Consider the following 141,818-nt stretch of genomic DNA (forward strand, 5'->3'; position numbering starts at 1 on the left):
ATAAAGACTCTCGCGCACACACACACACACACACACACACACACACACACACACACACACACACACACACACACACACACACACACACACACACAGTCAAGCTATATGAAAGCACACACATTTTATTTAGCGGCAGTCCAGACGGCACTTAACAGTAGGATAATTAAGCTCCACAGTTTTCCCCACCTCGGGGGGTTGGGGGTCCAGGTTTGTTATTTCTTTGAATATATCTGCTGTAAGACCAGAAAAAAACAAAAAAAGCAAGAAATCTTGAAATGCAACCGGGGAAAGGTTTGCACATTAAGTTAAAGGCATTTGCATTACACTGGTGGTCAATTCCTGCACTGTGACTGTGGAACACCGAGAATCTCGTGTGTGTGTGTGTGTGTGTGTGTGTGTGTGTCTTCAGCCTGGTCACACACTGCCTCTCATTACAAATCCTCGCATGACTATATGCAATTTGTGTCTCTGCTCTGTAGCCTCTTGTCAGCAGACAGAGTACTGATTCTGTCCGTCTCTGCCCATCACTCCTCCTCCTCCTTGTGTGTCTGTCACTCACTCTGTCCCCTCTCTTTCTCTGCCGTCCCCGGGGGAAACAACCCCATCTGCAAATTGTTGTAATTAGACCAATAGCGTCGGCGATGGCGTGATCCCTGTGGCCGTGGCGTCGGCCCTGTTCCATTCAGGGACACGATGACTGGGCTCTCTGTGCTTGTGCAACTTGAAATGGTGGAATAGAAGAGGAAACTTTTAGGAATGCAGAATCACACCCACAAAGGCCCTCCTAATCCTCCTGCCGTCTCAGCGGTAAAGGGCAAATGGCTGATCAGATTGCTGAAATCGAGGCGAGTCTTCCTGCATTCATAAACCTGCCTGCGAGTGTAAGTAGACTGTCAGGATAAAGTCCGACGCCGCCCTCGTTTTGCAAATGAAGCAGCGGCTGTTTTTGTCTTCATCTCTGTAAGATATACACGTCTCTTTGTTCAACGGACCCCGATACGCGCTCTGTTAAACGCACACGTTCACGCGTTCACAAGACGACTGATGCTCTTAAGTCTCAGTCCGAGCTGTGGGGGCGCCGCGGTTTTCGCGCCCCTGCTGTGGGTGCTAACCTCATTTCCACAGCTCATTTCCTGCCAGAGCAACAACTTCCTCTGTGACTCGTCCGTCCCCAAAATAAATCCCTCCACCCTTTTTCTGCTGGAATGTACCATTTTGAAGATAAATCTTTTTGAGTATAAAATATTCCCCTCTTTGTAGGCTTAAAGCGGCCTCTCCATGTAACAATCCTTCTTCCTCGCATAGGGGTGTTAAATTCTTAAATTCATCTTCTTCAACCGACGTAATACAGACCTACACCTGCTCGAGTTCTTATCCAGGCTAAATACGAGCATATTCTGGTGAGGCTGACACTACTGGTACCCCTTGGTTTATCTCTGGCGAAGCCAGTCACAAAGTAGATTCACATTTTGGGGGGTTTGCGCCCCTCATGTTATGACGTGCAGTAGGTTTCTGTCCACGCTCACCTACTCAGTAAATGCTGTTGGGATACAGCAGCTCGCCAACTTCATAAAAAACAGACTGAAGGCTCTGCTGCCTCAGAGAAACCGTCCACAATAGGACTGACCAATGGACTATTTTACAGGAAGAGCTCAGGGGGGATAAGAAAGGTTTGGAAGGCCAAGTTGTTCCTCTGCAGATGAAAAGTGCTCACACATGACGTCCTCTGCCGAGCCGACAAGGTTTGAAGCTCCCGAGTCTGTCATTTAAAAACACTACTTTAGTGCACCAGTACTGCTGCATTGCAGTTCAATTTAGGGTTGTTTTGCCTGCTGAGAGGTCGACACAGAGTCCACATTACTTTGAAAGACTGACTCATTCCTCAGGCCGCAGTGACGCATGACCTTCAGGGCAACGCGGGAGCACGGAGACGACATCAAAGGAGAAATGGACAGTTCATATATTATATATATTTTACATATATTACAGGTATGGCTTTGGACAGCCATTAGAGGAATGCACGTAGATGGAAGTCCTTGAGAAAAGACTGAGCTTTGGTTGTTTACGGGTGGTCTGTTTATAATCACAGTATTTACATCTCTGATTTAAAAATGGTTCTTTTCCTATTTGGTTGAGCTGCTGCTTCATAGTGAAATGGAAACAAAACAATCCCAACATTTTACGAATTTATTTTCCACAAAGAAACATCTTTTAAAATAGAATAGTTACAACATCAATAACTTCAGTGAATCAAACTGACACAGTTGGAGGTTGTGGAGGAAAAAGCGTGTTTTTAAATGCGCAGAATAAAATCTAAAATGCACTTGTGGTAGAAACGCTCACGCTGACCTTTTACAATATGAGTGTTACCAAATCTCATTACCAGCTCCCAGTGTTAGTTTAAGCAATTATTTGTCTAATCACTACAAACCGCTTTGAGCAATACTTTACATTTCCTATCAGGAACAGCGAGAAGAGAAAGCAACTTCAGACAGCACACGAGAGCAGCAGGCCCCGTGTCCACTGAGCAACGGGTTCAAGGATAACGACAAGCTTCATCTCCAGACGTCCTGCTTCATCATGGTCCTCCTCACATCTGCTCCGCTGTTGCATCACCGCGTTGCCTCCTCACAGTTTCAGGGAACAAACTCTTCTTTAACAGGCGGGACAAGACGGACTTTCCACTTGTGTCCAGAGAGTTGGTCCAATTTTCGGTCATTTTGAAACAACACACGTGTCAACAGTTGAGAATATATATGCACACTTGCAACAAAAACCTTTTAAAAATCCCAAACATTTAATTTCACACTGTAGTGTTTTTTTTTCCCTCTTCCTCTACTGCAGTGCAAAAAATTAAAAAGAAACACTACAAGAATGGAAAAAACAATAAATAGACTTCCTCTGGTTTATATATTTCTGTGCTTTTGTATATACATATATATAGCTATAGATATGGAGTCATAGTGGGACGGGTCTCTACATGAGCACGCAGCTCTTGGCCCGGTCCTTCCTCATGGTCGGGGCCTCGTCTATCTGCTCAGTCCGGACCGGCAGCGGCGGCAGCGGGAGCTGTGACACTCGCTTCAGGCCTCTGCGGGAAGTGCTGCGCTTTATCTGCGGCTTGTGCGGCCGCTGCACCGACGCCACCGTGGTGACGTGGAAGACGTCGCGTACGCTGTTCTCCGACACCTTGGATGTGCACTCCACGTAGGCCACCGCGCCCATCTGTCGAGCTATCGTGCTGCCCTGCAACGCGGAGACAGACGAGGCAAGAAGCAGTTAACAAACAATTAGCAAGAGAGGAAACATTGCATTGCATCTGTAGTGTGCAAAACAATTACAGCATTATATCTGAACAGTAGAGACTAAATGACCCCGAAAGATCCGGGACAAAGATTTCAATCCAAACCGTCGACCGAATGTCAATGATCCAGGAGACAAATGCAGCTCCTCCAGCTGAGGCATGAATAATGTAGATGCTCGGACTCCTCAGTCTGTGGGAACGGATCCCACTTGGCCGCTGTTGACATGGTCTATGCAGCTATTTGGAGAAGATTCTAAACTCTCTAACCGAGCTCCTTGTGCACTGAAGTTCACCCCTGAGTAATGTTACAATATACCCAGTTAATTAGGCGCATAAATTGTTTGCTTGAGATCAAATCGGGCACAAATTAAATTATAAAGTCTCTCTGGCCTTCACAAACCGTATATGTAGACACTTTCACACGGGATGAACCCAGGTGAATGTTAAAGCACGTGAGACTGGGCTGCTTGTCCCATGACGCTAATTTCTCATGCTCTCCAACACAGGGAGCTTTTCATCAACCGTGGAAGTAGTTGGATTTTTATTGTGGCGGTTGACTGAGCCACAAATAAGAAGCAACAAATTCCTAACTTGGTGGCACTGCAGATTCGGATTCAGGGCTGGCGGACGGACAGACCCACAGTCCAGATTGTCGTGACAAGCAGAAAGGCTAGCTCGGATCTTGGGCCGATTTAATGCGGAAATGTCTGGAGTTCACCCAATGGTCACTCTCTGCAGCGACTCCCCAGCTGTTTTGGAATTCAATTTGAGATCAACAACAGGATAACAACACGGGGTTATTGGATTAGCACCAAAGATGTTTTTTTTTTTTTTTGTGCACGGCTCTGGCATCTGCTGTGTGACACACGAATAGTTGCCTCAGATGAAAATAGTAACTGAGGATGAGCCAAACAAGAGTTTAATGTAGACAAGGCATCTATTTTACACCAGAGCTGCTGTATTGCCACTCCATCTTTTGTTTCCATATATTATTTAAATGGATTGTCTGTTGTTTTCAGTTGCTAATGATTATTATTTATTTTTTTGGCTTTGTTTTTAGCCTCCGGCAAGTTCTGAGACACCAGTGAGGAAGAAAGGCTCCTTTGTTCTGAGGGCGTTGGTGGTATGGTTAAAAAAAAAAAAAGCCCCTCCACTTTCTGTGTGTCCAACACGACAGCACAAAATGAACACGCTGAAAGCTGATTAAAATACACCGACGTACAGTTCATCATCCCATCACGCTTTTTCCTCATCGCCTTGGGCTTGGAGGTCATGGCGTCTTTGCACAAAATGGCTCGCTCGTTTATCAATATCCGATTAGCTATTTATGCTGCATTTTGAAAATGCCTAAATCTGCATGAATATTTCATTCCAGGGTAAATGTGTCCTCCACCTGTGCCTCTTCTGTGGCCGTCCGCTATGAGCAACTTTGAATCGTCTTTCAGCTAATTTTGGTCGAGGATCCAACATCTCCCAGAGGGGATTCACACGGCGCTTATGGCGCTGTGGTTCATTGTGTTGCATGAGTCACCTTTCACATCCCTTCTTGTGGGAAGTCGCCTGAACAGCAATACCAAGATGGAATAATTGTGTGTGTGAACGCTTAGTCGCTTTCTAATTTATTTTTTTTGAAAACCTTTTTGTTGTTTTCAAGACCGTTCCTTCTTTTCCCAGGAAACCATCCAAGTCCCTTTCTCATTTGTCTTTTTCTCCTCGCACATCCATCAGCTGAATTCTCACCTGCTCGTGGGTGACCGGTATGAGGCGCTGCTTGGAGAGCTCCCTCAGGGTGCCGACGTCCGTCCTCATGTCCAGCTTGCAGCCCACCAGCACCACTTTGGCACTGGGACAAAACTCCTGCGTTTCCCCCTGCCACTGTTGAGACATGAACCGACAGAGATGTGATCGCTGATTGTACCAAACATACAGCGTAGGGCTGCCTGATTAATGTCCTCTTGATAAAAGACCATTCTTCAGCAAAAAAAAAAAATTAATTGAAAAAGTAATTGCGATGAATGAAAATAAACTGTTTTTCAAAATGTTCATTAATGAACCATTATTCTTTCAATTAACCAGTTAATTATTTGGTCAAAACCTTATTAGAAAGCTGTAAAAATGCATATCATACTTGTAGTGATACATGTATCTTCACATTGCTTGCTTTTTATTTATGCCACCTTTTTTCAGGTTCCTCCAGTACCGGTCAACAAATGTATTTCAGGTTCTGTACAGAAAAGGTTGCGCGGTCTAAAATGTCACTTATGGAACAGCCAAAGCAACATAGTCCCTGCAGGTCAATGCACGGCCGCAGCCGACAGCCCTGAAATATTCCTCATGCGGTGTGCCGAATGCCATGGTGTCTATTCACCCTTTGACCTTTTGAAGCTCCCCCCTACTCTACCGATAATACCCTATCAAAAGCTTTGATTGTTGAACTCTCCCTCCTCCCCCAGCTGTCATGCAGAAACCTTGGTTTTGCTTGTTTTTAGAGGTCAAGAGTCTAATTTGGGACGGTGATTGTGCAACAGGTTTTCCACGTGCCCCGGAGTTTAGGAGATTACCAGGGTGACATCAAGGGGTCAGGGTTCATGGCAGCCCCTCCGCCGAGGGATATATGGGAAAACCAAAGGCTTGACGGCAGCTCTGCTTGCCCCTGTTGACAGAGCGCGCTGAGGCTTGTGAGGTATATGTGTGAGTTTAAAAAACAAACGTGCCTCGGGTCAGATCTACAAAGTCTGCGACGGGCATTTTAGCAGCCCCCCCTCGGCGCCCCTAAACGCGTCAATGGGCGGGCCGTGGGAACTGTCCTTGGGCCACATGGAGTGCATTTCAAAGGCAAACACGCACACATGGCTTCAAGATGAGGGACCTATAAAAGGTGCGGGCGTATTTTACTATGACACCCATGCACGCAAACACACACGTTGGGTGTCTCTATTGCCACTAGCTGTAAAAACCCTTCCACGACCACAATCCTGCACTGCAGCTACACCGCCAACCCGTATTCTACTCCGGCATCGCAGCGTCTGAACAGTAGGCGCCCTTACAAATTTCAAGGGCCGGCATCTGGCCATCTGCTCTGGACAAAAACTAGATTATATTTTCCAACCAATTGTGGACTGCCTGCAGAAGGGCAATTTAAGCACTAGTCAGCGGACTATGCAGCAGCTCCTCTTTGACATGGCTGACGTGCCTTTATTGGCGTATGTGATATTCTTCTGATGCAAAGCCTCGGCTCTCATTCTTCACTCTGACCTTCCGTTCCACAGAGGCACAAAGGTCAAGTGTCCACAGACTTTTAATGAGATAAAGGACCGAGAGGCTCCAACCTCTGTGCTGATTTGCTCTATTGTTGAGCCATGGAAAAGCAAGCTGCTGCTGCTGCTGCTGAGTGGCACAATCAGGGAGAAACCGATTTATTTCCAGCTAGTTCTCCAGTGTCACAGCAGATATTAAAGGCTGATCCAAAGTGTTGAGTGGAGTAGATAAAATTAAGAAAAAACTCCGACCTTTTTTATGACACTGTCCAACGTCTCCGGGCGACTGATGTCGAAACAGACGAGAACTGCATCTGAGTCGGGATACGCCAGCGGCCTCACGTTGTCGTAATAAGAGGAACCTGCAGGAACACAATAACATAAATGGTATTAACATTATGAATTTCTTCATCCCAGCCATATGGCTTACTTTGTCAATTCTAAACGTGATGCATATCTGTGGAATGTCATCTAAAAGTCAATAGTACGTGGAGAGCTCGTAAAAGCCGAGGCTGTGACCTAAACATGAGTGTGCTGCATCCTGAATGCTCCATGCACTTGCAAATGAGTGTTGATCGTAACAGTTGTGTTTACATATTTTGAGTATCTTGGTCTCTTGGTCTTCCACACAGCCGTGGCCTAACTTTTTATCAGAGCACTTCATGAGGAATGTTGAGGCGTTACTCAGAGCAGCACACATAACCCACTCAAAAGGGAATTATAGAGGGTTGAAGAACGGAAGACTGGCGCATACAATCCATGATCACCTTCAAAGAGCAGCAAATGCGATAGCACAAAGGCCAAACTAAAGGTTGAACCCCTTAATTCTGCCAAATCAACCCTCTTCCTGTCTCTCTTGCAAATGGTCCTTTTATATTTTTTTTAAATGCAAAAACTTCTTTCCAGTTTGATATTCACATGCACTCGTACTTCTTTCCAACTTTCCCACTTTTTTTATATCTGTACGTTGATCACATTTGAAGGCGGCGTGGTGCCTCTGTACTTTCACAAGCTGCTCGGTTTCATGGGTCCTGCTCTCTTACAGCTCTCATTAGGAGGCTTGTAAAAGTAGCTGGGCTCTCTCTCTCTAGAGTTGTGGTTGTGGTTGTGGGCACCCTCCTTCCTGCCTCCCCTGGGAATTGTAAGAGAACTGAACTCGTACATTGGAATAACCAAAGCACCTTGGCTGAAAAAAATTTGGAAAATTTCCCACATCTTACAATTGCTAGAAATGTACATGAATCTGTGAATCACATGTTTGAATGTTGCATATATTCATATCATAAGATAACGTTATTATAAAATCTCTTAAAGCCACACTAATGCGAACAATGCAACAGCCTGCACGTTAAAGACTCATGCCTTCTGTGCCTCCAACTGAGAAAAAAATGAAATAATTGTTTACATTTAGTTTCTCCCCAAAATGCACGTTGCCATGAACCGCTCGCTAAAATTCTAGATGCTTATGAAATCTTCCAAGACTTAGAAAGAAATATGCATTACGCCCTCTGCAGTAGGCCAATCACACTCTAGTGCTTGACTTGTATGTCATGATAGTTGTAAGATAACTATATATAGTTATCTATCTTACTACCATCTACTATCATGACATACAAGTACTAGGTTACAAAATGTTGCACTATTCATTTAATGAAACTCTATAACGTAAAATGTTATCCAAGCAACGTTTGTACAACAATTCAAGCAATGTACTGATATTGTTAATAATTGATTTGATAGTGTTTGGTATGTAACATAATAATGATAATGATAATGTAACAACCATTGCTAAATTGCTGCTAATGGCGAAATATTTTGTTAAAGTGTTTGAAGTTTGATCTTTGCATTATTTGAAAATGAATTGTAATCATATTGTCAGTAAATGTTGAAAGAATAAATGTGATTTTAGCCCGCCATTTATGGTACATTATCCAGAATTCCCAATGCCGTCATCGTCTTAGTAACACAATATTGCTGCTGTTTTGTAATGCTGAAAGAGCAGGACTTGTGTGTGTGTGTGTGTGTGTGTGTGTGTGTGTGTGTGTGTGTGTGTGTGTGTGTGTATATACACACACTGAAAAAATGCCGAGTTGAACAGTCAGCAAAGCACACATTGTACGACAGAGAGCTGGGATTGGTAGTGGTCACACATGAGGTGCTAAAGCTGCTGAAGTTGGTATGTATCACAGAGCAGCAGAGCATACTGGGGTTGGAGCTCAGGCGGATGTAGAGGTGGAGAGGGGACAGAAAAGATTTAATGACTTTGATGCTCGGACGAGGGCATGTGCAGAAGCATGAGATGATGAGAAGCAACTACGGAATAACAGCAGAATCCAGATGATGGGGAAGAGTTGTCCGCTGAGCAATGTGTACAGACTGTAAAGCCCTCTGAGGCAAATTTGCGATTTTGGGCTATACAAAATAAAACGAATGGAATCGAACTGTACCAATGGTCCTTGTTTGACTTAAGATTTAATTAGAGGCTGAAACAAGGTCAAAAGGATTAATTTGTCAATTCCAAAGATCAGAATGATTGGCAGGTCGGGGTCACAAGACCTTGACCCCGAAACAGCAATTCATGGCCCTTTTTGCCTTGAGCGACAAAGAAGCTACCTCAGGACTTTTGCAGTTAGAAAAAAAAAAAATCCTCTGAAGGTGAAAAGAGGAAAAAAGTGCTGTATTCAAAGCAAGCCGAGCTGGCACAAATAAAAGCTGATCACCAACAATCAAGAACATGAAGGGGAGGAAGAGGAGGAGGGGGACAAAACCGCATTCTCTTTGTGAAATATATCACCTCCACCACCTGAAAGGGACTCATACACCTTCCAGCTAAGAGACATGGCCAGAGATAAAAGAGGACATAGCCGAAGAGGAGGGGAGGAGATGGGCTGTGCAGAGGGTGGTTTGGGTGGGTAATGAAAGTGCTGGACTCTGCAGGACAGATCAAATGAAGAGGTATGAGAGCTCTGGGTTGGCTACTGGTGAGGCTGGACGGTGCCCATTCGCTGCGAGGTGTAACAAAAGGTCAATTGAATTTGAGACCAAGCCAGAAACCACGAGATGGATGGAGCAGGAGTGCTGAAGGGAGGGGGCGCACAGCCTGGCAGGAACCACTGAAAACCATCACGGCCGACAGGGAGTGGGATGCTGCCACGTCGCGCCAAGGACGGGCATAAACCACGCCTCGCAAAACCGTCTCGACCGTTAGCATTAGCCTGATTTAGCACCGGCGACCTCCCACAGTGGAAAGTGACATTCTGTAATTGCAGCGTCGTGCAGGAGTGACAGAAGCGAGTGGTGACGGGAACGCTAATGTACAGTAATGAAGCTTGAGGGTTGCTGGTAGGACTTGATTTAGGCCCACTGTCACTTGAGACACTGAGTTCCCTGCAGGGACAATCTGTCTCAAACACGATAGCGCTACATTCTCATTCTGTAATAATTTTATGAGGACAAACAATTAATTATAATACGGGTGGATGAAATCCAGCGTTCTGATGGGTTGAGAGTCAGTCACGAGGGGTACAATATTGGGCGATGATGTACAGTTGATGTTCACGTTGACCCAAGCGTTCCATATCACTGCGCACTCTGCGATCGCTGGAAAAAAATGTGGGCATACTTTTAGCTACAGAGAACAATTCAGGTGGACGTCATGAGCAATGTGAATGAATCCGATGGTGCGAGATCTAGTAAGGAGACCTGGGATGTCTTCAGACGACGTCCTAGCTAATCATCAACCAACTCTTGGTGCTAGACTAACAAACGTGATGTTCCCAATGCAACAGCAACACGTACAGGGACTATTTTCTCTAGGCTACCGAAATGCAATATTTGGTGGTTACAACTATTTTGTGCTAACACGCAGCTATTTACTTACTATTTATAATGTCTCTAACCGTATTATAAAAGCGATAAGGTACTCAGAGCAGTACTTCATCGTCAATGTTACTGTTCAAAAGGTTCGCCGCAACACCCACAAAATCACAAATGATGCAGTTAAATGGGAAAGATTCTTTACAAAACCTGCAACATTGAGTGTGCGTGTAACAAAGCCTTCCAGTCCTCCTGTGTATTCATTTGCACCATCACAGCAGCCATTTTCTCTATATCTGTTGCATGCTGATTGCAGACACGGCTAAAGAGTAAACCATTATGAGCGAGCTCGGAGGAATAGTCATTGCCTTGAGGCTGTGATGTGTTCACGCAGGGATTCAACATGAGCTCAATAGGCGGCCTAGACATTCTGGAAAAAAACACCCTTGCACACAGACAAAGGCAGGGTACAAGGAAACAAACACTGTCTCAAATGTCGATAAATAAACAAAAGCTGTTGGTGTGACTGAGTTAGTCGAAAACCCTTAAACACAACGCATTCAGCGCCGCGTACCCGGCGTCTTTTGTTCTTCTCTCACAGCTGTTTTCCTCTTGAAATGCACCTTCAAAGCAAAGGCGAGGCATTTCAAGTTGGGATGGCCGAGTGTCATAGCAACCCTGAGGGATGCAAATGGCTTCTTTGTGAGGCCCTGAAAGGAAGTGAGGAGGGAAGGGAGCAGGAGAGCGAAGGCGAATCGTGGAGGGAAGCGACCCCGGTGCATTGATTATTAGAGGTGACTAAAAGCAGGAGGAGAAGAGGGTTGGTGCTCCAATCGTTTAAAAGGTTGAGCGGACTTTTCATTTAAGATTTGGTCTGTGTTGGGAACCGTTGTTGTTTCTCCTCAATCAAGGTTCTTTTAAAGAGACTGCTGCCAAGACGTTCTTTGCGAGGAATGTACGAAGGTACTTTGACCCAGTGTACTAATCTTTTTCTTGTATGAATGTGGGAGCAAGAAGTTATTGTTAAAGTCTAAGTTCAAATACATTTTTCCATTGTACGATGTTCTTCCTGGTCCATAATAGCAGAGCGGATAGACTGTACATTTCCTTTACCTGTGATGGAACTTCCAAATGGCCCTCAAATTGAAGATTGTATTTCTGAAATATTGAACCTAGGAGAGGATATTGCCATTTTTAGATGCATGAAGTGTTTGTCAGGTATCCGGTGAAATGCATAAAGTCTGCACAGACATTATTATGTACCACAGCCTCAAAAATGGAGCTCGGGGCATTAAATCTAAACTTGATGCAGTGAAACAAAACATTAAAAAAGCCTATGCTGAATGAACCTCAGCTGGCCTGGACTCTATACTGGGGCTTTCATCTTTGGTTAGTCTGTGAAATAGGCTGCACATGTGCAAAAATCACACACACACACACACAAACCGATAAAGCTGCTGATCTGCAATAGAGATGCCTGTGTCAGGTTTTCAAAGGCATTAGCACACAGCCGGGACAGTAAAGGTAGAACCAGGTTAAATGGCCATTAACCTGCAGCCTCCACAGAGGGGGGTATTGATCAAAGCTCCCTGTTCTTTCCCTGCGGAGGAAGTGGCGCCTTTTGAAGGGCGCACAGCAACTTCCACGCGTCTGCTCTGCGCCGCGCGGCCGAGGACTCGACGCCTGTGTCTGTCGTTGAGAAGCTGGGTCGACCACAGCGCCGGCAGCACGGGCGAAAAGCGGACGGAGCGGCATTACTGTCTGCTCGTCCCAAGGGGCGTGGAGATGGACCAGTGTGCACGCTTTCAGTTTCTCCTCCCCACGCCGAGCCCCTCTTTCATAACCACAGACACACACTCTCTCAATCCACATCAGAAACTGCTTTGAATTCCCTCTCCTGCTGTCTGATCTCTCTGTCCTGTCTAAGGCTCTGGTTCATGCCGCCTTCGCTTTTAAAGATCACTGCACTTCGTATGTCGATTTCATTTGTACCCATCATGTCTTTTTAATTTTCTCTCTCAAAATGGAAGAAGATGACCTCTGATGTGGCATTATCTGCTGGTGCACCGTTCTGTGGTCCTTAATGCCGTGGAGATGCTCATGTGTTTAAGTTTGTGTAATGAAGTCAAGCAGCCAGCAGATCCAGGCAGCACACGCAGTTTCCACCTGTTCCACCGGTTCCTCAAGCTCAGCACCTCCTCGTCAAAGCTGTTTGACTGTTTTGACAAGATCCATTGAATCAGAATTAATAATAATATCCCCAAGTGTCCTTTCTGGATGTTTTTTTTTGTCTCGTTGCTCCACTTGGACGCATGAAAGCAGAAGATTTCAAATGGCTAGTTGAAATTTCAGCCAACATGAGTGAGAAAAGTTAGTGAGTGAGATAAATAGGGCAGATAAGTAAGAGCGCAGTGTCGAGTGTCAAGTTGTTATGAGGAGGAGTTCTAGAGAAAGCGTTAAGCCTCAACAGTTGAATATATATATATATATATATATATATATATATATATATATATATATATATATATATATATATATATATATATATATATATATATATATATATATATTGTGTGGAGTTTCCTGCCAGCATTAGACGCCAACTCATATTCTTTGTCCAAGTGTTGGTGATTTCCGTGGCACAATGAATCACACTCTGAAAAGCTACCAGCCCGCCTCAAAGACCACCGTCACTTCACATCTTCTTCTGTTCCATTTCACATGGAAAACCGCAGAGATCACACCCTTTATTTCCCCCTCCTACACATTTTTCAATCTCAGGATTTTCATTAAAACTTGTAATAACAGTGACGGAAGCTTCTCTGTCCAGAGCTGTATGTCTGATATGAACGAAGATGTGACAATATCCAGACAGCATGTGCAAGAATAGCTTGTGAGTGGAAAATGACGTCCTCGACTCCACTTCCTCCTCCCAAGTACATCTCTATCACGGTGCTATCTATCCCAGCCCACTCTGATGCCCCCCGGGGAGACCGCCAGGGAGACATGCTACTACTTCAAGTGCAATTTCAATTCCACAAAAGCAGCAGCGGCGCCAAAGAGAGCGCATCGAATCTTGTTTATAAACAAAGTCAGCCATAAATGATGAAATCTGTCAAATGTGTGTGTGTGTGTGTGTGTGTGTGTGTGTGTGTGTGTGTGTGTGTGTGTGTGTGTGTGTGTGTGTGTGTGTGTGTGTGTGCGTGTGTGTGTGTGTGTGTGTGATAGCGAGCCGGGTGCAGGTAGGGAGTGGAGGGTGGAGGTGAAAGACGGCCTCCCTCCCCGTATCCCCTTACACTCGGATGGGTTGCAGATGGATGCTGGAAGGGTTTTGCTCCCGTGGTGGGGGGTATAAGCAGAGACGGGGGGGCACCCGAACCCGTCAGGGAGGCTGTTTTGAAGTGAACTTATGAACGGTGCGGAGGCACCGTTATGTGTTACTGTATTCAGAAAGTGCTGAAACTTGTGTTAGATATTAAATTCAATTTGTACCACGTTAGGGCACTTATAAGTAATATCAGCATAACTATTGATCAAGTGTGAGTAAGGATCCTTGACTTACTAAATATGATGTTTCTCAAATAAATGTACTATTCGTTGGGTTTTTATTGATTTAGAAAGAGGAAACATTGTTATTCCTTTTGGATATCTGGTGCATGTAAGCTTGGTCATCCGTCACAGGGCTTTATCCGGAAATATGACAGCGTCAAACTGGTGGTTCTTAGTGTAAAGTCAGTTATTCCTAATCAAACACAAGAACCGTGTGTTTGATCATGTCCATCTGCCTTTGAAGTGACTACATTTGAAATATTTTACTTTCTAGTTTGTTGATGCCCTTTGCATCGTGCCGTATATGTTACTTAAAGTCAATCAAGATATAAGAATAGATAAAAGCACTCTATTAAATCCCCCGCAGGACTTCTCAAATCGCCATATGTAACCGCGTGTTTAGCATGTGACATGAGCGCTGCATTGCGTCACTGTGTCTGCATCCCCGCGGACCACAGTAGGTCAAGTCCCGAGGGTGCCACCGACAACCCTCGCTCACAGCAAAAAACCTTGAGGGCGGGGGGGGCTCGGGTGGGAAAAGCACAGATGTACACTTCTCTTTCGGTCCCCCCTTCTGTCCCCTTCTGCAGTTTTTCAATCCAGTGAACACTCGCCTCCCGTGCTTTTCACTCCGGTTCAGCCCCTCATTCCCCCAATCGTTTTACCCCCCAGGCCAAAGCAGCTGCCGTGCTTTCCAGCCTCATTGTCTTCCGACTCCCACCCCAGCGGCCCAGATCAGCCCAGATCAGCCCCTGTTACGCCTCTGGTCAGCTGAGAAACCATGGCAGGGGTCACGGGGGTCAGAGCTGTTGGAATTCCCATACACAAATTTATTCAATCACGCACATGCACACACACACACGTGAACACGCACTTCCCTTGCATCCAATATTCAAATGATCCAATATAATTAATAACATTGTTTCTCTAAGTTGCCTTAATTACCTATTTCTAATCCTCATTTTATCCTTTTCTTCTGTCATTTTATAGTGTCATTTTTGTCTGATAGAAGCCTGGTATGGAAAAGGTTTAAGACTGAACTCGTACCCTAACTGAGCGCACATCGAAAGCCTTAAGCGCGCTTCTTTTCTTCACCCCCGTACGAAAGGACTCTCAATTCTTCCCGTTTCCATTGGCCTATTAAGTAATCGTAGCCAAAAGCCACATACAGCCTATCAGCAGAGTGCAGCGTATTTCGGCAGTAAGACTGCAGATTATGCTTTATTTGCCTGGTGGTCGGCGTTAAGCTGACAGTATGCGGGCGCTGAGATGTCGGCTCATGGCTGTACCCATGCTCACATTTACAGGCTCTTCTGACGGAGATAAAGAGATGGAAAGGGAAGTGAGGCGGTCCCTGGGGGGCCTCGGGGGAAGTGCTTGTTTTATTGTTTATGGGCTGGTGGACATGTGGGACACTCGGGACCTTCTGTATCGCATTTATAAGCATGCCAATGAACGTGGCGTGCAGGTGGCAGGCTGCACTTAGGTGTGTCAGCAGAGGTGTCCATGCAAGTGTGTGTGTGTGTGTGCGTGTGTGTGTCACAGTGCCGCTGATACTCGGTGATGTAATTACAGGTTGTGTGTGTGGCTTTCATGCAGCACTTCTCACCGCCCCATCCCCTGCTCTGCACGGCCCCTCGCTGCTGGTGACCTGAACGCCTCGCTTCAGAAGCCGTCTCGTCTAACCGGCTATCAGAGATGGGAAACAGTGACGAGGGAAGAGAAGGATGGGAGTGGGAGGGGCGGCGGGGGGGGGGGGGTAAATAAATACAGAAGAAAAGATAACTGACACGCTCCAGAGAAGTTGCTTAAAGATTTCCCCCACATGAACAATCCTTCTGCTCCGGCTCCCTTTTTGTCACGCAGCCATTTCCTCTTCAGTTTGTTGACCCTTTTTTTGTAATAGTGTGTGGATATGATCCGCATACTGAGCTGCAGGGGTGAAGCACAGCTGCTTGCCAGCTCGATAAACCGAGGCTCGTAGTGGAGCAGATAGGACTGCTGGCTGTACTCCAGAGTTCCTGTCACACAAAACCCACTCGGAGAGTCGGGGTGCAATCGAGTGCAGCGCTGTGCATGAGACCATCATCATTCAAGTAATCTAGAGCTGGAGACCGTTTACAAAGAGGATATGAAGGGAATGTCTGTAACACTGGAGGGATTTTAAAATACTAAACTTTATCTACAACATGAGATATTTCTGTAAGTGCCAATTTAATTATATACGTTCAGGTGAATTTGAGCATATTTTGTTATCTGCAAAAAACATTTGAGCAACTTGCTGAAAGGAGAACCGGGACATTTCAGGCACTTGGTGACATTTTTCTTTTAAATTGAAATGTATTCATTCGTATGTAAGACGGGCTTGTTATTCCTGATCATGGGAGTAATCAGTTCAAAAGTCACTAAAATCTGTGGCTGTAAAATGTGAGGTATGTTGTTAAATTCACACTATTATACAATTAAAGTCTGCACAATTACTTCACCACACACAGCTCTTGCTGTTAAGTTTCTAATATGCAAATCGCTTTGTGGGCTCCAACCATTAACTGTAATCCCCGGGATTATCGGCCGCAGGCTGCTAGAGAGGCTGCAGGCTCGACCAGGGGGGGTGAGCGTCGTGGAGAAGCCAGAATACGTTCCCAACCATTTTTCTGTCAAGAACTTTACCCACTCTGTCCAAAAATAGTGACTGTACCAGTTACCAGTAACGGTCTGTGGGAGCGGCGACCTGGACCAAAGGCCCAAGTGCCAACCTCTCCAAATCCAACAAGTCCAATAACTGTGTAAACAACTAAGAAATGTAAGACCATGTCGATGTGACAATTAGTCCATTCATTGTGGATTCATATTATTGTAAAAAAAAAAAAAGTATTTTGGGGTGTTTTCAACTTCTGTCTGAAAGGAGGGAAGCAAATGAACCAACATTTGAGTAAAGGCAGTCTTTCTAAATTAATCAAATGTGTTTGTTTGTTTGTTTGTTTAATTTCCTTAAATTACAGTATTTCAACAGCATGCACTAGCATCTGATTACTCATTACCCAAATATGTCATGCACCAGTTCTTCCCCAGTGCAGGGGAGTGCCTTCCAGCCCGCTATGCATCATCAATACAGGTTTCATTTAGGCAGTTATTGCCCTGGGCTGGTTGGGTGAAGACTGGGAACAACTTGTAATGCAACTTTCAGGGCTCAGGCTTTGTGCATGTGTTCCATTGTGTGAACAGACGTTGCAGGGGTTTTTGTCATCCTCCCTTTGGAGGATGCTGACAAAAATAAACATAAAAGGTACAATTACAGTCTCTGGTTAAATAATCCGCTCCCTCACCAGTGAGTTGCAGCCACCTAAACGTAATCTAATTCTTTAATTGTAGATTAGAGAAAAGAGAAAGAAATGTTTGTTTTTTTAATTATTTAAAGTAGGGGTGACATTACGAACAAACTCAACAATCGCGTTATCTCCCGCGATCAGTGCCGTCGCTACTCGGGTCAGACAGCCCTTTTCCTGAGCGTTCTCTGGCTTCAGTGAAAGTTTGTGTACTCTGCATCGTGGCTGCAGCTCACTCACTCACTATTAAAGATTAATATAGCGTAAAGGCTTGAAGAATAGGAAGCCCGCTGAACTCGACGTGTTTTTACGGGCCTCTGGATGCCCTGCTGGTCCACTGCGCTGAGAATGTGGAGTTTTTGCAGAGAAGACTCTGGGAATGTTGGACGGTCCGTTAGAGAGAAGCGAGACAGCCAGACTGTGACGCAGAGCGAGGGCCGGCATGGGACGTGCGTTGCACACTCGCAGTGTCGTGTTGTCGTCTCGAGTCAAAAGCAATCACAACTCCGACTGCGAAAAGTCAAAACAGCCTTGAGAAATAATCCAAAAATAAAAACATTAAGCGAGCGGATTCAACATAAAATGTGGCTCTGAACACTGTGGAAAAGTTTTATTCAAAGAAATATCTTGATATTTGTGACATTTTCAGATGAAAACATTTTCTTTGTGCTCTGTTATTGACTGTTTACCACACAAGTGCGTCACGCCGAATGTGGCCAGTTCATGGAAGCTTTTACATTTCACTGCACAGCAAGTGATGCGTTTCATGTTCCCAGCGGCGGCGGCAGCACTTTGTTTGGAAATAAATGGATGGGGGGAAAAAAAAAAATAGGGAAACTGAAACCAACATCGCTAATCAGCCAAAGAACCTCAACAAAAACTCATTACACTGACAAAAACATCTCTGGACAACAGTGATGCTTGAATGACCAGGCGGTCTCTGGGAAGTGCAGAGGAGGGGGAACCACAGAGCGAGCGATTCGTAGGAAAGATTTCAACAAAAGAAGAAAGCAAAACAAGATTCCTGGGGAGAGCCACTTGAAAGCACACTGGAGCGTGACTGAACAGAAAGTAAGAGTTCCAGTTTCATGTGAGAATCAGGGAAGGCATCAGAGAGGCGGCGCAGAGGGGAAAAGCAAAGAGACGTGAGTGTACTGTAGGAACTTTGGGGAAACCCGGGCTGTCATGACTTGCTCTGCTGAGGAACAGCACGCCTCTTAGCGGGGTATTATTCTACCGGGAATCTTTCCCAGGAACCCTTTCCATATCGGGTGGAAGGGAGGAATGCAGTCGTGCCTCAGGCTCTGTGAAACCCCTGACCGGCTGACTACCAGTGAGCCCGCGAGCGTCCGCGGGAATCACTAATGACTCCGAGACAAGCTATCACCGAGCCACATTGACATTGTGACCACTTAACAGCCTGCACCCCTTTAAAAGCTCCATTAGGTTACGAACGCACGCAACGCCTGAAACAGACCGTCTATTACTGTGTCGTGCACATTTACGCTCGGTAATGACCTCAATTTCGATAAATACCTCACCGCGGTTCCCACCCATCCTCAAGGGCTGGTCCTTGTGGAAGAACCGGTTTGATGACACCAGCCTAACAACAACAACAGCAGCAAGAGCCGGGAGCATTTTTCCGAGGAAAGGAGACGCAAGCTCTTTTTGAATAGCCGGGCCGAGGAAAGAAATCCATATCGCTGTGTGAACGGAGCCAGACCACCGCAGGCCGGCGCCACCCTCAATTAAAACGGCGGCAATATTTACAAAACTTGGTGTTTAGAAAATAAATAAGTAACTATATCCAGGGGGGGGTCTTAAGAAAAGCAATTGATTGACACAACTGTCCAGGGTGCTGTAGACTGCAGCCTCCCATAAGACGCAGATTCATTTCTTCTCAAAATAGCAGGTAGTGACGTGTTGGTGACGTTGTGGCTGGTTGATGAAAGGCAAAACGTACGAAAAGGGAAAAGCTCCGTGGGCATCGCTGCTCTACTGGCACTCAACAACAACAACAACAACAACAGATAGGTTCCTCCATTTGGGTCTCTGAAAAGGTCGGAACCGTCTGACGGCTTGCAAGCGGCCCACAAAGTCAAAACGAATATTACCAAAGTTTAACTTTAAGCCAAATCATGTCTGTCACACACACACACACACACACACCTTCCCGCCAGGCGTAAATCCACTAATCGCAGCGATTACATTGAAATAAAATGGTTTCTCAGTAAATTATGGTGGTACCATGCTTGAGAGCCTCAGCGCTGAATTTGTGGTGCTGGTGAACATGAAAGAAATAATCACAACAACGCTAGAAAGGGGCAGGAGAGTGGCAATAAACAAATCAGAATCCAAAAGCCATGGGAGACATACTATTTTCTTCAGATGGAAGCGTTTTTTCAGTGCGAGCCAATTATTTTTCTTGTTGAGAGAAAATATGAACATCAGTGTTTGCTCTGAATCGGAGAAAAATGGCGTTGCACAAAAGACCTTCTAAACACACACACATACAGGAGCACACGTTACCAAACACACGTTTGCCCCGTGGCTTTGGGTGACGACGTGTTTGTTGTGGGGTGGGCGGCTCCCGGGTGAAGATTAAAGACCAACGCTGCCAAAGGTGGTTTGGTTTTTTTTAAGATGGACAGAAGCACAACACTCCCACGACATCATTAGGCTCCTCCAGCCCAGAGATAAGGAACTCTCCTAAGTTGTTGCCCCGGGCCCCAGAGGACCCTGACCCCCGACTGACAGGCTCAAGCAGATTTACTCCCCGCGTGGACACGGGGTCCAAAGAAAAAACAACATTCTTCCACTGACGGGCCACGTGACACAAAATACTCCCATCATTTCTTCTGGACGATGGTTTTAGTTTTATGTTTGGGAATGTTTATCGCGGAGATTCCTTATTGAGTCCTGTGACTGGCCGACCGTGTCGCCGGTCAGACGGCTGCAGCCTGAGATGACAGTGATGAGCCGCAGATCTGCGGGTAGCACAGAGCGGTTAATCCCTTCATGCCGACCGAGTGGGCTTTAGAGCAGACGCGGGACTTGTCCTGGCAGCGCGGGGCCATGAACGTCTTCCTTAGCGAGAAGCAAATTCCCTCACTGAAGCCCAATCACACAGACGCTCAGTCACATGACAAAGCGGGGACGATAAGTCGTCCAGGAAATTTCCCGGGCCGATGACACCACGCTGCCGAGGTGGATTCCTTTCTGTCGACATCGTCCGCAGTGAATTCCATTTTGTGTAACAACATGTTTAAATTTGACATTTTTGAACGAGTGGGGATTTTATTCAGGTTGAGAAAAGCTCCTCAAACAACAGAAGTCACTAAAACTATAAATTGAGACCTTGATAAATGAATCTGAGAAGGACTCTTCCTAAATTCAATTATTTAAAGGATATGGGACTATGAGGTCAGCAGTGCGAACTCCAGGAACACCGCCCTCTCTATGTTAACCATTCTTTAACAAATTCGTAAAGGGAATACAACTTCATTTCAGAGCTGACAAAGGAAACCAAACACGACATCTCCCACATGTCAGCAAACCTCATTTCATCACACTAACACATTTAGGGCAGTTAATGGTCCCTTCAGGCCCATCCTGTCTCAATTATCCTCGCCCTCATCCTATACCCCCCCCCCCCCCCCCCCCCAGCAGGCGCCTGACGGGGTCAGAGCACGGGAAGAGCCCGCCACACACACACACACACACACACACCTTGGACAGCACAGTGGAGGAGATAAAAGACAACAAGCATGGGTAACAGATGCCGATTCTAAAATCTAGAAAAACAAAATACATCCCTCTGGAGTTGGCAAGGTCAAAGCAATTTGTCTCGGAGACGACTTTGGAGAGAGAGGCTTTGCCAGCAATCCTCCCACGGTGGGGGGGGAGGCAGAGGGTTGTGCGTGTGGACGGAGTCATGAAATTGTCTTACCTGACGTGTCCCACATATTCAGCTCTATCCGGTGCTTGTCTATCTCAAAACTGGCAGTGTAGTTTTCAAACACCGTCGGCACGTAGTTCTGGAAATAAGGGATTTATTTCAGTTATCCAATTAAGACGGAGGAGATAAGCGTGTGTTTACACAGCCACGAGCTGCAGAAGAGAAGTCTGGTGAAGAAACGACATTTGAAATGATGTAGCAAATATAATGGCATAAGAGCAAGTCATGTACTCCAATTGTGGATATTTTAGAAATATAATAATGAAATGAAGACAGATGAAGACAACGCTTTAAAGTTTTAAACAAATAGCAGACACAATAAAAGTCAATTTAGTCAACTTAATAACAGAGATTTTACAGGCATTCATCATAGTTCTGTCTCCAAAAAGCGCTTTGTTGATTTAACAGTTCTGTCTTTGGGCAGGTGGACGTAACCTGCTGAACGCGTCCTGAAGTTGAATTGCTTTTTACTCCAGACTTTTGATATGGACCTACCTCCGGATAGCAGTCCTTGGCAAAAACGTGCAGGAGTGCCGTCTTCCCACATTGCGTGTCCCCGACCACCACAATCTTACAGCGGCTGCCCAGACCGTCCATGGCTCGTCCGTCGGAGGTGTGCTGTTGACACGCGGATGGATTGCATCCAGTATCCAGCGTACCGAGGCGCAGCGGAACAGAAGCAAATACAAGCGCCGACCCTCCGACGCCCACCTCCCCCCCGGTGCGCTTTATCCAGCTGCGTCCCTCTTACGCGCAGCTCCCCGGGTCCGGCTGATAGACGGTCTGTGTGGATGACTGACCGACCGACCGAAACCACACGAAGGGACGCGCACAGCCGCCTGGAAACTCCGGCGGTTTGGTCGCTGGCCACGCCTTCCTAACGTGCACGCGTGCACCTCATCACTCAGCTGTAATAGGTTCGCTCTGATGTGTCATTGCGCGCGTTGTTTTTGTCTCCTTATATATGCTTGTAATATCTTCGTTATAAGACTATATTGTTGTGCTTCGGGAGTTCGTTCTTTGGCTGTGCGTCTTTATTGGGAATCATTTTTCATAACGTCAGAATTGCGTCTGTGGGACAAGAGTCAGTGCGTGTATTTGGACCCTGCACATACTAATACTATATGATATTTAATTATATGAAACTTTGTATTTGACTCCCTATACAAGAGCTAAGGAGAGCCAATTAACCACCTGGGCAGGTATTATTTTAAACTGTGATATTTCACAGGTCAAACCAGTTACTGCACTAGACATTTCGTGTCAGTGGTTGAAATCAGTGATTTATTGACCAAATAGTTATTACTGAAAATAGGTGATCGGGTTGGGTCAGTACTGGATAGTTTGATGCTCTGAAGCAGGGAGGACGAAAGAGATGGAAGTTTTTTTAATTCAGTGTATTCTCCTTTAAGTAGTTAAAATAATAAGTAATTCATGTTCCGTAAATAGGCTTTTAAGTAACTTCAACATTAGTTTCAATACAGAGTTGTCTGTTTATCCCATTATGAATAAATATTTTTATTATCACAGTTTGGAATGCGGCATAAATAAGACACATAATATATATATATATATATACTTCTTGATTTAGTGCCAGCATGACCTCCTAATAGAGATACAATAAATGCTTAGATAGACTGAGATAAAATAGTCCATCAAATTAAGTAGTTGGAGCTGACTGGTCAGCCTTTATGAGGCTCGCAGCCTTGCATGGAGCACTTGATCCTTGTAAGTGCCCCACTGAGGAGTTATTGGTTTTGTGAATGAGATAATTAGATGACTTGGCACCACGCGCCAGACGAACACTGAGTCATGTTGTTTCCCCCGAAGATCGATACCGCCGCCTCCTGGACACAAATTGAAATGACATCCTATTCACTTTAGAAGTAGAAAGTTAAAGTGGTATTTAGGAAACAATAGCTAGATAAGCAGGTCTCGTATAAATAAATAAAAAAGAAAATACGCTTTCAAAACATGTTTTTATACAGTTTGATTTAGTTGCGAATGGTTTGTGATGTGGTTGGATTGTTGGGAGGGCCCTGGTGGTAGCAGGACTCATTTCCATCGGCTGAGTAAATAAACACTTTTGAAATATAAATGTAACAAGAATAATTATTGTATAAATATATGGCGCTTTGTACTTTTTTTTATGCATTTAATTGTCTGTTTTAAGTCTGTTTTTTCAAAGAGTAAGTATAAATATGAAGAAAATATTCATTGTTCATATTGATTAGCAGCATTTTACTAGTATAAATGAAAAACCTTTTACTATAGTTTAATAGTTCAAAAGAAGATAACACAGGTCATAAAAAGCCCTATATATTATAAACATATCTTTACTGTTGTAAAATCCTTATCTAAAAAGTAACGGGTAACTATAACTTTTAACATAATGTACAATTTTTACCACCAAAATATGTTTTGTGCAATTCAAAAAGGCATTAAATATAAATTAGTAGGCAGTTGACAGCCTGTTCAGAGCTGACAAAGTTATTTATTTACTTTTTTGAGAACCAATGAACTAATTACACCCATGCAGGAACAAAGAAAAGATGCACGCAGCAGATTGCTGAACAAGAAAGTAGATTAAATAAATAAACGGCCAGAGGTTGAGTTGCCAAGGAGCCCGTATGCACTGGCAAACAAGTCTTCCAAACAGCATTTTAATTTTAACAAATTACTTTAGCAAATATAATGCATATTGGCACTTAATACTGCAACCCTGAGACTACAGATTTGTTTTTTTTCCCAATGCAGTATAGGTTTGATAAGATGAAGACAGATATTGAAAGCAGTGAGGCCCCTTTGGTATGAATGCAAGAAGTACGTATCAAGATTAAGGCAACGTATCAAGTGTTAGGCAACTGGTTTGGGCATAACAGCAGCGCTGAAAGCGATTCCCAATCTTGCACCCGGATTTGTAACAATGCACAGACAAATACATTTAGAGGGTTCTATTATCAATAGATACAAGTTTGTATTTCAGCCACACTCATCCTCCGAGATGGTGCAGACTCCCTCCAGACTGTACTTGCCTGACACGGTACTTCATCCAGACCAAATTACACCACGGAGCAAAATCATGCATTGACAACAGAGGAGGTCTCCCAACTACACCAGGTGTCCAAGGCAATACGTCTCTGTCCCTGACTCCAATCCCTGTTTCTTTAACTGCAGGAACTTTTTGTGATAGATACATTTTCAAAAATTGTCAAGCTGCTGGACCGTGTTCGGAAGTTTCCTTCTCGGCTTCACAGTGAAACTATAGAACGCTATTCCATTGAGCGCCACTCCGAATTCCTTTCTTTTCCCACATTCCAACCTGCAGGCCAAGTCATTTCCCTGACTCTCCATTGCTGCTACATTATCATACTACTCCTGTCAGCGCTAATTGAGGAGAAGCACCCACAGCATACTGATGTACTTAAGAGTGGCTCGGTGTGGTCGCTCGTATCGTTTCCCCCATGTCAAAGCAGCAGATCAATGAGGCCTGTAAACCCCTGTGGTATGTGCATTGAGACACTGCTCGCTTTGGCCCCAGAAGTGCTGAGTGGCTCTTTACGGCCACAAGGTGTCTCCCCACTCCTGTTGCGGTGGAATCTCTCTGGTCATTGGGTTTGTCTCTCAGATGTGAACGCACAAGTGGAGAATGTGAACGCATCCTGGTTCCTTTGTGAGGTATTAGCTGTCGTGAACAGTTATCTGTGAACTTAAAGCTATTTGTTCCAATCACACAATCCACCAGGACCCTGGAGGATTATGGTCCTTTACCATGTTTAATGGAGAGGTCATCCTGACCATGAAGTAAAGCTGAATAATACAAAGCAGGTTGTATCGTTTAATCAGAAGCTGGCGTGACCTCAAAACAAGCTCATATTTTTTGTGAGCTGCCTGCTCAGGGAAGTTAAAACAATGAGCACTACGCAGGCCCAAAGTTCCTGCAAATCCCACTGTAGAATAGGTAGCATAAACAGACATTTCCTCCGGCTCCTGCTGTTCCAGCACCACGCACCTCACTGTTAACCAAGCAGCAGCAGACAAATAAAGCCAATATGTGTTGACGAAAATATTGATGAATTAATAGTGCTTCCCATTTCATCTCATGGGGTACAAAACAATGTCCCAGTCAGCTGGAAAATGAAAAACTAATCTACAGTGATTCATTGTCTCCAACAGAATCCCTCTCTGCGGCCCCCTCATTTGAGTTGCCACTGTTAAGATTCGGAGATCTTGCAGAAATCCCCAGATTTGCCGGCTGAGCTTATAATTGACCGTTTTGCAAATCACCGAGCTGCTGGATGCAACATATGGGCTTATTTTATAGACCTATACCCAGACAGCCCAACACGCCCAATCGCATGCATGCGCCAATCCCCGCGCCCCCACAGCTCTCCGCGTTTTCCAGTCCGCCTCAGTCTCGTCCCACTCCAACTCCGTGTCAGAGCGCGCCGTCGACACTTACACCGGCCACCGAGCAGCGCACTTTGTCGGGGTTTGTGTCTCCATACAAGACTGCTGGAAAAGACGCTCGTACTCTGCGCACTGTCTTTCATTAGCAACGTCGAGCACACGCCATAACACAGCAAGTCCGTCCCCGGCAAGCGAACCTGCAAGAAGTACCAAACAAACAAACAAAAAGAGCCCTTAAGTCATTTTTCCAGACGCGCTACTGTCTTTCACCGCCCTGCACAATGTCTGGAGAAGACGCACCTGCCGAGCAGCAGCAAAACGCCGTGGACCAGAAGCAGGAGACCAAACCCGCCGAGGAGCCCAAAGCTGAGCCGCCCAAGACCGAGCCGGCACCCGCCGCCGCCGCCGCTGCCGCCGACGCCGATGCCGCCGCCGCCACAACCCCGGCGGCGACCACCGAGAAGGTGCCCGAAGAGGACACGTTCACCTACCGCGCTCTGGTGCTCACCGGCTACGGGGGCTATGATAAAGTCAAGCTGCAGGTGAAGAAGGGCAAGCCTGCGCTCAAGGCCGGCGAGGTCCTGGTGCGGGTCAAGGCGTGCGGGCTCAACTTCGCCGACCTGATGGCTCGGCAGGGGCTGTACGACCGGCTTCCGTCCCCGCCGGTCACCCCGGGGATGGAGTGCTCCGGGGTGGTGGAGGCTGTAGGGGAAGAAGTGACGGATAGAAAAGTAAGCTTGCGTCTTTCTGTGTGTTATCTTAGTATGTGTGTGCTTTAAACCCCATTTTACTGTGCGTGTCTTATTGTCTCAGTGATGAATATTGGCCTTGCTTGGGTTTTTTCGGTGATCAACTCCATCGTCTGGGTATAGGCGTGTCAGGCTGTGCTCGCCGGTGGTATACTTGTGGGCAACGTGCTGTGCAGTTTTATGACTTTAATGAGAATAGGTTATTTGGGTATTTAACACAGTGGTATGTTGGTAATACATATGGATAAATAGTTTGTATTCGAGCTGTTATCGGGGCTCGTCCATTCATTCGCCCGCGCGTAAAGAGACGGCATTCCTCTCAAAGTGGATGAAACCCGTAATTGTTTTCATGTCGTATTTCCCTCCGTAGAAGATGTGTAATGATGCGAGTTGAGTACAATGAAGTCAGCCGCAGGCGTTGCCCCTCTTGTCTCCGCGGTTTTTAAATTGCGCTGAACTGTGCGCACTTTGATGAAGCAACTTAAAGTCCCAAATATTTGCTGGGATTGATACATTGTTCATATGCAACATACGTGTCGTAAGTCTATAGTTTAAATAAACAAATGCAAACCCGCAGGATGGTTTCCATCCTCCCCGCACCTACGCTGTACTGCGCTTTGATGTGTGCCAAGGCGCAGGGGGCTGCGTCAAGTCAGCCAGAGATGGCCACTATGAGACCGGATATGAGCTCTTCACTGCCTTCAAAATTAAAGCTTTAAACACTTGCACGAGGGTACATTTGGCCGTGTATCCGTTGCAAATTGAGCTGAAATAAAAACATATATAATAATAGAAAATCGAGGAAAAAAAGAGTTATGACTATCTCAAACATCTCAGCGCACTGACCGAGCAACATTTACGATTATCTGACGTCCACGTCTCTGCTAAGATTTAAGGGCTTTACGGCTCTCAATGCATTTTGTGCAAATTACGGTTTGGGTGAAAAATGAAACACCAAAAATACCTCTTTTGTACAAGTATGCCACTCCTGTTATTCATAACTGGCTTTTTTTTTTGTTGCGGAAGCGATGGTCAGATGCCACAGCTATTAGTATGGCTGACTTGACCGGGGTGGCAGTCACCGACGCCTTTTGTTACCGGCTGCGACGGTGGCGCACAGACTCTCCGAGCAGAAAGGGCGAGGCGCGGCGCGGCGCAACGCACAGCCCGCTGGAGGGATGGATGCACTCGCCCTCTTCTTCTGTCGCCTCACTTGTGTTCAGGAAATGTTTACTGTCACAAATGTACAACATCGCCAACAAAAGTTTAAAAACACACAATGAACCTGAGTCAATAAAAAAAAAAAACAGCTTTTCTTTCTTCTGGTCGAGCCAGGAATGAAGTGGCGATGTATTTATTGCATGATGAGTCACGGGGTCTATATGTCTGTCGCCTAGCTGCGTGGCATCACCATGGTAACGCCTTTTTTTTAAGGCAATTAATAGACAAAGCCAACATGAGCCGGTGATGAGTCACGCCGTTTGTTGTAAGAGCACCACATATTCTCACACCGGGCCAGTGGTTAATATTGGTGGACAACATCAGGCTGATCAGATGTGTGAGGCAAGTGCAGCATCGGTGTTGGGAGTGGCACAAATGCCAAGTCCTTACGGATGGGGACTCTGTGCATGGTACAATGACTGGCAGAAGGCCAGTCAATGGCAGCCACGCATCCTAGAAGGTTAAGACACTTGTGTTTCCAAACTTCATAACAGCTCATTTCCTTATTGTCAGTGGTGTAGATTGGATTAAAAGGTCATGAGTTACACAAGCGCACATCTTGCCATTAAGGCTTGACCCTCCGCACCCGCATCCTTTTACAGCACTTAGTTTATAGAATTAAGAGCAAATCTTCTTATGGATTCAGATCTCTGAGCTCTTTTGGCACCCAACTCAGAGGGAAAACGCTGACCTGATGACACATCATTTTAAGGAGGCTCATCGCTCACTGCAGCTCTGTATCCGTGCACACGTGCACACAAAGACAAACAGAAAATGGGTGTGTCTCATAGTTAACTTACAGGCTACGGCTATTTTTTGCCTTCCTCACAATCTCATTTGGATGCACGTTCTTATAGAAGCATTTGAGAACTGTGGAAAAATGTCTCAAATATTTTGACAAAACACATTATATTTATGATATTTCCGATATTATAACTCCTGACTGGAAACAATTAAGAAGAAACAACCAGCATACTTAATGTCGACAAAGGCAGCACTTATTGCACCATTATTGCTCCCTGGTCACCATCTTTATCTTGTTTATTGAAATGCTGCTTGCTTACTCTTGTGTTTTTATTTGTATTTATTATTCACTGCATGCCCCGCATTATGTTTCAACAACGTCTGTGGAAAAAAAACAATCACGTTAAATTAAGTAATGCAAGAGCCCTCACCCGAAATGACCTGAGAGTGAGGCGAGGGAAAGCGTAACACCGAGTAAGAGAGGCAAGATGGGAAATATTACAAATCACACTGATGCGCGCCTCATACAAAACATCAACCCTTTTTCTGTCTCCTGATGCACTTTTTTAATCGTTCAGTTTTGTTCGGATCTGACCCATATGTTCTCAATTACCTCCCTCTGGCCCACATTGTCTGTCTGGTATTTCCTCCATTCCTCCCTCTAACTATCTCTCCTTCCTTCGTATAATCTATTGGTCCTTCCGCTGTCGATGAAGCCCGCCATGCTGCGCTGCCTTTGTGTTACCATCCTCCCCTTTTACAGAAATCTATAGCTTCCTCTTTCATCCTACATGTCACCTTGAATGCAACATTAAGAGCTTGCTCTCCCGAGATATACGGCATATTGACTGTTTAAACGGCTGCGGTAAAATAACGATGAGATGTCTAGATTTTTCGTCCTCCGTAGAGTTGCTCATTAAGGATTCTAATGTTCATGGAGATGCAAAAAGGTGATGCAGAATAATGGTATTTTGTAAGCACGACGTGCTGGTTTGCACAGTCAGGGCTGCAGTCAAGTGCGAAAAGCGGCACAAAGAGCCTCTTGTCACCGATTATGCCGTATGTGAGAGCAGGGCGTGGCCCACAGCCGACATCACACAAACTGTGTCAAAGCACCGTAACACCTACGCTGACCCAGGGGAGGTATTATGTTTTCTTTTCATTACTTTTAAAGGAGCCACGCAGGCTGTGTGGGTGTCACATTTAACCTTCCATCTTTTGCCCCATCGTGACTTATAGGAGCAGGAATCTAGTTCTATCCGTTTCCCCCCCCCCCCCCCCCCCGATGCATTCTGGCTGAGATCATCAAAGTTCAAAGCCACAAAGCAGCTGACTTGGAGGCCTGCGCACCCAGAAATTGAATCACCATCTGATTAAGTCCATTCATGTACAGTTTACTGGAAGTGTCTTTGTTCAGCGCTCCCCCCCAATCCTGACCCCAACAGTGACTACATTTGATGCAGTGTCATGAAGGCAGAGAAAGGAAATGCAAGAGAAGTGCAAGTGTGTTTGTGTGTGTGTGTGTGTGTCACACTGTGAAGATGTTGCAACAGAGCTGTCACAAGGCTCGCTCGCGTGGCCTCGGATGTTTCTACTTCGACTCTATGTGACAGTAACTCACATGCTTTACGTGGGAGGAGAATAATAGCTGCCGATGAACGTGAAAGTGATGTCTGAGTCATATCTGTGTGTTTCCTTTACAAGCCCACACTCCCCCGTCCTTCCATTTGTGCCACTCTGTACCCCCCCAATCAAACCCACGAGCCTGATGAGTTTGAGGACTGAAAAGAGGGGGGGTCATGACGACGGAGAGTCATGACCAAGAGGAGGAAAGAGAAGAAGATAATGATGGAAAAGGGAAAATATATTTTGAAAGGCCAAGGCCTCAGACAGAAAGATGTGTATCAAACGGGGGGGGGGGGGGGGGGGGAAATCTCTCTAATTGGAGTGGATAGACAGCGCGGCGCATTGCTCCCTGCAGACCATTAGAGAGGCCCGGGTGGAGAGGGTTTGTTCCCAGGAGGAGAGAGCTTGTCTTATGCTCAGCCATGGGGAAGAATCTGGCAGGGACTCTTGATGAGTGGAGGGACGCCAGGGGAGAAGATGGGTCCCATTGTCCTGTCTCACTGATGAGGAAGAAGTGACACGGGACACTCCTTGCAGGAGAAAAGAAAGAGGACGGCGAGGACGGAACGCGACAGACGAGGGGGAAGATGCAGTGAGGCAAAGTGACGAAGGAGTGTCGAAGGAGGCGGCAAGATCCAGACGCAGACAGAACGAGACGGATGACTAGAGAAGGGGAAGGAAGACGTTCTAAAGTTGTAAGAGGAAAGGGAGACAGGAAGTGAAAGAGAGCGAAGGGAAGATAAAAAGTGAGGAGAATGGAAACGGGACAGAGGGGGTGATCTGTGTCGGCAGGGGTGAATAGAGGGGGAGGAAGAAAACAGGAAGAGAGTCATAACGCCGCAGTCGTCTCTGTTTCCTGTGTCCCTTCTACGGGCTCTCCTGATTGGTTGGTGAGGCGCTGGAGGGGTAAGTTTACATTGACGCTTGTGAATCAGAGGAACCTGCACTGATAACATTTTGGAAGCATAAAATGACCCGATGGTGGTCGTGACTTGCAGCACGTTGAATGATGTTTGTAGCTTCCTCATTGTTCGGACTGACGAAACAAAGCAATGACTGAAAGGATTCTTGTATTTTTTATATTCATAGAACAGCTATCATCAACCCCAAAACATCTTCGTTTTGTTTTGCAAAAAGAAAAAAGTTACTAATCTTACTCAGCTGTGGTTTACCACTTTCCTTGTTTGCTCTCACTTTTTAAAAGCCAATAAAGGTTTTGTGGACGAGGTGGCAGCACGTTTGCATGTCTATCCTTTGTGAACCACACTGTTACTATACGGCTCACATTGTTTCCACTGGACCATGTGAGGTGTCATAATTGTCTCAATTATATTTTTTAACAAACTATTATATTAGCTTGAGCTTGAATACCCGTGGTTTGGAATTCTGCCATTACTTTAGGTTAAAATGTTTTCAGTAACTGCACAAACCAACAGAGCACCCTTTGCTTCACCGCCTGTTCATCCCTCCTGCGTCTTGTGTTCCAGGTCGGCGATAAGGTGATGGTGCTGAGCCGCTTCGGCTTGTGGCAGGAGGTGGCGGCGGTCCCGGCAACCCACACCTTCCTCATCCCAGAGGGCATGAGCTTTGAGGAGGCAGCAGCCCTCCCCGTCAACTACATCACTGCCTACATGATGCTGTTCGACTTCGGCAACCTGCGACCCAACCAAAGCGTCTTGGTTCATGCTGCTGCAGGTAAGGAGATGGGCACCATCACACAGCGCACATAAAACCGTTTAATTTAGTTCATCTTTGGTTGGAAATGAATGCGACACTATTCACTTAAAGGTCATGCATTCAAATTATGTTTGAATTAATTATACACGTATCAATAATTCAAACACAAATCTAATGCAAACAAGGTTTTGCGGTGTACTGTAAAGTCTACAAATAACTGGTGCTTTAGGTTGTAGTCCTGCAATGAAAAATCTACTCAGTGTCCAGAACCCTGCTAATTGTATTATATCCAATAACATGACATTGTCCATATGTGCATCTCCTGTTTTTACGCATTTCTTTTCCATATGAATCATGGCTGCTGGTGAAGGACCCAACCGTGCATTAGCATGAGATATGGCTCAGTGCTTTGCACTCTCCGTAGGATGACACAGTGCAGCATCTGCCACCTGGACCGTGAGGTCAAAGTACAAACTGAGAGGGTGGGAGCAAGATGATGACTGAGGGAGTGAGAGCACCTGTTTTGGGGTGTGATGCACCTAGCCAGGGAACATTGGATTTTGCTGTGTTTACACAACCAGGCCAGCTGGAGAGAATGGGGAGCGCATTAGCCAAAATGCATCCGCCTCTCTGCTGTTATCTGCATGTGTACAGCTTTCACTTTTCCTCTCGTTCCAACTCTGGCTGCGCGGAGGGAGTCAGAAAAGGGATCCCTCAGCATTTGGGACATTGTGTGGGCGTAGATATAAGAGATGTAAGCACTTAATGAAACCCAAGCCCGTTTTCTCTTTATGAGGCAAAAAAAAATAAACAGGACAGGCTGCGCGAGACTGCAGGGTGGATAAATCCCCTGATATCCACATTTTGAAGAGGAATTCAGTCGTACGTAGAGTCAGATTAACATTCAACAGAGCAGTTCTCCCAGTGCGGCTAACACACCCATAGTTGTGGGATTGGTGGTTTGCAGCGGAATCCTAAATGTTTGCATCCGCTGACGGCTGACGACACCCGTCTCTGCGAACACATATCTTACTCCAGCTCCTCCGTGCCGACCGTGTCTGCTCTGGAAAAAGAATGCTGTGGAAGTGTGGCGTAAGACGATTTCACCCTCTGGTTTTCGGGGAAGCAGAGTCTCTGGTTTCTCAGAGAGCATGCTGCCGGTCTTTGCTTGCCAGCTGTCTGGACGTCAGTATTTTAAAAGCACATTTGCCGAGTCTATGACAAAAACATTTGCTCAACAGTCTGCTTCGCTGCATCTCAATCTTTGCATGTGCGAATCATCACCACGCTGAAGGGTGTACAACGCCGCTGCGTGCACAGTTATAACGCTGTCTTTTTAATAGCAGCGAACCTTTGGTGGAGACATGTGAGAGGTGTGCACTTCCTTTGCCTCCCTCCGTTGTGGGGACGCATGTCTCACCACCTGCTGCAGGCTGCAGTGTGGGTGTGTGTGTGTGTGGGGGGGGGGGGGGGTCCATAATGTTCTCTGATTGGAGAGCTCCAACGCATTTGCTGTGACCGTGCCAGTGAGGAAGTGAGATTGTGGCTTTGCCTGTCTTTTCATACAGTCTGATAGTTTATTAATATCGTGAAGGAAATTGCACACAGGACGGCTTGTATTCCTCACTAAATGCGAACTGCTTATTTTGGAAATATTATAACATATTGCAATTATGAAATTGAATACTCTCCCTGTTTGGTGTAATATCCATCATCCTTCCATCCTCAGGTCACATGTGTAATGTGAACGGATCAAAGCGTTCCAGTATTAAACACATTATGTGAAATCATCCTCACCAACATACTGTTTTTGCAGTTAATTTGAGATCATTTCTTTGTATTCCTGGTGGCATTTATTTGACTGTAACCCATCACTTGAAAAGGTGGAGAACCGCCTTAGGGATCCTTGTTTCAGTTTGAAACGCTTTCACGAGTTGCTTTACTTATAGTTAACACATCAGAACACGGAGCCTGTATTGGATTTTGATTGTGAAACAGTAAATAACAAGTACTCTGTTTCAGCTTCAGTGAACTCCCCATTCAACCACACATAGTATTAGTTTGAGGTTAAGCGGCTTTACTTCAACTTGTCAGATTTTAGTCTGTCTGGAGTTTGTTCTTTGGTAATCATGATTACCAAACCGGAGCCACAGAGGCAATTTTGTCCTTCTGAATCCTTTCATTAAAACATCTCGAATGCTTCAGGCAGAGCCATGCTAACTCTTCCCCTCTGATTCCAGGTGTTGTGCTAAGCTAACCTGCTAACCTGCAACAAAATACAGGACTTACAGGAACGAGAGTATGAATCCTCAAATCTAACTCCCATTTCTTAAAATGTAAAACAAAGTCTAATAGTCTTAGAAGTGTAAAAGTGGTCAAAGTGAAGACTAATGGTTGGTTGTTGTGGAACAAAACAGAAACCGCTTTTTCGGCTGTGCTCATTGCATGATAATATAGATCTGTTGGTCCTTTATGAGAGACGCAACCTCTCCCCTTTCACTTCTCCGTGGTTTCGAGCTGCCAGTTAATACCGTGTCAACTCATCGAGAACTCTCCGTAAAGACACCATTTCCTCAAAAGCCGACCTTTGCCCATTTTGATCAGATGACCGTCGCAGTGCGCCTGACTGCTCGTGCCTGTGTGAATAATCCTCAGCTGCCTCTCCCGCGGATCCGCTCCTGTCCACTCTCTCCAAACAATAGCTTGTTGTATTTCCTCCGATCGTGCCTCCCTTCTCCGACGGACTGCACATCTGCATCCTCCGCCCCCCCATCCCCGCCCTCCGTAACCCCCCCCCGGCGTGACCTCCCCATAATATCCGTGCTTGAGTCCTCGCCATCGGGGACCGAGTGCACGTTTCTCCTTTTGTTTTCCCCAGAGCTCTTGGGCGGGGGGGGGGGTCAGTGACATTTGGATGCACCTCGGGGGTCTTTCGCTGTGCCAGCAGCCTTTCCTCCAACCTCTTCCTGAACTGGTCCTTATGTTTATGAACCCTCGCTGACCACCACACCCACGGTACGCATTCCTGCATACATATGGGTCTCCACTGCTTCCAATAATGACGCCCCCCCTCCCTTATTTATGAGGTCTCAAGTGGCTGACGGCCAACGTCAAGTGTCAGTCATTGTGTTGCAGATGTGGAATGCATAATATAAATTAGGTGGCGCAATGGGAACCCGTGTCATCGATTCCTCTGATGATTTTGCCTCATGGCCTCAGCCACCTCCCAGTCTGTGACCTACTGGATCTTCTGATACAGCAGAAAGACGTTAAGACTTTAAGGTGCTTAGTTTTGTGATATAACACATTTATTCAATCATTTATTCCCATAATGTTCCACATAAGTGTGTTTGAGGTTTGACACATACTGGGTGCATATTAAGCTGGCCGATGTTTTTTCATAAAGCAATTATTCAGGCTTCGATACTGTACTTTTACAGCTGGTTCTCGCTGGAGTGTCCGTGTAGGATAAAGTTACACCAGGTTTCTCTGAGGATTTTCTGGAAGCAGTTGTGTGAGAGGCTTCCAACGTGTGTGCAACATATAGTGAAGGGTGATAGCAGCTACGGCTTGTTAATGACGGGCTGTGGGCTTTTGGCTCTGAAAGTCATTTTCAACATTGAAATGAACCACTTTAAGGACATTATAGTTTTACCTTAATGCAATCAGTTTTTTGTATCGCTCTAAGCGTCTCTTAGAAACGTGTAGAAGGTTCACATTGATCTCTCTGGATAATTCACTTCAACAATAGTGAAACATTGAATCCCTATTGTTGCCAAATTAATCCAAAGCTGACCCTAAATATTAAAGGCCATCGATTAATTGTACTACCTAACGTTTTCTTCAGGTTTCTACAATACCACATGTTTATGTTTCAGACAATTTTACATAACAACATAATTTGTGATTGGATTGTTCTCTGAAACGCTTTTTAATTCATAGGCCATAACATCAAGATATCTTCTATCTAACAATTTTGCTCACCAGCAGACTTCCTGCCTTGTTCCCGTGACATTGTCCATGCAAAACACGAGCAGGACTTCAACATCTGTCAGAGGCCTGCTGTAAATGCTTTAGGCAATAGGAACAGGTGGCTGGATCTCCTGGGTTTGCAGAATAAGAGCCCCATCCTGGTGTAGATATTCATGACTGCTGTCAGACCTGCAGGCAGGGCCTCGGGGCGTGTGAGCCCCAGTGCGAATCACAGTTGAAGCAGAAAATATATTTGAAGGTTACAAACATGCGCGTTGGTTAAGAGTAAAGAAACTTTCCATGTATCTCGTCCTTTCTCGGATCTCCGTAGGTAAAAAGTACGATTATTGTTCTCACTCAATGCACATGAAATATAGCGGCAAACAAAGTGTATTCGCTCAAGTGTATGTAGGTCTCTCTCTTTTATGGACCCGTTGTTCCTGGGAGCCGTGGTGAAAGTCTGACAGTGCCTCTCCTCCCCGGCTGTCTGCTCGGGAGGTCTTACTCTAGTTTTGAGAATGCTAATTCGGTCTGACCACCAAGCGGGAGTCTGGGCTGCGTGGTTGAACCGTCTCTGTGTTCCCCGAGGCTGGCGTCGCCGCCGGCAGATCAGCTGCACTGATAGGAGAGGGAAACCAGGCCAACCTCCAACCTAACCCACCAATCGGATCGCTCGCTCGCGCTGCAGCCGTTGACAAATGACCCCCATCCACCCGCCCCCGACCCCAACCACCACACACACACACTCGCAGGTGGGTGTGAAACCTGTGTCGGGACACCTGTTTGCGTTGAACTGGTGGCCCAACTTTTCGTTCCATTTTGCATCCATGTTCATGCAACAAAAAAAAGAAATATACACATTAAGAACAAATGATTTTTTTTTTGTTTAGTGCCTTCACACACGAGTAAAGGACCTTTTTACTATTTACTATTTAACTAAAAAACGGGCCTTCTCTATGCTGCAAAAAAGCTAAAATTGACCATCGGAGGGAGCAGATTAAGCTGCTCTTCAAGCCCTCAGTGTGTGTGTGTCATACCAGTAAAACCAAGGTTACATAATACAGTGTAATACCTCAAGAGTACACGTCCACAAACGGCTCACCACAGCCCCTTTCACAGAAACAGGACTCTATTAGAGCTGCAGAAGTAGCAGTAAAAAGAACATTTATTTGGTTCAGCTTGTTGATGTTGTAACTCGGCCACCACAAGTTTGGGTAAAAAGAGATGCTTGGGTCCACGTTTGTATCGCATTCTTTGTCAGCCGCTTCCACCGCAGGCTAATGATGGAAAGACCAGGTCCTTGAGGGAACACAATCCAGAAAACCGTACGGGGGTTCAAAGACAAGGCACCAGTTGTCTCTCCGGTGTTGAATGAAGACATGTTGTAACCCGCCGTCCCCCGAGATCAGCACCTGAGATCACAGCCAGCCTCCAGCAGGTGAAATGCTCCGAAAGTGAGATCTTCTTTCATTTAGAAGAGAATCAGAGATGTATTCATTTGGGATAAGTGCCATTGTTGTGATCCATTTTTTTTTTTTTATTGTATTAATCCGTCAAACATTTCACCCCTCATGCTGTCGGGCTCTGGCTGTAGAGCGACAACAGTGGCCTCAGTGTCAGGCCGGATTCCGCTGTGATTCGGAGAAAATTCCTCTTCACTCCTAACAGCCATGTTGTGTTAGCCAAGTGCAATTTGTGCCAAATTGCGAGTACGTAAGGGTTTATGGGAAGACAAAACCCAGCAGTGTGTCCTGTTTCTCCGCAGAGAGCGAGAGAGAGAAAAACAAAATAAATTGGGGGATGCTTTTTGACGTTTTTCGAATTTCCAAGTGTAAACGATTCAGCTGAATGTTGAGGAGAACAAATGCAATTATCAGCTAGAATTTGCTAAAGCTGCTCTTTCCTTGGCGGAAAACGGGTAAGTAAGTAAGTGTTTTTGGGTGGTCTTAAATCACTCAACCCCTAGCAAGGGAGGGGATCCTATAAATGTTTGACATGTGAGAAACATGTGCACTTTAGAATTAGCGTCTAGTATTAGGAAGTAACTATGCTGTAAATAAGGACCCCAAGGAAACAACGGGAACTGGAGCATTGGGTTAATGAAAGGTTAATATTTTACTCTCTGTGCATATTTGGGAAGATTAGCTGATACGAGCAGGTCCTCTCTGCCTTGTGATCAGTGGATGTACGTATAAAGATTATATGTGTGTGTGTGTGTATTTGCAAAGTGACTTGGGGAGCGGTAAGGGGTTCTTGGCACAGCTTAGCAGTCTTGTGACGGGAGATCAGGAGTTTGTTTCTCAGAGAGCTCAAAAACAGGTACCTTCCCAGGACTAAATATTTGACTGGACAAATGTTTTTTATGCATCCAGATTTTGAACAAAGAAATACAGGATTATTTAAAATGCAAGTAAATCTTTTGTGTAGTTTTTTAAATTCAGTTTCTAGAAATACAGACCTATTTCAGCAAACGTTGTTTACCAATGCTCACTGATTTAATAAAGCAGAAACCAAGCGGCGTTAGATAAATATCGATATGTGCCTGGTTGTAAGAACGTGGGATTAATGGATGCGTCATCCTGCGTGACCCTGTTTCACACTTTGTACCAAAACAGCTCTTAAGCTGCATAATCAACATTTTCTACCTCCTCATAAACAATGAATTATTTGCTTGTGTAAAAACGTGTGTGTCAAAGGCAGACAGATGTACCTTTTTTTTTAAATAAGCTATAAATCCTGAACAATAAAAGCCTTGACACACACTGGATATTCAGTCTGTCAAATATAAACAGTGATTGCCATCAATTGACTCCTATGTGACCAAAGGAAGAGCAGCCAATGTAACAAAATGGCTCCCTTTGCTTAGTCATTGCCTGCAATTTGGCAGAGGTTTCCCTGGCAACACAAACTTGGTTTCTCACTGAGGGCAAGGAGAGATCGTGCTGTTATGACGCAGCCGCAACAACCCTCACATCCGAAGGCAACAGCCCTGATTTCCTCGTCAATTCTCCCTCCAGTGTCATGTGTGATTATAGTAGCGTTCAATTCATCAGTTATTATATGAGAGCCTAAAATCAGAAATACCTTTTTTGTCTGATGGAGTTGAGGGCAGCAAAAGGGTTGGATTCAAATTATTTGTATTTTTTTTATCAAAGCACAATTTTCTGTAAACCAGCCCCTTAGTACAAATAAAATGCCCTAAAATTAATTCTTTGTCATTCTCATGCTGAGCATTTCCTGATCAGAAATGAATAAAGAGAATAATGTGGTTTTGAGTTAATCTCATTGTTGTAATCAAATATTCATTGTTGTCCGGTGTCAGTGGTGTTTTTATGTGAAAGTGCAGCCTTAGAGACTGACTGCCAGGATGTCATTGAGGAAATTGGCCTGTTTGAATGGTTCAATGGCTCAGAATAATTTGTATGTTGAGCTGAAGGGTCCAGAGGTGCATCTGTGTCATCAATCCTCTACTCATACACAATATACAGTATACTGACATAATCATGCTGACATTGATATCCTTCATATCTGACATCCTAAAGGAAATTAGCAAATCACCCAACTATATGATGACTGCAAAATAGTCAAAAAATAACCTAGTGGCAGTGCTAAAAAAACACATTTATATAAAACTGTTGAATTTATTTATTTACAAAATGTGAATGGAATTAACAATACATCTTTTTCTTAAGTGACTTATGTGCAAGTCTAATCAAACATGCATGGGCATACCTGCCTTTTTAATCTCATTGTGTGTGGATATCAATCATCTGTCCAGCGGTCCGGTAGCTCAGCTGCGGCATCATGAAACGGAGGTGACTGCTAATGTTTTCCGTCCCGCTTCATTCTCCGGTATGAGATAAGACGTGCTCTTTACTTGGTCGGACATAAATGACCTTTATGGCTGCCGTTCGGTTCAAGTCCTTAAGTCAGCCTCTATTTCAGATCCACTGCTTATCAGTAACGTATTACTTCTTACTTTGGTGGCCTTAAGCAAACACCTCCTGAGTTATGTGCCCCAACTATGTACACACTTTCAAATAAATGGACTACACAAACACAGACATCCGAAACATCCACTGGAGCACACAGTCGCGTAGCACTTACTCTTTAAAAATTAACTCGGTTAATGTGACGGTTTTGTTTTCAGGAGGCAAGGTTACAAGTTACGAGTTTATCATCCCGCTCTCACTGCTACATTTTTCTGTCCTTGTGGGATTTAGGCAGGTTGTTTTGAATAAGGGAACCCAAAAAATACAATGTGTCATTTCAGCTACAATGGCTACTCTCCAGAGTTGGATATGTGTGTGTGTGTGTGTGGGCGACTATTCTCTCCTGACCAGCCCGGGTAATGTGATTGTGTTTAATGAATTCTTTTCATACCCACTCAGTTATTGACTTGCTTGTTCGGGACGATAAATCACATTTACCTGTGAATTCTTGGAAGCCTTTCCGTTGAATTTCATTCCGGCGTTGTGTTGAGCTCAATGCATGTCAGTACAATAGATCCCAAGTCATGCCCTGAAATGCACATTCTTTCACAAAATCACAACCCTTTGTCGACCCCCGCCCCTCCCCTTTCAGGTGGTGTAGGTATCGCAGCCACTCAGCTGTGCAGCACAGTGAAGGACGTCACTGTGTTCGGTACGGCATCCGCCAGCAAGCACGAGACCATCAGCCAGGGTGGGGTCACGCATCCCATCGACTATCGCACCAAGGACTACGTGGAAGAAGTACGCAAGATCAGCCCGAAAGGTGAGACACTCCTGCACTGAGATAAGTGCTCTAAAGGTGGAGTTTGTTTGCGCAAGGAACCAGTGCAAAGTATCCATGATCAAGGTTTATGTGAATATGCTATCACTGCTTCGTAAGCAAATATTGAAAATGTGTTCCCGCTGGCAAAAAGCGAGCATTACTGTGCGGCAGCAACATTAGCTGATTAGTGTCCCACGAACTGCAGACAGCGAGACATTCACTTGACACAATTCTCAGCCGAGTTGGCCGCCGTGTACCCTAGACGACAGCGCAGAGTCATTCTGTCCACCGAGCAAACTGATTTCCCTAAACTGTCCCCGCTTGAATTCGCCATTAACAATGTAACTGAAGTTGCATGGAGAGAGGAAAAAAACGCTGCTTTTCAGCGAAACGGAACAATGTCCATTTCCTAGCAGGACGGAGACGTTATTATGTTGATGTTCACAGTCCCCTCTCCAAACGCGTCTCTGTTCTTGGTAGCGTGGAGCGAGACGGACGGACATTACGGAGACGGATAGGGAGACGGCGAGAACTGACGCTTTAGACGGCATGTATCTAATTAGGCCTGGATCGATGGGCAGCCCTGCTCGCTACCTTTGCCTCTGTCTTTGGCTCTCTGTCAATTCCTCTGTGCTGTGGTCAAGGCAGAGTCCTGCTGTGAGCCTCCCGCAATCAATAGAAGCCGGGTCTGACAGCAAGGACGGGGTTACCCAATTTGAGAAGTCCCTGCTGGCACCAAGAGACATTGTTAAGGCCGAGCCTGCATGACCATACATAAATAAGCCGCAGAGAAACAAACGTTTGCAGCTCAGTTGCCATTTTTCGACCATTTGTCTCGACGTTGGTTTGGTATTCTCTTCGACCACGGACTGGTCATTGACGGAGAGACATTTTATCACTCTTGTCTTATCAGTGACAAGAATGAGAAAATAAAAAAAAGGGCTCTCACCAAGCTCTCCTCCTCGCCTCTTCTCTTGACATACGTTTGTGTTCCTTTGGTGTAAACATGGCCCGACTACTCCTAGTGAACTCTGGCATGCGGGGGGGGGGGGGGCTGAGGCGACCTGGCAACCTGCCCTTGCTGCATTTACACCAGTGATAAGTGTCCCGCTCTTCTCTCCTCTGCTCCAGGAATGGACATAATTCTGGATCCTCTCGGAGGATCAGACACCCATAAGGCCTACAACCTGCTGAAGCCGATGGGCAAACTCATCACCTATGGTAAGTAGTGGAACTCCTGAGTGTAAATCCGTCATTATCAGTGTAGAGCTGGGTGATTTAACACAGCCACTCCAGAAATAGCAATTCGATTAGATGAAAAAAGAGCCAGAACGTTAGCCAATGTCAACAGTTTTCCACACAGAACCTTTAAGACCAATGAATATGACGCCTCAATCTCCAAAAGCAAAAATATTTAAACTGCGGAGGAATTTATTCATTTTTTTACAGCTTTTCATTTGACATTTTGGATGGCTTGGTAAAGATCCACGAGGTCCTGGAGTGTAAATGCTGAGTAAATTACGACATGAAACGTAGGTGTCCACTGAATAGAGCTGCTTCCTGGTGGGCTGTATGACCTCCCTGTGGAGCTCCATGCTCTCAGTGTGCTGCGTGTGACCTGTGGGAAGGCCTTCACGCTCGCTCTGTGCCCATGCCAATCTGGAACCGGCATGCATGCAACAGTGGGCGGGGTCGGCATCCATGAAGAACAGGGTCTTGCACAAAAACCCACTACCCAGCATGGTGCCCCCCCCCCCACCCCTTGCCCATTCATCCTCTCTCATCCCTGCAGAACACCCCCCCCCCCCCCCCCAGCCTGCCACCCCACTCTCCCGATCCCTCTGTGCTGGTTGCTTCTCGTCCAGCTTATCAGAAGTATGCATGGTGGAACAATGGGCATTCTATCCACATGAAACCAGGAATGTGTCTGAATGTAGCAGGCCGGGTCCCTGCTCTCCCTCACAGCGGGCTTTGTGTCCCCTGCTTCCCCTGAGAGACACACAGAAACAGTGAGAGCACAGCAGACTATTTGCACAGAGAGACGGAGGGGATAGGAAGGGGATGTGCGGACAGTGAGAGCCGAGGGGCTAAAAGGGTTTCCAGCGCGGAAGGTGCAGGGGTGTGTGAGAGAGAAGGTAAAAACCAGAACCAACAAGTAGAGGCACCGGATTAAATGTTGATTCAAGATCCAAATCATTAATCATTCTTTTGATCTATAACCAGACATCACCAAGGCCCAACATGATCTCCTCAGATTGCTTGTTTTTTCAACTGTCAAATATACAAACAAACCAAAAAGTGGTAAATGTTCAATTAAGCATATTTTTCACCAAATGAGAAAGGCTGATGATCAAATTAGAAAAAGGGGAAAACCGAGGAAGTGGGACGGATAATTTGATAGAAGTTGAACCAGACATCTAATCGACTCATCAGCAGTAAATCAAGTAAGGATTTTCAAAATAAAGCCTGAGAATATGAGAGAAGATTGAGCTTTTTCTCCTTTCACCCTCTGTCTCCATCAGGTGCATCCAACATGCTAGCAGGCCAGAAGAAGAACCTGCTTGCTGTTGCCAAGAACTGGTACCATCAGTTCTCCATCCACACGCTCAGCCTGATCCAGGGGAACAAGTCAGTGTGCGGCTTCCACCTGGGCTACCTGGACGGGGAGACGGAGCTCCTCACCCAGGCCATGAACACCATCCTGGATCTCTACAAGCAGGGCAAGGTCAAGCCCCGCATCGACTCCACTTGGCACCTTGAGCAGGTTCGTGCCTTGCTGTGGTGTCCTTAACCTTTGACGTGAGGAACCAGGAATGTGTCTGAATGCAGCAGGCTGGGTCCCTGTACTCCCTCAGAGCGGGAGCCAGTCAAGATAACGAAAACATGGCCAGTTCGTAATTTGCTCATGAACAGTCGCTCTACTTTTTTCAAAAAGCATTCAAAGCAACCATTTTGGCCGCCAAAAGTGTAGATTTGTCCCAAGTGTCCCTTCTTCTTCTCCCGTACATTTGCGTTTTCACATACTGCTCCTCTGGTCGGTGTGTAGATAATTTGCGGGTTTTAGTGCATGTCAAAAAGGGGCTCATGTCCGAAGATGATATGCTTATCATCCACCCCATTCACCACTGATGCAGCTAGTCTTGAAACCCACTTACAAAGCATGTGGGATTGAGATCCATCTGTGCTTGGTAAGTGTGATTAAACCTTCATTCATTGTGTTCATGTGTGCATGTGCACGTAAACTACATCCGTTGTTTTTTTACATCACTTGCTTACAAGCCAGTCGCCCCGAATTCACGCGAGTGCCAGGTGGGTCCGCGTGATTCCTGCAGTGGGATCTGCAGGAGCGGGCGTGGCTCCCTGATTTAATAAGGCTCAACAGTCCGCAGGCAAAGTTCTTTCCACAAGGAGCACTGTGTCACCTCGAGGATAACTCACTCAGCCAGAGTGACACGGTCAGCTGTTTGCTGGCAAAATGACCCCTGCTAACAGATATGAATAGACTGTGTGAAGAAAAAAAACGCGAGAGAAAGAGGGAGTCAGAGGCTGACATCTTCTGTTGTCCGAGTCCGAGCTGGTCAGTATTTTGGCAAGTGTTACTGCAGCCAGAGAGAAACACCTTCTGTCTTTCTCCGCCATCTGACGCTCTTTCTCTGCCTCTCTTTCTGTCTGCTCTGTACATATCAGACGTTCTCTCTGTCTTAAGGTTATTGCCTCTCTCTGTGTCTCTTCATTTTGCTATAGTCTCTCCTCCCCCCCGCCCCTCACAGTGCATCTTTTTTGCGTTTTCTCTCTTGTTGCTATGGTGACATCCTTTAGTCAGTGTGTGCGTTTGTCTTAGGGAGGGGCCCTGATGTATGAGAAAGAGACATGAAAGGAGAGCGGGGGGAAAAAGGGTGTATTTCAGTCTGGCTTGAAGCAATCAGGTGTGGAAAGTTTTCGGTACACGCACGAGTCCAGCAGCTGGGAGGTGACGGTTATTCAGATAAATGATCCATTATTACAAGCCGAGCATGAATGCCACGCCCTGACCCCATCCGTCGGTGCCCCTCTTCACGCTCTGTCACCCTTCCTTTTTGCTCCAATAAACCATAAACATGCTTGGACAACATTTGGAAAAGCATTGTCACCCCCCCCCCCCCCTCCTGCTTTTGTTTTTCCGTGGTTGTCTACATCTGCAATGATACTCAGGAGGTTAATGGTGTGCAGCCACAAATAGCACACTTAGTCCGAGATGCCTGGGAGCCAGCAGGGTTGACAGAGAGTGAAGGATGAAGGTGGATGGAGATCAGGTACTCTTCAACTCACGTTGAAGATGATGCGTGCCATCGCGGCCTTACCCCTCCCTCCCTTTCAGTTTCTCCTCCGAAGGACACCAGTTGCTCCCTTCGTTCCCTCCCCCCTCCACTTCAAACCCCCACACTAACCCGCTCTCCCGTGTGTACGAGTTGTCAGTGCCACGTTTCAGCCGGGGCTTTACGTTGCTAGGTGAAGGCCCTGTTGCCGTGGCATTGGTTGTTAGGTGGTCTGCCCGCCTCGCACAAAGTGGGGGATCGGAGGCCGGAGGGAGGAGGGGGGAGCGATAGAGACAGGATCAGACAGCGGACAGAGCATCGTGGTCAGGAGGAGGGCGGGGTCGGTCCGGCTGTGATCCTCCTGTCTTCCTTATGATTCAGTCAGTCAGAAGCACATCTGTGGATCCATCATTGGATGATGGAGGGGGTTTGGCTGATAAGCTGTCAACAACGATGACTGGTTGAAGCAATTAAATTCATCTGTTATACACAACAAAACCACATGCCTTTGATTTATGCTATGCTGCAATTTCATTTCCGTAACGTATACATCTAACCAAATGTGGTGTCTCACATACGACGTATTAAAGTGATATTTGAGTCTGTAAAATGTATTCCTAGTCATTGTTATCAAAACCACTGGAGGCAAGGAGGCTCACATGGCAGTTGAGATGTGTTGGGGGAGGAGAAGCTGGTTACTGCTGCGTGTGCTCAATGGATTTTTCATAATAACAGGTGTATTCATCTTCGCCCTCCTTTCACTCGTCACTCTTTAATCTCGCTGTATGCAATCTTCTTTCTCCATCTATCCCCCCTCCAGGTGGGCGATGCCATGAGAAAAATGCAAGAGAGGAACAACATCGGCAAAGTGATCCTCAACACAGAGCCCATGCCCGAGGAGGAGAAGAAGGAGGAACCCAAGAAGGAGGACAAGAAGAAGGACGACAAGAAGAAGGAAGAGAAGAAGAAGGACGATGGCAAGAAGGAGGAGAAGAAGGACGACAAGAAGAAAGAGGAGCCCAAGAAGGAGGAAAAGAAGGAGGAGGAGAAGAAGGAAGAGCCAAACAAGGAGGAGAAGTGAGAGGGAGGGATGGATGGTCAAGCAGACCGGCAGGGAGTTTGTGTCCTGGGAGCAGGGGGTGGGGCGGGGTTAGGATGGAGATGGATGGCGTGGGAGGTTGGGGGTTGGAGTGCAAGTAGGACTGGGAGGAGTTAGAAGGAGATTACAAAATGATCACACCTCTGTCGATCGATCATTTCTTCCCCCCACCCTCCACCTCCCCCTTGTGAATCCTCAGTTGCAGTAATTACTTAGGCCTGGCTCCAGCTGCCCCCACGCGGTTCTCTTTCCTTTATCTAAAAAAAATACCTGTAATCCCTTGTAAAGGCCAAACGTATCTCTCTGCCTCACAAGATTTAGAATTATTTTTACTATTGGAAATGACAGCAACGCGAGAGCCATGGGGGTTTACGTGCGTATGGTCCAGGCTTGGGGCAAATTACTGTTTCCTTGACAACCGTGATCCCTGCTTGCACTCCGGCCCCACCCTTGTACCCAATGCCCTTCCACACATCAACTCCCACTGTGCTAAATTGTTCTGCTCTGACTTCCACCTGCCACCTTCTCCCCCCCCCCCCCCCCCCCCCTCACTGTGCTGAGTCCCGCCCCCCTCACACCCAACCGATTCACTTGTTGGACCCACAGACAGGCCAACAGACAGGCAGATAAACGGAGGACCACACCCACCCACACGTTGCTCTGTTAGTGTCCAATCCTTATTTATAACACTGACGACGGCTCAGAGAGGCGCGTGATTGGCCGATGCCCTGCAGCTTTCCAGCAGATATTTGCATCGTGGTTTTTATCATGATGCGTGATTACTTACTACATGGACCAAAACGTATGTGTTCCCATCCAATTTATTATAGTGAGTGCAGTTTTGCCCTCGCCTGAATATGAATTTCCCTCATAATGAGCCCTTCTGTCCAGTGCTGAATGGGGAGGCAGAAATCATTGCTCAGCTTCCTTCTCCTTAGTTACAGATTTTTCTAGCTGACCAACTGTTGGCAAGAAGTGCACAGTGCCAATTAAGAGAGAACTTGTTTCTGCTCAAACAAGCCACTAATACACACCCTTACACACTGAATGTGATGAAAGAGGCACTGTCATGCTGAGACAGTGAAGCGTCTGAAATGAGCAAGTTGAGAAGGTGAATATCCGCCCTTCTCCTCGAGGATCGGGCTTTCTTCCTCCCCGATCCTCCTTGAGGCATTCTGTGGCATTCTGCTCCTTTTCACAGCGACCGTTTGCCTGTCGATCACCCTGACCTGAGAGAGGAGAATTTAATTCAAGCTGGCGTCCATACTTTGCCTCCCCTGCTCGTCTCTGTACTCAACTGCTCTCTCTCTCTCTCTCTCCCTCCCTCCTCTTTCCATTTCCCTCTCTCTGTGGTCGGCATAGCAACAGGCGTCAGGCTCGTCAAGAGAAGGCACTGTGGTCTGTTCCTCTGTCTCCCTCTCCCTGTGCTTCTCTGTTCAGCCTGTGGACTCGAGCAGTATTCCAACAAATGTGAATTGTATCACTGGTTTTGAAAGGAAGAGATGGAAAGTTTTCAACGTTGTTAGTTTTGCACACACACACACACACACACACACACACACACACACACACACACACAGAGTCTGTTCTAACCAGTGAAAGCGAAATCATGTACCGGCCATCATGTGCGCTGGCGAATAACCCCCCTGCCCCCCTACGGTTTGTCTCACTGGTGTAATGTAATTAAAGTAAATCTTTAGCATTTGCGATCGATCCTACTGGGTGGACTCCAAATGTTTCATGTAGGAGGATATACATTTTAAACCTTAGAGATGTATCCGCCTACCTGCCTACCTGCCTGCCTGTCTGTGAGCCCGGCCTCAGTGTGGAGACTCAGATGGTGACTAGTGACTTTATAAAAATAAAAAAAAAACACAGAAAAAATGTTTAAAAAAAAAAAAAAAGAAGAAGAAAGAAACAAGTTGTTGTGTTAGCATGAGTGGCCCCCCTCATGTGCGGCGTGTGTTGTGCCATTGTGTGTGAAGATGTGTGTGTGTGTGTGTGTGTGTGTGTCCTCAGGTTTTAAAAGCACCCTCCAAGCCCCTGCCACATTAACCCCTCACACTACTCCGCTACAATATTATGTAGCTCCACCTGCAACCCCCCACTTCTTACTTTATCTCTCTTCCCTCCTGCCTGCTAGGAGGCCTGTGTTATGAGGACAGTCGGTATTAGTATTTTGCACCCTGCGCGCTGATCTTAAATCACTTACAGGCACGGCAGTCGCACTCCAGTCCCACGCAGGCTTTGACGCGGCTCCAGTTGTGCAGCCCGTTGGCCTCCATCCACTCCCTGTGTATCTGCTCCAGCTCACCCGAAGGAACAGGTGGCACACACATACAAACACACCACACACACCAACATGAAAATGGTTCCCACATTTCAGCTTGCCAGTCCGTCCCGCCCGTGGGCGCTTTTCCTCGGCGGCAGCTAAAGTCACAGCACCCGTCCGTCCCCGTCCTCGGAGAGCGAGATGGTTCCGCCCGGCGGAGTGAACTGGGCCGGAGTGCATCTGCCGCGCTTGCGTTGGGGAGTGACGGTGTCCTGTCAGCCTCTGGTTAGTGTTCTGTTCTAATCTGCTGGGCTCCCTTTTGTGAAGCTGTGGACGGTGCCATGTGAGAAACAAACGCTTCGGTTAAAAATAAAAAAAAAGAGAAATATCTTTTACTTACTATGTTATTTTAATTTACCTTTATATTTGTTTGTTTGTCTGATTTGTTATGTAAGGGTTTAAAGTTCAAAGCTCATTATCCTATGTGGGGACCTGCCAAGCTGCACTCCTTTTAAATGTGATGAAGTCGTTCTGTTGGTCCGAACCACGTGTGCCAAATTGTATGTATATTCTTCTGTCAATGCTTTGAATATGTACTGCATAAAAAATATGAATACAACTCTGTTTTGGGATGCATTTCCGTCAACCTCGAAGAAAAGTGAAAAATACAAAAAAGATTTGTCACAGTGTGTTAAATTTGTATCCCGAATGCTCATGGGTGCTGAAAGATTTTTTGCCGCAGTTTACAAAAGATTTAACACAATTTGTAGTTTTGGATTGGTTGCAGTCGTACTATAGCATCAGCCTGCACTGTGCCTCTCTCCTTGCACACAGTTTACCTCAATCCGAGGCACCTTCCCCCGTATTTATATCCTTTTCACTGTGTTTTACCAGCTCTCACGTCATGTCGACCACAACAGGTTGAAGTGTTTACAACCATAATATTAGTATCACAGTGAAAAGGGACTGGATATGGTGCATTTAAGGTTCAAAACTCCACCAAAAGAAAATAGATTCCCTGATATCTGCAATTTTTTTCCAACTGCAAAGCTCCATGGTATTCCTCTCTGGATTTCTGCTCCATTTCCGTTTGTTTCCAAGCGGCTTGTGTAGCAAGTGAGGAAGCAGATGTTTTCACGCAGCTGTACAGGGATGCCAATACTGAAACACAGCTGCACAAAAACCCAGCTTATTGGCTGATGATAGCTCAGCTCTTTCCTGCCGCAGACACAACATTCCCTCTTTGCATCTGATCCCAGTTCACTCAAGGACCATTGGAGACGTTCCTCTTTTCCTGTGGACGGTGCAACATTCACAGTCCAAAATTCTCTCCAAAAGTCGCCCCCTTCTTTCTCCTTACATAATCATAGCAAATAAACATTAGTTTAACATCTGGAATTTGAAACTGCATGCATTCAATGGCATGTGAAAAAACTATTATAATCGCTGTCCCTTTGGCTCCTTTGAGCTACGATGCCTTTGGAATGGTCTCGATCAGTTGGGCGGGTGGCGGCCGCCTGGGCACTTCCGCCACTGGGAATCTGCATTGTGATGTTTCCCAGTTATTCCAGAAACACTTATGCAAAAGTACCTAGCAACTCAGAGATGCACGGGAGAAAAACAGTGTTTCAAAGAAAAAACAAAGTGATTCATTTTCTGAACATTTGCAGTTTTAGATTTGATATAATGAATTAACACTCGTAGTTTTAGGCTTGAAAAAAACACACCAAGGCAATGAGTGTAGTATTTCCAATAGCGCTACTCTTCCGTCCGTCTCGGCTTGTACAGCTGAAGTTCCTTACAGGCACCCACCGTTTAGCTTTGAGGTGAATTTCTTTTGTTTTTTTGTATGGTTTCTCAGGTCATTCCAAAAAACGGGTTTCTTCACCCGAGAAACTACTCCACTACATATACAACATCATTCCGTTTCACCGCAGTTCACTGCGCAAACTGTAACGCCCTCCACGGTCTATGTAAGCTTAGTACTCCCAGTCAAAGGGTGAGGCTCTGACGGTGGGTTAATTCCATGTTCAGAGCCGCAGCGTTCACTCCTCCCCACGCTGAGAACCCAAACAACCACGCCGGTCTGCAGCTATTGTCACCGTAGCAGTCATTCCTCCATCGCAGCAACATTGCAGCGAAGCTGCGGAAGTACAGCCTGGCTGGGCTCGTCGCGTCCACTGTACTAGGACGGACGTTTGGTCGAGCAGAAAACGAGGCACGTGTTTATGTACAGTTCACACCGTCCCTTTCCGGGGGCCGTTCAGTAGTCGTGTAGTGGCGTCGTGTGAGGGTGGAGAACGCCCTTCGAGTCGTATCAAGTTGCCAACTGAAGCCGATCCACTGCCCCCCCGCATCCCTCCTGTGCCACCTGACTCCATGTCCTCACCCTCAGAATGGGGACTCGCATGGTCAGCTGGTTCATTCATGATGATACAACTTAACTGGGAAGGCTTCAGAAACTCACTTCACATCTGTCCCACATAGCACACCTGTTAGCATTCAGTCACCACCGGCAATTTTCTACAAGGCGTGGTTGATTTCTAAGCGAGTTCTCCTCTCTCTGTCCTTCCTTGTGTTGGTGGGTTTTTTTCCTGGTTGCAAATGCTCTTCTCATCTCCACTTTGTTTTTTGAACCCTTTGAATTGATGCTGCTTCTGTGCTTGACTCTGGGTTTACTGCGTGGTGCCATGTTGGCCACATGGCCTCTAGAGCTTGTAATGCTTCAGTGTGTAATGTTACCATATGCCTTACATGTTTTCCAGGACTAATAAAAAAAGCATAACAAAAATGTCAGAAGATGTACTCTTTTATTTCGGTGCCCATTCAGGAAAATCTTTACAAATATAAAGTAACTTCCCCAATTTTTCAGTGATTTCTTCCTGAACAACAAGATCCTAAAAAATAGAAAAAGGTAAATACACAGTACCGTGCATTTATCTTTTTCCAAATAACACTAAGAACATGTTCAGGAATGGTAATTGAAATCTTTAAGACAAGGGGTTCAGTCAAGAACACATTTTGAAAAAATGTCATCAATCTTGAAAAAAGCAACAGTGAGGCAGGTTATGACGTTGGGAAATCCACAATCACTGCAATGTGAGCTGTAACAATTCTCGGAATAATAAAAGCTGATCTTAATCACCACAGCGCAATTGTCTCCAATCACTTTTTTGAATTATAAAACTGCTCACATTGCTTTTATCTTAAGACTTGGCTGCTGCTTCTCCAATCCCGTTGGCGGTCAAGACATCGGACAAGCGAGTCAAGTAAGTGGAATCTGGGTAGCCGTTCCTGTGGGAAACAAAAAGAAGCCTGCTCATCTCAGATACATGGACCAATGGGACCTCTGACTTCACAGCTTGGTTAGACGTTCACGCTGGACTCACTCACCCTGACTTGCCTCCGTGTAGGGTGGTCTTGTGTGGGATGCCGTCCCACGAGGCCCTGGCCCCCGTGTCTACACCAATCACGGTGAAGATGAGCCCCTGCCTAAATGCTTCTTCCAGCCTTGGTAGCAGCGTCCTCGTCCTCTCGCTGTCTGGAAGAAAGGCTTCAAACACCCCTCCTTGAAATGCTTCTCCTGGAGACGGGTGATTTTCCTGGTACAACAGAGTAAAGACGCTCTTTAGACTTCCTCTTGTGTGAGCGAAGAGCAAAGTCTGGATATTAAAGCTTCATGTGGCATTTTGGCACACGGCATTCATGCAGAATGGTAACTGCCTACGCACAATAGGAAGTACCCTATGAATCATAATTGTTTCCGCTTAATGCTTGTTGACGTCTCATATGTGCCAACTGCGACACTAAACAGTATATTTGTAGCTTGCACGTATCATCTATAACAGTTATCAGTGAGAATGTGTGTAAAATAAGCCGCTCACCCCTTGGATACCATCTGGAATGCAGTAAGTGATCTTGATGGCAGAGTCTTTTTTGTGACCTGGTACAGTGATGTTTAGTTTGGAGTAGCTCATTTGGCCCTTGATGCCCCGTGTCGTCGCCTCGGCCTCCTGACAAACTCTGCAGGGGATGTGTAGAGTGTCGCGGCACGTTGAGCACATGGTAGCTCCACACTTTGTCTTTATCGTCACGGCCTCAATCTCACAGCACACGCAGATGCTCCCCAGCACCGCAGCACCTAAACTAGACTCCTCTCGTGTGTCTTGCATCCCAGCATGTCTTTGCTGCGTGCTTTCCTTGTGGCCAGAGTCTATAGGTATCTCCTTCTTGGGAAGAGCTGTGTCTTTATCACTGTTGGTTGTCGTTAACATGACGTCATTCACATGTCTCACAGTACCCATTCCTGTTTTACTGTGGCTGACCAAACCCTTCATCTCCTCTGGTTCTACAACTTTCACTCTCTCTTTAAAGACAGGGTTTTTCCTCGCCAACAGTTGGTTAATAGAGCCATTCACAAGCTCTGTCTCACGGAAGTCACTTCTCTGGCTTTGTCTCCTTTCCTGGCCACTATCCATCCTATGGGCTTTGCTTGTTTGGCCCCCTAGCATCACCTGAGGGTTACTCCAACAGTGCAGACTACTTTGGTCCTCGTTCTCTGGCAAAAACGTGGATGGACTCCATTTTGAGGTAGAAGGGCCACAGAGGTCCTGTTGTTCAGGTACTTGGACCAGATCCCCAGAAAATACCTCCCGCAGTGAGGCACCCACCTGAGAACACAACGCCTGCGGGCCCCTAAGATATAAGCTCTTCTTTGAAAACTGCATTGTGACTTTCTTGAACCTGCCACGGACCTCAGCACAACAGGCCTGAAGGGTTTCATCCTCTGCGTCAGTGACACCCAGCTCTGACAGGCGCAGCTCGTGCACGGAGAAGTCTACCCCAACAGAGTCCGCCAGCTTCTGCAGACCTAGCTGACATGGGTTCACTCTGGATGAGGTCGCCCCTCTTAAGGTGAGCGTCACATCAAAACTACCCTCTGAGCACCTTTCTTTCATCTGGACATCAGAAGTCAGGTCGTCCACTCGGGAGCTGTAGGCTTCTTTTATGTGCTCCCACATCACACCGGAAAGTGTCACCTCTGCATGGCAGACTTCCCGTTTGTCCTTCCCCGCTTGGTTACCGAAGCTGGCGGACCGGCCCCTGGCTTTGACCGTCGACCTAGCGGAGTCGTCTTGACTCTTTTGACTCACAACTTGGGCCTTCTGCAGAGGTGTTCCCGAGAAACTGCTGGCTCGCTTCAAGGTGGATCCAGATCCGGCAGGTGGAGGTAAAGCACTTCCTGACGCACTGGACTGCGTTGTGCTAATGGTAGATGGCAAACTTTTCAGTCGAGTATCAATTAAATGACCTTGCGAGGAGGTTTTATTCTGCAACGAAGCATTTGAAGGCAAAGCATATCCACTCTTGAACAAGATGTCCCCTCCGGTGTTTTGGGCCAACGCTCTGGAGACACTTTCATAGGACGTCCCCGCTGTTTCTGACAGTACATCGTGACCTAGAATCGGCCCAGGGCCTGTTTGTCGAAGGGGAGACGAGAATCCTCGTAAGGAGAAGTCAGTTGGTCGACTGCCCAGTGCAGCAAGTCCTGAATCCTTAAATCGAGCAGCTAGTTTATACTTTCTGGCTCCTTCAGCCCTCCTCTCATCCTCCTCTGACCTGAACTGCTGATCTGTCGTGTCACCTTGCAAATCTGCAATGGAGGACAAAGCTGCAAAGGTGAGGGGAACTTTCCACTCATGAGCGTGAGTTGATGAACCAGAATCAGGTGGAGGATATCTAAGAAGACTGGCAACATCCTCTTTTTTGCCACTCGTCGTGCTCGGGTCCAGTAGAAGTAGCTGCTTCGCCTCAGACACATCACAGCTGCTCCCAATTATGTAAATATTCCTGTCGTCTTCGTTCAAAAGAAGCTTCGGGAATCTGACACTTAAGGTGTCCATCACCCTTTGCTGCCCCCCCCTGAGGGACAGGATGCTCTTAGGCAGCTGGTCTCGACGGATCTTGGTCTCGTTCTCCTCGTAAAGCCAACTTATTGCCTTTCTTGCCAACCTCAGGCACTCCTGATCCCGGCCATCTTCCCCCGCCCCTGTTGCTACCTGCAAGTACAGAGTAGTCACCCCTTCATTTGTCATATCCACGGCATCAACGCCATACTTACTGAGGATATGCTCGTATTCCTCCCTGCAGTGTTTCTGGGTATACTGAAACATGTCTGCATCCACAATTAGTGAGAAGTCCTCCTCCGATGCAGGAGGATGCACAGGAAGCTGCCGAGCTGCACCCTCCGTCGTATCTTCCAAAACGTAAGCGCCAGGTGTCGTGTCTCTGTGTGAGCCGGAGTTGTAGTCATCACAATGCCTGCCGAGGTGAACTTTCTCTCGTTGCTCCCGTTGCTTATTATGTTTCCTGCTCCGACACTCCGGAATATGAGGCTCCAGCGCCGCCTGGACCGACTTTGATCCACTGGTGGCAGGTTGACTCGATTCTTTGTGGCCGGCTGATTTGGGGCCTTTGGGAAGACCTAATAGCTGTGCCAGAGCAGCCTGGACTTTGGAATAGGCACCGTTTAATGTGCACACTTCCTCAGTAACGCCGTAGCTTATCTCGATATCCGGGTGGCTCTTATGAAGGTGTGTCATCGCCATCGCTCCTCCAGGAAGCTGGCTGTGGTCAACAGTTGCTGATAAGTTTAAGATGACCTGTGATAATGGCAGAAGAGAGACAGACATTTTTAACATTTAACAGTCTATTCAGAATTTGTTGATATATTTTCCAAAGGTCTGCCTAAGTTTACCTTGTCTGGGTCCATTCTTTCTTGGTGTTCAGTTACAAGGATTTTATACTTCTTTTCATCCACTTCCAGAGTGTGTTGTCTGTGTTGAATAACTCTCTGTGCCACTGTGTGAGAGGGATCCCCAGACAGAAATCAACCTCAGCCTGTAAAGCATCCTCCCTAAGCCCTTTACCTTTGGCTACTCCACTGACTTGCATCACAAAATTCCGGCTCAGTGTAAATCACTTGTCACAGCTGACATAGTGAATAATGTTACTCATTTCCACAATGACATTTTGGGGTCTTTGGAGAAAAGTTAATAAAGCATTGGCTATTGTATTCTGAAAAAGGGGGAGGGGTGTAGATGGTAGAATACAGTTGATAGTATTCCCACACCAGCATGTCTATGCAATGGAATCAATTAAAAAGCCACCTGCCCTACACTTCATATGCACAGACATGCGCACACCCTGACCCCTACTGACCTCTGCTGTCGTCAAAGGTGATGAGGGCAGAGACGGGCGTTGCCTTTACAATGGTGACAGAGTTTATTTCCCCTCCTCCGTTCCTGGCTCTTAGAAAGTGGATGAATAGCTTGTCTTTCAGCCTGTCATCCTCGATGTGAGAGGGCAGACCACTCACCCTCACAGTCCTGCCCGACTCTGCCATCTGCTGGGAGAAGAAAAAACACTTCCGTGAAGAACAAGCAAGACAGGCACGCCAAACAATTCAGACTGTGGTGAACGTGAACCTTAACAGGACGATGAAAAAAAAGGCTGAAACACCAAAATGCTTTACAAAGCAGTGGATGGAAAAATCCTTGGCCTACCATTCACAGACCCCACCCTTGCAAATAGGAAGGGAGACATGGTTGATAAGGTAGCACCCTCTATTGGGGCAACTAGGGCACTACATCAACATAACTCGGAAATGTCCATTTCAGGGTGACATAGTGAGAAACAAGTTGAAACGGTGTGCAAATAATAATCTCAAACATATTAAGACGTCTCAGATCCCTCTGCAGTCTACAGCTTTTTCTTTGGCAAATTTACAGACTAAGATGATGCCAGCTTTTGCCGAATATGATCTGATGATCTGATCAATGTAATGCCACAACTATTACACAATTGATCTGTATTGTAAAAACACACGTATTGCCATCTGTTAGCTAAGGTACAATTTTTGAATATAAATCTGAAACTAGTGGGAATATTTTTCAGATTGTGACGCTAACTGCTCTAAAAGCTGCGCTAAAAATTGCTCTAAAAGCCACATGGGCTTTTTTTTTAACTAACTACTGGTTGCTTTGACCACACAAACACAATAAATGTGGGTCCCAGCAAAGTAACCATGTCATGTTGAATCCGAGACTATTTTGCTCTCAATTACAGCCTCCCCCTGCAACAATTCAGCAAAATATTGAGTGCTTCTTGCCTCAGAATGTCACAAAACAATATGTAGAAGCGAGCCGAGCAGCCACATCCGCAGAGCTGCTTGTCAAGGAAGTGGAGAGAAATCAGAGAGATCGCAGTGATGCGCCTGTCGCACCATCGACGGATCTCGTGATTGCACCCGACGCCACCGTCTGATTTAAAACATCTTTACATCTTTAAGATTTGTAACGTTTACAGACCTTACAACTGTTTCACGGCGGTTTCTCGCTCTTGCCTCAAACCCGTCACACTTTACTATGACTATGGGGGAAAGCGAAACTACACGCTGTGTGATGTGTGGTGTCCCCGCGAGGGGGCGACAAAGGGGCGACTCGCTGCTTACAACGAGCAGGCCTTGTAACTGTTTAAACAGTTGAAATTCTATGAACTCTATGCCAGATCAATTTAACTATACACAACGAATCAATTATCGTGGACATAGTATTTAGTATAGTTGTAGTCTATATTCCCGTGTGTTGTATTTTTCAGATAAACTGCCTTAAAACAAATATGTGTTTAATAGGTGGCAGTAACGGCTGATTACATGAAAGCCGATCAAATACACAAAGGGATAGAAGAAGAAGTCCGTCTCTTGTCCAATCAGAGGCTACGTTACTACGAGCTTCGCGCATGCGCTGTCGATCAGATATTTCATGCGTTATACGTCGTGTCCGGTGGAGGTCACACGCATCTGAACAAAACTGAGGTGAGTCCAGCCAGTGTGTTGATGATGGTCACATTAAGAACGCTGAATTGTATAGAAAGTGTGTTTATCACGATGAATAGAAAGCAGATTGGAGAGGTTTTGTTAAACCTTATACATATGTAACGTCATATGAAGTGATAGTATTGAGTAAGGCGCGCATGAGATCAGCCCCTTTAACGTTACATATCCCGACATGTAACGTGCGCACGTTTGCCGACACGCACTTTAATTTTAATCGGTTTGAAATGCTATGTCATGTAGCACATTTCCTGGACTCTGAATACATCCTGCTGATCTGGTTCGGCTTTGTTTGTTATGTCTCAGTCCACATTTGCAGCTCAGCACGCAGCTAGCTAGCTAGCTAACGTTAGGTGACCGGTTCATGTTAGCTAGGGAGCTAAATCAGCTAACAACCACAGCTTAAAGGCCATGGGGAACTATTACTGGATGGACGAGGATTCATATTCGCTTCATAGGCACCTGTATCTGAAGTCTTCTAAGTGTACTAATCTTTCTTATATCCACTACTAGTGGGATTGCTGTCATGGCCAAGCTGTTCGAGTCAATCGGGAAATTGGGGCTGGCCCTCGCCATTGGTGGAGGTGTTGCAAACTCTGCTCTTTTCAATGGTGAGTAACTTGTTTGTTGATGGGACTCTTAAATAAACCAATCGGGTTATTCTCAACCTGTCCCAGTTTACTACGCGTTCACTTTACTGGCGAGTATTAACTGACTGAGTGATTGTCATTCCAGTTGTTATAAAATGTAAAACTAGTTGAATAGAATCACCACATTTAACTGACGCATAAATTTGATCAAATTGGATATGGTCAAGTTTAAACCACAGCAACTTGATAAACCAAGAGGTTTATTTGGCACAACCCCACAATTTACACGGCACATGGTGTAATAAACAGTTTAAATTAAAAAAAAAACAAGTTAATGAAGAGAAACGCTTCACTACTCTGATCCCAAATAATCAGAAATCGAAGAAAAAAAATCCTAGTTCAACGCAGCTGGAGAAATATTTGTTATTTTTCTAATCAAAACCAAAATGCTTATTTGAGTATTTCTGATTTTTATATTTTGTCATCTGTTCATCAAGCATATTTTTCTTAAACATCTAATTTGTTTGTAACATGATTTACAGTGTTGCTGTCTATGTATTTGCAGTGTGTTCTAACAGATGAATTGTTCTAGTGAACGATTACCATATTTTCAATAGTATTTCTTTTGATAAACCTCAAAACAGTCCTGTACTAATGTGTAGTGCTTCAGTTATGACATTTGTACGATCTGAACTTTGACTAAAGTTATTAAAACACTGCAATGAACTATAAACATGTACATGCAAAGAGTAACTATACTTGTTTCTACAGTGGATGCAGGGCACCAGGCTGTTATCTTTGACAGGTTCAGAGGAGTGCAGGACACTGTAGTTGGTGAAGGTACCCACTTCCTCATCCCCTGGGTTCAGAAACCCATCATCTTTGATTGTCGCTCCCGTCCACGCAACGTTCCCGTCATCACAGGCAGCAAAGGTACAACGATTACTTACTAAACTGCTGGGATGTTGTTCTGTGTCTCTCTGAGCTCTGATGGCATATAATGCAATAATGCAATGAGGATGGGAAAAAAGCATGCGCATCTAAACATGCATTGTTATCCAATATGACAAAGCTATATAAAGAATGCTTACATTTGTCTATGAGTTGTGCAAACATTACATACTGTACACACAAAGTTTTAATCTTAGAAACAGTGTTTCAAATGTTAATATGTGCAGTAAGTTCACTTATTCCCTCCACAGATCTGCAGAATGTTAATATCACGTTGCGTATCCTCTTCCGGCCGCTGACCACCCAGTTGCCACGCATCTTCACCAGTATTGGTGAGGACTATGACGAGAGGGTGCTTCCATCCATCACCACAGAGGTCTTGAAGTCCGTAGTGGTGAGTATCAGTCAGGAGTTATTGCCCAAAAAATGCAGTGTAGTTTCCCGTTATGGGCGCGATGAACAGACTCCTCCCAAGTGTGACTCCCGATTTTTCTTTTCACAGGCTCGTTTTGATGCTGGTGAGCTCATCACCCAGCGAGAGCTTGTTTCCCGGCAGGTGAGCGAGGACCTGACAGAACGAGCAAACACCTTTGGCCTCATCTTGGATGACGTTTCACTGGTAAGAAGCTGTTTGCAAATATTGCAACCTTGTTTGTGTTGTCTCTTCAAATTGACTTTAACAGTTGTATTGTGTTCTTTCAGACACACTTGACCTTTGGCAAGGAATTCACCGAGGCTGTTGAGATGAAGCAGGTTGCCCAGCAGGAGGCTGAGAGGGCCCGTTTCGTTGTCGAAAAGGTACATTTTTAACTCTCAGATCATCCCCTTACTACTTGTACAATACGAAATGTGACTGCAGCATCCATAGGTTACGGCCAGCGAACTAAATATTTGTACCCTTTTAGGCAGAGCAACAGAAGCAGGCGGCCATCATCTCTGCGGAGGGAGATTCCCAGGCTGCCTTGCTCATCGCCAATTCTCTGATGGCTGCTGGTGATGGTCTGGTAGAGCTACGCAAGCTGGAGGCGGCTGAGGACATCGCCTTGCAGCTCTCCCGCTCCCGCAACGTCACTTATCTGCCATCAGGACAGGGCACGTTGCTCCAGTTGCCCCAGTGATGACATCTCATGTCCAGCCCACCCTTGCGGTCGGCAGCAATCACAAGGGCCATGGAAGGGGTTTGAGGATTCAATAAAGAACTCTCAACTTCACACACATTCCTCTTACTCTTTTCTCTAACCAACTCTGGACTGGGCTCAGCAGATGACAGAATGGTGGGAGAGAAAGTGAGAGGGTGCGATGGATACGTATATAAAAGTCCGCTGACGCGTAAGGCAGTGGAGGGTAATCTATAGCACTTGTTTTGAAAGAGATGATAAAGCAGACCATTTAAAGAAGATTTATCCGTGCTACATTATTTCAGAGCATCGCATGTGTGGAAGGCAGCAGAGTGTTTTAACATCAATGAAAAACATTTGTGTTTGCCTAAAATAAGATGATAAATCGTGAAGAATAAATGCCATTACGCTGTTCTGTGTGCTAACAATTCATTGACTTTTTGTTCTGTTTTGCCAGAAGTACATATGGCTTCATGCATATACTCGTTGCTGTGTCTTTAGTTTGTGTGGAGACGACATATGCACCATATTTCAGAAATGGCTCTGCTTAATAAAATTCTTTCTACCTCCCAATTGTCATACTTGTTGTCCAAAGCCTCGGGAGGAGCTTGTACATCATTGTTTATTGAGTTTAACCATGATCACTACAGGGGATACAACTGAGCCCGTTGGTGATTTATGATTGAGTTTTTTGCAATGAAGAAAACCTGAACTGTAAGTTTTACTGTTCATTGTTGCCACCTTTTAACAGCTCTGGTAAGTCCTCAAAATCAATAGAATAGTTGGAAAGTTGATGGCTGGGAAGAAATTAAAACTTGTATATTAAACAATCTAGTTATTTTAGATATACTGAAGAAATGTTTGTTTTAGAAAATATTTTTATGCATTCTTCCAACTGTTATAAGGATAGTAATCCTGTGAGTTGCCAGAGGACGAGGTTTGATATTAAAGAGTGTTGACGGTAAGAAAAAACGAATACGTTGTTACACTTGAAGGATTTCTCTATTGAGGGAGCAAATAGGTCCCCAGGGTCCTCATTATTATTTCATAAATCAAGATATCAACTTAACGGACGTGTGTGCGCGCTGCGTGTCTGGTCTGGAGGGGACATGATACTGAGCCCAGACCTAAATCTAGTCCCAGACCAAAACTGGTCCCGGACCTAGGGCTAGTCCCACACCTAAACCTGGTCCCAGCTCTAAATCTAGTCCCTGACCTAGGGCTATCCCCAGACCTAAAACTGGTCCCAGCTCTAAATCTAGTCCCGGACCTAGGGCTATCCCCAGACCTAAAACTGGTCCCAGCTCTAAATCTAGTCCCGGACCTAGGGCTATCCCCAGACCTAAAACTGGTTTCAGCTCTAAATCTAGTCCCGGACCTAGGGCTATCCCCAGACCTAAAACTGGTTTCAGCTCTAAATCTAGTTCTGGACCTAGGGCTAGTCCCAGACCTAAACCTGGTCCCAGCTCTAAATCTAGTCCCAGACCTAAACCTGGTCCCAGCTGTAAATCTAGTCCCGGACCTATGGGTAGTCCCAGACCTAAACCTGGTCGCAGCTCTAAAACTAGTCACAGACCTAAACCTGGTCCCAGCTCTAAATCTAGTCCCGGACCTATAGGGCTAGTCCCAGACATTAAACTGGTTGGAGGTCTAAATCTAGTTCTGGACCTAGGGCTAGTCCCAGACCTAAACCTGTTCCCAGCCCCAAATCTAGTCCCAGACCTAAACCTGTTTGCAGCTCTAAATCTAGTCCCAGACCTAAAACTGGTTGCAGCTCTAAATCTAGTTCTGGACCTATGGGTAGTCCCAGACCTAAACCTGGTCGCAGCACTAAATCTAGTCCCAGACCTAAACCTGGTCCCAGCTCTAAATCTAGTCCCGGACCTAGGGCCAGTTCCAGACCTAAACCAAGTACCGGACCTAAACCTGGTCCCAGATCTAAACCTAGTCCCGGACCTCGACCCAGCCGCCGCTGCGCGTCCGCACAGGCCTGGATGCCGAGGAGGAGCGCCACGTAGCGAGGCAGAGGACACCGGGGCGCAGGTACCTCTGCAGCCGACCGGAGACATCAACAAACACACTCATTTGCCCCCTCCCCAAAAAGATCACCGGCGTTGCTCTGTCCTAAATGCACATCCGCGCGAGCGAGGAAAGTGCGCGTTCGAGCCCGAATCTGTGCAACTCCTGATTGCACGAACGCGGGAGGGGAGGAGGTCGCTCTCGACGAGGTAAGCCAGCCAACCGACCGCAAAATGCGCCCGCGTAACGCGTCCCTATGTGCGCCTAAACGAATGCCGTGCGGCGGCCGCGGCTCGAGGAGACGTTTGGTCAGACTAGAGTAGTCCGCCAGCTCAGCCAGCCCGGTGACAAGAGTCCGGCGGGTCTGACCAGCGGTCGGAGGGGGTGTGGGGGGGGGGTGTTTGTTAGGAAAGCGGCGCCTCTCATCTTGCTCGTCCAAGATAACGTTACACTAATTACAAAAGCGTGACATCTTCTTTTCCTTTTGCTTTGTGTTGCTCCGACAGCCGCCTCGCCGCTTACAACGCGGTAGCAAAAACAAATGTCAACGTTAATAGCGATCTGACGTTGGTGCTAGCTTTAAGCTAACTAACGTTAGCCCCAATCAGGGCGGTTTGGGGGTTGAAGGAAAAAGTGAATGCAGTGTCTGTTGTAAGTTAATGTATGTTAGCAAACATCAGCATTTAGATTGTACAGTTCGCGCAGGTTAAAACGCATTGTTTTTGAGGTTGAGGGACATTTGACTGCACAAAAAAAAATGTTAATGGCTGCATCTTGAGCTAATGTGGCTAAGCTAGCTTGTCATGTGTATGCCCTGTGCAGGTCAGTATCCATGGAGTACTGCTAGCTAGCTAAGTAGCCCAAGTTGGCTAGGCCTGCACGGTGTTGCTGCTGCTCGGTGTACAGTGTTGCCCTTTTTGGTTTTCACATGTTTCTTTGCTTTGTATTCATTGCAATGTCAAGTTGCAAAGTATTGTTGCGGAATAGATTCCTCTCACCAAGATGCAGCCCGAACCAAACAGTAACGTTAGTTGTTGCACAAATATATCTTACTTACTTACTTTTCCAAATGATTTACTCTGTTTTGCACTTATTAACCTCATTAGTTGGAAACGGTGAGCTTGTTGGTCCAAATCCTCCCGTTTGTGTTTCTATTTTTTCATCCTAATTCTATTTTAAACGAGATCCATGTTTCTATGTTGTCATTACCTTCTTAAGAATACATCTATTCCAGTTGTGAAGCTCGGTGGACTTCTGGATATTCTCTCTCTCTCTCTCTCTCTCTCTGTAAGTTAAGGAAACTTGCCTTTGGGGGAGATTGGAGAAACTAATCTCTCACTTTTCTTTTTCATACCTCAGATGATTCGTACCAGACCAGAAAGCACTACTAACGCCGAATACCACTCCATGACCTGATTATGGGCTTGAGGGCCAGATACTTATGGAGCACCCCTAGAGCGCACCGCAGCACACAGTGAGCCGGTTAAGGTCTTATGAGTTTGGACAGCGTGAGGAATGTGAACCCTTCACACGATCTTACTACTGGCCGCGGCCCGGGAAAGCTCATTAAAGTCTAGACTTTAGAGGGAGCGTGTATTTGAGGAGCACTGCTACATAAGAAGTCTCGCCCGCTGCCTTGCTGTCGCAGACGCATGCGTGAACACTTGCATGAGTCGATGTTGTTCGATCAGAGATTTCGTATAGTGAAGCTCCCATCCTGTGTCATTCATATCTCAAAACCACATTATATCTAGTATACAACTCGCTTTGTGGCGAGAAGATGGTTGGTTTCTCGTAGTGTCTCTGACGCACCATTGAGGGAAGATGTAGTTTGGTTTTCTGTTGAGTGATTTGTGGGCCAGTTTTGATGATTGGTCTTTTCTACTTTTTGGTGAGGTCCAACAGGCTGTCCGAGGCCTTCATTTATGCACTTTTCTCTTTTTGATGTCTGGGTGCAATAGTTTCAATGGGTTTGAAATCCTAAACTAACGAGGGGATTGTGCAGAATAATTACCGGTGGTATTGAGACGTCTGCGCTCTGTTCGATTCCCACATCAAAGGACTGCATTATTTCGCTGCGAGTGAAACTCGAAAATGACTCATTGAAAATGATAAGCCGGTGGAAGGATTTTGCTCTGCGGGTTACATAACCACACTGTGTGTTTTGTGTATTAGCACATGTGCTTTTTGGGGACAGTTTTCAGCGAAGCATGCATCACTTTTTAATATCTTGGATTGTTAAGAAAATACATTTTCAGAGTTTTCAGAACAAACATTCATTTCAGGCCTCCATGTGCCTTTTTAAAAAATAGTGTGGAAGGTGGTGCATGTTAAGTCATGTTACGGCAGTGGCTTCTTGTGCAATTTTTTTTATTCCTGTCATCCAGACGCAGCGTAATCTGCTGGGCTCTGTGTTTAAGACGGCCATGTGAGGCTGTCGGCGCAGGGCTCGCCCTCCCGTTGTGGTCTTAAGCTCTCGGAGCGCAGTGCTCCAATTCTCAGAAAGGATCAGAGTCAAAATGCACAGGAAGACAGGTTTGTCTTTGTCGAGAGACACATTCTACACAAAAGGCTTCCGCTTGTACTCGCAACACTGATACGTCCGTTTGGCTTTAATAACGACTCAGAAAATGTGATTTTTATTTTCCCCGGCTACTTTCATTCTGCCGTATTTACAGTCACGTGAGATGAAGCGATGAGAGGAACAGAACGATTATTTTATTGAGTAATTAAGTGCGAATGAATTAGACTGGAGAATAAGATTAAATATACGCAAAGCTTCTTGCAATGTTGTTTCTGATGATTTCAGCAAGTACAGTGATCACTGGATCAGCGAGTGTTGTGATAAAACAAAAGTGCTGCAGTAAAAGTAAGACACCGCTTAGAAAACAAGGGATAGTTTCCAAATATAATACGGCCTCTAATGTTTGCTGTTAGTGTGTAGCTCTACTCTCATTTCTCACCTTTTTGCTCCTTTTACTCTCCACTAGAACAAAGTAGTTGTCGAGGGTTTGTGAAGCGACGCCTATTGATGCTTTCTTTGTAAGCAGAGGAGCGCTTTTTGTTTAAAGAAATAAAGCAAACTGTATTTGTGAAGAGAGAGAGAGAGAGAGGATGTTTCCCATCTCCCAGATAATAAATGTGTGTTTTTCTTTGTTGCTTAGTGAGATTTTCTGTTGAGATAACCGCCCTGATGCACACTCGTTGTGAGGCCGTTTGAGGTCAACCAACTGTCAGCCAGCGGCACCCAGCCCAGATATACGCAAAAGCAACCAATGCACAGATGCCATGAAAGCAAGATTTATTCAAATATATTTATATGCACACATTATGATGGTGTTTTTTTCATTTTTTCATTGTTAACTTGCAGAAACGTGACAATATTTCCATATGGTCCAAACTGTGCGGCGCTCAGGCTTCATTGAACAGTTGAAATAGTTTCCTGTGGTTGTTTATGAGCTTCTGAGCTGTGGTTACACCAAGCTGTCTCGCAGTTGATGGGAAGGCAATCATAAAGAAAGACAAGACAGTCTTCGCTTTTATCAGCGGTGATTGAGTTTTTAGTGTGTTTGTTAAGATGAGATAAGATGTGAAGATACGAAACATCACTATGATTGAGGGATGTTTTTGAATTTAGCTATTTATTGTTTAATATTATGAAGTCATAGTCCATTGCGATTCATACTGAGCTCTCAAAAATGTTCCGATGTTGATGTGCTCTGAACTCATTTTCATCACCTTATGATGCGAAGATGTATTATTTCATGTGACTCCAGAGAGCAAATCATCTCGGCATTTAGTTTCATAGTGAGCTGTTCCAGTTGTGGCCTTGACATATTAATAACCACTCAATATGGTTGTAGCCATCAGGGACAGAATCCAACTGAATAAGCCACTTTGCAAAGATGTGAATACGCAGCTTTCGAAGCGGAATTCACCCACATTTGTTTTGGAAGGCTGTGGTTTTGACTCCTACACGTGGAACTGAAACATTGGTGGGCAAATGAGGTGCTCGCTGTTGAAACGGTGACAAAATGGCAGCAGTTTCACCTCAGACCCCATGGTAACGTCTCATTTGTACCTCTTCCGTTTCTTCTGTCTTATCCCACAGGTGATGCACTGTAAATGGCTTTCCGGGCAACACGCGGAAGTCCCGACAGCAGTTCCATGTCCGGCTCTGCAGCTTGAAGACACCGGCGCTCTGCAGGGGAGCGGCGTTGAGACGCAGTGAATCTGGGACCTTCCTGCACCTCGCATACACATTTCAGAGGAAATTAGCTCCAAACTTTCAGCATCAAAGACAAAAAGCCTTTTGATTTTTAAGTTTGATTTTTTTTTAAGCGTATGGAGCAAAACCTGGAACGGATTATATGTCTGTTGGACTGCATTTCCTACCTGGGACAGCATGGATGCTGTTTTTGAATCTGGTTGAATATCAATCGCCTCGTCCCCTCCTTCCTGTCTCTCCGGTCGAAGGAGGGTGGGGGATCGGCGTGGCGTCCCCTGCCCCTCCTGGTAGAGTAGGCTAGTCTAGCTCGGCACAATAGCAGCAAGCCTTTTTTAAATTTTTATTTCCACCAACTCATCCCTTGATTCTTCGCTTCATGAAATCCTGCAAGAGCCTGAGGGAAGAGGTTTCTGTTCCTATCCTTGGCGGGATGTCCCAGGAGGAAGGGCGGAGGGCTTCGGTTACCCAGTCCTATTTCCACTCCCCTAACCCAGATCTGGACCTGGCAGGCAAGCTGTATAAGCGGGAAGTTGGTGGTAAGCCGTATTCTGTGTTGGTGGACAATAAAATGTCAACCAAGACCTCCATGGGGGATCAGAACATTGGTCCGATTCCCATCCAACATGTGACGCCGCAGCAGCATCAGCAGTACTTCAGAGAGGCGGTAGTGGGGCAGGAGGCGGGGACGCACGGGTCCCAGGCTGCCAACAACCGCACCTCGGACGACACTGAAGATGACGAGGAGGAGGACGACGAGGAGGAGGAAGAAGAAGACGACGACGATGATGATGAAGATGGGGAGGAGGAGAGCTTCAAGCGCGAGCAGATCATTGTCGAGGTTAACCTGAACAACCAGACACTTCATGTGTCCAAGGCGGACAGCAAGACTGGAACCACAGCTGAAGACTCTGAAAGAGCTGGCAGCAACGACGACGAGGATGACGACGAAGAAGAGGAGGAGGAGGAGGAAGAGGAGGAGGAGGAAGAGGAGGACAGCCTTGATGAAGAGGATGAAGAAGAGATGGAGAGTCAAAGAACGAGGTCAAAGAGAGCTCGCCGGGGTGACGGCGGCACGGCGGCGCCCAGCCAGCCGCTGAGAAAGAGCCTGCGGACAGCGCTGAGCAAAGCCGCCGCCGGAATGACCACCAGGGGCCGGCGGAAGCGCATGGAGCCTGCAAAGCGCAAACGCCGGTCGGCCCGGTCGGCCCCGTCCTCCGCCGGCTCCACGGCGACGGGGGGGAAGGCGGAGGCGGAGGAGAAGGAGATGCTGACGTGTGAAAAGTGCCCCCGGGTGTTCAACACGCGCTGGTATCTGGAGAAGCACATGAATGTCACCCACAGGCGGATGCAGATCTGCGACAAGTGCGGCAAAAAGTTTGTCCTGGAAAGTGAGCTGGCCTTACACCAACAGACCGACTGCGAGAAGAACATCCAGGTAAAGCAGAGCGACCCCCGTCCCGCATCCCCTGAGCGGGGTCACTGTTTGAAGAGGTGCACTTCTGGGGTTGGACGTGTCCTTTGATAATGTCTGTAGTCCAATTATCTGCTTATTATTGTCATTAATGCTTTGTTTTCAGTTAATTATTTGTGATATTTTACGCTGAAAACAGAAGCTAATTCTAGTAGCTGGTGACCCTCTCAAACTGCTAACATGAGTTAAACATTTATTTTTGGATAAACATTGCTTGTTGATAGGATCAGTGGGTTCAATTTGGTATAAGTTCTCTAGAACTGAAACGGAGATTTAACACATTGATACCTAAGGAACTACCTAAAGCAGTTCTTTGAATATCCAAATTTAGCCCCTTGTTTGTTTAACTATTTTCACATCTTTGTTTAGTTTGTGAAGAGTCTTTTCACCTTTGTCTGCTCAGACAAATCCTTTGAAACCAACCGGTGAAGCTTAATGTAGCATTGACATTTACTAGTAACTCAGTAAATGTACTAGTAATATTCACTCCCGTCAATATAGACCGATTAATAGATCACGTAGTACACATAAGGTGTATAAATACAGCGGTGGTGGACACATTTCTACAATATAGTTTATCACTGTTGACCCGACATATCAACACACCATTTATCTCTTGGATGTTCCAAATCCTCGCAGGAAAATGAATGACAAATTGTTGACGTGGTCCCAAGCCAGGGCCATGAAAAAGGGCACATTGGAATATCTCTACTCCTGATCCGGCCTCTGATCGGACAATCTCACTAGTTGATCCCAAAGTCGAATCCATGGATCGAATAGCTGGTCCAACTTGTTTGTTTATGGTGTGTGGGTTTCCGTGACCATAGTCGGGTGTGTGAAGTACACATAAAAAGAGTTGTGTACGAGTGTGGAATCCAATGTTCAACTTTGTTCAGTACAGTTTAAAAACTTGTTTCACACCAATTCGTTGGGAAAATAAACCAGCCCTGTATTAAGAACTTGAAGCTGGGCATCAGGTCCGTGATGAAGACCCTTTCTTGTAAAATAAAGCCTTGTTAATTAAGCATTAAGCATCTAATAACCTTGGATTGAAGAAAATGGAAATCAATAAAACAAACAAACAAAATCTGAATTAATAATGATGATGCAAGTGACTGCATCTATATGCAAAGCTTGGTTCCAGTAATGTTGGCTGGATCTGATCTATTAAATATTCGCTTAACACATACATTCAAATGCTGTATGGAAACAGCCACTCAACGTTTCATACCGCGCTTCGGTGGGTTTTATGCAACAACCCAAATGCTGGACAAATAAATCTGTTGGAACCGTAAGTGGCTTCCTAATGTTCCATTAACACAATATGCTGCTGATGTTCTGTCTGATAAGGATACAAATGAGGCTGCTATCACACCTCCAGGAAAGAGAGGCTCACAAGAGCGCTTAGCGAGCGTTTGCCGGAAGGAATGTGACTGATAATAGAACAGAGTGAGAGTCTCTTTGACAGGACGGACAGAAACGAATCCTTCGCTCGTGGGTTTGATGCCGCGAGGAGGCTTCTCCTGCCGTCTGCGAGAGGAGGCTCCATTATAACAGGATTTATTTTCCAAATAGACAAAGGCCGAACACAGAGCCTATAATAACGCTCTTTATTTTCAAAGTCAGTCCAAAATGAGATCCGGCTAAGAAATGGTGCACTTGCACAAAGGCAAATGTGCAAAGTTGATTTAAAAAAAGCAAAACGGGCATCTATCTAATTGCTGGCAGAAGTGCCTCTATTAAATATGAATTTAAAAGAAATTAAATACGCTTCCACTCAATTATTTTCTAATAATGCGCCTTCCTTTGGAATCTGATTCTCTGTATAAATGGTCTTAGTCTTTTTTACATCCATTTTGAATTGTTTCCATAAAACATGTATTTTAACTTCCATTGACTTTTAACCTGGAATCACACCAGCAAGCCAAATTGGCATTAAATATTTCCCTGTTGTTGTTGTTGTTTTTTGTCCTTCTCCAACGGCGTATCATCGTCATGTTTGTCAGTTAATAATCTGCGCATCTCCAAAGGGAATCAAGGAAAGTAAACTCATGATCTTCCCCAGCAGACGGCGCTAGAGCACAAGGGAACCGTTTGGCAAATGAGAACCGTTCGCTGTCTGTCATGTTTTGTGTTCTCATGATATTTATCAGCAACAACCTTAATGTTTTTTTTCTATGTCCATGTGTCTTTTTAGTGTGTCTCCTGCAACAAGTCTTTTAAGAAGCTGTGGTCACTGCACGAGCACATAAAGATTGTGCACGGCTACGCAGAAAAGAAGTTCTCTTGTGAGATCTGTGAGAAGAAGTTCTACACTATGGCTCATGTCCGCAAGCACATGGTTGGTAAGTGGGGGTCTTTTTTCCGCACTCCTTGTTGTGCAGCATCACTTTTATTGACACGCGACTTCGTCTTTAATGAATCTTGGTTTAATCGTCTGATCAGGTGTGTGCAATCTCAATATTGCTGTCCTCTGTCCCTTCCTCTCGCTCTCCCTTTCGCCCCTGTCTCTCCCCAGCTCACACAAAGGACATGCCGTTTACCTGCGAGACATGTGGGAAGTCGTTTAAACGCAGCATGTCTTTAAAAGTTCACTCGCTCCAGCATTCGGGAGAGAAACCCTTCCGTTGTGAGGTGAGACGCACAAGCCCTGTTCTGATCAAATACAGGACAGTATCAAAAGACAAATGAATCATTAACTGCACTGATAAGAAAACGCTGCGTCACAATGGTTCATAATCTCCCTGACGAGACCTTTTTTCAGGTTAAATACAGTCTGTCCATGATTCGTTATCAGTGACTGCAGGTATCAAAGATCAATTGAAGAGCCGAATGGGGCCGTTTTCTCTCGTCACGAGCCACACGTGTTACACACGTTACACATAGAGGAATCGGTCTTGATGATTGATGCGATGTAAGATGCAAAATGAAAACGACATAAACCGATAAGATAATCACGTATGTGCATATGTTTGTCACCCGTCACTTTTTTTTATCCAAACGCGTGTTCGGCTGGTTTCTTGCTGGTTGGCTGATTGAGTGCTCTGTAGGTTTTGATGAATTGGCCTCGCGGGCCTCTCAAAGGAGCCTCAAGGCCGATCAGGCAGCGGTGCCGTGTGGTCCGTGACTTCCCAAAATACATAGCAAACTGCATAGAGATCACTAATTAACCAGAGCCTAAAATATGTCATGTGTGAGATTTAACCAACATGTCATCTGGAGGCCTTTTGTGGGTCATTATAAGCGGATTTTTGCTCAGTGAAGTTGAGTATGAGTTTTATTCTGTTATCACTGAGTTAGTGTGAGTTTATTCTGTTAAGAGTTTATTATATTATCACTGTTCTCACTCAATTCAGAGGAAGTTGACAGATGGGATGGTTTACGCCCACCCGAGGCCTTTTAATGTCCAACCACACAGGCAACATATGTTTATGGGTGGAGCTGCTCTAATTAAATGTTTTAAGTCATCCTACACTTTAATGTCCTCGCATGCTTTTGAAGGAGTTATTTGATGTATGGGTCGTTCTCCTGTCATACAAGTCGGTTATGCCAAATGGAAATTATGCTTTTTTTTCCACAGATATTTATTTAGCTGGGTGGTGCCGTTCAGGTTATGAATATTATACCTTGGAAAAGACCTGCCCAAGGAAGCCTCATAGTGCAAATATACAGCGTGGTTACATGCACCCAAATAAGCTGGTTATTGTTGGCATGTGACTATATAACGTAAAGATCTGCTCCCTTTATTAGCCATTCAGAGATATCTTGTTATCTTGATATCTTGTATATTATTGTATATATTTCTTGGCCTTGTTAACATTTATCCCGCATGGTCTCTGCGTATGGAAAATAATTTATGATTAAAATTATCTTCGAAATACCTAAAAACCTGGTTCCTTGTGTCCATGTAAAAAGTGATCACATGACTATCAATTTTAATACTCACCAAATATAATTCAAAGTCAATTATACATGATGGTTTTAAACTGGCCAAAGATAACACTAAAGGGTAAAACCTGCTTACAAGAAACTGCAGAAAAGTCTTTTTATTGTGAACGTGTATTTGCGTGAGTGTGTGTGTCTCCTGAACGCCTCTTGTTGTTTCCGCTGTAGAACTGTGACGAGCGGTTCCAATACAAGTATCAGCTGCGCTCCCACATGAGCATTCACATCGGACACAAGCAGTTCATGTGCCAGTGGTGTGGCAAAGACTTCAACATGAAACAGTATTTTGATGAGCACATGAAAACACACACAGGTGAGAAATGTCCGGCGTGCACACGCATGATCTCAGACCGAATGTGACCGCGTGTCCGCGGGCCGTAATTGTAGTTCTTAAAGCAAGTTTTGGGTCCTGAGCTTTTTGTGCATGTACAAACGTTCCTGTGGTACAGATGTGAGTTGGCAGGCCGGCGGCTCTGGTGGTCTCACGGCCCAGCTGTCAAAGTACACACAGGCAGACCCGTTATAAACGCTCACGGTTTTGTAGCCAAATATTCCAGTCTTTAAAATAAAGTGAGATAACTTGAGAACGGGTTCAGGGAAAATATTCTGTAGTGTTTGAATTCTCCACCGACTGAAATGGAAACGTAACCAGAAAGCACTCAGCCGAGCCTCAACGCGACGGAGGCGGACACCCGTCCTCCCCTTCTCTCAACAAAAGTATTCCGATATCACAGTTGTGCCGCAGTAAATTACTTGGGACAAAGTCTCTGCAAAAATGTGGTTTTTCAATCACATCCAACTTAAAATAATATAAAAATGCATTGCATTTTTTTTGTTGCCTGGTGTTGTTTTTAGTGCTTTGACACCTGAGGTTCTGAATGCTTTGAGATGACAACACGGTTCTTGGACGAGCTACAAGAACGAAGAATGCGCGGGACGTTTCCAAGACAAACATAGTGGCGAGAGCGGAGAGACTTCGCCCAGCTTTGTAATGAGAGGGGTGTTCTACATCAAAGCGGGGCCTTGCATATATATCTGGTCTTGTAATGACTACACACGCACACACACGCTGTTTTCCCTCCGCGCCGTGTTGCTGTTTCTCAGACTGAACTGAACCTGTTCTTGTTCCACAGTTTCTCGGCTCGCCGTCGATCCTCCCAGTTCTATTTGTGAAGTGTAATTACACTGCCCTCTCTTCTGCTCGCCGCTAGCAACCAATTTAAGCCTGTGCAGGAGGAGACACACCCAGCCGTGGCCTGTAATAGGCGGCTAAACACAGACTCCCAGAGTTTGCTCCACCGAGCGCAGATTTTTCACGACAGAGTGTGTTGTAACAGTGGCAGAGAACGAGCACGTTAGCTGTCACCTTTTGATATTCCGTTGGTGTGGAGGCTCTTGGTGCATAATGGCTGTGTGGGTGGTAGCAGGCACATTCAGTGGCTCCCGTGGAGGGAGGGTAATGAGAGCAGCGTTCCAACCAGTTCATTTTTAGCATCTCTGCGCAACGTGTGAATCGGGATGGCTTCCTTCTGGGTTGATGGGGAAGAACCCTCAATTCAAGCTGCCGACGTATTCGCATTTTTGAAAGAACTGTCGCTGTTTGTGGAGAAATGGTGAAAGGGAAAAATAAGCTTGTTTTTTTTTTTTTTGGAAGGGAGGATTTAATCTGTTGATAAATGATCTTCTAACCATCTCATTTGACGACCGTGCGCCTCCTTTTGGTCGACTATTACCGTCTGCTTCACGTTCCCTCCTAATGCTTTCTGAATCTCCGCAGGAGAGAAGCCTTTCATCTGTGAGATCTGCGGGAAGAGCTTCACTAGCCGGCCCAACATGAAGCGCCACCGGCGCACCCACACGGGGGAGAAGCCTTACCCCTGCGACGTGTGCGGCCAGCGCTTCCGCTTCTCCAACATGCTCAAAGCGCACAAGGAGAAGTGCTTCCGGGTCACCAGCCCCGTGGTCCCGCAGACCAGCGGCCCGCCCATGCCTGTGCGCGTCTTCGCCAACACCTTCTCCACCTCCTCCACCTCCTCCCCCTCCACTTCCTCCATCTCCGGTCCCAGTCCCGCCGCCGCCGCCCCCTCGGCGCACGTGGACCTCAACCCGACAGGAGGGCAATTGCCTCCGCGAGGCCCCGCGGGACACGCGTTCTCCCACGTGCACCTCCACTCAAACCCCTCCCACCATCACCCCCACCCGCCGACGACCCAGCAGCACCTGTCAAACGCGCCGCAACACCCCCACCACCACCTGGCGGTGCCCCCGGTCTCCCAAATCCCCCCACCCCCGGCCCTGTTCAAGAGCGAGCCCTTAAACCACTGTGGGCATGAAGACGCCAGCTACATGCACCACATGGCTCCGCCCGACAAGGGCCCCGGGGCCCCCCAGCACCACTGAACTGGGCTCCAGCTGTGCGGGCCCCCCACCAAACCGCGCCTTTGGTCGTCCTCTCCTCGTCGTCCGGCCTCAGTCTCTCGGTTGCAGTGATCCGAAAATAAGTAAAGATACACGTACACACACCTGTGTGTGACAAGCAGACACACACACTCAGTAAAAAGACTTCTGGTCAATGTTTTCTGAGGAAAACGAGTTCTCTATGTGTACGTTGGTGGGTGCAAAGTGTCTCCTTGCTGATGGGGGGGCGGCGTGGGCTCGTCCAGGATCGCCACCATTCGGCGATTCTCCTCGAGTTGACCAGGAGTTTCCGTGCACTTCCTGCCCACGGCGATGCTCAAGCTGTCCTACTCATTGACCGGTAGGGGCTCGCCCCCACAGCAATATTTGATGAATGTTGGATCGGGTTCTGCCTGGACCTTTGACAGAACGCCTCGACCTTGGACTAGAGGGGAAACCGCAGCAGTGCAATGGGCTAAAGTCATAAGGGGGCGATTTGTGTTGGTGGGGGGGGGTTGGGACGCACGCTTTGTAAATGGTTAGTTGACTCAAAACAAGGTCCGAGATTCACATAACGGATAGACGGTGCTTTCCATTCCGGTGCGTACAGTGTTTCTTAATCATGCTTTTTTCCATTTTGATTTCCTGACGCCCAATATATGACAAAGCGACGATGTCGTGCGTTTTCGAAAGCGACGCGAGGTCTGACTGCGCGCGTCCCCCAAGCACACGCTGACAAAAGACAAAGACTCCCCTCGCTGTGTTCAGTGCAACCTCAGAGCTGTTGGTCAACCCATGCTTTTAGATAACGGATGACTGTCAAATACTGCCACTGTGAGGGGCCAGACCCGTGGCCCCATCAGGATTTACCCCACTTCTACCCCTTCGCTGCTGTCGAAATGATACGGGTTACCATGTGAAAGGTCATTTGACACACACACACAGTATATACACAGTATATACACACACCTGGGACCTCTTTCATCACCGTTCTTAACAGGCAATTATGCATATTCCTCTCAGCCTATATTCCACAGTCCGGTGTGGGGAGTTGTTGTAATGTAACGGTTTGCTTTTTCACAAACGCGTGTCAACCCCTGTTGAATGTTACCTTCGCAGAATAATGGCGGATGACTCGTTTGTTTTCGTTTTTTTTTTTTTTTTATATTCTCTGATCATTTGTGCCGTTTTAAGCTAATGTAGATAGACTGTTGTTAGCACATGATAGGAAGAGTCAGGATAAAAGGCAGTGGTCGTACAACTTCTAATATTTGGAATTCTTGTAAAGGTAAGCAGACGTCATACATCATTGATGTAATAGCCGATGGTGTGAATGTTATTTGTTTAAAGTAAGCATAAAGGGTTGGCAAGTATTGGTCATGAGTTGCGTGGTTGGTAGCCCTTCACCCAGTCCGACAGATACCGTGTGTGCGTTTGCGTGTGTGTGCATTTTCTCTGCGTGTGTGTGTGTGTGTGTGTGTGTGTGTGTGTGGTTGTCCCAGTGCTTTTCTACCAAAAGCTGCTTTTACACAACGTGCCCCACCATGTGTGTGTATTTGGGGATACCGAAGATGGAGAATAGCAGTAAATGGAAAAATGATCCTCTTTCTTACAGTCTAACGGTATTCAGCATCAGTAGTTTAGGATAAAACCCTTTTTTTCTCGGTTTGAGACCTGCAATTATCCTGCCATTTCTAAGGGTCTTAATACTTTATTTGCTTATGCTGTGCCCTCGGGTTCAGCGCTGGGCTTCAGCGTTTTTCGCAGTATGGATCTTTGGCTTGCTGTTTTTTTTTATTTATTTTTTTAAGCCTTTTTTTGTGTGTGTATGTGTGTGTATTCTCTGCACTTTACTGCTGCGTGGGTGAAGCACAGGGAAGGGAGGGACTGACGATGCATCGTGGAACAGAGTGCAGATGTGGCTGCACGAGAACGGGTGGAGGTGATTTATTTTGAGCGGATGTTGTTGGGAAAGGAGGAGAATCCCGGGTGGAGGCGGGTAGTGTGGAAGGGACCACAGCGAACAAAGGACATGTCATTTTAGTACGCGCATACTTCTAATTTCCTATTCATGTTTTCTTTCTCTTTTTAAAGAAACACCCTTTTGCTCCTTGTTGACCTCCCGTCAGAGTGAAAGCGACATTCCTCCTGCTTCGGTGACTTCCCTCGAACTCGCTGCGTGTTTGTCTCCGACCTGTCCGGTTTTGTCTTTTAGTTTGGCAAATGATTCTCCTCCTCGTTTCTTTGTTTCCTAGAATGCACTTTCTACTAAAATTCTTAGCTAGTTAATGAAAAAATAACATGTATATTCTTTAAAGATGTTTTAAAAAAAAATCAAATATACTTTTTCCCCTTTGTATTTTTAACCACTTAATGTAGCATTGCGTATTTTATTATTGTATCTGGTACAACATGTGCAGCTTTACAATGTCCCGGTTTGTCCTTTTTTGTATGTTATCTGGAGAATGTGGAGAAGTGAAAAGTTGGGCCTTTTTTGATAATGTACATTAAACTGACTGCTAAACTTTGAGAAGTAAAAACAAGTAGCCATGATTATCACACATCTCCGTCTCTTTTTTTCATCTTCAATTCCTGTCAGTTGCCTGTGAAAATGTAGAAAAATAAGAATTGTGCCCAACGTGCTCCCTGACACCGAGCTCAACAACGAGCTTTGCTGAAAAGCCGGAATTCCAGCTGACCGTTGCAACTGTCTTAATTTGCTTGAGCAGTTATTTGGCTCTTTTGGGGTCACTGGGTTCTTGGCATAATGCCTGTAACCAAACAGCGTCTGCTGGCTACGCATCACACTGAGGGGTCAGCTGCTGACTTCGCTTTTCAAAGCGTTTCATTTGTGCAGGAGCATTATAGGTCCTCTTTCTTTTCTTTTTTTGTGACCAATTCTTGTTTTGTTTGGGGCGCGGGGGTCAACATGGTGCCCCCCCCCCCACATTGTTCAAAATCATTGGCTTCTCTGGCCCGTGACCTTGAACGTCAGTGACCATGCAGATATTCTCCAGTTAAGAAAAAACTTGTGTTGTATGTTACTTTTCTTCTAAATGCCCTCAGCGTGCGTGTTTAGGTGAGCAGTTGCATTCAGACAAACTGGCATTAAAACTAAATGCCAAATTAATATCTGAGTGACAACAGTATTTTTGAGTATTTTCTTTCCTGGACATCCGAATTCGCCTCCTCTATGGACACGTCAAGACTTTCAACTGTTGCCGCTGTCACTCAAAACCCTGTGTGCCCCCCATCACTGTGGGGGGATTTTTTAAAGTGGCGCACCAATGAGTCACGCAGTCCAGTGAGACGGCTGAGCGGGCCCGATGGATGGAGAGGAGTGTAAGTGACTCACTGATGGTGCGTGGGCGCTCGGGTACCGCGGCTCGCTTCACCAGCAGAGGAGATAATAACACACCGTCTGTACATCTCTCTTCCCATTTGGGTTAGAAAATAGTCAGATCCCCCCCCCTCAACCCCCAGCTGTTAGTCATTACGCCCTGTGGTGTAGGGGAGGCAGGGGGCCGTGTCTGTCGGCAGGCAGATAAGGAGAAGAGGCCTTCACGTGTGCTTTCAAGAAGTTCCTATAGGCTGTTGGTCGACCAGCCAAATGCCAACTCCCACGCCGCAATAATAATGTTTCTCTGCGATTATTAAAGAGACACTTTGCTGCTCCACATTTTAAATAAACCAAGGTATTACGTTGGATATGCTTTCTCCAATCAGACTCTCGATTCAAATAGAGGTCAGAGGTCCAGCAGCTCCATTCCCCTGTTGAAGGTTTTTGAGTCTTAAACTGTTGTAAACATAAGCTGCTTGGCTCAGTAGAAGCACTGTGCTGCTTCGAAGCGCCGGGGGAGCAGTTTGAGGTTCTGTGTCTTGCTCAAGGGCTTTACGGCACAGGACGGGCAGCAGCCAGGCATCGAACTGCCCACCGAACCCCCCCAGCTGAGCGTCAGGCCTGCTGAACCCTTGAGATGATGTTCCTGTCTCTCCCTGGAGTTCTCATGCAGTGTTTTTTTTTTTCCCCCACTGGGTCGAATCAAGCTTACAAGTTCAGAAAAGGATCAGTTTACCTCGGTCCTTTCTTTACCCCTCCAGCTGTAAATTGCGGGTCTTTGTATAAGAGTTTGTAGTCTGTCGTTAGAGCAGTGAGGCTATTTGAGAAAAGCATTTGCATTTGGTTGTTTTCTCCCCCCCCTCCCTTTGGAAGGACCGTGCACGCGCTGAGCAGGCTGCTATTACATGGGCGGACTTGGAGGCGCGGTCCCGTCACAGCGGCTTTCGTGGTTTTGGACCGTCACTTATAAGCGCGCGTGCCGCCGGCCGGCCGGCTACTGTCTGCGGGACCGGATCGGACGGGACCGACACCGGGGGATCGGAACCAGCGCCAGCAGCACACAGTAATGCTTTTTCTTTAAATGTATTTTTTCAAAGTAATGGGATTTGAGTTGAAGTTTGATCTGATGCATTCTAGCGTTTTAGCTGTTATTGGTGTTTTTTTTAAGTCCGCAGATTCGATTGGCGAGCTGACGAGATCGTTTTGAATCCGTCTTTTATAATGAGTGTGTAAAATATGCACAAAAATAAGACAAATTAGACTTTTCCTCCGTTGACGCAAACTGGACTTGTACTGTGTGCATGTTTCTGCTGGACATCACAGAGGTAGAACCTCGTTAAATCGCTGCACGTGGGCGATATAATACCTCACACTCGTACATCATTCGCTGTGATACCTTATTGTTTTCCCCGCACTGTTTGAGGTCATTCAGCATCCACTGTGTCCTTCCCCAATGCAGGCAAGCGAGCCGCACACATTCATCTGACATCCACTGCTTCGATCTAAAGGTAGGAAGGCACAATGCGACCACACGCCGCTGCCTTGTTCATCGATTGTACAGTTCATAAGCTCGCTTGCTTGTAGGATTTTGCATGAAGCCCAGCACGAATTTCCTATATTTTAGCTTCTGGGTGAGCAGGTTGAGCACCACCTTTACCGTATGTAGAAATGAACGCTCCCTCTTCTGGTTTGACTGGCTGCTTTGCTCTCATCCAGCTATAGCTGAATATAATATAATATTCACATTATTGTGTCTACCTCATATATTAAATCTAAATTGTAATCTTTTTTGCCTCCACCCCAACCCCCCCTCCCCCATCCTTCGCCTCTTTACGCATTGATGTTTCCCAGAAACCACCCTCGGCCGCCTCCACCTTACTTTTGGTGGTCTTGCGTGGGATGCCGGAGAGTGGGCGCAGAGCGTGGAGAGTGGAGATTTATTGCCTGTAGCAGCCAGAGGTGTGGCCTGGTCAATCATGGGGGATTCAATATTCACCTGCTGTTATGTCCCACCCCATCCCCCAGGCGAGGGGGAGCCCGCCGGGTCCAGACGCGCAGCGATCATGGCCTCCAACTCGACCAACATCCCCTCCGACAAGCGCTTCCTCGTCTTCTTTGACTTCGATGAGACCATCGTGGATGAAACCAGCGACGACATCGTGGTGCAGACCGCCCCGGGTCAGCACCTTCCGGCCTGGCTGAAGGACACGTACCAACCGGGCCGCTACAACGAGTACATGCAGCGGGTGCTGGCCTACCTGGCGGAGCAGGGGGTCACCGAGAGCGACATCCGCGGCTCCATGGAGAAGATCCCGGCCACCCCCGGCATGCTCACCCTCTTCCAGTTCCTCCGCACTCGGCCACCGCAGGACTTCGAGGTGGTGCTACTGTCCGACGCCAACACCTTCTTCATCGAGGCCTGGCTGCGGCGCGCCGGGGCCCGGCAACTCTTCCACCGGATCTTCAGCAACCCCGCCACCTTCAACAGGGACGGCCGACTGGTGCTGCGGCCCTTCCACTCCCACGACTGCGTGCGGTGCCCGAGCAACATGTGCAAGCAGGTGATCGTCAGGGACTACGTGGCCCGCAGGACGCAGGAGCGGGGCCGCCCTTACCAACGCGTCTTCTACGTGGGGGACGGAGCCAACGACTTCTGCCCGGCCACGGCCCTCGGGCCCCGCGACGTGGCTTTCCCGCGGCGGGACTTCCCCATGCACCGGCTGATCACGGAGACCCACGAGGCCGTGCCAGGGGAGTTCAAGGCTGTCACGGTGCCGTGGAGCAGCGGGGAGGACGTGGTGCAGAGGCTGAGGAAGATGGTGGCGGAGTAGAGGGTCAGAGACAGAGAGGGGAGAAAGGAGAATCTTATTAAGGGGCCAGTTGACACATTTGGTCAAATTCTCAGGTCAAATAGTCCAACTAAGTATTAGGCAATTAAACCATTTGTGTTATAAATAAAGTGTGTCGACCATCCAGTTTACACGTGCCTTAGTCCAGCCTCACTTTTGGCTCCGGAGGTCAATCTTAGGAGAGAAGCAGCAGGTAATTCATTATGGAGACCTGCAATCATCGCCTAAAGAAAGGAAATCAATGTCTTATCATTGCTCTGTTATAAAGATTTAGAAGTAACGGTGATCTATAACTTTAACGTTTTGGGGTCGACCTATTTATAGAATAAATAAACTGCTTTTAAATGTTATTCTGGTTGTACTGTTGTGACAATATTTTAAAGATGTTAATGTCAACCAAGAAACTGTGTTTATTTATCGGCACTTGCTGAAATATAAAATTATAGCCTCAATACATTTTATGAAGTGTATCAAGGGCATTCCAAGATGACCAAACAATATTTTTATTAATTTGCCTCCCACAGAAAACTTGTATTTAGAAATGGATGACAATGTTGAGGGTGTGTTTGTTTAACGTGTTTGTCAGTCTAAAGTATCTATGTATTGACTCTGTAGGCCAGGCCTACTGATCAACATATTATCACCAGCAGGAATAAAGCCATCAACTGAAACCCTTTCTCTGTTTGCATTTATTATCAAACCTCATCAACATCCAAGTGGAATAATGAATTCCCCCTGATTGCTTACTTGTATCTTAGCAATGCCGTATTTTATATTTGAATATCACTTGGCCTAATTGTTTTTCCTCACTTTTCTATTTGGAACATGTAGTGATTGGTCTGCCAATAATGCACACCACTATAAACTCTGTTCAAATTAACGGAGGTCCCAAGTGATTACATCCAAGTTTTTAAACTTATTTATTCATTTATTTTGTAGGGACAATGCACACTGATCAACAGTTGTACTATAAGTGAGCCAGAGTTAGCCAGACAGGCTAATTTCCATCTGCTGTCCCTGGCCAGATGTCTTTAAGGCAGCCTGAAATAAAAAAAAATTCTAAAGGAAATGTAATTTAAATTCACAGACAAACGGACACAATCTATACACAAAACCAATACATAACAAAAGAAAAGTGTAGAGCAGCCATTACAGGCCGCTGCATGCGTCAGGCAGAACAAATTGTCACCATACATTTCAATATCACACCCATCGCACACCGGGCGAATCATTTATGTATAGACTGAATAATAAAGGTCCCAAAATACAACCCTGGGGTACTCCCATGTTAGCTCTTAGAGTAGATGATGAAACGTCACCCACTCTGACACACTGGATTTTCCATTAATTCCAATGCGAAACTTTAGTATTCTAAACAGTTATCTAAAAAGTATAGTTTCTAAGAAGAAGTAAATTACCAATAATTGACTTGAATATTGAATTGAATCATTTTTAAATTGTTTAAGTTGTTAAGGCCCATTGCAAACCATCATATAGTTTAATCCGGGTTCTTCTGCGAAGACACGTTCGTTTTACAAAAACACACAAGCCACCAAATGATAGACACGTTGATTAGATGACACACTGAAATTGAAGGATGACATAACTGCATTACAGTTAATGGCTACTGCCCTCCAGCTTTTGCAGAACAAAACTACAGGCCCATCTATTCATTTACCTTGAAGTGTGAAATAATTCAGATCTACCTACAATAATCCTGCTTTTTCCCTTGATCTAATTAATGCCATAATTATTTATATTATATCACGGCGTATAGATTCATTTAGTTTCAGCAGCGAGACACAGTCTACACGTACAAAACGTTCAAAATAATCAGAGCTGTAGTCCTACATGACCGCTGGATGGCACTAAATGCACGCATGTCACCCACGGGAACCGTCTCCTAATACACGAACATCAAGGTGGACAGTGCATCATAATCGTTGTTTCATTTGAAAGATGCTGACGTGCACTGGGGTCATGCATGTGTATGGTCAATTCTGGGTGTTTAAGTGAGAGTAAATAAGCAAAAGTAGCAGGTATTTGAAACGTAGATGTAATTTTCTTTGCTGCTAAGTACCCAACTCCACCGTTGGGGGCGATAGTGAGCTCGAAAGCGCCCCCGAGTCCTCAGAAGAAGAAAGCCGGACGTAATATTTCGTGCGCATGGCGCTTTTTGTGAAATTATTTATCTTCTGAATACTTACCCAACTGACCTTGTTTCGATTATTGTCTTACCTCACCGCGCTATCACGGAATACAGGTGAGTTGTTATTTTCAGGCAGCGGGTTATAGTTGCGAAAACTAAGCTGTAAGCTCCGTTAAGCTAAATTGCTAAACATCAACGTAGCTGCAACGTCCTCTCCAAGTCATTCATTTCTGTTAGCATGGTAGCATGTTAGCATGCTCGGTTTTGGGTCGCTGCTAACATTGCAAACACAAAGAACATTTTCATCTGTTAACGTTAATCATTGAAGACTTCTCATTAAATTAAAATTGTATTATTCGTTTTGCCCACGGAAACCATCTGAATGCTTGATAAATAGTCCCTGCGATGCATGTTGTGCTATACAAGTTAGCATTAGCTTTGATGTTAACTCAAGGAAACCTTATTAAGCGAGCTAGTTACGAATTCATCCCCGACTTCTGTAAAACAAGCACAACTTCACAACGCAAGTGCATTTTTATTACTATTTAGACTTCAACATGTTTTCGGTGCGTATTGAATCAGAGAGCAACACAGACATGACATAATGTCCAATGAGACATTGACAAAGCGGATATAACGTGACTTAATTCTAGTTGTATTCTGTATCGCCTCCACGTCGTATTGTCTTTACCAATTCAGAGAAACCGTATAACATCATTCAACCCGTGTCTCCTCTTTCAGTCCTCTACAAGATGGAGGCTGATCTGTATGACGAGTTTGGAAACTACATCGGTCCAGAGCTGGACTCTGATGACGATGAGGATGATCTGGATGCAGAGGACCGAGATGTTGACGAGGTAATCATTTCTTTGAGCCGTTAGCCCCCTAATTTTCAATATGTGACCACATTTCATGGTAATTTCTCTGTGCAGGCTGACGACGATGATGAAGATGAACCTGCTGATGCCGATGAGGATGTCCCTGGTATGGAGGTGGTTCTGCACGAGGACAAGAAGTACTATCCTACAGCAGAGGAGGTTTATGGCCCCGAAGTGGAAACCATTGTCCAGGAGGAAGACACGCAACCTCTCACAGGTTAGATAATCTGTACAAGCAGATGTACAATCAAGCGCATAGTGTTTGGTTAAATTGTCCACACATGATAAGTTCTATTACGTTCCGCACAAATATGAGTGTTTTCTCTTCACTCCAGAGCCCATCATCAAGCCTGTGAAGCACAAGCGGTTCACGCTGATGGAGCAGGAGTTACCTGCCACCGTCTATGATATGGAGTAAGTCACCAAGTCATCAATGTGCACATGATTTCTGCCAATTATGGCTGAAGATGCAAATGTACATGTAGACAATTATTGACTCAACTCACTGTTGTGTGTTTCATATTTACATATCCTGCAAATACATGCGTTTGCTGTTTGTCTCTCAAGCACTCGTGTCTGTCTTCTCTTGGTAGATTCCTTGCAGATCTGATGGACGGTCCTGAGCTAATCCGTAACGTCACCCTGTGTGGACATCTTCACCACGGCAAGGTTGGTACCCGCCATATCTCTGCACTTTTAGCAAGGGCAGTTTTTCCCTGACTGTGGGTTTAGTGCTTTTGCCATGTGGATGAGCTGGTTGGGGGGGGGGGATCTGTTCTCAAAATGTATAACCACTTTTCATTAAGGCTAAATTTATAAATTGGTGTTTTAGCTTTATGCCATTTGTTGGGGCACACATGTCAAATGGCCCTCTTAGTTATTACTTTAACCAATTGTTACGGTAGCATTTACAAGTGTGCGGCTTTCAACAGTGCGCTGCAGTGCCCACATAAGACCCCATAGTAACTCACCAATGTGGGGACAACACCCGTCATCTTGGATGTTGTGAATATTCTCTGGTCTCCAGTCCATCAACTCTATCTGTCTGTCGTTCACTGCAGAGCTTGTTCGTAGACGGAAAGCATTCAACATTATCGCTGTTGTTGACTATCAGTCCAGATAACAGGCAGATCATATATCTGATACTGCAGTGATATTTAGAATGACTTCTGGCATCAAAAATGATGCTTTTTGGTCTGCTTGGATTTTTTGTTGGCATGGCAACCTGCCAGCGCTGCACAATAATTGGGTATTCTGTGGCATTTTGCCAAAGAGGACATGTGTTCTTAAGATGAAAAATGCATGAGGATATGAATATTTTGGATATATGCTAATAACTGACTCATGGGGATCTAATGAATTTGTTTATTCTGTTTAGACCTGTTTTGTGGACTGCCTGATTGAACAGACGCACCCAGAAATCAGGAAGAGGGACGACGTGGATGTGAGGGTCGACTGGAATGATGAACACATTTTGAGAGACGATTACTCTTATTGTATATTACAGAGTAACTAACATGACGTTTGACTCTTTCAGCTGCGATACACCGACATCCTCTTCACCGAACAGGAGGTGAGCGTTACGGCACATTAGAATGTCAATGAATTGCAAACATGGAAATATGATCCCCAACGGCCTTTATCCTTATTAAATAAGCACTACAGGGATAGAATTACACCCTCTCCTCCCCCCTAAAGGTTATTTCTACGTTGTGCTCTTTCCGCAGAGGGGTGTGGGTATCAAGAGCGCCCCCGTCACAATGGTCCTGCCAGACTCCAGAGGAAAGTCCTACCTTTTCAACATCATGGATACACCAGGTAGGGTGCGCGGCTGGAGGTGGAGGGAGCTACTGAACGTGTGTTCCCTGGTTTGTTTTGGTGCATCCCAGCAGGGAGTGATGTCAAACCTTGTGTCTCCCTCTTAAGGCCACGTGAACTTCTCTGACGAGGTCACTTCTAGTATCCGGCTCTCGGACGGCATCGTCCTCTTCATAGATGCAGCAGAAGGAGTGAGTCACTGCACGCTTTTCCTCCATATAGAACTCCTGCAGTGTAGCTGGGAGACTCTGCAGCAGCTGCACACTTGTCAGCTGTACCGTGTCGTGTCTACAGCGTACCTTTGCCGTTCTTTATAGTCATGGGCGAGGTGAATAGCAAATGGCTGTTGATGCCAGAGTAGCTATTTAATTAACAGTGAGTTTGTGCCGCATTGCGGCTGGTTCTCTGCAACCAATCGGTGGTCTGCAGTGTTTTGACTCTGCATTGTGTCATGAGCTGGACTTGAAACGTGCCATTTAGCCCCTTTTGTATCTCTGCACAGGTGATGCTGAACACAGAGCGCCTGATCAAACACGCGGTTCAGGAGCGAATGGCCATCACCATCTGCATCAACAAGGTGGACCGGCTTATTGGGGAGCTCAAATTGCCCCCTACAGATGCTTATTATAAACTCCGCCACATTGTGGATGAGGTCAACGGTTTGCTCAGGTAATACTTAAAACCCGTAACGGATACAGCGTTTGGGGAGCATGAGTGGCTTGATGAGCTGTAGTGCTGCATACTGATTAGTGGGGTGGAGAATCAGACGGCTGATGGTCATTTCTCTTCTTTCTCAGCACGTACTCCACGGATGAGAACTTGGTGGTGTCTCCTCTGCTAGGCAATGTGTGCTTCGCCAGCTCTCAGTACAGCACCTGTTTCACCCTGGGGTCCTTCGCAAAGATCTACTCGGACACCTATGGTAAGGCTCTTCAGCATAAACCCTCACCGGAGCCTGTTCTTTATTTATTATCTCACGCCTAGTGGACTTACTTCGGTATGGACTTACTCTCCTCTGTGTTTCTAGGTGACATCAACTATAATGAGTTTGCCAAGAGGCTTTGGGGAGACATTTATTTCAACCCCAAAACGTGAGGAACACATTTCCCTTGAACTGTATGCTAATATTTAATGCTAAGCAATGTTCTTGTAAGATATTCTTATATCTCCCATCCTCTCCCTCCCCCCCAGTCGCAAGTTCACAAAGAAAGCTCCCAGCAGCAACTCTCAGCGCAGCTTTGTGGAATTTGTTCTGGAGCCTCTCTACAAGATCCTCTCACAGGTTGGACACGGCTAAACCGTTTCTGTGTAACAAAGCAACTCGCCTTTTGCAGACCCCAAGTGTGTCATCCTCACCTAAAATCCTCTTTGCATCCAGGTGGTCGGGGACGTGGACACGTCTCTCCCCAGAGTTCTGGATGAACTGGGGATCCACCTCACCAAAGAAGAGCTGAAGCTGAACATCAGACCTTTACTGAGGCTGGTCTGTAACCGCTTCTTTGGAGAGTTCACTGGTAAGGATTCATCTTTTATCGTCTGTCCTGTTTTCGTTTTTTTTGTTGGTCTTCGCTGTATTTGTAGATTTTATTATTTTTTTTCTTTTAAAGTAACATGAACAATACTGCAGAGACACTCTGAAGCATTTTATCCATCTTGCTGCTTTATTCAATATTATTGCTCCTGATTGTTTTATTTGTTTATGATAAATGGTCATGATTTGCTCCACCCGTTTTATCGCTATTAAGTCAAGCATGAATGTCTTCTGCTCAGGCTTTGTGGACATGTGCGTGCACCACATCCCCTCACCACAGGAGGGTGCTAGGAGCAAGATAGAGCACACATACAATGGAGGTCTGGACTCGGACCTCGCGGAGGCCATGACGGAGTGCGACCCCGATGTGAGTATAAGGGACGCAGGGCGGGAATCTCCTGTTTGTTTGCTGCGGAGAAGCAGATACGCAAATGCTGCAATGTGTTTCAGGTCCTTCCAGCTGCTGTAACATATCAACCCAACAGGCTGTTTGTCTTGAGATGTGCAGACTTTTAAATATTTTAATTTAAGCCAATACCAGCCAGTTTTCCAAGTTTCAACAAACGTTTAACTGCCTTACGCCAAAACCCTCTTATGTTTTATTTTTTTTATTTGAACATGTCTCATTCAAGTGGTAAGACTTCCCTGCCCCATTTCTTTAATCTCTCTCTCATATATCCATCTTTTTCTGCTCACTTTAGGGTCCTTTGATGTGCCACACCACCAAGATGTACAGCACCGAGGATGGGGTTCAGTTCCACGCGTTCGGCCGGGTGCTGAGTGGGACCATTCAGGCCGGTCAGCCTGTCAAGGTCTTGGGAGAGAACTACACCCTTGAGGACGAGGAGGACTCGCAGGTCTGCACTGTGGGCCGGCTCTGGATCTCAGTCGCCAGGTCTGTATATATTTAACAATCTTTACCTATTGGTGTACTTAGGAGTATATAATGAACTACATGGTGTCTCATTTGAGAGACACAGTTTCTGCTGGACTATGAACGTCTTCCTACCTCAGGACAAACTGATCAGAAGAAAGGGTCACTGTCACCTCACAAATACCTTTTTTTTTACCAATAACTCCAGGATTAATCTGCTTCACGTATGTCTAAGAGGACCGGTTGGAGACTTTTGACTAGTTTGAATTAAATTTTGTGCCGCTCACATTTTCAGATACCAAATTGAAGTGAACAGAGTCCCTGCGGGAAACTGGGTTCTAATCGAAGGCTGCGATCAGCCAATCGTCAAGACGGCAACGATCACGGAGCCCAGAGGGAACGAAGAGGTGAGACCAGTGGCAGAAATACGACTGAGACCATTTTAACTTACAAAACGGCATAATTAATCTTTTTCTTCTTTTTTTAACTCTCTTTAGGCTCAGATTTTCAGGCCACTAAAGTTCAACACGGCATCCGTTATAAAGATTGCAGTGGAGCCCGTCAACCCTTCAGAGCTACCCAAGATGTTGGACGGACTGAGGAAGGTCAACAAGAGCTATCCGTCCCTCACCACAAAGGTACAGCCGGGGGTCCGGCAATAGGCCTTCAAAACTAAATCCAAACGCCTTTTAAGCAAGCGGAATATTCTGCTATGTAATTACTCAGATTACAGTCATACGGTAGGACGTTTAACCAGCAAGTCTCTCTTGAAATGAAATACAAATATGGGTCCTGCACGACGGACAAACCTGACAAGTCCGATCTGATCACAACATTATTGTTGTTTGTCTTTCAGGTGGAGGAATCGGGCGAGCATGTCATCTTGGGCACAGGAGAGCTGTACCTGGACTGCGTCATGCACGACCTGCGCAAGATGTACTCAGAGATCGACATTAAAGTAACTATTCCCGATGGCGCCACACAAGAGTGCAGCGCTTTGTTTCTTTGTGTGATTGTGCTGGTTTTTGTCCACAGGTCGCCGACCCCGTCGTGACCTTCTGCGAAACGGTTGTAGAGACTTCTTCACTCAAGTGCTTCGCTGAAACGCCAAACAAAAAGTGCGTATCAAATGGGATTTTATGGGTTTTTTCGACTCACAGCTCTGATCATTTTCTGACAAGCTGTTTTTAATTTGTATTTCTTTGTGGAAAGTTGTCAGTCACTGTCAGTTTGGGCCCCTGGCTGCAGAATGAGCGATTGACGGCCGTGTGATGTGATTGACAGGAACAAGATCACCATGATTGCCGAGCCCTTGGAGAAGGGGCTCGCTGAGGACATCGAGAACGAAGTGGTGCAGATCACGTGGAACAGGTTAGATGCAGCAGGTCTCGCCATCCCGCTCGCATACATTGAACCTGTGATCTCTTGGAATAATTTAAATGGATTAATGTGCCTTTCATGTTGGATGTGTAGATTTTCCCCCCATTTCATTCTGGTATGGCAGAAGCCTTCTTAATTCCTCCGTATATCAAAGCCACTCTGGCCCGCCATTAGTTTTCATTACGTCCTCTGTTAGCAAGGATAAAGGAGCCGGCATGATTGGCTCTTTAATTAAATGATGTCATTAAGGTAGCGCGCTGTAGAAATGCCTCGGGCTTAAATAGTCTTTTTTTTTTTTTTTATAATGAAAAGTTACGGATTTGTGGGTGATGATCCTCCTAATAGTCCATAGTTGTTGCTGTAAAGCATTCAAGTGTTTGTTTTTCTTAAATTTCTCTTGGGCCTTCTTAAAGAAATACACAAACTGTATTTCTGCTTCACTGCGTCAGTTCGAAAGCGACCGTAGAAACGCTAAATATGAGATTAATGTTCACTACTTGATATGAATCTATATTTAGAAATTGCAATAGATTTATGTTTGAGTGTTTAAGGAGAAGACAAGCACTCGTGTGTGGTCTCCTAGAGACCCCTCCATGTATATCGATCAGATATCTCACAGTAATTGAATCTCCCACTAAAAGCATGGATGAATCTCCCCGTCCGTGATGCTGAAGCGCTGCTTCCCGTCCGTCCTCGGCTCATCAATCAGGCTATCTATACCCAACGATGTCAAAGACGCGACATACTTCACGCGTCATTAAACTGAACCTCCGCTCTGCTGCTCCTCGTCCATTAACCCCACACACTCCCCCGATCAACCAATCTCCTTAATGCTGCCGCTGACACAATGTGCAGTCTGCCTTTCAACCAGTGGCTGTTCTGTTCCCTCGTGGCAGGAAGAAGCTGGGAGAGTTTTTCCAGACAAAGTACGACTGGGATCTGCTGGCTGCCAGGTCCATCTGGGCCTTCGGACCGGACGCCACGGGACCAAACATCCTGGTAGATGACACGCTGCCCTCCGAGGTGAGTTGTGTTCCCTTTGGCCACTGGCGTATTGTGGGGACAAGATCGTTCAAAGCTTCTTAAGACGGAAACACTTTTTGTAGCGGGCTCGTGATGTTGTTCTCTTGTGTAGGTGGACAAGGCGCTGCTGGGCTCAGTCAAAGACAGCATCGTTCAGGGCTTCCAGTGGGGCACCAGAGAGGGGCCTCTGTGTGATGAGCGTGAGTAAATATTTATCCTTTTCTTTTTGTACTCTTTTGTTTCTCTGCGCTGCCATTGGTGCTGGAATCTCCTTTTGGCCTGAATGTCCGCAGCTGTGGCCGTTGTGCGAAGGGAGAATGTTGCGTTACGTCCCCTTAACGCTTGTCTTTCTGCTGCTCCCAGCCATCAGGAATGTCAAGTTTAAGATCCTCGATGCCGTCATTGCTCAGGAGCCTCTCCACAGAGGAGGGGGCCAGGTCATCCCCACGGCCAGGAGGGTGGTGTACTCTGCTTTCCTCATGGTGAGGAAGCCTATTCTTCTCCTTATCTGCCATCAGCTCCGATGCCTTTGTTTATTTTTCCATTATCAGAATTACGCTGTGTGTTTTGCTGACTTTGTTATTGTTGAATCTTGTGCAATACCTTTCCTCTTTCCTAATCTGGGCATCGCTCCTCTCATTTAGCTTCACCCGGATGTTACGGTGCACGAATTGTTGTGTTGTAGCCGTACATTGGCTGGCCATATATTCTCATACACCCACACGCCTTATTCTAATGTATGGTCTCCCTCGTGTCCCAGGCCACTCCGAGGTTGATGGAGCCGTATTACTTTGTGGAGGTTCAGGCTCCAGCTGATTGCGTATCTGCTGTCTACACAGTTCTGGCCCGAAGAAGGTTGGCATACTCATTCTCCTTTATTTCCATCAGGCAGTATTGTAACAATATTCTGTAATCTAAAAATACAGGGATTTGATGTTTTTTAAATGCATTCCTCTGCTTGTCTTGGAACAGGGGTCATGTGACCCAGGATGCACCTATTCCAGGGTCTCCTCTCTACACCATCAAGGCTTTCATCCCGGCCATCGACTCCTTCGGCTTTGAGACCGACCTTCGCACGCACACACAGGGACAGGCCTTCGCCCTGTCTGTGTTCCACCACTGGCAGGTAGACGAAAACCAGCGTTCCCTCCAGTTGAACAAAATACCGAAAGGTTTCCACCCACTATAGTTATGCAAATAACAGAAGTTGGGCAATTGAGATCAATAGTGCTAATTACCAATTTTAACCATGTGTACATTTCAAGAGATATATTTCTCTTAATTGATCATCTGGCTTTGCAGAAATTCCTTCCCAAGTGAGGAACATTTAGTCCAAGCTGCTGATTGTTTTTTTTGGGTTTTTTCAGTCACCGATATGAACACAATTTTACGCTGAAATAAATAATAATTATATATTATAATAACTTTTCCTGAACGCATCATGTCAATGAAATTGCCAGGTTCATATATTCCGGATGCGAGCTGCATAAATCTACAGCAACGATGTGTTTTTGTCCACCGTATGGCTGTTGTGCAGTTGCAGCATCTCAATCACTTACCGTATTTTCCGCACCGGATTAAAAGGCGCACCTTCAATGAATGACCTATTTTAGAACATTTTTCATACATAGGGCGCACCGGATTATAAACCGCAAAACGTTTTACCTGGGTTTGCGTTATGCTAGGTTTCCCCGGACATGTCCTCTTTTTGAGACCTAAAAAATGCGTCCGGAAGGGCTTCCAAAAACGTCCGGGATTTTGCTTCGTCAGATATTTGTGTTTCTCTGGGTCTTTCACAAACTAGTTATTCCGCCCTTAAGTGTTGGAAATGGTGTCTCCCTTACGTTCCACCTTCTTGCGCGAGCTCTGACTGTAGAGAGAACAGTCATTGGTCGACCGATCTCAATGTTGCCAGATTGGAAATGTTCACCATTTGTTTTTCATATTAAATTTCATATATATATAATTAATTTTTTAAAAGCCCTGTTCGGATGACAAAACAGGTTTTTATCTGTCGGTCCAGAGCACCAACTCTTGCACACCAAACTGTGGGCGCTTGCACAGCGCTGTCAACTCTTGTGCACACGTCTGCCACTCCTGCTAAATTCCTTCTGATGTGCAGTGTTGAGTCATTAATTTTTAAGTAGAGTGTAACCGTTCCTGTGTGCTATGTCTGACATGTGTTTGTGTCTGCAGTCTGCAGAGCTGTGTCAGGGGAAATTTAGCTCCACTTTGGGAGGATTAATACCTAACAGCGAAAGCATTCATCTGGAAGAGAGCGGTTTCTTCAGTGCATGTGTTTCATGTTTTTATTCCCCATTGAGGTTAAAATCCAATTGTTGAGTAAGAAAAGAGATGCATTATTTATTTACATGCCTGTATGAACAGTTGAGGTTTGTCAATGCAGAACTAGATTGGTCATACGTGTATTTCCATGTTTTACATTTCCCCTTGGACTACTCCTGAAATCAGTCAGCTAACAGCATGTCTTACTTCTCACCGTCGTCATTTAATCAAGAGTAATTCTTTAGTTCCGCCGTCCCGCGTATTTTGAGCTAAACAGAAATCACCTTTTATCCAAAAAGACACGCCCTTTGGTCCAAATACCAATTTACTTACTAAAGGGGCAGCGATAGTTTGAACCTGACGCAAACAACACTCTCAACCGCCTCCTCTGTGCCACATCACACATCATTCCTGTGGGCACATATTGATTAAACTGACCAGGAAAATAAGAATAACATGGAGTCCCTGAAGTGAGTGCACGAGCAGCACAGTGTTGAGTTACCGCCTCTCTCTCCCATCTGTTGATTGGGCTTCAAACCTTCCATTGATTGTCTCCCCCCTCCCCTTACACACACACACACATTTAATCCGTCCCCGACTTGAATGGGTCCACTCTACCCAACGTTTCGCCAGGTTCAGCTTTCCTTCTCTCTATTTAGCGGGACTGTCACATCCATGACCATGAGATCTCATAGTGACGGTCACACTGCACGCTCCTTAACAAAATTGATTCAGTGAATCATTTTAAAAGCTTGTGAATACTTCTGCCGACATTGCACTGATGAAGCTGAAGCCGCGACGGCACTTTTGCGCGTCGCTTTTCCATCATGTTGACGGACGCACTCCTGACTCTGTAACAATGGAGACAGACTTGCAACCGAATGAGAGATTCAGTGAAAGGTCGGCACCGCATTTGAAGTGTCCACTCGGTTTGCTAATGCTGATCCTGTAATACAGTTCATGTCGTCACGTCTCTTCTCTCTGCGTTAACCACGTTTCACATTTCCTTTCAGATCGTCCCCGGTGACCCCCTGGACAAGAGCATCGTGATCCGGCCTCTCGAGCCTCAGCCCGCCCCCCACCTGGCCAGAGAGTTCATGATCAAGACCCGAAGGCGCAAGGTGAGCCTTTTTCCACCCCCCTATTATTTGGTCACGGTGGTTCGGTCAACCTTTCGAGGCTGATCGCGTGTGTTTTTTGTTTGTTCTGCAGGGTCTCAGTGAGGATGTGAGCATCAGCAAGTTCTTCGATGACCCCATGTTGTTGGAGCTGGCCAAACAGGACGTGGTGCTCAACTACCCGATGTGAGACTGCAACACCAAACCCTACTTTTTAGGAGCACTCGGGGAAACTAACAGTAACGCAGAGCTTGACGGCGGTTACTCTGACTCTCAACACCTGAAGTGATCCAGGCGTTCTTTCCTTTTGGTATATGGCTGTGAAAGCTTTTTTTATGTGTAAAAATTATCATTGTTTTTGTAGGTTAAAAGGACACGGAAAGTTTTTTTTTTTTAAAGAAATTGGTTGTTATTTGTCTCGCATATTTCGGAATAAAATAAATCTGTGTAATTCAAAGATCTGTGTTTTGTTTTTCTGCACTTTCTTGGTCCACAAAAGAACCCACTTCCTCACAAGGATTTTACTTTGAAGGGCTTGTATATTTGAAAATAGAGGTGGGCATCTGGCAAGTTTAAGTTGTCTCTATTTTCTTGGGCTGGAAACTGGTACTAAAGGTGGAGCTGTGCTGATGGTGTGTGTCTGAGACGCCATGTGGGCGTCGTCGGGTAGCGGCCTCGTGGTCAGAACGGAGGAGAAAAGAAAATTAGGTTTTCTTCAGGTACTATAATGGAGGGTATGGTAAAACACATGGTTCAAATGTTAGTCCAAATGAACCAAACCTACAAAAAGAAGCTGAGTGAGCCACGACTATTAAAGGATGGAGAAAAACATGCGGTTAACTTTGCTACGGTATATTTGTTATCAAAATACAAAATTAACTAAACCGAACAAACAGGAGGAAAGTCAGCTTGGGTCCAGTCTGGACCGGACGCGCAGTCGACTGGGAGCTGGAGACGGGCCCCTCTAGAAAATAACTAAAGCGTAAAAACAATGTTTTGCACGATGGTGCTCGAGGGTTTAAGAGCTGCTTCATCCAAAGATTTTTCCAGCTGACTTCAGCAGCTGTGCTTTTGTGAAAGATGAAACACAACATTTTTCAAGTCTTCCATCTTCAAAACACGTCGAGTGGATAATCACTCAGAAGAAGTGTGGCGTTTAACCACACTTCATGATGGCTCGACGCGAGTCTCGTCACGCCGGCAGAAGAGCGCCGTGTCCGAACGGCTCCGTCCTTCATCGGTCACCGCTGACAACTTAGCCAACAGTCCTGGAGGTGATGAGGGGAGGGAGGTGATGGGGAAGGTAAGGCCAGGGACCGGAGGAGTCAAAGATGGCCTGAGCTGCTTTGACATTTGCACTGAATGTCAATCCTGTCCAAAAAACAAAAAAAGGGATTTCTTTTTTCCCGCAGATGGTGACGGTGGCAGTTGGGGGGATTCTCTGCCCTTTGCAGCAGCTGAGGGGAAGGAGAAACTGAAGAGCTGTTTGCGGTTCGGAAGCACTAAATACAGCGATGACACTTTACTCATCGAAGGTATCCGGATGCTTTTCAGGCTCGCTGATTCCCACAACCCCCCCACCCCTCCTCTCAGATGGCATCTGCAGCCATGGACTCTTGCACATGTGCGAAGCAAATGTTCACTCGGGCGACACGGTGCCGTCCGTCCTCCACAGTGCTGGCGTGAGCCCGGGATCGTGCCTCGCCCCCCCGCGGGGGAGGGGGAGGGGGGAGGAGGAGGAGGGACGGATGGCAGCAGTTCTTGCCGGTCTGAACACAAGGCCCCGGAGCGCTCGTTACAATCTGTGTTCCCCGTGCTAATTATAGACAAGAGCGAGGGTACGGGGCCGGCTGGGGGCGTCCGTCCTGCTCCTGCGTGTCAGACCTTTCCCTTTTTCCCCTTTCCACCTCCATCTGCTCTCAACCGCCTCATCAGTCGCCCTTTTCCTGTGTCAACCCGTCCTCTCATTTGACCTCTCGTGGCCTCGTCCCTGTGCAGCTGCACACCTCTGTCCGGCTTCTGTGTCTGTGGCTCAATCGTACTTGTCTCTTCCTGCAAACATCACAAGTCCAGTCAGGACCATTTTATGCTAAAAGTCTAGCGAAGGAGTACCAGCTTTCTTTTTGTCTCATAACATTTAGAAGGTTTTGTGGAAACCTTTTTTTTTTGAGGACCATGTCAGATGTGTTGTTTTAATGTAAAAGGACAATTTCCTCATTACCGTCTTAGACTTCAGGGTTGGTCAGTTTGCTCAGTTGTTCAGGTTATCTTAGGTGTTATTTTATGGTAAACGTTTTGAGAAAATGAAGGAAAGCCGTCTCCAGTTACATTTAACATACAAACGTTATATAATAAAACCGCTTTTCTTTTTTTCATAGTGCATTACATACTACAATAAACTGACCTTTTCTTTTGTATGACGTTTTAGGACTACGTTACATTTATTGCAAAACATACTTTTTATGTTTCACATGACATTCCGGTGTATATTGTTCACATGCAGGTCGAACTCAATGAATAAGACTATCAGAGAAAAGTACATTTATTTCAATACTTCAATTCAAAGGTGAAACTCCTTAAACATATGGGGGCTTTGACTGCGCGTTAAATGTGGCTTTGTTCGGCTTTTAATGACACTGTGGCGGCTGCAACTATCCAGACCGACAACTGGTCGTGACGACGCTGCTGCTTTTCTTCGTATTCCTTGAGACACTTGTTTGACGTACTTTACATTTCAACAGTGGGTAACCTTGAAAAGTGTCTTCAATTTCCTACCAGGATTTTCTGGCCGACAATCATCCTGCCGAAAGACTGGATGGCTAATTGGACCGGTCCATTAGGCAACGACAAGAGGGGTGTTCAGGGGAGCCTTCACATCAGAACTACGGAGGAGGAATGTCTTCACCCCCTGCACTTAACGGTGGACTGGCCCGCATAGTATAAAGCACTCAGCTAGGAGATGGCTCAGCAGGTCCTTTGTCAGCAGAGCACTCGTGGTGGTATTTCAGAGTAGTTTTGTTAGAACAATTATGACAACAATTAATTAGAGTTGTCACTCTGGTTGATTTTGTTACCCGTCCCAATTTGTCCCACTTTACCTGCCCTCCCAGCTTCATGTGTGCCCTCCTCACTCACTCACACAGTAATGAATTCTCTCCAGCTATGACCTTTGTAGTTTTGTGATATTTCTTATATACATTTTTGATGTATAATTCATGGCATATGACATTTTCTTTTTACATTCATTCGTAATCCATATTTTTATTATCAGTGCGGTCGGCCCTTTGAGGTTACAAATAACTGCTATTGTCCATATTTCGTTTGACAACATTTAAAGTGGCTTTCGGCAGATATTTATCAGTTATTACACCGAATAAATAATGTTGTTATGGGTGATTTCGTCGCTGCGTGGTAGCGCGTGGTCGTCCTTCAACTGGAGGGTTGACATTTGATCCCAGGCTCCTCTATACGCCGATGTGTCCTTGGGCGGACGCCATGAAGAGAATCACACCTATATATTCCGACATCTCAACTCTCAATTGTCAAATGCAGCTTATCCTGCAGAAACACAGGAGGGCGCCATCAGTGCCCAGCAGGTCAGTGACAATACGAGGTCCGTCAAGGTCGGAGCTGCACACGGAGCACGTGACACCGTGACTCCTGCACCCGAGGGCCCGCAATACTGAATCATTGCAGAGTTTAGGGGACAATAGAAGCCAATCCATCTCAGAGTTTAGCTGCAAACATTGAGAGTGAACATGTATGCGTGCATCAAGGCTGCAGAATGGAGGGGGGGGGAGGAATTTGCGAGCAAACAATCAAGCTGCAGTTTCAATTAGCTAAAGGAGCCGTATGTGTGTTCCCCTTCTTTATGCATCTGGAATACATTATCTGTTTCTTCTCGTTCCACATATTTAACTGCTGTGTATGCTGTGCGTTCCACAAACCAGATTTACAATAAAAGATATTAACCCTTTTTTTTAGCTGTTAAAAATCCCATTCAGGATAATTATGCAGCAAAAAAAACCTACAAACTGCAAGTACAGTATGAATACTCGTATATGAGATTTACAATAATCATACAAACATCCTACATTAAGTACTTCTATAGAAATAGGATTTTATAAAATAACATCGATATTTAAGGTATTCAATAAACCATTTCATACAGTGACAATGACAGCAGGAATGACTGCCTTTTTCAAGGCAGATGTCTGTGGACCCAGAAGATGTGTGACCTGTCGGGTGCGCGCACCGTCACAGACAATTGCGCGCACCATCCTGCTTCTTCTTCTTCTGAAGGAAGGAAGGAAGGAAGGAAGGAAAGGTGACCGAGCTCTCCGTCGGAGAATCCAGCTGTCACTCAAAGAGACCCCATCTCGCCAGCGTCAGCCTGCATGTTGCACACGTCGGGGAGCCCACGCAAGATAAATATCCGACTAAGACACCGCTGGATGTGAGTTGGACCTCCAGCTATCAACAGATCGACAACTCCACCGTCCACTCCTCGCCTGCGGACAGGGGGACAAAAAACACGAGGAATCCGAAAGACAATACCGGAGCCAACCGGCACATGTGAGCGATGTTTATTACCCGATGCGAGAGCTAGTCACGGAGATATGGACCAACCAGCTCCCAAGATGTGGTCGTAATTAGCCGATGCAGAAGCATTTGGCAGCGGCGTAGCATCAGCCCCCCCCCCCCCCCCCCCCCCCCCAGAACCTCCCCCTGCCAAAATGACCAGACTATTGTTTAGCATCGCCGTAACAGAATGGGCCCGCAGGAATTTTGGCACCGGTTTTACGCAGCAGACCACATAGTTTAAACGACGTGCCTCGACGGAAGACGCAGTGGCGAGGCTGCTGTGGACAAAGAATGCTCACGCGTGTCGTAGTGACGCTATGAGATAAAGACATCTGCGAGGGACATCTGCGAGACACCGTGCCGGTTCCATCCCGAGAAGAGGAGCAGATAACCAACGGCGGGATTCAAGTTTGGACCTCATTGAGTCCAAAACGACCTTCCCCTCACAAAAGGATCATCTTACATATTAGAACATCTTCACAGACTCGCATAGCGGTAAGATCTTGGCTTTTAATTCCCAATATTGTAATGATTTCCATCCAGGTTCCCGATTTCTAACCCGACGGAACCCCTGGTGAGAGTCGCTGTTTGGGGGTCACGGGCGCACGATATAAGCGCGCAGACGACGGCTGCAGCACTGGGATTTTTTTTTTTGTTGTTGTTGTTTGAATTCGCATTGGATTGTCTGTGGTTTTGTGCAAAGTGTGTAGCACGTTGAGGGCCAAGCTGAGAGCAACAAGAGAGCAACTTCTTCTGTTAACACTTCCCACAGACGCGTGGAAGATGCTCTCCATGAGTCCATTGGTGAGCGTTCACCGCCAGCCTCAAATCAAACGCAATGTTGGCCTTAAAAGCAATGCTGATCAACTGACTGAAGCGCCTCGTCTCATTATAGTCTTTTGTTGTCAAATAATGTCTGCATGGACGTATTGTGCCGTTCCACCTCGGGATTCTGTTCAACCCCGAGAGGATCGTTTAAATTGGTGGAAGTACAAGCAGACTTTAGAATGACGTTATTGGCAAACTCTTGCGGTCCATTAATCATGAATATATTTATATTTCAAGTGTTGAAAGCTTTGCCAACAATTCATTTCCATTTTCATACACTGGGCTCTCACGCCATCAAAAGCTACATAACTTAATTCTTTAAAATAGGATGACAGAAATGCTGATTAAAGCAGTAAAGTGTATTAAATGAAGCACAGCAGAATAAACCCCCCAAAAACACAGCACATTTTGAGCAATTATATAAAAACACCCATCATTTGACTCATGCGTGCTGCACCGTGGCTCTGAAAGTCTCTCACCTCTCTTACAGCACGAATGTGCCAACAAAGGGTTGGACAGCCCCACACATAACCCCTGCCTAAGTGATTGTCTCATCATTCTTCTAAGTCAGTATATCAAAAGAAACTCTCCCACCACCAAAGTGGTTAACCTGGTCGGCACACGGCATTATTCAAAATGATGAGAAACCGTTTCATGGTGCTGGATGCCTTTGAAATACGTTACATTGGTGCCCGTGCGGAGCATTTGTCAATGCCAAATAGCAGCAATGCCTCAAATATGAGCCTCGATAATGAGTTTCTCCCCTGAGCTCCACGAAACGCTCCCTATATGTCAAGTCACGGTGATGGGTTTGGGATATTGCCAACTGAAAGAGCAGAGTGCCGGTGGACGGTGCTCTTTCTGTGTAACTATTGGATAGAAGCAATGCATTTATTAAGATTTCATTTTTTGGTAAGCTGCCAGTACGCACGTAAGCATAACCTCCTTTTGCCCTCCATTCCTTCTCTCTTTTTTCTATCTAGTAAGTGCAATGTAGCAACTCACAGCTCTGCGTATTGATTAAGATTACATTTTCCGTATGTGGAACAATTTCTGCCAGGCCGTCCATCTCTGACGCCCAACTCCTCGCCCACCTTGCTTCTCCCTAAAGACCATTGTTTCACTGCCTGTGGGTTGAAGGAGAAACCCATATGAGAGAAGGAGAAGTTGGCCCTTTAGATCGAGAGAGAGAGAGATTGAGAGTGAGAGCGAAAGAAAGAAAGAGAGAGATGAGGAGCAGATTCTGTGTGGCAGCAATGAAATGCACCATCACTTCAGCCAGTAGCACGACCGATGTGCTGCTGTTCCTTTTCCATTTTAAATATACAGAATCTTCTGTATTATTGCACTTTTGGAAATAAACACTATACTCCTACAAAAAAAGATATGATAAGCAATAAATTGGTCATGGAAGATGAAAAGTCTGAGAAATGAAGCCTTGATTTGAAATGGATTTATAACACATCCAGTAATATATTCAAAACAATAAATGTTTCAGCCGCGTTTAAAAAAAATAGCAGTAATAATCCAAGCAAAGGCACCTCAACATTTTCATCAGTTGCAAAGAACAACCCTGACAATTTGCAACAACTTAAGTTAAGTACTTAAGTTAAAGAAGCAATACTGTCGTATAACTGCTCAATTACGCAATTATCTTGAAAAATGTTGGTTCAAAACAATACACACATTTTATTAGCATGTATTTTAAGTAAGTATGTATGCTGTATTTATCATACTATTACATTTTTTAATTTCATTACAGACACCTTTAGTGAGTAGCATTATGATGTTGTAGTTGTTCAAAGTGTAGCTAATTCATTAAAGCTCTTAAGCGTTTTTTATGAAATGTAACGACAAGCACCTAAACTGCACATGTTTACATTGTACAAGTGCAAAGCACGTAGTCAAATCTTCTGCATGTCAAAATCATTTTTATCATCAAGGAGTGTGATTCCTTTTCATCAGTCTGATAGAAAGCTTCGTACAGAAATTGATGCCATTTTGGTTTGAACACCATATTATATTATTCTTAATTAATACAAAAGAAAAATCAATATTGCCATATACTGTTCCTCTTTTAATTCACAGTGGAAAGCTGGAATAATACTCTTGGGGGTTGTAATCAATAAATCTATATAAAATTAAGAGCACAGGAGATTTGCTTTCAACCCTTCAGATACAGATTGTTCTGGTTCATCTTACACTTACACACGTAAATATAAATGGAAATAAAAGGTGTCGTTATTGTCACTTAAAGACAGAATTTTGCATATGTTAGGTTTAATATTATATTAATCTGCAATCTTTGTTCCCTTCATTTCAAGATATGATTAATAAAAAATTTTACCACACAACCAGATGTTCACAATTCAGTAATATACAATATTTATCAGCGTCAGTCATAGAATAAATTATCTCATTTCCACTATTAAAATCCCTTTACTCTCTAAATGTCACTGGTATATTATGTGTATCAAACTATTTATCTCTATGCTATTATTATAATGTTTTGATGTTAATCACTTGCAATTAAATGCGGCGTTTACAATTATCGTAATTGTCCAGTGAAATGTCTGCGGGATGTGTTTAAGTCAATTACTTGCTTTATAGGCAGCTATTTTGAATAATTGGAGTAATTCACTTCCTGATTTTCCCAATTCCTCCCTTCAGAACGTGTGACGTGGAGCCGGTACAGTAAGAGGCACATTTTATGATCTTAGCCACATTGAAAACATTCGTACATGAGTAGCAGGTGTTTTGCAGCACACTCAAATTTTATTCTACTAGCAAAAAAAAAAGGTTATGTGAGCGATTGGTAACTGCAGCGCTGTGGATGAGTTGAGAAAGACAGTAGGAGGTCCTCCACTGCACCTCCGTGCAGATTAAATATCAAGGTATTATGTGTGTATCTTGTTCTGCACACGTGAGCACGTTGCCAGCCTTCATCCTCAAAGTGCAACGGGGAGAACGGCGTCTTCGTGCCTGCCAACTATAGTCTGGATTCCCTCTGCTTGACACTGTGTACTCTATTCTGCATGTTCTGGTTAGCGGTTCCTGTAAATGACATTAAAGTAAATGCAGAGGGAAGGTGCTTCTCTCCCTATGAAGATAAGCAGTGGTTTCTGAGATGTGCTTGAGTGTCTTTAGATAATTAGGATTAAAACTGTTAATAAAATCATTACATTGAGAAAATGATGATCTGAAAGCTTTTGACCGTAATATATTTGTCTACTTTAGTCAATCACAGTAATGTGAATTACTGTAAATTTAAGGACAGGTGTAGAGCTTTGTGTTCTAAACCACGGATATCAGAGGAGGAGAAACGCGACGGCTGCGTCGTGCTCCCTGTGACTCACAGCGACTCCTCGGGAAAACGAGCCTCACGGTCGGCCGTGACCCTTCGCTCAGCAGCCGTGTTTCCAGTTGTGGCAGTGCACGTGTTTCAGTGACTCAACAGCTGTTCAGCCCTCCATTCGCTAAAAATAGAAGATAAATGTGTGATTTTGACTAAGAAAGAAAGCGGCGTGATCCATGTCACCCACTGCTGATGCATGTGAATAGTGGAGCAACACACTTTATATTCTTCTTTCACACATTCAAGTTGTTCTCAAGGTAAGAACACACATTTAATTTAGTTCATTAATCATAGAGCTGGGTACATCTGTTCATTCTTTTTTTTTTGCTGATTAACAGTAAATTGTTTGGCAACAACTGTAACCGATTAATCAAGTCAACTCATTTGTCAAAGTGCAGAACTTTTGCCATTTTTAACTTCTTAAACTGCATTAGTATAAAATACGTGATTATGTTATACTCTCGTTACTCGTTATACTCGTTTTATACTAAACGTTGGTTGGTTAAGGAGAAGCTTCTATTGATATATTTAAAAATCTGACATTTTGTAGACTGAAATAGGAGAAGAAATAGATTCATTGTCTGTTACTGATTCAACACTGTTGACCTCAATCATTTTTTATCATGTCATGGGAAATATTGGACATTATTGGAGCTCCCACTTTAAATAATTCTCATGATTTTTTTATTGTGTGATAACTGCATAACCTCTATTAGATAAGGTATTTCGTTGTGTTTTCCCAGGGCCAATGTGGAATTTACTGTCTCACCAGCAGCCAACAAACTAAAAAGTGTATATAATGAACAATTATGTGAAACCGAGAACAAGCAGCAAATCCTAACTTGGAGAAGATGTACAGTAAGCGTCACACAGCAGCAAGTCACCAATATAGAGACGGACAGAGTGAAGCCCGCAGAGTGTGGTCCAACTCAGACGTCGCTTTCACCTGGCCTGCCCCGCTGAAGAGATACGGGCAGTCGGACTAATGGAAACAGTCGTGAGGCTCCTTCCCGACGGGAATGTCACCATAACGTAGCAGGATCAGCTCAGACACACACACACACACACACACACACACACACACACACACACACACACACACACACACACACACATGCACACCAGAGCACTGAGCCCTGAACATACAGGGGTGTATACGCTCCAGTCAGTGTCGAACATGCATATTCAAACTGATATGTCATACTCTGGAATCTGCGCATGCCGACACATTTGCATATGAGCTCGGCTGTCGTGGGCCGGGCGGTGATTCGGGGTGACGGGTCTTATGCCGCTTCCCTCGGGTCACTCGGAGGGGGCGGACTCACAACGTGACAGGAACAAAAGGCGGAGGGATGCCTTTCATTCACTGTCAGTCTCCGATGACACGACCTTGATCTTTGTATTAGTCACATTCCTGAGTTCAGTGCTGATGAGGCGGCATCAGGGCTTCTGCACTGCTCACTGTGTGCTCACGTTACTCATAGCTCTTGTTTTACTTTTATCCTGTGTTGCCAGAGTAGGTATAAACTGGGGTTGGCAAATTTGGCTTTTGTTTTTACCCGCGGCTTACAACCCAACATGCAAGTACTGGGACACTCTATTAAAATATGAAGTTTGACTTTGTTACCTATTGCTGGCAAGCAAGCAGCAACTGGTCTGCTTTTGTCTTGTGGGGGATTCAGGTGATGCACCATGAGTGCACAGGTGGAGTGAGTGCAGGTGTGCAGGTCGATTTAGAGATTTAGAGCACTAATTTATTTTAGTCATTGGTTGAGGCGACTGTGGGTGAGTGGGGGAGCACGGCCGTCCTCCTATCAGAGGGTTGTCGGTTCGATCCCAGGCTCTGCTAACCTGCATGTCCATGTGTCCTTGGGCAAGACACCTAACCCAACATTGCTCCTGTAGCTGCGACCACAGTGTGTGAATGGTAGTTACTGATGAGCAGGTGTCACTGTGTGTGGTTCTCCTGTCATCAGTGTATGATTGGGTGTGAATGGGTGAATGATGTCATGTAGTGTTAAAGTGCTTTGAGTACAGTCCATTTGATTAATCGTTTTTCTATAAACGTGCATTGAATATTAGATCATTAGATCAATATTACATCATTAGGCCAACGGACTGTAGTTGTATAGTGCTTTTAGTCTTATGACCACTCAAAGCACTTTTAACACTTCATCATTCACCCATTCACACACTCATCGCTTCACTGCCATTTGTCCTTTTGCACAACAGCAGCAGCAGCTAAAAACACAACCTTGGATAATTAAAAAAATGAACTGCTCATTTCTAATAAACAAGAAACATCCCTTCTTGTGCAGAACTTCACCAAATGGTTTATAAGTAGTTCTCAAGTTAAACTCCGTGACATCCTGTAGGCCAACGAAAACTGGGTAAAAAATAGAAAGTTAATATTCTAACATTAAAAAGTCATGATGGACTCTAGTCGCTTGGAACCAGACTTTTTCCACAGCAGATAGAACCCCTCTGGGCTGGAGGGATTCTCAGCTGCGCTCAGCAGATCGGCCAAGTCTCAGTAAATGATGGCGTCGCTATTTAAAAGAGGCCGGTTTGATGATTGTCTCCGACCAATCAGCGGCTCTATCGACCCATCTTTCACTGGGTCAATTTGTCAGCAGTTCTGATCAAAACGTTGCCATTCCGTTGATATTCTTGAGCTGACACACCAAAAAAAAAAAGTCAGCTTCAGTCCGAAAATACTGAACGACTGGTTTCGAACCCAGAGCAGTCGAGCTGTCGAACTTTAAAATCCACAGCGTTGAGCTGTGTGAGATTTCACACACAGCGTCACCTTCATTATCCGAACAAACGCTCATCATTCTGATCCGCAGAGCGATGGGGGTCTGTGCCACGGCGCCACACAGGCGGAAGGCAACGCGCTTATCCGGCCACGAGCGCTTACGCCTGATTGGCCCAGCTGGGGTAGCCGTGCTCGGGCGACGTCCTGCTCGCTCTCTGGTCACCGCCAGGAAAAAACAGAGCAGCCAGGTTGAAGGGCCGAGGCAGACACCCCGTCCCCGCCTCGCCGCCACACTCTGCAAACCCAAAGCAGTTGTGAGACACGGGGCCGACCACATGAAGTGTGAAAATTTAACGATTAACCTCAGATCTCTGTCGGCTGCTGCAGACCCTCCACCCCCTTTTCTCCCCCCCTGCCAACGCCTGCAACAGTGCAAAAGGCCGTAACCTCCACCGGGTCTCAGAGGTAACTATTTAGGTCATGATTAATGCATTGGAGTGTGAGCATTTTTTTACAGTGGAATTTGTGTTTTTTCTCAGATGTTATTCTGACCTTTGCTAATATTCATATTTAGTTTTTTGAGTGTCCATTGTTGTGAAATTCTTTAGAGTGGTGGCTCCTTAAGGGTCGTAAAGAATAGTGCAAAAGCAAATAAAAGGAGTTCCACTAATAAAACCCTACAACGAGACAGGCTAGCACCAGGTTATTTTTAGCTGCTGTTCCATATACAACATGCTCCTCCAAGCATTGAGTTGCTCTAAGGTCATGTTCAGTTTTTATTAAGTCTCTCATAGAAACCTCACACCATTAGATTTAACTGGCGCTTTACTGATGCCTGAGAGGATTCGTTGCAAACTAGATTAGTTTACAACAATTAGTAACAATATTCACACCCTGGACACACTAGCCCCCCCCCCCCCCCCTCTGGCAGACGCTTCACTGTACGCCATGACGACCAGACGGCTTCTTCCCACAGCCCTTCAGACTGTCGAAAAACTTAAACAGTGTTTAGATTTACAATGAAATGAAGGGCAATGAATAGTCTGAGCATAACCACTGAATGTGGATGTAATGATGAATTTAGGAAATAATCAATTCAATAAAGGAAATAATTATTCAGGGGGTAATTAATGCAAAGCCTGTCATTGACTCAAACATATTCATAAAGAATATCAGTTGAGTGTTTCATAGAAAGGCTGATTTGATAGTGATGTATTTACATAACTCAATTACATTTGGAGCACACAGGTTGCTTGTTAAGTCCCCCACACACCACCATTGTTCAGGCCATCAAAACGACTTTCCTCTTTCCTCTTACATCACCAACACATGATCTGTCTCCCAAGGACCGTCCTGTCCTGTCCTGTCCTGTCTCTTCTCCTGGAGTCATGTTTAAACAAAGGAAACTTCATACATGAGTGGATTTCTATGGCCACGGAGCCTCAGGATCATCAGAACCGTGGTCCCCCACAGTGAGATTGGTAGGAAAAAGCCCCAAAGAGGCACAGATGCTCTCGTGCTTCCCGGGCAGCCTCGCCGATCGCCTTACACCCCACCACTTTGAGACGCTGCTACCAAAACTGGAAAGAGAAAAGGAGAACATGAGATTCACTTGACAGGAATGCTTAGGGCATGACTTTAAATAGCTCTGTGCTGTTTCTTTATGTTTTGTTTGTCTTTTTTTCTGTTTATTCTTGGATCGGGCACTCGCTGCACAGGACATTCTTGCAGTTTGGAAAAGTCGACGGAGGCAGCCTCTCTCCTTAAGAAGCCTTAAGACTGATGGTTTACATAAAGGCCACATAAAAAAACAACAACAGTTTGTTCTGAGAAGGGGAGAGCGGCGGCGGCTTCCTCGGCTGGCAGAGTGTTTGTCTCTGGGTCTCATCACTGCTCTCATACCCACTCGGTTGCGGCCCGACTCTCCTTCACGCCCTCAGGGCAGACACGCATCCCTCCCTGAGGTCTGCCAACCGGTGCCCTGCATTACCACACATGATTTATTCTCATTCGCTTCGCTTTTAATGCTCAGGAAGTTGGTGCTTTTTGATACGCTGCGGTGTTTAGCACGTCAAGGAATGCTTTATGAATCTGTGTTCTTTACGCTGACATGGTTTACACGAAGCAGTAAAAATGAAGAGGAAGAGGAGGAGGAGAAGAAATGAAACATGACTAAAGGAGCAAGGCAGTAAATGCAGCATCCCGTTTTCCTCACCTGAAGGGGGCGTGTCCTATCCAGCCAGGTGCGTCCACCATGCCTCAAGTGTATCCATGCGATCTCTCCATCTGGACTCTCACTACTGTTAAAAAATGGGACTGGATTTCTTGAAAATCTAAAGAAAAAAGCACGGAACAATGTGGCCTCTGAAACCGCCGGGAACTTTTCCATCTTACTTCAGACACTTTTATTGTCACGTTTATTTCATCTCTTATAACAACAGAAGCCCTAAACAAGCGCAGTCTTCACCCGTACCTTGATTGGTCCCCAATGTAAGCACCTCGTGGTCTTCACCGTGATGTATGATCTTATTTATTTGCGGTATATACTGTAGGCAGCGGATGTGAGGCGGTCTAAAGGATTTGCCTCAGGCAACAATCGATTGATGCCGTCAGGCTTAGAGAACGTGGGATGGGTTTCGTTGGAATTCTCGATCGGACTCATTATTTTGCGGCTTGTGCTGTGCTGTCCTCTCCGTGAGGATTTCTGAAAGCCTCGAGAGATGTGATTTTATGAACATCCCACGGCTACACGTCCGCACTAGGTATTGTTACTACACATTGTTCCACTCTGTTGCTTTCCCGCTGGGATTAGATCCAGTGTCAAAATCCCATTTTGTTAAGACCAAACCTGTCAGCCGACACGCGGCGAGCATGATCAGATGATTGCATTTGGATTGGAACGAGTGTAACCGTAGGCGAGGACATATTGCTGCAAAGGGGCTCTTTTCGTTCTCAGTCAGTCAGTAAGTTTCCTTCTCGACTCCTCCGGCATTCTTGGGCCTTTTTCCATCGTTTCCTTGCTCCCCTTCTCTGCATCTTTTAAGTGTTTGTAGGGAATTTGATTGCTCGGTTCCGTTTACATTCACTCACCATCTGCTGAACTTGGCTGCAACTGTGAATCAATTCTTAATGTTGGCGGCTTTGCAGTCACTTGCCTCCTCTGTTTCTCTGTGCCTCCATTTCATCTTTTTTCTTTATAGTTGCTGGCATGTTTTGATCGCAGAACACTAAACAAAACCTTTCATAAAATACAGCTCGTGGAAAAGACACCTCAGCCACCATAGCAAAGGAAATGCTCTGGCTTCTAAATAAAAAACATTGTGTGAGTGCAGCAAACAATTTTATTATTTATACATATTTTTGGAGCATCTGTTTTACATATAATTATGGATTTAAATTCATTATTTGTACATTGTTTGCTCTTTAAAAGCAACATTGATGACTAATCCAAATGCCATTGTTTAATTAATAAGCTGTATGACTGAGTGGAAGAGACGAGGATCATTATTTTAATGTAAGGAAACATTGGCTTAAATATTGGTATCTAAGAATTTCAATCAAGGGGGGACTTCATTGGAATTTTACAATCATTTATTATACAGTCTTTGGCAGTTGGACACCATTCTCAAATAGGATAGCCGAAGGAAAGGGATGCTGCGGCCAGATAAGAACTAATCCCCCCCCCCCGGAGTCCACACAATGGTGGTGGTGCGATGAAGGGAGTTGCCACAATCCTCTGATGAACGAGGAGCATGACTGATGGCGACGGGAGGTGACGGAGGGGGAGGAGGAGGGTCGCATCTGATTTGAGCTGAAATGACAACTGACAGCAGCAGAGAGGAGACGGCAACAATGTGATTGGCTCAAGGAAAAACTCTCAGGAACAGACACAATCATCTGCCAGAGTAATAGCAACACAACATCACCGCTCCTCCCGACTCAACTCGTGAATTGAAAAGGTCGCCTCGTGGTCCCCGATCCAGCTATTTGGGTCAGAACTGGCATCTTTATCCGAGCATCCTTCCTAAAAAAAACTCCTATTGGAGGATAAGATAAAAAGAAGAGCGTGCAGCCTGTTGCATGTTATGTTGTTGAACATTGTTATGTTCAATGCCAATATTCTCACAATAACAATGCAACCATGCTCAATGCTTTTTCATTGTCATAGTTCATGTTAGTCTTAGTTTAGCTTGTTAAAGTAATAAAGTTGGCTGATTAACACCAAACAGAAAGTACAGCTGAGGCTTGTTTTTGCAGGCAAGTATTTAACGAATTGAATTATTGACCTGATCATGATGATGATGATGATCAAAACGTATTAGGATTCATCCTCAGAGGAACGTGAATGTCTGAGGTCACACACACATCGGCGTCCCTCGCCGTGTGTCGGCAGCTTGCCTACTGTCTTCACTGCAGCGCCATCCGCTCAATTTCCACCTGTTAAATCTGTCATTTTAACGGACGTGTATGTCGTTGTGTGGCGACTCTCGGTGAATCACTTTAATGAATTCGAACTGAACTCTGTATCAACTCTTCCTCTTTTTAATGGGGTTTGATAGACCTTGACCCCTCCGGCAGCCCGGGGTCTCCAGTCAGCCTGCTTTGTTCCTTCAGGCAGTGGAGTGATGGCGCCCATGCTGCCGTCAGATGAAAGTGAAGGATGGCTGATGGATGCTATGCACTGAAACTGACTTATTACCCAAGTATAAAAGCCCGGGAGATCCTTGTCCCCTGTCATTCGTGGACAGATATAGATATGAATGATGGACCAGGGGTTTGTCAGAAGAAACAGCTTCAGGTTTGGCCAACAATACATTTGTTTTTCAGTTTTTTTCTGATTGGACGAGCCCCAACTGGACGAATTAGCTAAAACCAGCGAACAAATTCTGTGAAAACGAAAACATCACAAGAAGTTGTGATCCAATTTCTGAGATGTACATTGTGTGGATTTCAGTAAAGCAAGACATCAATGTTTTAGTCCTTCAAATGTAATTTCTTCCCAGATTTGACTTTTTACATTGTTGACATTGTGATATTCCTGATCACCTTATTTTGAAGTTGCATGTTTCTCTAATAAACCCTGGTCATGAAAAATAATTGTGCAATGCCATTTAATATAGGTATAATAAAATGTAATGTTTTTTTACGTCTCCTTTTGCTTGTTGACCAATTGAACAGGATTATATGGTTAAAGGATACATCGCTCAACAAAAAATACAAGATTGACGTTGTCCCATTTAAGAAATATTCTTCTTTATATATTTGGCTCTTTTAAAAAAATGTTCTCATCCCGATCTACTATTTATGAGTTTATTGAGAAAAATTTGTCTTCTAAACATATTTTTTTCAATTTTGGACCAAAAATATAAACCTTTCTCCACATTCATCATTTTATTTTGGGGGGGGAACAGTGTTTTACTTTATATTGTGTCAAATTAAATAAAATGTCTAAACATGTTTATCTGAGCGAGGTTTTAAATTGGAGATCTGTAGTCAATTAAAGTCAATTAAGATGTTTGGACTCTGGAAAATTTCCTTTCTGCGAAAAAAGTCCACACATTGTAATGCATATGGTCCACACATTGTGATGCATATGGTCCACACATTGTGATGCATATGGTCCACACATTGTGATGCATATGGTCCACACATTGTAATGCATAAAGTCCACACATTGTAATGCATATGGTCCACACATTGTAATGCGTATAGTCCACACATTGTGATGCATATGGTCCACACATTGTAATGCATATGGTCCCCATATTGTAATGCATATGGTCCCCACATTGTAATGCATATAGTAATGCATTGTACACATTGTAATGCATATGGTCCACACATTGTAATGCATATGGTCCACACATTGTAATGCGTATAGTCCACAAATTGTAATGCATATGGTCCACACATTGTAATGCATATAGTCCACACATTGTAATGCATATGGTCCACACATCGTAATGCATATTGTCCACATATTGTAATGCATATTGTCCACATATTGTAATGCATATTGTCCACACATTGTAATGCGACCCCACATGGACAACAGTATCGGCGTTGAAGTGATTCATTCACGTCATCAGACATCACCTGCGGCTTATCAAGGGTTCACGTCAACAACTTAACCTAACCTAAACTTCAATTAGAACGTGGAGTTTCCCTGTGCATTGTGACGGACGATACATGCATGTGTGTCACGGACACCGTCGCCCGTTAAGCGAGCTCAACCAACATTGTCCTTTCAGCACTCGGGTCACTGCGACGGCGACGATGTCTGTCCCCATCTAGAGTAAACAAGTTCAACCGCAACTGTCAGCAGCATTTGGCATCTATGTGGTCTCCTTCATGGCAGCACGTGTGTGTGTGTGTGTGTGTGTGTGCACACGGACGCAGCGACGTAAGACGTCTGATTCAAACGGCCCTGGTGCCACCGGGCGAGGCCACAGTTCATTATGCGAGGCTAATTAATTGTAGCAGGAAGTCGTGCGTGTTTCCAAGTGATTGACTCATTGTCACACCCTAAATAGATGCCCACGACTGTCACGATTTCACGCCAGCTACAGGGGGTAAGTTAAGCTATTAACTTATTGAAAGTGAAATGTCAGGTGATAAGAAGGAGACCGGCTGAAAATCAGTCACTCATTAGTGTTGTTGCATTGTATAACATCCCCAGGGACCCAATTTGTAATTTCCGTTCTATTAATACCAAACCTTGAGTCTGTTTGTCCTCTCTCTGGTGAGCTGACGATGACATTGCCATCCCTGACAAAGCGGGGGGGGGGGGGGGGGGGTGTCGTTGGCAGGTCTCAGGTCGGGTTTGGCCCGAGACAATGAGCACCACAGCAAAGCCAGGCTTCTTTACAGGAGCAGGCTAATGCTCTTATAGTCCCCTTTCATCTCCTTTTCCCTCTGTCCCGCTTTGCCTCGCTTAACCCATCTGTCTTTCCACCATGTGTCCCCAGCGCCTCGTCTCTCAGGTAAATGCTAGCTGAGCTCAGAGACCCATTATTCGTGGCCGGTCATAAATCACCGATCTAATCAGCTCTTGCACACACATCGGATTGCAGGGAAGTACATCTGAGCATGATAGATCAATCTCATCAATAAGTGGAGGGAACTGTGCGTTTTTGTGTGACTGCAGGTAGTTTGTTGACCCTTGGGGGATGAAGTCTGTGTCCGTCCACTGCTTGTCGGAAGTTTGTTTCACATCACCAACAAAGTTGTGTGTTGTATGTACTGGCCCACACATTTTAATCCCTGACGTATCCAAATAAAATCAACTATCAATGAGCTAGAGGTGTCCTTTACATGTTCCTTTATTTTAGCCTTGCCCTGAGCGCCCTTTCAAAATAAGAGCCGGTTTTACAGGTAAGATTCTACTTGCTTCTGATGGAAACTGTTTCTTTATTGGAGACCATTTTTGGCCACTATGTCCTTTATTGGACAGTTAGTGTAAATAGGGGTAAGTTTAGGAGCTATGACATGTGAGAAAGGTCCACGGCTGGAATTACACCAGTGACTTTGTAGCTTGTGTGTAACATTTAACCAACACAGCGCTCAGAGACTATTGAAACCAACATCAAAGGGGTTGACGGCAATCTTTGTTCTTCTTTAACTAAATAGAAGATCTTAATCATTTGAATGTAGCTTTATAACCCTCTGCTATTTATATATATTTTTTCTGATGATTGGTTTGAGATCTTTGTTGTGAGAGTCAGCTCTGAAAAGAAGGTTTAAATGTTGATCAAGTGTGAACGTGTCACAAAGGGAAGAGGTTTTGAAATGTGATGCAGAATAAGACACATGGAACCTTTTGTGCCCACTCTCACTTTAGTTTTTGAAATATAGTTGTCTCCAAACGCTGTTTGGAAACCGTTATCTTTTCTTTGTTTGCTTCTCAGCGGTTGCCATGGACACTCAAAACAGAGCTACTATTATGCACATAAACAACATTCTCAGGGCAAAGCTACACACCAAGGCTTGTGAGACACGACAAGGTAAAAACTGTACTTGAAGTACATCCATACAGTTGCAGGGAACATCTGGAGGTGAACTGTGACGTCTCTGCTGCTGTTAAATTCACTTCTCACAGGAACTAAATTCAAATAAACCACAGAGGTTGTTTATGGTGACAAGTGAGTTCCACCAGTGGGGCATGAAGAAATCCATAGAAAAGCATTGGCTGGTCACACACTACAGCAGCTGTTCCTAACCAGGGGTCACTTTCTTAAGGGTGTAAGGCCAAAACAAAGGAAGTTCTGCTCTTCCTGTTGATTTATTGGATTGTACACCAGATATCTTTGCTTTTCAGACTGTTGCTCTGATAAAATCTTCATTTTGAAGAGATCAGTTTGGGCTTCAGGAAATTATTTTCTGACATATAGAAGGTAATTGACATTGACATTTATGATGAAAATAAACACAATTAGCAGCCATCAAGGCCAAATCTGTTATTTATTTCATTACCAAGCATTGTCTTTGCGTTTTACAGCTGGTTACTTGCCCAAGGGAATTATAGGTATTTAAATGACCTCCAGCTGGGAATGAACCATTATTTTCACCCAGTGGCATGCGGTGCAAGCGATGTGTAAAGAGCCTCCGCTCTTTTTGGTCCTTCGCGGATGATAAGGAGGAAGTGAAGGTTTTGGAGAGGAGGGGGGGATGGGGGACACAGAACAGTACTGAGAACAGAATGAGGGAGGTTAGCAGAAGGGTGAGGATGTGCTGGGATTTGTGGGGGCGGGTAGCGAGGGCCCAGAGGGAGGAGGGTGGGGGATGGGGATGAAGGACAGTAGTGTGTAGAGTCCCTTCCCACCCCCCTCGTTTTTGGATATTCTAATACCTCTTCACTGTGCGCCGGCTTGTGAGCGCACTCCATTTTCTGCCCATGGTGCCCAACAACGGATGTTGGTGTTGCATGAGAGCTTTGTCTCTGCTAGTGGTACCACGGGCTGACACGGGGAACTCCATTCACGCTCATGCTCTCCAGTTCTGTCTCATTAGACCGGGGACGATGTGCGTGTTGAGCTCCCTTTGTTTGTTTAGGTGTATGTGCATGCCTGTTTGTTTCTATAGAAGTGTGAGAATTGATTACTTCGCTTGCAGGGATTTCCCCTGTCACATATATATGTACAGTATGTGTGCACCAGGCGTCGTTCAGCCCCAAATTCAGTCAAGAATTCCCTGCCCTCCATGCGCAGTATTGAAATCGACAGCCACTTTGATGGCCGTGTTACAAAAACAGCTCCAAAAACAGCTGCAAATGATGCCACCCTTATTTTTGGAGCCTGCTCTGAATCCCTGACCCGGAACCGTGGTTTTTGCTCTTTGCGTCACGCAAATGTTAAATTGCGTGCACGCAAAGGGGTGAATTGAGTGTGTTTGAAACGCACCGTCAGCGTTCTCCTCGGAGTCATCGCTCATCACCATTCCGCTCTTTGTAGCTATCAGTCTTTCAGACAGCAGAATGGCCCCTACAGCGCAGACTGAGGCCAAACGCTGCAGCTGCTGCACACCCTGAACACAGGCGAGGGACAGTACTCCCCATGCTCCTCTACACACACACACACACACACACACACACACACACACACACACACACACACACACACACATATATATACAAAGAGAGAGAGAGAGAACTGCTCCTCCCTGTTTGTCTGATGTTTTGCTTTGCTTTAATAGCAACACTGATGCCATTTAAATCTTTTGCTTCAATTCACTCAATATAAATCCAGCTGCATAAGTGGGTTACCAAAGTCCTTTACTGACATGTTGGCGCGGACTGTAAGTGCATCAGGCCTTACGCAGCCAGTTCAACTTCTGAAAAATAACTAACAGATATAATAATAATTTGCAATCTTCTTTTTTAAGATACCGCCAAAATGATTTTGGCATTTCAACGTGAATGTGCACCCATTTCCACTTTCCCAATTACAATTAACAGATTGACATTACATAACACACACAACCTTGGTACGCGTGCATTGGCTTGTGTCTCACTAATGAAAATAATTGCCGTCAGGAAACAGTGAGTTTTACTTTTGGGTCTCCGCTGTGTTTCAAAGCGAGCTATTGTACTTCTTATACCACTATTAACTTGTTCATATTTACCTTGCTATTAGGATTTTCCTGAACTCATTAAATATGATGAAACAACACAAAAGTATAGATTGCCTAAAGATCAAGTTGATAACTATAATCTATCTCCTTTTGTTGTTAAAATATTGATGGCTATTTTTAATTAACTTCTGTTTATTGAGTTTGCTTTTTTCATGTTTATATGTACTCATAAATCTTATTTGTATTGTGTTTTATTTTCCGTCTATTTGGCCTGGCTACGTAAACAAACAACTATCCTGTGTTGAATTCCAGTTACAGTTATTGTTTTAACTTAATTTAACCAATTTAACATGTTAAGTGCAGAAGTTGTTAAGTGTTTTCATATTTGGTTATGACCGTTTTAGGTTGGTAAAGCCAAATATCTGAGTAGATCTTTCACCACTGGTGATTTATGTAACATCACTTTTCATATATACAGTAAGTGAGAAGTATCACAATTTCCCAATGCAAGCAGTTGCAGTATGCATTTTTAAACCAGCAGTGGTATTTATACATATTTGGGATGTCATCAAAATAAACCCTCCTCTCCTTCATCTGTCGGCCCTCTCCGCAGCATTTCAGCAGATTAGCTATTCATCCCTAATCCGGTATTCATGGTCTCTGTGACGAAGGGCCGTGAAGGTGAAGGTGCCGTGCTATTAGCTTGGTAATCGGGTCTGAGTCGGCACTGGAAGAGAGGGAGCAGGCCGAGCATCCAGGTGTGTCGCCTCCGGAGCGCTCCAATGAAGCACCGCCCACTTCCCTGGAGAATGTGATGGAGATGAATAAGAATCACACACATGTAGTGTGTGAGCGCACACGCGTTTCAAAACGCAACACGCACACTCCCTCTGCCCTCTAGAGCCGCGCTGCACATGTGGACAAGAAGCATCTAATTCTGATTATTTCACACACACAAACAGAAGACACCCACGTAGCATTTTTTCCCTTTGCGTCACTGAGACACGTTTTTCTTTTGTAATTGATCAAACATTGTTAATGTGCTCACTAAGGTAACACACACACTGCCCACACAAGGACCCTTCGGCCCTCCCTCCATCTGCTAACTCCTCTTTCCTCCTCTTCCTCGTTACTTTTCTAATGAGTCTGTGTGCAGGTGAGCCTGAGGAGACGACAGCCTCCCGGCGTGTGTGTGTCTGTGTGTCTGTGTCTTGGCATGTGTGATTGTGAATAATTCACATGCTCACAGATACGCACAACCATTCATTCGACTCAGGATTTATACCCACTAATTGGAGAGCAGGATCTCAAAGGGGGAGTTAAAGACTTTTTATGTCAGTATGAAATAAAGTGTGAATCAGGCCCATTGCTGTGAATGGGACAGAACATCTGTTTTCTACTGCATCAAGCTCACATCTTTAGTTTACTATAAACGTCAGTTTATGTTTCATATTTGTCTTCATTACTTGGAAAGACAATTAAAAAACAAGAGTAAAGATTAAATGTAGTGAGTTCACTATACGGATAATGCATCTCCATTGAATGTATGTTTAAATATTTTATATGACTCGTGACTTCAAGAGAAGTCCTTGAGAATAACTCCCCCATGTTCATTTCTTTTGGTAATTAGCATAGGAAAAAATGAATTAACATGGTGTGGGTTCTTCTGTTGATAATGCACATTATATACAGTCCTAGCTGTGACTCCGTACATGAACATAGACCATGAACGTTTTTTCAAATGCTTTGTTAAACTCTGAATTATGATTTGTTTTAACAACACTATGTACATGCAGTTTGAAAGGTTGTAAGAGACAAAGAGAGACATCTAGAGCCTAGCGTCTAGAGCCATAATGGACCTAGACGCTAGTTATTGTCTGTTGTTGATGAAAACCTCTTTATCCTTTTTCACGGTATCATTAGAAAATGTTTACCAAATATAAAAAGTTAACAAGTTAACTACTATTTACACTTTCATTAAGTCACAATATATGCTAATATAACTGTTAATTATTTAACTTGATTCATTGATTACTATTTAATGTCTTCATTATTTAAGGTCTCTTTCTTTGCTAATGCAACTATAATCTCATTGTTGCTAACGCATCCAGTTCACCTCTGCTGCCGCCAGGGGACACACAGGCACAGGGGACACACAGGCACAGGGGACACACAGGCAGAGGGACACACAGGCACAGGGGACACACAGGCGGAGGGGACACACTGGCACAGGGGACACACAGGCGGAGGGGACACACTGGCACAAGGGACACACAGGCGGAGGGGACACACAGGCACAAGGGACACACAGGCGGAGGGGACACACAGGCACAAGGGACACACAGGCGGAGGGGACACACAGGCGGAGCGAACACACAGGCGGAGCGGACACACTGGCACAGGACAAGGATCAATACTGCCTCTGTCTGTGACAAGATGAAAAGTTGGCAGACGACTGTCCAACACTAAGGAGTAAACTACATATTAATCTATCTAGCTAAAGCTGGAGATACTTGTTGACGGTGTGGTTCTTTATTGATCTGTTTATTTTTGCATTTATTTGAGCTTTTTTTTACTTCTTTGTGTCATTTATTTTTAAAACATTATTCTGTATTTCAAATATGTGAGCATGTTTTTAATCTTGTATTTATGTATTCATTCTTCTTTTTTTTTTAGCATTTTTCTATATTTACATGATTTTTCTTCAGTTTGAGTAACATTGCAGCCACAGTAGTCTGCTAGTCTACAGGTTCCCGTTCCAGCAGGACGCAACACACATTTAACTTCAGGTAATTAAACTACCCTCCATTCCCTCCTCCTCCCTGAAACGCTAATCAGCAGCAGCAATTAAACAGCACTAAAGAAAATGATGTGATACATGCTGTTGAGCGTGAGCGTCATTTCCACAGTTTGTGCAGACCTCCTACAATTTAACAGAAGATGGTTTGTAAACCGTTTCACAATAATGATGCCTGACAGATGACCCAGTTGAGTCATCTGATGCATTTATTCTGGCTCACGTATATATTCTGCTTGTGAAATGTCTTCGACCACGATAGCTGTGCATTTCAGTGCTTCCACACTATGTTGACACCTAGAGGTTATATACGGGATCACAGCATTGAACTGGGGACCGGTGAACTAGTCTTTCTCATTCAAACTTTTAACTGGCAGTATCTCATCTTCCATATCTCAACTTCAAGATTCTCAACCCAAAGACCCTTTCTGTGGTAACATGGAGCAGAAATGTTCAGTCGATTGCAATAGTGGATCAGAACAGTTGAGACGGGGTGTTGTTAAGATTGTGGGAGTCAAGTGAGTCCTTGGAGAGTTTACCGTCAGGAAGGTCAATCACATTAGAATTCCTGCTGGTAAACTGAAAAGAATCCTGACTTCACGTGTTGATAAGGCCTGTGTTGCATTTCTTTAAAGATGTTCCTCTTCCATGGAAGGGAGACTGTTCCATGAAATCTCCATTTCACGATGACACCGCTTAGGCCTAATTCACATCAGCAACCCGTCAGTCTTCAGTTTGGAAGGAAAGAAATTGCTGTAGTCGCCTGAGTGAAACTGTAATGTATGAAAAAAAAATGACCAGATGTCTCACAAATCTGCCACTCAAACCTCCTTTGAAAATGTGCAGTGATGTTTACACGGACGACACACTGTCAAATCAGCCATATTACTGAAAGATTACAGGAGTTAAGAAACAACCATCTCCTCGATCCATCTGTGAGCAGACTTTTTAAGGACATGCTGCTAAGGACGTCGTTATGAAAGCTGTTTATGTTCACGTTCAAACGCTCACACTCTGGAGTGGTTTGAGAAATGAGACGTTTCTTTACAAGCTAATCTGACATGATCCTCGTACTGCTCGCACTGTATTTATCATCCCGTATGCATGAATTCTGTGTGCAATCAAATGACACCCGCCTGTATGCAACCGATTGAATGCTGTTTAAAATGCGTAGAATGTACACCGTTGCGGGTTACCAATTCAATGCATCTAATTTCAGTATGTGCTTTAACTCCTGACTGTCTGAATATATTACCCATTTGCATATGATAAAAATACACATACCACTGTACACTAAATCGTTATACAGTTATACAGTATTATGTGACCGTTTTTGCTACCAGTTAAACTTTGCAAACACAAAAATCTTAAAAAAATCTTAAAATGTTAAAGAAAATGTCTCTTTTTTTCTCTCAACAGAATTCTAGAATAGTTACACCACCACACACATTTTGAACTTTTTTTTTCAAAAGTTGTGAGCCGCTCCTCTTTTTCTTTTGAACATTGCATGGTTGAATGATACTACACATCAAACAAGTCAGTTAGTCCAGTACAGCTAGTTCTGATGTCTATCTTGATGTCTATCCTATACTTAATGTGTAACTACTCTAATGTGAATATACAACATATCAAACACCTACTAAACATTACATTTATTTATTTAAGTCAAAGTGCGCTTTTTATTTTGTTGTCCAAGCACTCATGGCTGCATTAGAAAAGGCCTTTAGTTTAAATAGTACAGCATCATTCTTTAGTACATACGTTATGGCCACGTGTGCAGATAAAATCCTCATCAACTACAGCTATGTATGAATAAGTGTGACTAAAGGAATGCCCCATGAAACACTCAAATCCACAGCGTGGATGTGGATGTCAAATTATTCAAGGTTATTAAAAAGATGAAAAATACATTTCCCTGCTAAATTTCACTTTCATCGAAACGAAATGCAGGAATTGCAGGAGCTGTACATTAAAGAAAAGAACCACTTAACGAAAGCTGAGGATTTATACCCTCTGATTTCTCAACACATGATATGTGAAATGTGGCGATAGCAATTGGGCCGCTGAGCGGCGAGAGATAAGAAAAGAGGCTGAGATAGCGAGCAGTACTAATTTGAGCAACCCCCGCTGGTGAGTGGATTTGGACAATATCAAACGAACAACTGTTATTGTGCGCAGTGTTGCATGATTACGGCTCTGCGAGTGGGGCTTTAGGGAGGGAGCCGGGTGATGGAGGGGAGGGCGTGGCGCTGAAATTGATGGGGAGGATTATAGCCAAGTGGCCATATATCTGCAGGCAGAAACTGCAGTGCGGGTGGTTTACGGCCGGGGTCAGACGATTATTTGGACGTAAACCAACTTTCATCTTAAAGAGTTCAAAGTGTCCTTTTACGACTTTTGCAACCACTTTCTGTTTGAACTACATGTTACAAGTACATATTTTCTAGTTGGCAGCTCACTGGCCTTCTTAGTACCCAAAATCTCTTGGCATTCATGACAAACAGCATGTTGGGCATCAATTATTTGTTGCGCTTTGACACATTGGACTTGGTATGAAACTCTTGGCCATTGGATTAATGGGGCAAATATTGAAAAATTAAAACTAGTGTTGGTTATCTGGTTGAAAAACATTTTCCTTTACATTAGGTCACAATCACCATTACCATTACCCCCGGCAGCAATCATTAAATAGTGATATGATTACAACCCAGTCAACTGTCGCCCTCCCTAATGGTCAATTTGCACTTAGCATCCAGATGGACTCATCGTGTGTTGGATGAATCAACAGCTGAGAGTACAAACAACAGCCATATTCATTTTGCACCTTCATCATGATGCTTAAGGGAGGACTGAAGGGGATTGTCAGCGTTACAGACCTGACAACTTGCTCAGTAGATTGAATAGCTTTTTGATGTGATTATGTAAGTGAATATAGTATATATATATATATATATATATGCATTGCAACCATTTTCAATTAGAATCAATGGGGCTAATAAATTCAGAATTCAGAAATATATATATATATATATAGAAATCTGAAGTAGTCCAGTTGTCTTCAGTGGTCAGAGGTCTGTCAATGGGTCGAGTATTTCTTACCTCCGAAACCCCGTACTTCCTCTTCCACTCCATCGCTGTCTGTCAGTCAGACTTCCCACTTTGCCCCTCCAGGGGGGATTTAAACCCCAACACCTCCTCCCCTTCATCACGACCACACATCCAAACGTGGACCCATCCCCACCCCCCCAACCCTGACCCAGTTTGAAAGGAACGAGGGGGTAAGTGAGGACAGTTTTGAGGACCACGGGGGAGAGAGGCAAGATGCTCTGCCTCCCTCATTCCTCTCTCTTTCAGGAAGAGCTCACACTCGGTTAAGCACACACACTGAGGCTCTCCGCGAGACGACGGCCACAGAGACGTTTGCTTTGTTTTGAGGTTTTTTTTTCGGTCGGGGCTGTTTGATGTCCCAGGTTAATGGGTATGTAAAGGGGGCTGAGTGGAAGGAGGGGACCAAGATGAGGGGCCTTAGCTTAAGACACAAAGGACACAGTACCTGGTGTCCGGGACGGGAGGAGTAGAGTGAGTATTCCGCTTCATCCGTTTGCTAGCTGCTTGTTTGTCGTACGTCTCCTCTCCGTTTTTTGTGTTTCTTGATTTGAAACTGTCTCTGATTGTAGACAAAGGAAGTTGTCTTTCGTTTGTAAGGGATCGGCTCTATGAGGCAGCCAGACTTCTCAACCACAGGATGAATATTCACACGGTCTGGCAATTACTTCCTGAACTTGAGCTGTCACTCTATTGATGAACTTGAAATCCCTCAAAACTAAATGATTTATTTGCAAACGTCATCTGCACGCGTTTGAAGAAAATGCACAGATGCACACGGAGAGGCTGCTCCTGCAGATTCATCCCGGAACATATGGAACCAGTTTACCGTTGCGTTTCTCCCCTTCGGACACTGTTAATGAGGGAATTTTTAGTTTCCCATGACGACTGAGAGAGAAACGCTCCCACCAAACCCCACCTCCCTCCTGCAAGCAGCAGCTTATTCATCCATCTCTGTAGAGACTTCCTCATCTCAAGGTTCTCACAGGCCGGGGCTCATTGACCACAATGTTTAGCCGTTTCTATTTATATCCCCCACTAGTGAGGTTTTCTGATTTGAATTCCTTTACTTCTTCCGCTACACGTTATATGAGCCATAGGCCAGAATCGGGGTTTGCTGTCTATTTCAGCCTTTGGGATTTACTATTTATTTGTGCTTTGATCGCCCTGCAAGTAAGTTTCATGTTTGTGTTTGTGTCTGCATGAATAAACACACCAAACAATGTGGTGGAGATTAGTGGTATGGTTGAGATCAGCAGCACTGATAACCTTCTGTGTGGTTAAGTCACTCACTGTTGATGCCTGTTGTTATTCACTTCAAGAACCCCCCGTAGAACCGGAGAAGTTGATAAGAAGTCAATTTTTAGCTATGCTGGATTTTATTTTGGGGGGGGGGGGGGTTGAATATCTGGAAGGGCCCAACAAAGGAGCTTATCCAGCCTTCAGTGCACGAGAAGTGGATCCGCAATACAAGTTGTTCTTTTTAATCCCAGCCCTGGCTGTCGGCCGGTCTTCCGCACGCCGCTGTTACGGTGGTCATGTCCATTCGTATTGTGAAGGCTGAGGACCTTTTCTGTGGAATAAGTTTGTTGGTTTCGTATGGCATCTGTTAGCCGTCGCAAAACACAGCGCCAGGATTTAACCCACATCGGACAACCCAAGAGGTTGTCATGGACAGATGTCTGTCCGGTGTGAGCAGATTAGTTTGGTGTGCACTGTCTGTTTGGGACGAGGTGGAGGCTCCGAGGGACAACGGAGGGACGGACATCAGTGAAGCCTGAGGTTGCCGCTGGCAGAGCAGAGGGTGAGGGCACCGTGGCGATGACCCTCGAATAAGGAACACGCTCAGAGGTCCCAGACGTTTGTCTCATAATTCCCTCAGGCTGTTTTTTTTTTCACGAGGAAGCATTTCGGTTTCTGGTGACTGGCTCTATGGAATTGACAAGATTTTATAGTAAAACCATCTGGGGGTTTGTTGTTCCCTTCGTTTCGCCCTGATATCAGAATGTATTCATTTTTAATTGATTGTTATTTGTTAAAAGAGACTCACAATCTCTTGACTAAATATGGGCTTTTATCTGATCCCAATTAATTCTTCGCTTTGTGTCCATTTTCCAGAATGGGTGTGTTTCTTTTTTATGTGATTAAGCTTTTAGAAGCCTGCATTAAATGAGCGCGCACACAGCAGCGTGTTATGTCGGTGGAGCTGGCAGCTTCAAACTCCGGCACACGGAACGGCTTCCGTCTGAATCTTTGCTGATTGCATTTTTGTTAAAGATTCATGTTAATTCAAAATAAGCAAATGTGATTTCCTCACCCACGTTTGAAGGTGTGAGATTTTGATGTCGAAAAACACGCCTGAAACTATTTAAGTTTACCAACTCTATGCAAAATAAATGTATAATTTTTTGGGGGGAAAATGGGTCTGTTTCAGAAGAAAAAACACAGTTTGGCATCTCTCAATTAAGCCCATTTGAAAAACGAACATTTACTCTTCATCCTGATCATACCATCAAAGAATTATAATGTATTGCTTTCCACTGTTAACTTAATTATTGTAATAATATTGTAATCCTTAAAGCTTTTATCACCCTGTCAATTGCGTGAGATGACAGATTGAGAGCACTTGTGGAAGCACAAAATCAAAAAGTATAATTTGGTCTTGTGATACATGGATCTTTGACACTAATACCATTATCTTACTTATAAAAAGTACAAAGTATGAAATGCACGACGTAGCAGACAATTCATCATTCCTGTTGAGTGCATCGAACAGCTAAGAATCCTCGCAGCAATGATGCTCAACCTACTACAAAAATAATCATGGGCATATGAGACAAAGATACAAATATGTATCCCTCCGTAAATGGGGTTGAAAATGATCAACTGCTTGCAGCAGCCACACAGGACAGTGTTGCTGTGGAGACGTGACGAGTGAGTGAGTCCAGTGGTAATGTCGGCAATAGGAGCTTTATGACATCAGGATAATGGAGACAATCTTCTAATTATTTGTCATTAAATGTCACAGACAAACACAATAAACGCCATAAACAAGGCAGCCGTCATGATCATATAAAACTGTAAAAGACCAAATGAGGAATGTTTTAATGGCAGCAGATCAGCAGGATCACGACTAAATCAATTGGAGCTGTAAAACGCTGACGGTTTATTTTCCTGGATCTGCCCCACGATCTTTCACAATTAATTTAAAAACACTTAGAGATCTAACTGAGAGCATCACGGTGAATTAGGAAATGTCTGCACCAAGATTGTACTGACTCTCATACATACATTCATGGGCAAAAATCAGAGTATCCTGGTTACTATGAAAGATTTCAGACGAGAAGAGATCAAACAAACAAATCTGAAAATGTATTATTCCCATAACTGCAATAATTACTTTACATATAATAAATTAACAATATTAATGTTATGTACTCCCAGTTTTGTTTTGCAATTAACTATGTTTTAGATGTGCATGCAAATGTTAATCCGCTTCACTTGGTTAAAGGTCTTCCTGAAGAACATCAATTTAATATACTTACATGCACCCATTAGAGCTTTTTTCCTGGCGTTTACGGGGCGTTCATTATCTAAATCACCCGTGGCCTCTGTTTATTAGTATGACTTTGTGAGTGTGTGTTTGTCTGTGTGTGTTTATGCATAGATCTGTATACATCAAAGCCAAGCTGGAAGAATGGAGACAAAATAGAGAACACGGACAGAAAGAGATATCGTTACCATCTTGAATTCGTCTACATTAAAAGTCTTAACAGGACGCTCGGGGCATCTGGTGGTAACCTCTGACCTCTACCCTCTGCTTTGACTTGACTGTCCTCTTTGATTCCTTTGCATTGTATTGTTGCAAGTTCCGCAATTGCATTTGCCTGCATGTTCATTGTGCATTTTAACAAAATCAAAATTGGACAATTAATTGACTGTCAATACGCACAACTTTATATAATAATTATATTACATGAATCCATAAACTTTTGAATTCTTGATTGTAATATTTAGCTCTTATTATCGTTCTTCACTGCCTTTTAAAAAAAAAACACCTGCATTTTGATGAGCATCTGCCTAAATGAAATGGCATGTTAGGGTTAAAGGACCTGGCCCACCAGTTATGTACCTTGACATGTTGCAGAGCAGAGTAGGACTCCTCAACGATGCACACATCTGTTGCCCCAATTACACCCCTCGCTCACATGCAGTAGTCTCCTGCGCAGGTCGCGGTCTGTCCTGTTGTGAGCTCGGCCCCCCGTCTTCCCTCCCAAGCCGAGAGCCCTCTAGTTGGATGGCTTTGTCCACATGACGAAGAGCACCCGGAGCTCACCCCAATGCGCCGTTCGTTGTACAGGGACAATGTGGCTCTAGTCTGAGTGCTTTTTGAGGCTGATGTAGCCAGATGTGGGTGTTGGCCCATGTAGGCGTCTTGTTTATGTAACGTATCTGCATGTGAGTCTCTGTGAGTCCCGAGGGAGGAAAGCCAGTGAATGAGGGGACCCGTCCAGTGACGTTAACTCTATAACTAACTGTCTGGTTGTATTAGCACGTGAGCTTGTAATTTGGAGAGATCATTCCCTTGGAACTGATCTTGTTAACCATTGACCTTGTATTGTCTGATAGTTTGATGACCCATGATTCCACAGTTCTGACCCCCTGGTCTGTGGCCTATGGAGCCGTTGGTCCTGAATGTCACTCCTTGTCAAAGATCATTAGCAGGTGGACACTCAAAGGGGTTTTCCTTGTTGCCGGTCTTTTGGCTGTAGAAAGTCTGTTGTGCGTTTTGATGTGTTCCAAGTGTGAGATGATTTCCACCAATTTATATAAAAACCTGTTCTTTGTTCTTTGTTTGTATCGGAATAACAGACTGAAAGGCTGCCTGCTGCTGATCTGTGCGCTGCTTTTCGGGAGGCTGACTCACAACAGTAACTTAATGCACAGAGTCAGCTTCTTACCCCTAACTGCCCCACTAGCTCCCGCAGACATTAATTGGATGAGAAAGCGAATGCCAGGTTATATGTGGCTGAGATAGCAGGAGTATTAAGCTGCGGCCATGGCAACCTCGGCCCTGGGCTGAAGTGTCCCTCCTGGTCAGAAGGTAACGTGACAGTTCCTGGTGTGCAAACAAATTAAAAGACATCATCAAAGGACACACAGAGGTTTCTTTGTATGTTGTGGGTGTGCAAGGGTTGTTTTTGGCTGGGGCTCTAGCTACAAAAGTGCATTAAGTTCCTGTTACCTCAAACCCATATATGACTCGTTTAAAAGTAATCGAGCAGGTTTTACAGAAACCCAAATATGACTCGCTTAAAAGTAATCTAGCGGGTTTTACTGAAGCAACAATATCACAATAACACCAGGAGCTGTAACATATAGACTAAAGTAATTACAGTAATGTTCCCTTAAATTCAAAACAGCAGGTAGAGGCTATGCACATACCTAAAAGATTCTCGGACCAAAAGCCAAAATCGCACAAAATATATACATATATATGTATATGATAAAATAAGATACTCCTTAATTTTAGTGCAAACAAGACAAATAGTCTTCCAAAAAATTAAAATTAATCATAATAAGTATGGAAAATAAGCAATAAAAAACTTAAAAACAGTATTATATAAACAGACAGAATAACTACTGTATTATAACTATTTGTTATACTATTATTATTAGCATAATTATTATTATACTACTGTACTACTATTTGCTATATACACATATGCATATGTATAATAATTATAGTTATACTAACAACAATTATTATTCCTTCTGAATGTACAGCACTGAAAAGATGCAATGATGTAATGGAAGGCCGCTGCCATTGCTCTGTCTGCATGTAGCCGCCTCTCGCTCCGCTCCAGCCATTTGCTGCTTACTCATACATGTCGGTCACAGACGCTCACCGTTAGCATCCTCCCATAGGCTCCGTCGCCTGGTCGGATTGCGCACAGTTTTTGCCACATACTGTCCGTGGATAATAAGCGCACTGGGCTGTGCATGTACACACAAAGGATCCCTGGCATCCACCTCCTTTGTCCCAGGCGTGTCCTTATATGGTCACAGTGTTCAATATGACACATGTTTCATCGCAAGCCTTTCCACAAACATTCCCGCCCTCTCTTCTCCTACTGGAGACACGAAGCAGAGGGCTGGGAGTGCCTGCTGGTTTCCTCTAGCTACATTTTTCCTCTCGCTGCAGCGGCAGCTCGCTTTGACTAAGCCCTCAACCTGCATGGTAAGGATATCGTCCCTGGAAGCCCTTTAAACCCCAAACTAAGCTATAATTCATGGTTGGATTTTCCTCCCAGTCCAGCTGACAATAAGCCATGCGCTATTGCAGCTTCATAAAGGGGAAAGTTCAGTGGAGGTGTCGTACTTATCCCCCCCAAAGCCGCCCTGAGGGACGGCAGTGTTTGGGTTCAGCTCCACTGCCTGAGCTAATGTGGGTCTGCAATCTGACTCCCCGCTCCAACAGTTTGAGCCCGGCCACCTGCTGATTCTGCTGGTTTGAATGGACTGCCTGGAGCCCAGACCTAACCTACATATAGGCAACATGTCCCTCTTCCTGAACTGTGCACAGATACACACAGACACACATGCACAGAAGCGCAGCACAATGCTGTTTACCTCAGAACCATAACAGACCCGTCAGTTTAATACAATCCTGAAAACTGCACCTCACACAGAAGAAGGATCGCTAAGAGGATTTATTCTTCAAAAAGAGATGGCTGTTAAATAAAGTGAGTGTGTACTTTCCCCAAATTCCCCATTTGGATTATTTCCTCTCCTTCTCAATGCTGCTTGATGATATTTTTTAATACCAATATCCTCTTTCCTCCCTGTTCGGTCTTCTAATTCCCAAAAAAAGCCCGAACTTGACAGCAACTGAGCTCCAAATTCAGGGAGTGTGCGTTCGTGCCACAAAAAGAGGAAAACCTCTTTTAATCAATGCCATTATTGTGTCACCGCCTTTGCCATTGTGCTACAGGTTTTGCAGAACAAATGTTACTTCCATGGAAATAAAGGTCAAGAAAAAATGCTATACTTAGTTTGATGAATTCATGAAATTTGCATTTATGGCAAACTCAAGCTGTCTTCTTTTATCTCCTATTCCCTCCTCCTTTCCTCCACCTTTCCTCCTGCTCTACTTTCTCCAGAGTCTGTGAACAGGTGAGAGAGGGACACTGTCTGCCCCACTGTCCAGCGACATAATGAGCTGGAGCTTCCTCACGCGGCTGCTGGAGGAGATCCACAACCACTCCACCTTCGTGGGGAAGCTGTGGCTCACCGTGCTCATCGTCTTCCGCATCGTGCTCACCGCTGTTGGGGGAGAGTCGATCTACTACGACGAGCAGAGCAAGTTTGTCTGCAACTCGGGCCAGCCGGGCTGCGAGAATGTCTGCTACGACGGCTTCGCACCTCTGTCTCACGTTCGCTTTTGGGTCTTCCAGATCATCTTAGTGGCGATGCCTTCTCTCATGTACATGGGCTACGCTGTCAATAAGATCGCACGAATAGATGAGGCCAAAGGGGGCGGTGGATCTGCTGCAGTTAGAACAGGAGGAGGAGGCTATACGCACAGGAAGCCCAGGAAAATCTGCTTTGGAGCGCGGCAGCACCGGGGCATTGAGGAGACCGAGGACGACCAAGAGGATGATCCTATGATCTATGAAGTGCCAGAAATCGAGCCCCCAAAAAGACCGCGGGATCCATTGCAACCCGCACCCAGACCCAAAATCAGGCATGATGGGCGCAAGCGCATCAGAGACGAGGGGCTGATGCGGGTCTACGTTTTGCAACTGGTGACTCGTACGCTGCTTGAAGCAGGCTTCCTTGCAGGCCAGTATTTGCTGTACGGGTTTCGTGTGACGCCCGTGTTTGTGTGCTCGAGGAATCCTTGTCCCCACAGCGTTGACTGCTTTGTGTCGCGTCCCACGGAGAAGACCATCTTCCTGCGCATCATGTATGGTGTCACCGTCCTTTGCCTCACGCTCAACGTTTGGGAGATGCTCCATCTGGGTATCGGCACCATTTGTGACATTCTGCGCCGCCGGCGCCACCAACCTCAGGAAGATGAGTACCAGTTGGGATTGCTGGGCAACAGTGGAGGTGTGGAGGGCTCAGTAGGCGCTGCAGGGCCCGAGGCAGGCTCCGAGGGAGGGGTGGGTGGAGATGGGGCTGCAGACTATGTCGGTTACCCCTTCTCGTGGAACACCCCGTCTGCTCCACCTGGCTACAACATTGTGGTAAAGCCAGAGCAGATGCCGTACACAGACCTTAGCAACGCAAAGATGGCGTGCAAGCAGAACCGGGAAAACATTGCCCAAGAGGAGCAGCAGCAATTTGGTAGCAATGAGGATAACTTTCCCACCGGCGGGGAGGCCCGCGTAGCTTTGAACAAAGACATGATCCAGCAAGCTCATGAGCAGCTGGAGGCGGCCATCCAGGCCTACAGTCAGCAACACCGAGCCGAGGAACAGCTCGGGGACAACCGGGACGACAAGCCCCAAAGCAACATCATCCTGGCCCAACCTCAGCCTCAGCCTCAGCCTCAGAAAGAGCGCAAGCATAGATTCAAACACGGGAAAGGAGGCAGCAGTGGAGGAGGCAGCAGCAGCAACAGCAGCAGCAGTAAGTCAGGAGAGGGTAAGCCCTCCGTGTGGATTTAACTCCAGAAACAGTGTCATGCATTGAAACCATGTGTACATTGCAGACACGAAAGCGAGGGGTTGCAATCTTCCTTGGATATTTAAAAGCCGTTGTGCCTTAAAGAATCTTGCAAGCTGGAGACGATGTGTGTTTGTGTACCACAGATATTGCAGCTGACAAGTAGTGTTTTCTGGGCTTTCACTGTTTAACTTGAAACATCACACCTACACAAACTGCAAGCTACAGTCGGTCGTTTACATGTCTTGTTCTCCTCAAGTCCTGGAGCACGTTGTTGACCTCTGTTGTCTTCCCGTTCATCCTCTCTTAGGGATTTGAACTTTGGAAAAATTAATGAATAATAATGAGTTCCGTTGCTAATCTGGTTGATCCCAGATTTGGCTTAACTCATTTCCTCGCCGCTCCTCCGCAAAGACACCATCTCCGTTAACTCATTTGCGTCCCGATTCTTCGGACATCAAAATGAAGTATCCTCATAATTGGAAGGCAAAGGGATGCCATGACATCTGTACGTTCTGGCAAACTAAAGCCTTGACTCCATACTGTAGTGGCGTTCTCAGCGCCAAAACAATGTACATGCAAACGAAATGAAACAGTATTCAGCATCAGGGCCTAAAGGGGTGACTTTATAGTACAATGAGAACATCACCTTCCTAAAGGCCGTGTCCTGTCACTCATGTTCTCTGTCTGCTTTCTCTCCGATGTAGAGTTTCCAATGTTATGTTGTTGTGACTTGACATTTGACAGTGTGTTTGTAGTTTCCTGTGTTTTTCTTGTTTTTTCAATTATGACTGTGTTACAACAAATGGTTCTCAGAAACTGAGAAGTACAGCAGGTGGCTATTTTATCCTGTGTACATCTGAAATGGCTTGAGAAAAAAGTGTGTTCTTTTTAAAAAGGTGCATAAGCAATCCAGTTTTTATACCTTACTCTTAAACTTAGTTATTCAATACCTTGCTCTGGCTCTCCACAGCTATTGACCAGTGATATCTCGTCTGCCTTGTAGTTGACTGCCCCCTAGTGGTATCTTCTTAGGCGATGGGGACTCCTGCCTTGGGTAGTAGACGCCATAAGAAAACGCTTCCTGGATCCAGCAAGAACTTAACCAGCTTTAGTGTTCCTTTTTTTATTGACTGACTTGTGTCAGTCTTTTTAGCGCAGCAACTTCAGCGTTAGATGCTGCAATATCACCACGTCGTAATGGAGAAGGTTTAAAGCCATTGCTATCCTGAGACCAAACACTGTTTGTGTGATGCAAGTGTCAGTGCCAAGATTTTATGCCAGGCTGCCCTGGAGCCTGGTGGTTTGTGGCCATTCTACTCCAAATGTGGACAAATGCCCACGTGAGACCAACCATTTTGTAATTAGCTTTTTTGTATTAAAGTAAGTGTTTTGGAACATGATTCAAAATGGAATCAATTTCTCTGTTTGAGCCAGTTTTTATGATGACACAATTTTTTTAAAGAACGTTTTTTGTAAAATAAAGAAAAAAAAAGCTTTTTTTAATAAATAATGTGGTGTATGGATACGTATGGTTATTGTGTTTTAAATTGCCTTCCAGTTGTAAAAATGTGAAAAATGACATAGTATATTTTTGTAACATGTCGGTGACTTATTTAAGTAATGAAAAAAAGCCAGACTATTCCCTGTGTGTTAGAGTGTCAGTATCTAACCCATGTGGCAAATCTGTGACCATGTTTTTTTTTAAGTGTTACTCCTTTTCCAACATTGTTCTGAGATCTGCTGAACAGCCATGTGCATGGACACAAACAAAAGGACATGAAGTGCCAAATTATTCAAACCATTCCAAGCTTTGCCCACAGTGGCTTTCATGGACAAAATTGAGAGGTGGAGCAAATCTGAAATCCAGGACTAATGTTGTCTGCAAACCGTGAACTTACTGGACCGTCCTTCATGTGAGGCTGGACTCTGTGTCGTGGCGTCTTTCACAAAAACACCGCGAAGAACACAACAGGGTGCTCGAGCAGAAAGAGTCTATCTGAGTGGGCCTGATCAACAAGCCCCCCAGGGGACCAGCTTCCAGTATACAGTCATACATCACCACAAGTACTTCAGTCCGCTTCTCCCCAGAGCAGCGATTGACACTGTCCCCACAGACGCCACTCTCTCCCAATGAGCAGTTAGAGCCAGCAGGAGCCAGTGAAGGGCCACTTACTGTCAAAGGAGGGAGCACCTAGAGAGGGAGGATGGGGAATTTTCAAAGGAGGTACCATAAGCTGATATGAGCTTGGCCTCACATCTTGAAAATCTATCCTAGTTTATGTGATTTCTTTTCTATTTGCTGACTGAGAAAGTAAGAGAATATGGTAGAAAGAAAGAGGTGTACTCATTGAACCGAAATTCTCTGCTCTTACAGATAATGTATTAGAATTTTTTCCTTTTTGCATATTGTTACTGTGCTTTGGAAGCCATGTGTCTCCAACGTGTCACTAACATGGTTAGAAATCAAAACACAGTGCAAACCAAGGTTGAAAGCGCCCTGTCAGAATTGTACTGAGCCAATATGTGTTTTGACCGCTGTGCAGCAATATGTCCAAGTTGGTATATTTTGGGAATGTTTATTCTTCGTGAAAGTTGCATTGATTCGTTTAATGCTTTCTAAGTCAAAACAGGTTGCTTACTGACATGTGCATAAGTCAAACATTTGCATGGTAGAAAAAAAAAATTGAATTATGACATGTTTTGCTCCACATTGTATTGTTATATACATTGGCATACCTTTAAAGACACATGTTGGAACTTACAGCCATTTAATTATGCTTGATACTTGGCAGCTGAATGAATAAGAAGTTGAAGCTCATCACAAAGCGGAGGTCTTTTGTTATTTATCAGGGATGCCACAATGTTCACCCTCAGCATCTGTCTGTCAATGTAAAAAGAATGTCTTCAGAAGAAAGACTAGTGTTTCCCTACATGTTTTTTAATGGTCACCCATCTGGATGGGATGTGGAAATAAAACCAGTGGTTATACCATTAAAAAAATCTGATTCATACATGCATATGTGTATTTGTGTGTTTTCTATGCCTTTTGAAAAATGTATGTAAATGTATTTCTTTGAATACCAATCTGGTATCCCTTGGCAAAGACTTTTTCATATTATTTGATGAAGAAATGTGCACGTGAAAAGATCTATTTTCCTAAAAATAAATAAATGCAATGAATTGCTTATTAAATCATGTTTTTGCATCTTTTCTTGGGCCCCGTGGCTGAGAAGTAAAAAAACATCAGGAAAAAAAAGACTTGTGAGATGTAGAGCATTGTCCTGTTCTTGTTAGTACGATCATGTCTTTTTATTTTGAGCAGGCCTATGAGGAGAATTATACACAGGCTGCTGTGTCACTGGCAAGAACCACACAGGAGGCAGAAGAGACGTCACTCAAGCTCATGTTTGTCGTATCATGACACTTGGACAGTTTATTCGGCGATGAAAAGAGGAGAGGAAAGTGTGTAATATAGGCTTTAAATTACAGAAGGAATTTAACTAACAAAATGTAATGTGGTTGAAGATTTACGGGCATCGTGAATAAAGCCTGAGAAATCAAAGTTGTCTTTTTCCGTTTATTTCTTTGCAAAGTTATCAAAGATTGCAACAGCTACTTATGGGAAGCAGTATGAGCTTCTTCTCAAGAGTGCAGAGTATTACATGCATCTTTATAACCATTGATAAGATGATATAGCCCTTCCTGGCACCTCTGCCCTGGTTCCTGGTTGAGGACAAACACTTTTGTCTTCAGCTCTAATCAGTTAACGGCCTGAGACACTTTTACGCACGCAGTTGTGTTTGTGTATGAGTAAATCAGTGACAAGGAGCTTTACACGTTAACCTTATAAAACAGGATATTATTCCGTTACAATAGGGAACATACAGTATAGCCTACAACTGTGTCTGATATCCATTCATCCTTCTTCAAAGTCGCTCATCCTTCATGCAAGGTCACAGGGGGGCTGGAGTCAATCCCAGTTAACATCGGGGGCGAGAGACGGGGTAAACCCTGGATTGGTTGCCAGTAAATCACAGGGTTGACACAGAGACAAAAATCTATGAGGGTTATACAATTAGACATTGTCCCTGTCTTCCTCTTGGTCAAGGGTCACAATTATACGATACGAGTATTAGTCTGAATACAATCGTTAATCTGCAAATTGTCTTCCTCAATAAAAAGTTGGATGCTGATGAATCAGAAATACTTTACGATTCCTTTCATGATTTCATACACGTTTTTCAATAATCGGAAAAGTTATCCTGGGCGGCACGGTGGCGTGGTGGTTAGCACTGTCGCCTCACAGCAAGAAGGTCCTGGGTTCGATTCCGCCCAGTGGCCTTTCTGTGTGGAGTCTGCATGTTCTCCTGGGTTCCCTCCGGGTTCTCCGGCTTCCTCCCACAGTCCAAAGACATGCTCTGGGGATCAGGTTAATTGAGGACTTTAAATTGCCCGTAGATGTGTGAATGTGAGTGTGAATGGTTGTGTGTCTCTGTGTAGCCCTGCGATTGGCTGGCGACCAATCCAGGGTGTACCCTGTCTATTGCCCGAAGTTGGCTGGGATAGACTCCAGCGCCCCCGCGACCCTGTGTTCAGGATAAGCGGTTTGACAATGGATGGATGGATGGAAAAGTTATCCTCGTTAGAGACCCAATCAACAAAAAGAATTAGTTTATTCCTCCAGTTTGCTTCCGCTATTACGAAGTTCTAAATGCACGTCTTTGTAATCTGTTATCACCCGGTACAATACAGAACATCCCTTTGAAATCAGAATATCAACTTCTTACCGGATTTGAGTGAAAATCTTCAGGACCCTTTTGGTCGCCGGACCCCTCTCTCTGAGTCTGATTGTCAGGATCCCACCAGCTTCACTCACTCCTCCCACTCGTTCACAGTCCCCTGAGTTTGAATCACCTGCACCTCATCAGTTCACTTCCCTTTATATTCGACTCCTCTTTACACACACTCAGGGTCTGGTCTGGTCTCTACAGACTCTCACGCAACCTACCCGCCACGTACCTGAACCCCTTCCGTCTGCTCCAAGGGAATCTCCTTCAGCATCCGTAACCTGAGACTCTGACTACCCTTCAGTTAAGTTGTGTCCTGATTACCAACTGTCTGCCTACTACCATATCTCTGTCTAGTTCCAGAATCCTGTCAATAAACACTATTGTACTTAACACCTGGCTGACTCCCGTCCACCATCCGCAACACTGACACACTTTTTTGTGGATCCTGAAGAGGCCTCCTTTCCCGACGGAACTTCAAACGATCTCACTTCTGACACCAAATTCTTGTGAAAGATTTTGCACAGACAATCGGTAAATAAGGATGAGGCTCAAATATGTCTTTCAGCGTTTATTTCCTTGCAAGGGAAAAAAGGTCACGCCAAAAACAGCTGCACGCTCCGTAGACTGCCAAGAACCGTCCTCCTCTCACAACAGGGCCAGTTCTCATACCTACAGATGGCCTCCAAAAGAGTTGCATTCATTTTGCCATTACAAAAGCCTGAATCCCAAGGACAAATGGCCACTACAATCTCCTTCATCATAAAACAACATCCGACACGTCAGGTCGAGACACCGTCAAGAAATAATTTGCTTCCCATCCACACGTACCTGTCCCCATCACCAGGCACTCACCCATATGCACCCTTACATCAACACCCACATGGGCCCCGTGCCTCATTGTACAATGCCAGAACCACACCTGCAAACCGACCTAGTATTTGCCTCAAAAGATCAAACAAATGGTTTCAAACAGTACAGTAAAAATATCTCATTTTGTGATAAATACATTCAGTTTGATCCAAAACAAAGCACTACAATGTCCCACAAGTGACAAGGGAATTGTCTCCCTCCAGACTCCAGCTGCAACCTATCTTAATAAATGCAGTTTAGAACCATTCCAACTCTTTTTAAAATCTTATAATTGTTTGATTTTAGTGCAAATGTCTTGCTCATCGATTCACTCAAGTGTGAGCATCCACCTCGGTTGGACACATGTCTTGAGCCCAAAAAGATCTGTCCATTCATACAAAATGAAAGACTTTATAAGCGAGTGGGCTACAAATCGAGGCACTTCTCTCCGGCCCTTCTGCTGGGTTTGGGAACTACTTTTCACCTGGTTGACAATCTTCCAGGTGAAGCCTGAGCACCCCCTGACTATGCAGCTGCAACAAGAATTCAAACTCAACCGGCATGGCATGGACTGTGTTTTTAGGTTGTACGTCATCGTAGTAGTGGTTAGTCAGCGCATGGAGTCCCTGGGGGTGATTACCAAAGGGCCAGAACCCATAAAGATGCACATCGGTACAGTGTTCCAGCGCCAAGCTCGCCATCATCAGGCCGGTGCTGGCACGTGCTGCTTTTAGGCCTCTGGAGCGCCAGAAGAGGCCCAAACTCTCCAGGTACTCGGGGTTGAAGAAGACAGGCCGGGTGGGGCTTTTAAAGTCCTCAATGCTGTACACGGCCTGCAGGGACAAAGGCGTGTTGGAGCCGTAGGAGAAGGCGGGAAGGAGCAGCAAAGAGTTGCCATAGCTACGCAGACTTTCCACAAACGGACGCCGACGCTGTTGCAGAGACCCGTATCTGTAAAATGAACAGCAGATGTGAAGCACCATGACAAAAAGGAGACGTTTTAAGGGGCAGAGATTTGTCCTGTCACTCACTTCTTAATGAGGATGCTTGGATTTGCTGTCACAAGGTCAGTCTTAATCCCCACATCATTCTCATAGCCGTTGTCCAAGGGAGGTAGGTTACACCTGAACAAGCCACACAGAAGATGTCGGGATTGTTATTTCTTGCTTATTTCTAAAGAGATGAGTTTAATTCTGTTTAAATGTCCTTTTCTAACCTCATAACAAACTCGGCTGAATCAATCATCTTTCCACAGCTGCTGTTGGACAGGATCCCACCGTTCCCAACAACAGAACATGTTCCCCATATTTTGTTTGGGAATGGATGCTCCTGGAGTTATTAATTAAGAGAATTATTATTATTTTAAATAATATCTAAAAAGATGCAATGGTCATACAGTATGTGATGGTCAAACCCGGAGACAAAACAAAAAGGAATCCCAATTCCACTTCATCAAATGATGAAGAAAGACATTCAACGTGTCACACAGTGTGGCTCAGTGTTGTATTTCACATTCTGCCTCTATGGCCAAATTATTACTCCTACGTGTTCATTTTCACATTTACCCAGTAATTTCTACTCATTCGCTGCTAGCTTAGGAATGTTGCTCTCAAACATCCGGAACCGATTTCCAGAGAAACTAGCACCTGTGTCTGAATTGGCACCAACCCGAGACGGATGTTTAACATTGAAACCTGTTGACATTACTTATCTCCTCTTTGTATCACGTGGCTTCTTTGCCGCTCATTGTATTATGTGTATGATTGCATCTATTCTTACTGTGGTTTTATTTTTTGTTTTTAGGTTTTAATGCTGCTTCATTTTAAAAACAATCATTCAATTCCTTACATTTAGCCTTTTATATTACTTCACATTTTTAATTGTTTGGGCAGAGACAACAAATGAACCTGACAACGGCATAAGAACCTGTCAGTCACAAAGTAGCCACATCCTAAAAGCATACCCTGCTTCATGAGGTTAAGCATGAAACCATCATACATGTCGTTTTTTGGGAGTTTTTTCTCCTGTCAGGTAATAAATGAACAACTTAATGCGAGGCAGCCGACTGAGGCAAATGTCTTGAAAATTGAACCACATGAACTGTCTTAGATCTTATGATGAAGTGTGATGAACGGTGATCATTAATGATGGGTTGTTGTAATGAAGGTGTACTAGTTATAAGATGAAGACTTAAACAATGTATGCTTTGTTAAATTCACTCATTGAGGCATAAAGCCAACTGAATCTACATTGGGTGCATTGGAATGTGAGGGACAGTTAGTACAGTGAGGTTTCAGGTTACAGCTGCAGCTTCACACCTCGACGTGAAGGGGACAGTCCAGGAGGGGACACTCTGAAGAAGAAGCCAATGACATTCAAATGCACCAAGGAAGACACACCTCAAGAGTTTTCAAAGGACCAAAGCGGGGAAAGGACTGTTAGAATTCTCCTGCAGCCGCTTTGATAAGTCGCTTTAGACTTGCTCAGAGGATTCTCTATTTCGCGAAATATTTTACTGTTCGCTTAGTATTTCACTTTGTAATTGTATTCCTTATAACGTTGTTTAGTTATTAAATACTTTTTGATTTTTGAATTTAAGCAAGCTGACTCTTTTGATTCTTTGTTTCCGGCCGGGACGAGAACAAAGGAGTGAGGCCTCCCTCGAGGGCTTTCCGAAACCCTAACATATCCTACTGTCTTTTATTCTTTGTTTTGATGTAGATATTCATAAATGCCAAACGACGTACCTTTGGGAAGGTGCTGAAAATCTCCGGGGTCACCTGGAGGGTGCGCGTCTTTTCTCCATCATACACAATCTTTGCTCCCACTGGGGTGTTGTCCTGGGTGATGAATGCACTGTCAAAACCATGGCACTTTCTGCTCAGCTGAGATCTGTGGAACCAGAGACATTGTTGAATAACATACAGGAAACTCTGAGGGAATATTCATAGTTTACTAAATTCAGTGGGAGCTTTAATATAAAGGACTTTAATTGGGTCCTGAGTGAAAACAGTCTTAGGTCCCTCAGGTGAAGTCTGTTTTACTAAAACTCACATGATGCAAAGGCATGCTATCTTTAGACTATGTCGTAGACGTCAGTCTGCAAGTTGTTTCTCTTTATTCGATATTTTGATTTCCCCTTCTACTTCCATGACTTACCACATAAAGAGCAAGCAAGCACAGTTCAATATTGTGCATAAGAACCGACGTTGTAGGAATTGGAAGGACAAATCGTAATACTTGGTTTGTTCTGACAGCTCCCTTAAATAACCAACTGAGACAAACAGTGTTGTTCCATGTGCACCATTAAGCACAGCTTAATGCACAGTTCATTTAAACTACCTTTTAAATCTCACCCATTGTACATTCATGGACTGTGACAGTGCACAATGTACAATTCCTGTGACCATAGACCCAGGTCCAGCTTGCATGGACAATCGTTTGCAATTCTGTCAAACTCTATCATTAGTTGGAATGCATTGAGATGCATTCCAAGTATTGTTCTTCGAATCTTTATTGTTGGAATGCATTAACGATGCATTCCAAGTATTGTTCTTCGAATCTTTATTTCAACTTCTTCTATTTCTTCCGCGGCACCTTTCAACTCCTTCACACTTTCAGCTATTAAAACCGTTCAAATATTAAAATGTTCAGCTCCTTTCTGGCTTGAGGGCTATGACTTTTCAGCTTTCTACCTCTTATGCTTGAATTTATATAAATCAATAATCATTAATATTTTAACATGGTTTTCAAATGGAGTTTGCTTTCAAATCCTCCTAAACTTCTTCAACTTTCAGATTTTTCAGCTTTGCAAATCTTTCAGCTACAGACACCATTTAAACTTTCAAATGTTGCCACAAGTCTCAACTATTTTATGAAAAAAACTGCTTCTTGATATCTATTGTACTTTTTTCATAATCACTGATTATGTTTCACTAGTTTTTCGCTCCGTTTCTGACTTTTACATGAGTGTGTATTGCGTCTGCTAGAGTGGAGAGCTCGAGGCTAGAGTGTGGGGCAGCGCAGAAATCTGGTTAAAAAAGTATGGAACTTCTGTCCTTGCAGCCAAAGTATACACTCTAGAGGCTTAATTTCTTCAGATTAATGAGGGTATGGTTGTGCTGATTGGATTAATGTGTTCATGGAATCCCAGAGTTTTTTAGTTTTGGCGCAAGGAGTGTTTGAGTGACACAACCTCTGCCAAAAGCCCCATAGGCTCCAATACAAATCTGCCGACATATTTCTCACAAAAATCCACAAGGTACACGTTTTGTAAACGGCCATAGGAGCCGTATTTATTACCGGACAGACATAAAAACACATCCACGCGTTCGGTAGAGTCTTGGGTCTCATACAAACGCCGTATTTTTTAGATAGCTGTTATAGTTTTGCGCTGGTTCTCATTTGTTTGAGGTGTGGATTCTGTGTAACTTGCTGTTCTGTGTCTGCCCTCTTGCAGCCGCACAGGTGCGGCGTTGTCGTGGTTACGAGCACTCACACGCTGCAGGATCTGTCTGTGGCTCACAGCTGCTTATATGAGCTGATTAGTGGAGTCACATGACGCAGCTATGCTTTCTGTCAACAGACCAATATGATAAAGACACTGGCCCCCCCTCCCCCCTCCACCCTGACCTCTTCTCACTGTTAATCACTCAGTCAGTCAGTATGTCTGTCTATTTCTCCTCCTCTCTCTATCCCTCTATCTCTTCCTCACCACCCCTCCCTTCCTCACCCTCTCACCCTCCCTCCCTCTATCTACACCCCCCCACCCCACCCAATCCAATAATTTCAAAATAAAAGCCCCATGGAGGGAATTTTTACTGTAATGTTTGTGATGAGGCCTATTAATTAAAAACTTCTTAGTTTGAATAACAAACATTCTGTCTCCCAACCCCCCCTCACCCAATTCCATCATTACAAACTAAAAGCCTCAATGATTATCTGTACCTTAACCATGAAGTGGTTTCGTTGAAATACGCATTGCTCTTTCAAATACTACTATAACCACTACGAATATTACTAGTACTTCTAGTAGAACTACAACTGATACTTCTACTACCATACTACTAGTATTTCTACTGCTATTAATACAACTACTACTAATGTTATTAAAAATACTACTATGGCTAATAGTATCAGTATTCCAGCTGTTTCTACTGCTATTGATACTAAACCGACTTCTACTGCTAGTACTAATACCCAAATTACAACTAACATTACTACAAACAATTTTAAACCTCTTTTTATTCATCTCAGCTTTTGTTATTTCTGTACTTTTTAAAATTCATTTAAGCTCCTGCAACTTCTGTTTTGCAATATTTCACATTTATTTCAGCTGTTTTCATTTCTGCTTTTTCAGCAAATCTATTGAAATTCCTTTCAGCTTCTCCCATTTCTGTATTTTCAACTATTTCAAATTAATTTCAGCTTTTCTAATATCTTTTATTTCAGCAAATGTATTCAAATTCCCTTCAACTTTCTGTATTTTCAGCTATTTTTAAATATTCAGCAAATGTATTCAAATTCCCTTCAACTTTCTGTATTTTCAGCTATTTTCAAATATTCAGCAAATGTACTCAAATTCCCTTCAACTTTCTGTATTTTCAGCTATTTTTAAATATTCAGCAAATGTATTCAAATTCCCTTCAACTTTCTGTATTTTCAGCTATTTTTAAATATTCAGTGCAGCTTTCAGCTTTTTGCATTCCAACGCATTTTCAGCAGGAAATGCCTTTTCTAGTTGTTGGAATGCATTAACGATGCATTCCAAGTATTGTTCTTCGAATCTTTATTTCCGACTTATTATTGTTGGAATGCATTAACGATGCATTCCAAGTATTGTTCTTCGAATCTTTATTTCTTCATCTTCAACTTCTATTTCTTCCGCGCCACCTTTCAACTCCTTCACACTTTCAGCTATTAAAATCCTTCAAATATTAAAATGTTCAGCTTCTTTCTGGCTTGAGGGCTATGACTTTTCAGCTTTCTACATCTTATGCTTGAATTTATATAAATCAATAATCATTAATATTTTAACATGGTTTTCAAATGGAGTTTGCCTTCAAATCCTCCTAAACTTCTTCAACTTTCAGATTTTTCAGCTTCGCAAATCTTTCAGCTACAGACACCATTTCAACTCTCAAATGTTGACACAAGTCTCAACTATTTTATGAAAAAAACTGCTTCTTGATATCTATTGTACTTTTTTCATAATCACTGATTATGTTTCACTAGTTCTTCGCTCCGTTTCTGACTTTTACATGAGTGTGTATTGCGTCTGCTAGAGGCGGGACCTCGAGGCTAGAGTGTGGAGCAGCGCAGAAATCTGGGTAAAAAAGTATCGAACTTCTGTCCTTGCAGCCAAAGTATACACTCTAGAGGCTTCATTTCTTCAGATTAATGAGGGTATGGTTGTGCTGATTGGATTAATGTGTTCATGGAATCCCAGAGTTTTTTAGTTTTGGCGCAAGGAGTGTTTGAGTGACACAACCTCTGGCAAAAGCCCCATAGGCTCCAATACAAATCTGCCGACATATTTCTCACAAAAATCCACAAGGTACACGTTTTGTAAACGGCCATAGGAGCCGTATTTATTACCGGACAGACATAAAAAGCACATCCACGCGTTCGGTAGAGTCTTGGGTCTCATACAAACGCCGTATTTTTTAGATAGCTGTTATAGTTTTGCGCTGGTTCTCATTTGTGTGAGGTGTGGATTCTGTGTAACTTGCTGCCATGTCTCTGCATTTTGCAGCCGTTAATGATCACAGGTGCGCCGTTGTCGTGGTTACGAGCACTCACACGCTGCAGGATCTGTCTGTGACTCACAGCTGCTCGCTCCTATGACCTGATTAGTGGAGTCACATGACGCAGCTATGCTTTCTGTCAACAGACCAATATGATAAAGACACTAGCCCCCCTCCCCCCTCCACCCTGACCTCTACTTACTGTTAATCACTCTCAGTCAGTCAGTCAGTCTAATTCTCCTCCCCTCTCCCTCTCTTCCTCACCACCATTCCCTTCCTCACCCTCTCACCCTCCCTCCCTCTATCTACACCCCCCCACCCCACCCAATCCAATAGGTGCGCCGTTGCCGTGGTTACTCGTAAACACGCTGCAG

General features: G+C 44.9%; 9 protein-coding genes across 18 annotated transcripts in view; 6 read left to right on the plus strand and 3 right to left on the minus strand.

Annotated features, from left to right (window-relative positions):
- Nucleotides 1-2,173: 2,173 nt before the first annotated feature.
- rnd2 (Rho family GTPase 2) lies at nt 2,174-22,240 on the minus strand. The gene is made up of 5 exons (XM_040192036.2): nt 21,706-22,240; nt 21,202-21,289; nt 6,814-6,923; nt 5,045-5,179; nt 2,174-3,246 (listed from the first exon to the last, which is right to left on the minus strand). The coding sequence occupies exons 1-5, from the start codon at nt 21,805-21,807 to the stop codon at nt 2,977-2,979; spliced, it is 705 nt and encodes a 234-aa protein (XP_040047970.2). The 5' UTR covers nt 21,808-22,240; the 3' UTR covers nt 2,174-2,976.
- Nucleotides 22,241-25,555: 3,315 nt separating this feature from the next.
- Nucleotides 25,556-47,512, plus strand: vat1 (vesicle amine transport 1). The gene is made up of 6 exons (XM_040192017.2): nt 25,556-26,351; nt 31,448-31,655; nt 40,194-40,364; nt 41,496-41,585; nt 42,887-43,128; nt 45,480-47,512. Exons 1-6 carry the CDS (start codon nt 25,902-25,904, stop codon nt 45,738-45,740), a joined length of 1,422 nt encoding a protein of 473 aa, XP_040047951.2. The 5' UTR covers nt 25,556-25,901; the 3' UTR covers nt 45,741-47,512.
- Nucleotides 47,513-50,823: 3,311 nt separating this feature from the next.
- On the minus strand, nt 50,824-56,745 carry LOC120828433 (uncharacterized). 4 transcript variants are annotated; one of them, XM_078083564.1, is made up of 6 exons: nt 56,201-56,745; nt 55,252-55,435; nt 54,788-54,891; nt 51,915-54,692; nt 51,424-51,632; nt 50,824-51,324 (listed from the first exon to the last, which is right to left on the minus strand). In XM_078083564.1, the coding sequence occupies exons 2-6, from the start codon at nt 55,433-55,435 to the stop codon at nt 51,237-51,239; spliced, it is 3,363 nt and encodes a 1,120-aa protein (XP_077939690.1). In that variant the 5' UTR covers nt 56,201-56,745; the 3' UTR covers nt 50,824-51,236. The 4 variants fall into 4 exon arrangements, with proteins under 4 accessions (XP_077939690.1, XP_077939688.1, XP_040047933.2 ...); XM_078083562.1 differs by having other exon boundaries at nt 56,400-56,518; XM_040191999.2 differs by having other exon boundaries at nt 51,434-51,632; nt 56,400-56,512.
- On the plus strand, nt 56,739-60,155 carry phb (prohibitin). The gene is made up of 7 exons (XM_040192031.2): nt 56,739-56,905; nt 57,437-57,534; nt 58,285-58,446; nt 58,716-58,858; nt 58,967-59,083; nt 59,167-59,262; nt 59,370-60,155. The coding sequence occupies exons 2-7, from the start codon at nt 57,450-57,452 to the stop codon at nt 59,580-59,582; spliced, it is 816 nt and encodes a 271-aa protein (XP_040047965.1). The 5' UTR covers nt 56,739-56,905; nt 57,437-57,449; the 3' UTR covers nt 59,583-60,155.
- Nucleotides 60,156-61,555: 1,400 nt separating this feature from the next.
- Nucleotides 61,556-76,201, plus strand: znf652 (zinc finger protein 652). Of its 2 annotated transcripts, XM_078083577.1 has the most exons (7): nt 61,668-61,810; nt 62,961-63,075; nt 65,713-67,264; nt 69,498-69,645; nt 69,819-69,934; nt 71,414-71,558; nt 73,023-76,201. In XM_078083577.1, exons 3-7 carry the CDS (start codon nt 66,206-66,208, stop codon nt 73,643-73,645), a joined length of 2,091 nt encoding a protein of 696 aa, XP_077939703.1. In that variant the 5' UTR covers nt 61,668-61,810; nt 62,961-63,075; nt 65,713-66,205; the 3' UTR covers nt 73,646-76,201. The 2 variants fall into 2 exon arrangements, with proteins under 2 accessions (XP_040047948.2, XP_077939703.1); XM_040192014.2 differs by lacking the exon at nt 62,961-63,075 and having other exon boundaries at nt 61,556-61,810.
- Nucleotides 76,202-77,443: 1,242 nt separating this feature from the next.
- Nucleotides 77,444-80,502, plus strand: phospho1 (phosphoethanolamine/phosphocholine phosphatase 1). 2 transcript variants are annotated; one of them, XM_040192034.2, is made up of 3 exons: nt 77,444-78,045; nt 78,442-78,490; nt 78,834-80,502. In XM_040192034.2, the coding sequence occupies exon 3, from the start codon at nt 78,959-78,961 to the stop codon at nt 79,811-79,813; it is 855 nt and encodes a 284-aa protein (XP_040047968.2). In that variant the 5' UTR covers nt 77,444-78,045; nt 78,442-78,490; nt 78,834-78,958; the 3' UTR covers nt 79,814-80,502. The 2 variants fall into 2 exon arrangements, with proteins under 2 accessions (XP_040047968.2, XP_040047969.2); XM_040192035.2 differs by having other exon boundaries at nt 77,461-78,045; nt 79,008-80,502.
- A 1,265-nt stretch (nt 80,503-81,767) lies between these two features.
- eftud2 (elongation factor Tu GTP binding domain containing 2) lies at nt 81,768-93,345 on the plus strand. Its single transcript, XM_040191317.2, has 28 exons — nt 81,768-82,094; nt 82,722-82,837; nt 82,913-83,075; nt 83,194-83,272; nt 83,452-83,527; nt 84,237-84,302; nt 84,396-84,431; nt 84,586-84,676; nt 84,785-84,867; nt 85,179-85,345; nt 85,474-85,598; nt 85,704-85,767; nt 85,868-85,958; nt 86,055-86,190; nt 86,447-86,574; nt 86,909-87,102; nt 87,377-87,488; nt 87,579-87,719; nt 87,938-88,039; nt 88,117-88,199; nt 88,366-88,452; nt 89,358-89,484; nt 89,597-89,684; nt 89,848-89,966; nt 90,245-90,339; nt 90,457-90,610; nt 92,784-92,891; nt 92,983-93,345. Exons 2-28 carry the CDS (start codon nt 82,733-82,735, stop codon nt 93,076-93,078), a joined length of 2,916 nt encoding a protein of 971 aa, XP_040047251.1. The 5' UTR covers nt 81,768-82,094; nt 82,722-82,732; the 3' UTR covers nt 93,079-93,345.
- Nucleotides 93,346-97,176: 3,831 nt separating this feature from the next.
- gjc1 (gap junction protein gamma 1) lies at nt 97,177-132,249 on the plus strand. Of its 4 annotated transcripts, none has more exons than XM_040191456.2 (2): nt 97,177-97,967; nt 127,547-132,249. In XM_040191456.2, the coding sequence occupies exon 2, from the start codon at nt 127,601-127,603 to the stop codon at nt 129,056-129,058; it is 1,458 nt and encodes a 485-aa protein (XP_040047390.1). In that variant the 5' UTR covers nt 97,177-97,967; nt 127,547-127,600; the 3' UTR covers nt 129,059-132,249. The 4 variants fall into 4 exon arrangements, with proteins under 4 accessions (XP_040047390.1, XP_040047391.1, XP_077939705.1 ...); XM_040191457.2 differs by lacking the exon at nt 97,177-97,967 and adding an exon at nt 120,726-120,857; XM_078083579.1 differs by lacking the exon at nt 97,177-97,967 and adding an exon at nt 121,430-121,556.
- Nucleotides 132,250-133,713: 1,464 nt separating this feature from the next.
- Nucleotides 133,714-141,818, minus strand: part of LOC120828397 (alpha-2,8-sialyltransferase 8E-like) — a 17,123-nt gene continuing 9,018 nt past the window's right edge. The window contains exons 4-7 of one of the 2 annotated variants that reach the window (XM_040191954.2): nt 137,446-137,590; nt 135,915-136,027; nt 135,730-135,822; nt 133,714-135,649 (exon numbers count right to left, since the gene is read on the minus strand). In XM_040191954.2, coding sequence (XP_040047888.2) covers nt 135,172-135,649; nt 135,730-135,822; nt 135,915-136,027; nt 137,446-137,590 — 829 coding nt within the window. In that variant the 3' untranslated portion in view covers nt 133,714-135,171. The remainder of the gene's footprint in view (nt 135,650-135,729; nt 135,823-135,914; nt 136,028-137,445; nt 137,591-141,818) is intronic. The other variant, XM_078083583.1, reaches the window with a different exon arrangement.

This window comes from Gasterosteus aculeatus, chromosome 11 (assembly GCF_964276395.1).
Source record: "Gasterosteus aculeatus chromosome 11, fGasAcu3.hap1.1, whole genome shotgun sequence".
In the NCBI taxonomy this organism is placed as follows: Eukaryota; Metazoa; Chordata; class Actinopteri; order Perciformes; family Gasterosteidae; genus Gasterosteus; species Gasterosteus aculeatus.

Bases quoted from the DNA above. Each gene is read 5' to 3' on its own strand.
- gjc1 (XM_040191456.2), top strand. From the start codon at position 127,601: ATGAGCTGGAGCTTCCTCACGCGGCTGCTGGAGGAGATCCACAACCAC.
- eftud2 (XM_040191317.2), top strand. From the start codon at position 82,733: ATGGAGGCTGATCTGTATGACGAGTTTGGAAACTACATCGGTCCAGAG. The intron at 84,432-84,585 runs GTGAGCGTTACG...CTCTTTCCGCAG, and splicing joins TCCTCTTCACCGAACAGGAG to AGGGGTGTGGGTATCAAGAG. The intron at 88,200-88,365 runs GTGCGTATCAAA...TGTGATTGACAG, and splicing joins GCTGAAACGCCAAACAAAAA to GAACAAGATCACCATGATTG.
- phb (XM_040192031.2), top strand. From the start codon at position 57,450: ATGGCCAAGCTGTTCGAGTCAATCGGGAAATTGGGGCTGGCCCTCGCC. The intron at 58,859-58,966 runs GTGAGTATCAGT...TTCTTTTCACAG, and splicing joins AGGTCTTGAAGTCCGTAGTG to GCTCGTTTTGATGCTGGTGA. The intron at 59,084-59,166 runs GTAAGAAGCTGT...GTGTTCTTTCAG, and splicing joins TCTTGGATGACGTTTCACTG to ACACACTTGACCTTTGGCAA.
- phospho1 (XM_040192034.2), top strand. From the start codon at position 78,959: ATGGGGGATTCAATATTCACCTGCTGTTATGTCCCACCCCATCCCCCA.
- vat1 (XM_040192017.2), top strand. From the start codon at position 25,902: ATGTCTGGAGAAGACGCACCTGCCGAGCAGCAGCAAAACGCCGTGGAC. The intron at 26,352-31,447 runs GTAAGCTTGCGT...CTTGTGTTCCAG, and splicing joins AAGAAGTGACGGATAGAAAA to GTCGGCGATAAGGTGATGGT. The intron at 43,129-45,479 runs GTTCGTGCCTTG...TCCCCCCTCCAG, and splicing joins CCACTTGGCACCTTGAGCAG to GTGGGCGATGCCATGAGAAA.
- rnd2 (XM_040192036.2), bottom strand. From the start codon at position 21,807: ATGGACGGTCTGGGCAGCCGCTGTAAGATTGTGGTGGTCGGGGACACG. The intron at 21,290-21,705 runs GTAGGTCCATAT...CCTTATTTCCAG, and splicing joins CCAAGGACTGCTATCCGGAG to AACTACGTGCCGACGGTGTT. The intron at 5,180-6,813 runs GTCGGAGTTTTT...ATGTCTCAACAG, and splicing joins TGGACAGTGTCATAAAAAAG to TGGCAGGGGGAAACGCAGGA.
- znf652 (XM_040192014.2), top strand. From the start codon at position 66,206: ATGAAATCCTGCAAGAGCCTGAGGGAAGAGGTTTCTGTTCCTATCCTT. The intron at 67,265-69,497 runs GTAAAGCAGAGC...GTGTCTTTTTAG, and splicing joins ACTGCGAGAAGAACATCCAG to TGTGTCTCCTGCAACAAGTC. The intron at 69,935-71,413 runs GTGAGACGCACA...TTTCCGCTGTAG, and splicing joins AGAAACCCTTCCGTTGTGAG to AACTGTGACGAGCGGTTCCA.
- LOC120828433 (XM_078083564.1), bottom strand. From the start codon at position 55,435: ATGGCAGAGTCGGGCAGGACTGTGAGGGTGAGTGGTCTGCCCTCTCAC. The intron at 54,693-54,787 runs GTAAACTTAGGC...CCATTATCACAG, and splicing joins AAAGAATGGACCCAGACAAG to GTCATCTTAAACTTATCAGC. The intron at 51,325-51,423 runs GTGAGTGAGTCC...TGTTTCCCACAG, and splicing joins CTACACGGAGGCAAGTCAGG to GAACGGCTACCCAGATTCCA.